Here is a 144,179-nt window from a genome sequence, read left to right as displayed (position 1 = left end):
GAATGACAAAATACAGTGAAAAAGCTGACTCTCGCCACTTTCAGAAACAGACTGGCCGTATCCAGCTTCGTTATGGGTTGTGTAGTCTTCTTGGCTCTCATTACGATGCAGGTACCAACACGCCTTCCCAAAACAGACGCAAATGGCTTAAGGATTATTCTCAGTTTGGAATTATCCACTCCGAGGCACACTTTTATTGCTTTGGGGAGTCACAGAGTCTGCCAAAGTCAAAAGCGTTTATGCAGAGGAGAAGAAGAAATATCTGACCAAAAGAGCAGCCCTAGATCCTGCAAATGGGGCCGTTCTCAGCACCGCCCGCAGACCTCAGCTCACGACAGCAGCAGCTGAGCATTCTGTAAACCTCTGCGAACAACTCAAGCCTCCCCAGAATAGATGGGCTGTGAACATAGTATCTCAGAGGAAAGGGAGAACACCCGGAAGTCCACGGGTACTAGCATCATTCATTAAAACAGGCGAGTCCAATGGACTTCAGCACTGCGCTCTGTCCACTCTTTCGAGGGTAAGAACCCGACTCTGATAGGCATCCACGAGCGTTTTCACATAGGTGCCAAGTCCCAACAGCTCACTGTGTGTGCACGGGGGCACAGAGTTGGGTTACTTTGCTTCCTTAAGCATAAAAGTGAATCCTAACATTTTATTTAAAAGAAAACAAACACCCACCATTTCTGTAGAAGGATTTTACCTCCATCTTGGTCATTAAAGGCCACATGAGTGGGGAGCTTGCAGAGGAAAAGGGGAAGAAGCAGATGCGTGCAGAGCTCCAAGCCAGGCGGTTTGGAAGATTCTGGACGTGGAGGAAGGGGCAGGCTGGGGAGTGCTGGGCTATCGCTGTGGGCTCCTTGAAGAACCTGGGACGAGGCCGTTCTCTCCGGGTCTGTGGACGGCCTGTGCTCAGCACCTTGACGGCATCTTCTGCCTGATGTGACCACATCCCTCCCCTTTCGACAGCAAAGGCAGGAAGACTGGAACCCGACACCCCGGCTCCCTCAGCCACCCGGTGGCTTGAATTCTCGGTCGCCTTGCCTTCGGATGAAAAGTGGATCTTCCTGTGCAGCCCGCGGATTTGATGAAGGTGCCTGGGTGCTGATGTAAAAGCGGAGGAGGACTTATTTCACACGTCAGTTAGGACTCCAGGTCGGAGCGACTCTCCAAAACTCTCCACGCTGTAGCACGGCTTGGCCGTGAACTTGCTCCCCATGGCAGAGAGGGCTACGTTCGGGTGAGCTTTGGAAAAGTGCATTTCTCGTTTTCAAGGGAATATGTGCTTGACTGATCCCTGACAGTTTTGGAAACAGATACAAATGCTTTTGCTTCAGCAGACAAAGCCGCACACCACACTTATCCATTACACTGATGGAGCACTTGGCCGGTGGGGCTCTCGGCCGTGTGCACTGAAGGAAGGCCCGTGTGCACAGACTTCGGTTTTCGACCAACACTTCGTCTCCTCTTCAAAATATTCCCATCAAAGACCAGGCCCCGAGTCCAAAGGGAAAATGGCCTGCACAAGAACCACCCTGCCACATAGACGCGTGTCAGGCCGATTTTTAAAATTAAGTGCAAATACACATTCTTTTCTCTACATGGTGACTGAGGCAAACACCCAGTGAAGGGCAGCCTCCCTCTGGGTTCACGTGTGCTCGGATGTTTGCTCGACTAGGGTAACCACAGCGACAACACACAATTACACTCTTCTACCCAAATACACCCTGTTCCTCCACGTTTATCTTCTTCCCCCTTCTCTAGAAAACACTCCTACCTGGCGAGAAAATCACCAAGGCACTGAAGTTCAAAATGATTATATAAAAAGAGTCTGTTCTCTGAATACTTTTCTGTCCCTCTTTCACGGGTCCTTTCACAGGTTGTCCTGGAGGGGCCAATGTCATCACAAGGGTCCTTATAAGGGAAAGAAGGAGGCGGGAGGGTCAGAGATGCGAAGTCGGAAGCAGCTGTGAAGAGCAGCTGGAAGGTGATAGGCCGCTGGCTTTGAGACGGAGGAAGGGGCCGCCATCCAAGGATGCAGGGGCCTCTGGGAGTTGGGAGGGCAAAGACACAGGTTCTTCCCCAGAACCTTTGGAAGGAGTACAGCTCTGCCAGCACCTTGACCATAGCCTGTGAGACCCATCTCAGATTCTGACCTCCAGGACTGTAAGATAAGATTTGTGTTGTTCTAAACCATCAACTTTGTGGTACTTCGTTCCAGCAGCAACAGGAAACTGGAATATATATACATACATACGGATTCCAATCATTTAAATATGTGTATACGTAGTTCCTCTTCCCCACCAACTTCATTTCTTCCTTTACATTTTCTTCCTTTATATGAGGTCGATCCAGTTTAACGAATCCTTTACCCAACTAAATCTTCAGTTGCAGGAACCATTGCTTTAACACCACAGAGAAGAGGCCTAAATAATATATTCTAAAATTGCACTTTATAGATTGTCTCAGTGAATAGGTTCCACTTTAAACTCCTCTCTGGGGCCAGACAGCCCTGGGGGGATTCCCGGCCACACCACTAACTCGAGACTCAGGCGATCAGCTCTGGCTCCAAAGGCGCGGTTTCTTCATCAATATGACGGGCATCATAGGATGTGCTTTATGAAATTGTTGTGAGGGTCAACGAGCTTATGCACAGGAAGGACTTCCCGTCACATGTCACCACTGTTTCCAACACGGTAGCTGAGTCATGGGATAAATTATAGAAACTGCTCTATACCTGAATCCCTAATACCTTGCCAGGGTCACCCCCTTCCCCGCCTCCCTCCTTCACAGTTTGGCAAACTCCCAGTGTCACCCCCCCACCCCGTGACGTCCTCAATTCTCCCATTTCCAAAGGAAAATTAACCCCTTCTGCAGCATTTTCTTTACAGACACAGAAAGTACTTGTATTATGTGAACGATGGTCGTGTCTCCATTTCTAACAACGTGGCACGTACCCAGCGCTCAGAAACCGTGTGAAACCTACTTGTGTCCCTTGGGGCTCATGGCTGGTAACCCTCTCCGGAAAGGCAGGCAAAGACTTTGTCTTGGCCGTGGTCGTTTACAGGAGTGTGACAACAGAGCTCCCTGGTAAATAGCATTATGTAGCCATATGCAACCGATTCTGAATTTGCTGTGATGCGATGAGGCTTCTCCTTGGCAACAGCAAAGATTCTTGGTAATAATGTAGGAGAACTCACAGGCCCTTCTCATAGCACGGTAGCCGGCGTCTCCACTTCTCGGCCATAAAAATTCTCAGAGACACACTTTAGGTGAAATGGATACACTCAAGATGTGTGCAGAGGAGAACATTCAACTTCAACGTGAAAATTACAGCACACAGGGAGTCCTCTTTTCGTTTGGAAAGCTCACGCTCCTTTTGCCAAGTGACTAATCGGGTCAAATGCTATTGCACCTACGGTAACGGAAGCACCTCTTTCCTGAGAGGTTAAATGTTGCTTGGAGCGCACAGCGCAGAGGCTGATCCCGCTGGGTTTACGACTTGGGTGGAAAAGTTTGACGAGATGACCTAGATGATGCTACGTAACTAATTACAAAGTGACTGATGCGTGTATGATGGCCAAGAGAAAGTCCGGCTAACTGTACATTTTTTAAAACGTAATTATCTAAAAGTCCTCAATTCAGAACCAATCTCAACAACTTTTAAAAGAGGTCCCCCTGTTTATTGGAAAAATTTTAAAAGGGAACTTTTTACAGCTCTGTTGTCTTAAGAAACGTAACGAGTGAGTACACTGGCACATTTTTAAACACTCAAGGGAAAATATTTTTGCCTTTTGAATGTTCCAGGGGAAGATACAGAGAGGCAGTCCTTTGTGTTAAGCTGTATTAACCTGCTTATTTAAAAAAGAACTCCATGTTTGTCAGGCTACTCAGTCTTTAAAGTAAAATATTCAGAGAGTTCATTAAAAAACAGAGAGAAAACTGAAACCTTCCAAGAGGAATATCTCAATTTCTTCCAAGCTACACAATTTAATTCAAGCCTTTCTCTAATGGCCTGGATTTATTCAGAAGTGGTCTAAGGCAACGACCCTGTAATTACGGTGCCCTCCACACTGATCCAGGGCTGATTCCCACTCAGGATCTTAAATCTCAGTAATCTCTTTGAAACATTATTAAATATTAGGGGTTCGTGTGATTTGCTTTGTCATCACTCTACTTGTAACTTCTCTGCCACTCACTGCCAAGAGATTATGAATAAGAGCTGCTAGTTTAATCTCAATTCGTTACACTAAAAATGCAAAATTAAAGAAAAATGGGGAAAGTGTAATATTACCAGGGAATGTGATTGATAACATTGTGTCACGTTACGAGCTTTAATATTATAAACTGAGTTTTATGTTACTCACTTGTAATCGTGACATATTTAACATTTTAAGACTGGATATAATAATTTTATGGGGTAAAATGGATATTATTAGATGATTATACTGTAGTACTTTGTCAAATTCTTGTATATTAAATACAAAAAAACTACAATAAAAATAAGAGGAAGTTCTGCCTTCAGCTGAGTGAAAAAAGACGATTCATCCCTGATTCTCTTCTTTGCTCAAGTGTTACCCTGGCCCACCTTAGGGATCTGAATCATGTCGTTTCCGTGGCATCGGATAAAGGCCACGAATGGTATTTTATCCCCGTAAATAATTTAAAATCATTTGTTGCTGGTATCGTGGCTGTGTCTTCAGTTTTATTCTCAGGCAGCAGTCCCCCACCCTGATCTCATTCCTATCTTGGAATGCATTCTCAAAAGTCACAAACAGCAGGGTGTATATGGCCAGTTTAAGAAAGGCTGCCAGATGACATTGCAGACCCTGGGATGCTGAACTTCTAGAAGAGTCTCTTCCAGCAATGCTGCTTAAACCTCTGAAATTACAGTGAAAGGCAGATCAAACTTCCGTAGAACACCTACCACAGAGGAGCAGTTTTCTCTGGGGGCAAAGGTTTCACATACTGCACACGGCAGGTATGTGTAAGACCTGCTCAGGTGAGAGCCACAGAGGTGAGATGAGAAAAGGGGAGGAATCAGGCTTTGCGCTCCCCACTGAGATTTCGGGAAATTCTAGTCCTTCCGACCAAACACGGAACACACAGCGGGGTCTGGCAGCGGGCACTGAGACCAGGAGCAGTGTTCTTTTTATGCCGTTTATATGCACTCTCTTAGCCTTTCCATGTGCTGGGTAGAGCCGACATTTCAAACATATTTGCACTCATCTCCACACCGTTTCAAGGGATGTGGCGCTACTACTCCTTTGTGGATTAAGGCACATCTCTCTCTTCCTCACCTCCCTTTCCCGATACACAGCCTCCTGACTCACCGCTCCCCTCGGGGCAGGAGCTCGCGGTCTCATCCCAAAGGCTTTCCTCTCCTCCCTGATCCTGGAATAGGCAAGTGGCAGTCGATCTTTTTGCTTCCTTTCTCTTTTTCAGAAAAAAGGGAGGAAGAGGAAATTAAGAAGGTGAGGATGCCGGGAGAAAAAGCAGAAAATAAAGCCAGGTCTTCCTACTCATCAGTTCTCACACGAGCTTAAGATTTGTCACAAGCCTGAGGGTGTGACGGGGCGTGATCTGAGAAGTGAACCCAGCCGTCTTCTCAGTGTGCTGCAGTTGGTTACCTGGAGAAAGGCACTGAGAAGTCCTGTTCGCCTTCACCTCAGGAGGGAGCAGGGCTGTGTTCAGGTGAGGACACAGAGAATCTCCAAGGCTTCTCCACACCAGCTCACCTGTCAGTGACGCTCCACAAATCCACTGTTGGTGCAGAGGCTTTGGGTCACCCCTGAATTCACATCCATCCTTTTCTGAAAACAAGAAAAGTGAAAAGCAAAACTTTACCTTCACTTTCCTTTTTTAAAAAATACATTTATTTATTTATTTTTTTCTGGCTGCAGTGGGTCTCTGTTGCTGTGCGCGGGCTTCCTCTAGTTGCGGCGAGCAGGGGCTACTCTTTGTTGTGGGGCACGGGCTTCTCATTGCGGTGGCTTCTCTTGTTTCACATCACGGGCTCTAGGTGCGCCGGCTTCAGTAGTTGTGGCACGTGGGCTCAGTAGTTGCCGCTCGCGGGCTCTAGAGCGCAGGCTCAGTAGTTGTGGCGCACGGGCTCAGCGGCTCCGCGGCATGTGGGATCTTCCTGGACCAGGGATCGAGTCCATGTCCCCTGCACTGGCAGGCGGATTCTTAACCACTGCGCCAGCAGGGAAGCTCAGACCTTCACTTTCAAATGCTAAAAACACAATTACATCCCAAACACCTTATGACTGTCTCCTCCAGGCTTTCTGTTACTCTCGAACACACATATTCTGAATATCAATACAGATCTAAATACAATATAGATTTGGATTTAGGTGCAAACCCCATACAGATAAAGGCATAGATACAGAGAGAGATTTAGATGTAAATTTTATCGATAGAGATCTATGCGGTTACCTTTCTGCTGGCTTCATAACTTAAATATCTGTGGTCATAGTAGCAAGCCTAGTAAAAAAAAAAAAAAGATCCAGTAGAGATATGTCAAAAAATAAGAATACCCACCATAGGTCTGCTTGGCGCACCTTACATCTTCCCAGCCCATTGGAGAGGAAAACAAGGCCCAGCAATGTCTCATCATTATCGTTCACTCAGAACACCTATGATAAAAGCAGGCCCTGCAATATCTAAAAAATTCCCTCTGTTCTGATAGCAAAGCACAACATAGGAGTGAATCCAAGGTCCAGTCTACGTGGAAAAATTCCTATCAGGAGATGCACACGTTAAACCTCATTTCCAGTCCAAGAGATAGATTTCTAGTATGATTTGTTACTTCAATAATTCAATTTCCCTGACTCCCCTGATTAGAACTTAAAAGAAATCCAAGCAGCCTCCAGGACCCCAGCCCAGGGCCTCACGAAGATCCGGCATCGGAATTAAAAGGTGGTGATGTCACCACCTGGTCTCTTCTTTTCCTGTCATATTTGGCTTTTATGCGGCACAATGTCGGTCAACGTTGTCCATACAACCTTTCAGGACCAGCGACTTTTTCCTTTTAGGCTGATGATAGGAAAGGGGGCTTGAGGATGGACATTCGTCACGATGGGAAGGAAGGGTATTCAACAGACTGTGGTCCAGGGATGGGAATTTGACCCAGGGCAGCAAAATGTTTACAGAGCAGTTTTTTTTGAAAATTATCTGGAAGGCTGTATGTATGTGTTTTTCCTTCTAAAATCTTGTTAGTATAGAACTTTTCCCTTTACCTATATGGGAAAAGACAGTCAACATGGGTCCAGCTCAAGGATCCTGGATTAACCCCAGAGTTTTGACCAAAGCATCAAGACATATTTGACTTTGAAGAAAAGTTTATTTACAGTGTTCTTTCTTAAAGAAACCCAATCAACCTACCACACAAAGAACAAAAGATTGAAGCCAGAACTTTGCCTGAAAACTTTTACCGATATTTTCTAAAGACTAAAACAGTTAGACTAGCTTCTTCGTTATACAGGTCTACTCAAAATTTAACTACTTAAAGCTTTAAAATGGATGAATTTAGTAATCATAAGAGTAAACAAATTTGCATTTGTGCACTGGCTTCATCAGGGGCTCAGACTCATCTCGCTGGAGTGTTTTACAAGGTGAGCCCTGTGGTCTCTTCAGGCTGTGGACCTGGGTGGGAAGAGCGGAAACCCCTGATTCAGTCCCTTTCCAGTCTCCCTCGCCTCTCAAGTCTCGGCCCGGGAACCAGGGATCCCTTCTTGGGAAGCCCTCCCAGAGAGCTCAGCCGACCCTCAGGACACCTGCCCTCTCGTCCACTCACGTATCACAACATGTGTGTCAGTGCAGCCCGCTTGTCCGTCTGGGTGCTGGGCTTCCGGAACCAGAAACCACATCTGTCCTGTCCAGGTGTGATCAGCCTCTTAATGAATGAACGGGGCCACCTTTCCATCACGTGCAGGCGACCAACACCCGTAACCGTGCAATGCTGGCTGTGTGGCCTGTGACACGAGCTCACAGAACATGCTGGCAAAGTGGACGGCAAAGTGGACAAGGCGTATGGCGGCTGCATTTATTAACAATGACTTTGAGCTCCAAGAAAGCCGCATGCACATTGTGCAAAATGTTCCCTGTGGCCCCCAGGGGCTCTGTGGCACTGGACAAGACCCCCGTTGTCTTTAAGTGGTTGAGTCCGAGGCCCCCAGAGCATTAAAGCAGCAAAGCTCCAGAGAGAAGAAAACAGTCAGTCTTTGGAGCTAGACGGATGCAAGTTCCAATCCTGGTTCTGCCACTTTACATGGGGCGACATTTGATAAGTTAATTAACCTCTCTGAGCCCCAGAGTGGTGATATTAATAGCTCTGACTCTCCAAAGTGCAAATAATAAAATCATCCTTAAGAGGTAGATATAAATAAGACGTATATGAAGACCACAACAAGATATTTTAGATGAAAATAACTCATTAAACTGCCATGAAAAGCCAGGGTGAGTGGGAAGAGGAGAGAATGAAAGGCTGGCTTTGAACTTGGCGAGAGAAAAAAAAAATTGAGAAGACATTTAGTGATTCAGCTGCGCTATTATTAATGTTATTACTTATAAAGCATGTTAAATGAGTAAGACATTTTACCAAACACAGACAATAACATGGTCTCTATTTTTACTTAACCATCACAAAGACATAAAACCAGCCTCCTAATTGTCTCAGTCAGATGTTTCGGTGGTGTTTTAAGTAAAGGTAGAGTTCACGGTGCTATTGTAATGCTGTGTGTGATTTATGTCTGCGAAGGACACCATCACACACACACCCCAGACCACCTGGAGAAACGTGGGAAAAAAGAGAAGGAGGCTTACTGTTGGCTGTATCTTTATCCCATAACTTTAAAGTTTTTTAATAAAAAAAAAAACAAACAGATTCCAACCAAAGCTAGAATGGCACCAGAAATGTCGAGAAATATGAAAAATAATGACTCTTCGGGAAGAAATTACTAGAAATACCAGTGAGTGAATATTTTAGATCTGATTCCAAGCCTGGGCCAAAAGATGGAGGACGTAGAGAGTCAAAGTCGTCTTCCATTGATGTTCCGTGTAGCAGAGTCCATCCTGACTCGTGCAGACAGATGATGGTGTCAGAGGCCCCGACGGGAGGGGCGCTTCCTTGTTCGACCCAACTGTTTCTGTGGACTTTTTTGCCTAAACTCTTCTGGGGGTTCTCTACCCACCACTGCTTGTGAGAGATGGAGACGGGGGCTTCTCTTGCCCTCCCCTGCATTGAAACCCAAGAAGCATTCGTCTCATAAACGAGGGTGTTTGTAGAGAGCGCTTTGGTTGAGTTTCAGATTGTCCAAAATTATGAAGCAGCCATTTTCTAAGTCTTAGCACCACCGAGCTAATTGCAGGGACCATTTTATATTATGACATGTTCATGGCACAGCACAAGGGTGGCACGTGGACTTGTCAAAACAAATAAACCTCTTGTTTTTTTAAATGAAATCTATTGCACAAAGAGCTAAACAAATTACAGGGTAGAGGCAAATGTCTACCTCCCCAACAGCATTTACTACCTGGAGAAAAACAGTGGAAACGTTCAGGAATTGACTCAAAAATTAACTGAGCACAGATGAAAGGTGAGCACGAGGGCAGTCAGGATAACATCCTCCTTTATCATTCAGGGACCCAGGGGCCCACCCCACAGGCCTAGACACAACTCACTGCTGAGACCGCAGGGGACTCTGTGCAGAGGCCCAGGAGAGGTGTCAAGGCCCTGGAGTGGCACAGAGAAGGGAAAGGAGATACTTCTCAGGTTACAGGACTGGGTCCATCCTTGGTCCCTGAAAGTCAGAGACTGGTTCAGCATCCGAATCTCTACCTTCTTGTTTTTAACCAGAGATGAGAGAATTGGCCCAAAACGAGAATGGCAAATAGACAAGAACCAGGGAGTCAATAAAAATAAAATTTAGAAGAAAGGGGCCTGCTTTAAAACGAAATGAATGAAATGTTTAGGTTGGAGGGCAAAGGAGCCACAGCGGAGGAGAACCGATAGAGCCTGTCTGGATGGTCCCTGACAAAATGTTTCAAGTGCTTTTTCAGATCAGCGTACAAGACTGGAAGAGTGCCCAGAGATGGGAGAGCCAAGGATGCTTCTCAGAGCTTTCCGTATATTAACTCTTTTCAAATATAGAAAATAATCTATAGGCCCTTCAAAACAAAACTGGTTAAGTAAATAATACATCCACAAAACAGCTGGCTTTGCAACCACTAAAAAGGATACGGTAGACAAAAATTTATTAGCATGGAAGATGTTCACATGATAGATTAAATAAACAGGTTATAGAACACATGTAAAATATAATCTCATTTTGGAGAACGTAGGATACTCTATCCTATCATATTAGCTATCGCATCATATATAAAAACTCTTTGGAGACATAGTGACCAAAATGCTAACAGCAGTGGTTATCTCTTCACTGTGGGATTTCAGATAGTTGCTTTTTCTTTTTGAGAACCAGTCTTTTCTAATTTTTTTAAAAAATTAACATGTTTAGTCTAATTTTTTTTAATAGATTTATTTTATTTATTTACTTTTTGGCTGCATTGGGTCTTCATTGCGGTGTGCAGGCTTTCTCTAGTTGTGGCGAGCAGGTGCTACTCTTTGTTGCAGTGTGTGGGCTTCTCATTGCGGTGGCTTCTCTTGTTGTGGAGCACGGGCTCTAGGCGCACGGGCTTCAGTAGTTGTGGCATGCGGGTTCAGTAATTGTGGCATGCGGGCTCAGTAGTTGTGGCATGTGGGCTCAGTACTTGTGGCTCGCAGACTCAGTAGTTGTGGTGCATAGGCTTAGTTGCTCCGTGGCACGTGGGATCTTCCCGGACCAGGGCTCGAACCCGTGTCCCCTGCATTGGCAGGCGGATTCTTAACCACTGTGCCACCAGGGAAGCCCTAGTCTAATAATAAAGGGGAACTATTTGGAATTTTTTTTAAAGTAAAGTGAAAAGGAAGAAATAGCCAGACGTCGTACATAGTAAAAAAAAATAAAGAGAGAAAATAAAAAGAAAAAACCCACAAGCACACAGCAGAGGAGGCAGGGTGATACAGAAATGCAGCTGCTGTTGCTACAGACAGACAGGCTTCCTTCCTTCTGTCTATGATCAGCCCCATCCACTTGTTTCCAAAGTGTGAGACCAAGTCATGGTCTCCTCTGTTTCTGAACGTAATAGAAACAAAGCCTGCAAAACCAGCCCCGGGTGACGGCAGAACATGCCTGGCTTTCTGAAGCACATTCCAAGTTTAATAGTCCATCATTAGCTAGAGACGCAGCACACAAAATACTCTACCCGTTGACTTTTTTTCCTCCTAATTCATTTAAAAGAATAGTGTCAGTAAATCCAAAATCAGGCAAGGCTGCCCGGACGATAGTCATTCATTAGACAGGTGACGTGTCTTTAAAATAAACATGGGTGTGTGATGCGGAAGCAGACACACACACAGATCTATAATAAGACCGTCGCTGGCAGGACGAGGGAGATGTTTGGATCAGTGGTACCAGCAGCGTTATCCACCGAGGGACAGCAAGGGACACACCGCACGCGGTGGTGGGCAGGTGCTTAGAGATGGTGGCCGCTTCGGATGGAAAAGATGCCCCTCTCCTGGGGAGCCTGGGGGCACAGGTGAGGGAGAGCCGAGGTAGCCCAGGACCACAGCCCCCCACAGAGAACACTGCAGCCTGGCAATCACTTCCACCCCTCGTCAATATCGAGGCCATTCCCATGGCATCTCCTGGGTGAAAAGCATTTCTTTCATCAACCTCATTTCTATGGGGAAGTCAAGCTCATTGCAAGCTGGCTGGACCTTGTATGGCTTTCTCCAGACCAGATTACTGGAAATGCCTACTTTTTTTTTTTTTTCAAATAATTTGCATGGTGTTGGTGTTGCTGCCAAGACAAACCTATAAAAGGGTCATTTTCCAAAAGAGACAGGATGTGAACGACTGTAACAATGACATAGATTTGCTTCCTGGGTCAACGCCCCTGAGAGCCAGCACCACCTCTTACAGATCAGCCAGAGGTGAGTTCTCCCCTTGAACCCCACGTGACGGGGCTTCGTCGTGCTGCTCTGTGCCATCTGAGCGCGTCCTCCTGGGCGTCAGCCAAGGACACACACCGCATCCCTGAAAGAATCAGCCCAGCTCCGCCCTAAGCCTACGGCTAGAGAGATTTCCTGCTGCAAACGTGGCAGGGCTAGAGAGATTTCCTGCGGCAAACGTGGCACAAAATCATTTGCACGTGGGGAAAAGGACCAAGCAACTTACAACGACACGTGAGGGGCATGCATCATTTTAATGCAAAGCACAGAAGGGCTAGAACTAGCTCTTCACCTCCACTCTTACTTTTTGGTTATTTGAGACTGCGATCAGGTGAGTGTCTCACGGGGACACACGCTCTCCGAAGAATCCCCAACATCATCTAAGCTTTTAGTCAACCTTGCTTTTTCCAGGCTGTGCTGTTTCCAGCTCTGTAGGTGAAAGAAGCCCCGGAAGAACATTTATACAAGGAGAGGGACACAGAGGTTACCCAATACAAGCGCGTAATGTGTCCGTTTCTGGGTGAGGTGGGCAGACAACGTGACACCCTCTTTACCCAGTCTTGTTTGCTTGTAAAACCCTAGGGAACCCAGCAGAGCCCACCAGTTCATCCTAGAACCCCAGGGAAAACGGCACACTTGAGGTTTAAAGCAGACGCGCGGTAAAGAAGAAAGAGCCGAGCCTGAAGGAGAGAACCTGGGGACCGGTCAGTTCCAGCTCCAGCTCATCACAAGGGGCGATACCACAGAGCACCCCCTTTTGTGCTCCAGGTTTCCAAACTATGAAACAGAGGCGAAAATATTGCACTGACATCCCTCCCAGAGGCCCCAACCCTCAGTGTGAGAGCACAGGACAGCACCATCGAGTGTCCGATGCTATTCACTCTGCGTCGGTGTGTCCACAGGAACGCACAAAGGCCATGACCTTAGAAGATGGAGAGTTCCAGAAGCTTTCTTATTGGAACGGTTGCCTTAATTAATTTGCGTCCTCTGCGAGCTCCGCCCCCCCTGCCCGCTTTAGGAAGGGGCACCGACAGGTGCCTGGATCATTTGGCCAGTGCAGTGGGTCCTCCTCCCCTGGGGGAGGAGCTTCGGTGTGATGAGTAAAAGAGATCAAAGCTCTTTGTCCTTCACGTGCTTTTCTTTCTTTCCTTCTCCACATTGTAAGGTGATGTTTATGGGACGCGGAGAGAAGCTTGCAGTCCGCGAAGATTCTGTTTGGGAGTCTCCCTTGGGATGAGTCAGCAAAGGGCCGGGAGCAAGGTGTTTTGTCCCCATACTGTGGGTCATGGGGGTCCTTTTTCACCGCCCTCAGCATGTGTCCTGCGTCTTCTCCGTCTTCGTGGGAGTTGTTCATATAAATACAGAAGAGCTCGGAGCCCGAGGCAGCCGCACACAAATGATGGCGTCCTCTCAGCTCCACTACGCGTGGCTCAAGCCTGACCCTCGCCCTCCCTCCAGGTACCTGCTCCTCCTTCGCTGACTCCCCCGCTCAGAAAAGGGCCCCATGGGCTTCTCCTCCAGGAAATCTGGGAGCAGTTTCACACTCCCTCATCCGGTCCCCTCCCGTCCAAAGCATCACGAGATGCTGCGACTTCTGCCCCCCGGTACACATTGGTGTTGGCCTTCCTCACCTCCACCCTGGATCACAACATACTCCTCTCCCCTCACCCAACAGCCATGACGAGCCTTCAGAAATACAGTTCAGATCACGTCATCATCTGCTTTGGAGAGCCATCCGTGTCTCACGTTTTCACTTAAAATCAGGACCGGAAGTCCTGGCCCTGGCACAGCAATAGGTCCCGCCTTTCTGGCCACTACACATCCTGACTCTTCCCACATCTGCACCCTTTCGTTTCCCTACTAAGCCACGCTTCTTCCTTTGCAAGCTCTTCCTCCACCTTTCCTGGCGCCTCCCTGCTCATCCTTCAGGATTCAGCCTCCACAGCCCTTCAGCTGAGAGTTCCCTGACCCCTCCTCCAAATCCGGATCAGGTCCCGCATTTTAAAAATATCAATTTGGGGGCTTCCCTGGTGGCACAGTGGTTAAGAAACCACCTGCCAACGCAGGGGACACGGGTTCGAGCCCTGGTCCGGGAAGATCCCACATGCCACGGAGCAACTAAGCCCGCACGCCACAACTGCCGAGCCCGCGCGCCACAACTACTGAAGCCCTCGCGCCTAGAGCCCATGCTTCACAACGAGAAGCCACCGCAATGAGAAACCTGCGCACCGCAATGAAGAGTAGCCCCCAGAGTGGCTGAAACTAGAGAAAGCCCGCACGCAGCAACAAAGACCCAATGCAGCCAAAAATAAATAAATAAAATAAATAAATTTTTAATATCAATTTGTCATTATAAATGTATTTGCATAGGGGTTCATTAAATACCTTTTGAGTGAACAAGTAAATAACTCATGAAGAGGCCTTTCCATTTGTACATATGTCCAGGTCATATTTTTCACTTTTCTGCAAGAAGAGCTGGTCACATCCCTTGCTGCAGTGCAGATACATGATTTCCCTCTTAATTTGTCCATTTACTAATGTTTTTAAAGCTTTCAAAGGAGGAAATGCGGTTAGACTCAGCATGATTGTTTCAATAATTTGTATTTATTCAATAGACATTTCCAGAATACAATGATATGTCAGCCCTGGGCCGGGAGGGGATGATGTGGAGGGACTAGTGACACAGTTCTCAGTGAACTGCTTCCTCTTCCAGGTGCTCTCAGACCATCTCCGTAATGCCATCTTCCAGAAGACTGCTCAAGCAAACCGCTATGGACTGTGCGAATCTACCATCTTATTATTTTAAAAAACTATAGCGACCTTTGTCTCTTTCTTGGAACTTCCTCAATTTCCACAGTCCCTCTAAGGTCGCCGACACCGCTCTCATCTGCAACTTATTTCCACGTCTTCAGATGGACTTGATCCAGTACAGGACATTTAAAGGAATTTCAAATATCTTGGAAACACTTCTTTTTAACCCCACAAATTCTTTTGACCCCCCCTCTCTTTTCCCTCCCATCTTTCATCAAAGTGACAGTCACAGTGTAAGGTATTAGACACATAAACATGTCCCTGCCCTTGAGAAACGTTTTACAATGTATCGGCCCACGGTTACATAATCTAGAATTTATCTGAAAATAATAAGCAGCTTTATTGATGCCAGACATTTTATATCATAGTCACTTATCTATTTGCCTTGCAAATTATTTTAATGAGAAAGTATTCCAGTGACATTGTAAGTTCATCACAGTAGTTCCTGCAGTAAGTTCACTCTTTTTCTCCCCTGAAGTCTTACATTATAACAGATGCTTCCTCGTGGCTTCCTGAAGTGATACTATGATACAAGAAATGGTCTGAGAATCTCCAATGACCACTTTCTTCCATTTAATTGTTATGTAACTGATTTACGTGGCTTCTAAATGTTTTCTATGAATAGTGCAAGTTTAAATTCTAGTTCTCCAAGCAAACATGTCAAAAGAGGCTCCTTAATTTGGTTCATTACAAACCCAGCAGGTGTCCAGCCAAGCGCCAGACTTGTACGTCTTCTGAGGAGCAAAGGCATTTGGGTGGCAGAAGTTCTGCCACGTCTGGCGCCGTGAAAGGTGCACCCTGCACTCTGAACTCTGTCTCCACACTCCCCAGAAAGCCCACCCTCCCCATTCACAAAGGCGGGCTTCTTCCAAAGCACGGCAGCCTCATCATGGTCCGTGTTTGCCTTGATCTCACTCAGGCATGGAATGCTCCCCGTCCCGGCAGCTCTATGTCTGACCCTTAACTGGCTACAGTTCCTCCACCTTCATTCCTCCAGGAGCATCATCACCTAGCAGTACTTTGATCTCTTTTTCATTTTTATTTTTTCTTTAAAGAGCACACATATTCTCCCAGTTTTTGCCAAGAGTGACTAATTGCATACAAATTTTTATTTTCAGTCTTACTCCCTAAATCTTAGGTCTATGTTTCCAGCTATTTTATTGTATTCCAGGACGCTGTCATTTACATATGAGGATAATGGTAATGGTGAGGACGGTGGTGATCAGGATGGTGATGGTGATGATGGTGATGGTGATGATGACATCATCAGAACCTCACTCTTGCCCTGGGCAGAATCCCTGCCTCTGGAAAACATGGTCATTCAGCAGATAATTTACAGGGAGAGAAAGAAGAACAACCTAGTCTAATGAATCTGCAGATCCCTGAGAGATCAAGACACTCCAGGGTGTGAGACAAATAAACAACAACAAACATATGTATATACACATATATGACACACAGTGACAAGTACCACGAAGAAAAACAGAGCAGAGAAGTGCATAGAGAATAAGGAGGATGGTTCCACTTAGATAAGACAGCGCGGGAGGGGGGGCTGCTCCGAGAAGGGGTGGAAGGAAGTGAGGCGACACGTCAGGCAAAGATCTAGGGAAAGGGCCTCCAAGAAGCACAAAGGTTTTGTCAAGGACAATAATACTTCTCCACCACGACGTGCAGCCCACTCGCTGGAATGCAGATAACGCTGTGTATCTGTTCACCAGAATGTGGAAATGCACAGTGTGTGTATTGGGCTGTAGCGATATTTCCAAATGCTGACCAAAAACATTAGATATGAGTCTTTCCCCAAAGCAGAAGTACTTCCAGCATTAGTGAAACGAACGGTATTTATAGGTGAGCTCACTGACAAGTTTGATCTAGAAAAATGCTTAAATCTGCAAATCTAGAAAGACCTTACAAGTCTACGCACCTACATTTCACTCGCCAAGCACTGTTTTCCAGAACCTTCCCAGTATTTTAGTAAAGTAGGAAACCCCAGGGTCGTTTGGAGTCATTCAGGGCAGGCGAATGGGCCAGTTCCAAGGAGGGGGCTGTGTCCTGCCTGGGCCCCCAGCTCGTGTCCTGGGATGTGGCCTTGGACCTGGAGCCATGCTTCTCGCTTCATCTTTGCCAAATTCCGGGATTTACGCTCCCCTCGCCAGGTCTGCACACCTGGATCCCGGGGGTCAGCAGGACCTGCGCGGATGGGGCCGGCAGGGGCGGGGAGGAGCTGCTCTGTGACCCATGCTGGGCCTGGCCTGGTGTGGCCTCAAAGACCCCCCCCCCCGCGGGTGCCCACGCTTCTTCCCCACCCACCTTCTCCACAGTCAGCACCGTCTTCCCACCTTTAAGACAATTCACTCACTCGCGAGCCCCTGGAGCCCTGAGACAAGTGCGCCACCGACCCACCAAGGCCACATCGGAGCTCCGCGCAGAGGGCCCAGTTGCCTAACCCCACCCCCAAGCCCCGCTGGGCCTTTATTATCGTCCCCGGGACCTGAAGGCCTGTGGGCAGAGCTCACCACCTAGACCCGCTCGGTCCAGCCTTTGGCAGAGCGCGTCCTCGGAGGGCTGACCCCAGGCATGATGGGGGTGACTTTCTCCGTCTCCCCTTGCCTTGTGCCCGGACGCTGTGTCCAAATGGCCATCCCCTTCTCCTCCTGCATCTCCCCCGCCCGCCCGCCCTCTCTCCCTGGGCTCCTTTCGGGGAGATGTTCACTGTTACGGACTGCATTGCATCCCCCATCCACTGGTGATGCCTAAACCCCAATGTGACTATGTCTGGAGATGGGGCTTTAGGGGCGTGACTGAGTGGGGTCCAACAGGACTTGTGCCCTTCTAAAAATTAAAGGAGACCCAAGACCTCTCTCTCCCTGCCATGCGGGACCCAGCAAGGAGACAGCCGTCCACAAGCCAAGGAGAGAGGCCTCCCGAGAAATCAGTCCTGCGGACGCCCTGCTGTTGGGCGTCCAGCCCCCAGACTGTGAGACAATGTATTTCTGTTGTCTAAGCTGCCCAGTCTGTGGTGCTCTGTGACGACAGCCTGAGCGGACAGATGTGTTCAGTATTCCATTTATATTACAAAAGATGGACAGTTTTATTCCCCGAATACAAGAGTCTGCGTCCTCAGCAGTCACACCTCCTGCACCCCTTGCCCCGAAAGAACGTGGCATTCCAAGCCCTCGCCATCCTCCCCGCCCCCACCAGCCTCGGCCCATCTCCTGTCTCCCCACCCCGGCTCCGTCCTGTCCTTCCTTCCGCTCACACAGCCACAGCGCCCGGCCCTTCTCCCTGCGGGGCTGGCGGCCTCTTTCCCCTCATGCCATGAGAATGTTTGAACCGTGGGCCCTTCCCAGTGTCCTCCAGGCAGAGCTGCCAGCCTGCTCCCCCTTCCCTCCTCAGCTCTCTCTCTGGGGCGTCCCCCGGACTCTGGACCAGAGATGTTGTGTAGACGCTGGCTGCCCCCGCCCTGCAGCCCAGCGCTCCTCTCTTGCGCCCCGCGCAGACCACGGGGCCGGTTGCCCTGCCCTGTTCCCGAACCTCTAAGGATGCGAGGTCCCGGCCCCGCCGTTTTGGTAAAGAGCGCCGTGCACATGCCCCGAGACCCAGGCCCCCGTGGAGGCCTCAGGCCCGGCACAGCCCTGGTCGGGGCCCGGGAAGCAGGACGCCCCGGGAGCCTGGGGATGTGTCCGCCCTACAGCCTGTCTGTCCTTCCTCCACGCTCGGGACTCGGGACCCCAGTCCAAGCCCGGTCTGCTCCGAGCCCGAGGGCAGGGTCCTTCATTTCCACGATCCAAACGCTTCCTGCAGACACGATAATCCACTCCGCCAACAGCAAAGCGAGTGGCCTTCGACAGACAGGAGGACGGTCACGTCTGCCCACAGCGACCCCCGCCCTCTAGGGCCCCGCGGCCCCGCCCCCGGCCGCTCCCCTGGCCCCGCCCCCGGCCGCTCCTCTGGCTCCGCCCCCGCCGGCCTGAGCTCCTGCAGCCCTGCCTCCCCTCGGCTGCGTCGGCCTCGCGGGCCTCCTTGGCTGCGCACACCACGTGGTTTCCCCTCCTGCCCTTTGTCCTTCTCGCCCTCGGCCTGGATGTGACATTTGTCCTTCTGGAGGAGGGTACACGTCCGCAGAGGCCCTGCCGGCCACCGGCAGCCCTCTTCACGACTCCCGGCCTTTCTCTGTTTACCGCACTCATCTCCTTCCGAAAGCTGTGCATTTGTCCTTTTGACCACTGAGTGTGTACCCCCAGGAGAAAGTAAACGCCCTTGAGAGACGAGCGCTCGGCGTCCAATGCACCCCCCGCATCCCAGGTGCCTGGATCCCAGCGGGAGTCCAGCAGGTGCTCACTTCGGGGACAGCGGAAGGAATGCCATCGCCGCAGACGGCCAAGGCCTGCGTGCCCCCAGCGCCTTCATAAGTCTTCATCTTGGCAGTGCCCTCACTAGGCAGTAAGCCCACTGTCTGGCATGCAGTAGGTGCTCAATACTTGTTTGCTGACAAAAGTGATGAATAAAATGAGTTTGAAATGGGGGTTCCTTGACATTCTAGTGTGACCGCCATCTGCCATCTAGTGGTGAGAGCGGGCAACTTCAGGACGACGAGCTTGGGAGAAGCAGTGAGGGAGCTGAACAGGGATGAAGGCCTATGGGTACCAGGGCGACGGCGGGGCTCCCCGCACTTCCATCCTCCCGTCTGTAGGAAGAGCCCTGAGCATTCCGCTGTGGAGCCAAATCTTGCCCGTTACTGCGGAGTAGGGTGGGTAACACGTTGAAACCCCAGCAAAGTAAATGATGCAAAAGAAAAGGAACCCCAGATAAATGCACATTAAGCTTCCAGTGGTCCCACAGGTAAGACTGTGCGAATATTCGTGGTTGTGTTTGATGCTCCAGTGGGACGATGTGCTTTTCTCCCGACTTTGGGGAGATCAGATCCGTACGGAGTTTTGACTGAAAAGTACAGCAACACTGCGTTCTGAGTTTCCTTGGGGAACCTACAGACAGTGGGGGAACATTCAAGTGAATTGAGAAGGAAGGAAGGATGAGAATGAGGGAAAGGTGAAGAAAGCACGGATTAGGGATCACAGAGATGCCCGAACGACACACACTCACTACAGAAGATTATAAAAATGCCGTAAGACTGCAAACTGCAGGTACCTGTGGGTGTGGGGGAGTCACGTGACCCCTCTGGACCCCAGCTTCCTTCGTATAAACAAGGATTTTGGAAGACGTGGTCTCTGGGGGTTTTACAAGCTTCAAGTTTCCTAGGCAGATCCCTAACTAAAACCTTAATGTACATTCATGACAGGTGTGAACTTTTCAAATATTTCCTTGAATAGTGGTTTGTTATGTTTCTGTAGGGTTCACCTCAAACTGAAGGGCGCTGATCCCAGATGAAATGTTACATGATTCATTAATACGTTAGCCTGCGCCTCGGTTATGTGGAACCCTAACAAGGCTTCGAGAAAGCTGAAAAGACACAGGATTGAGGAGACGGGAGTGGGCCTGCCACTCTGTGAGCCGTGGCCTACCCCGCACGGGGCGAGTCAGGCCACACAGGTGGCCAAGCACAGCATCATAAACAGACACCGAGAATCGCTGTCCGTGATGGTCCACCAGCAGGCGTTTTACTAAATCCCAGGCATTACTTGACCACAGGCTACACAGACAACCGTGGGATGGGCGCCCATCTTATTCTTGGGGTAGTTAGCCAAGAAGCCCTGGGGGTTCGGAAGTGGCAGCCCCTCCCCTCCCCATGCCCACACCCTCCCATACTCTCAGTGCACAGCCTAATCGCTCCCAGGTGTGGTGGTACCTGCGGGGCACCTCAGCCCACCTTCCACGCCGGACGGGCACTCAAACCATCCCAGGACGTGAGCCAAGGCCCCCCGCCCCCCCTGCCCCATATCCAGCCCCCCTCCACCACCCAGCCCCCAAGCAGAGTGCGCCCAGAGAACATCCACCACCTCACTCCTGAGAATGAGACTTGGGACCGAGACCCAGACACTGGGTGATGGAAAACCAAGCGAGGAGCGAGGTTTGAGAAGAAATTCCACGGAAGGCTCAAGGATTATGAGGAATGCAACATTCCTGTTATTGTGGTTTTTAAAAATACATCCCTCGGAGATGCACAGTGACATATTTACAGTTGAAATGCCATGACGTCTGGGAATTACTTAAATGATTCCAAGTCAAAACCACCACGACAAAAAGTAAAAGATACCAACAAATCTTGGCAAAATGTTGTCATTGTTGGAACCTGAATGATGAATATGAATGAGTGTGTGTAACTTTCCATTAAGAAAAAAGAATAAATGTAGAATAGAAGGAAAAACTAATCACAATACATGACTATAAGGGCCTTGATAACTTAGTTTTAGGAAAGCAGATGTCTGGAGCATGAAGGAAAGAATGGAGAGAGAAGGAAAGACTGAGTCTGGGCAAGATTGGCTAATGGTTCACTGTAGGACCCACCTGCAAGTCACACTCAGAAATCGCAGTCAGTGTTTTCATCTCTATGTATGTCAGTTCTTAACTTACAGAAGGTCAGCCAAGAGAAACTTTGATACTTCTGAAATATGAACGCAGAAATCCAAAATGTCTTGTTCTGATCCAGTGATGGCCCTCCACCCATCTCTTGACGGGCCGTGCTAGGTACACCCCTTACCTGGCGAAGGCTGCGGGGACCCACGGGATGATGGGTGTCAGTGCTTGGGAAAGCGGAAGCTGTGAAGTTCATCATCGTTGCTAGGCTGCATGCAGGGCATCACGGCAGAACAGAGCAGGGGGCTCGCAAGCCCAACACAACCGGGCTCTGATGGTGTGGCCGCAAGTTACTGGCTGTGTCACTTTGACTAGGCTGTATCTCCTCTGACCACCTATTTTTTTCGCTTATACAATGGAGCTAATAATGCCTGCTTTGAAGAGTGCTGTGAGGCTTAAATGAGTTAAAACAGATGAAAACTTTCTACCTCAGTCCCTAGCACACAGTCCTTTAAAACATTAGCCCGTTGTTGCTATTGTACCTCAAGCCTGAAAGGTGTGTCACCTAGACCTAGACTGAGACAATTCACTGTGCAACACGGTCTGACCCGTGTCCTTCCTGGCCTTTGTCCTTCTTACCTAAAGGGTCTCACCCTCTGTGTCTCATGTTCAAGCTTCCCCCTGAGCCCTGGACTTCCACCCCTGGCTTGTCTCTAGTCCTTGCACGACGGCAGACACACACAGGAACTCCGGACAGATGGCAGGCCATCGCGCTGATGCCGGCTTTTGTCACAGCAACTTCCCCACTGATACGTGTTGTGGATCTTTGCCTGAAGCCTCACTTTGAGTTAATGTCATCAAGGGATAATTGACAATGATCTCCACCCCTTGCCTCTTGTCAGATTTGACAATTCAAAATACGTTCTAAATGTCCCGAGGGGCATTTCGCAGAATACGCTTCCTTAGGCTCTTCCTCGCGGAAACTCACATGTCACTTTTCTCTCTCGTATCAAGATCTTCTTACAGATGATCCAAGTCAACTAAGGTCTGATGCCAGACGCAGATTCTAACTCCAAGTCATCACCCCGAGCATTTTATAAAATTGTTGCCAAAATTTCAGGCGGGTGCCACCCGGTCCTGGGGACACGTGGGCATCTGGTTGATTTTCCGAGCTCCTTGACCTCTCTCCCCAGGTGGACCCCATCCCTCTTCCATCTACACCCCCAGAGCTTGTAGCCCTCTGACTCAGAACTCATGTTGACGTCTGCCTCCCCCCCCTCCCCCGACTGGGAGAGCGCCGAGAGCATGTGCTATTTTGTTCCTCTCTCTATCCTGGTATCCAGGCCTGCCTGTACTTGGCCACAGCGGGCACCCAGAATTTGTTGAATGAACGTATAATGTCAAAGTTTCTGCACAATTTCAGAGAAGCCTGAAGTATTTTGATCAGATGAGACTTGCGTGTTCATCTGGTTCCAGCTGCCCTCTCCGTGCAGCAGCCCCGGTACTGATCCCCTCCCACGTGAACATGGAGCTTCTGTTTGACCTCTCCAGGGTCAGGGAGTCTGTTGTCCTACTGCTGAATGGCCTGACCCTCAGGTCATCCTGTCTGTTAAGTCAAAGTCAGCCTGTACCTTCCGCCCACTAGTCCCAGGTCTGCAATGCAAAACATCCCCAAGTTCTGACTTGAGCTATTTCTCAGGGCAGACCTCCGATCACCTCGGAACTGCTCACCTGTCTCGTGTGACACCTGTCTTCTCTGAAAGAAACCCCCTCTTCTGGTTTCTGTTACCCCGTCCTGGAGATGTTTCTAGTTTGTCTTAACCACTCTCTAGATGTCATGCCCAGCACTGAACAGAACATGACACAAGGAGACTCGTGGAGCACAGTCAAGTGGGAATGGCCCTTCTCGTGACCTGAATACTGCTCTTCTGTTGACAAATCCCAGGACGCTAAAAGGCCAGCTTCCTCTTGCCCTTACAAGACTGGAACTGTTGGCAGCAAAGCTAAGGGTTCACTCTGATGCCCTTCTCTTAGCAGATCTGACATCCCGTTAGGAGAGGGGGCTTGGAATGGGTCTCTCCATTATGTCTTCTTTAGTTGAAAAAAGAGAGAGAGAGGGAGAATGAAAGAAACAGGAAGGAAAAAAGGAAGGAAGGAAGGAAGGGAGGGAGGGAGGGAGGAGGGGCGGAAGGAAGGGAAAGAGAGGAAGGGGAGGGAGGGAAGAGGGGGGAAGGAAGGGAAAGAAAAAGAGGAAGGAAGGAAGGAAGGAAGGAAATAGTCTCAGTGTAATCTTCATTTCACTGCATCTTTCCTCTTCCCATAAAGGAAACTGACCGGAGAGGGGTGTGTGACCATCACAGGCTTCCAGATTCCTGCAGGACTTCCCCGACCTTGCAGCCTGCCAGGGCTGGTGCATCAGTTGGCAGAAAGGAAGTCAGACATTCCAAGAACTCGTCACAGAGGCAACGACCAGCGCATTTCACATTTTGTTTCAATAATCTTGCTGATCTCTCGCCTTTTAAAAAGGTAAGACTGAGAACATGAGCAGCACAGATCAGGAATGCACCGCTGTTGTTTTCAAACAGCAAGACAGCGAGGGGGAAAGAGAGGTGACACCACAAGTGGAGTGATTTGTTTTGTGTGCGCAGCTCGGCCAGATCGCCTCCAGCAGGGCAAGGGGTAGGTTACAGCCACGGCGAACGTTCAGGCGCCGTCTGCCACCCAAATCCCACCGCCAAGGATGACATCGCATGGGCATGTGGCAGGATATCTACACCGCTCTTTGGTGACCAGTGGACGGACAGAGAGAAAGGACAGCCGCTTTCCTGAAGGGGCACGGTCACGGTAGGACACCCCAGAAGCGGGGGAAGTGTCTATCTTGGCTTTGACTCCACGAACATCCCACGCCTGTGTTCCCTGGAGGGAATTCCCCACACCTGGTGACACACACAGAGATCTGGGCCTATTCTGGTTGTGTCGCACACCAAGAGTGCTACCAGGCTGGCGCTGCCCCTTCCTCATTTAGAATCAGCACCCTTCTGCTCAGAACCCGCCGCCCGGGAAGAGAGAGGTTCTAGATAAACTGAGTCATAAACCTCCCCCGTGCCGGGTTGGTTCTGCAGTTTACAAAACTCACAAGGCCCTCCACAAACTCCTCAAATCGGCGTTTTCATCCAAGAATGGAGGGGCATGAAGGGGCCACCAGTGACCCAGGCCTGGACGCTCTATTTTCTGCACCGACACAATGTGAAAGCCACATTCAGGTCCTCACCCCATCCCTTCCTTTTCCTGCCAATTGGGACGCAGATCTTTTAACTTCAAAACACGTGTTATCTTTTTACATTAAAATTCTGTTAGTGCATCTGAGGCCCCCAAGTCCTGTTTCTGCCATCTAAGCAGTAAATCTACTGCAAGTCTTAGAACAGTGTGTGTATTTGGCGTCAGGAAATGAGAGGTGCCCGGGGAAAATGAGAAATGCAGAGTCACCTTTAAAAAAGAAAAAAACTGTGCGTGTCCTGGAGTCCACAGAAGACTTGAAAAAAATACTGCGGCCATCTTGGCATCTTTTTAGATGAACCATCTTGTAAATCATCCCAAAACTCTTCTGCTTATATACATACAGCGCACTAACACTTGGGTTTGTGTTCAGACAACAGAAATTTTCAAACCACAGATCCGGACGGGCTGTCCAAGGATTTAAGCCACCTCCTGAAACAGGGGAAAAAGGTCTTACAGATCTCAAGAACTCCAAGATGTTTTTATTGATTTCAGTTTCCAATAGAATGAATATGTTTTCTCTAAATATTTTTTATCACACAACTGAAACATTGAATTATTTTTTCAGAAATAGAGTTAAATACAACAATCTAGTTACAAATTCTAATATAAAGAGTACAAAATATAATGTTATAACTTGTATTTTAAAAAAGAAATACAAACTCTATGGTCTTTTGCATTTTACTGCCTCAAAGCATAGTTAGCAAAGTTGAAGAATGAACATTTTCCCCTCAGTCACTCCACACAGACACACTACGGGGCACCTAAACCATCACTTGAAGTCCTGGCCTGTGATTTTTTTATTCTCTTTCTTTTTGCTCAGTGTATAAAATGTCCTGCGATGAGAACACACCCGAGTTAAAAGCAGTGAAACAGCATACGCTGCTTCAGACACGGAGACATTCTGAAAGTGGAAAAGTAAAGTTGTACAAACGCATTCGTTGTTTTGTGCGTCGATCACACCCCCCAGGGGGTGATTTGCCTGTTTTCAAGACGGCACGTCGGTAAAGAGAATCTGGCCGTGAACACCCAGGAGGTGCGTTGCGTTCCAGGCACAGACTGAGAACTGCCATTCACCTTCTGTGACCCTGTGGGCTACACTCTATCTCCCGCTGGAAAGAAGGTGCAGCTACCTGAGCCAGGTGCCTGGGAAACAGCAGGGAGGTGTCACCTGCGACCTGCTGGGCCCGAGGCCACATCCCAGAGGCCTGCCAAACGATGACCCTGCGTGTGCACGTGCCTCCGTGTACTGTCTGCCTGACGCTGTACACAACCTGTGACTCAGCGGCCAGATCTGAAGATGGTTCTCGACATCCTGGGCAAAACCAATGCTCCGTAAGCTTGCCAAAGTGGCATATGTCATCCCCGGGGCCATTTCCTGGAGCACCTTCGTTTCAAGGAACTAGTGTCTTTCTTGGTTTACAAAATAAATAAAAGTAAATATTGGGAAGCATCTCTTAAAGCACTGAATACTTTTCAAAACCAAAAAGGCAAAATCCACTTGGCCTGAAAATCTGTACTGTACCATAACCGAGGTGAAACGCCTCCATCTGAGATGGTCCCAGGGCCTTCCAGGAACCAGGGGAGAAAAGCGACAGAACGGCTGACCAACGCCCGGAGAAGATGCTTCAACAGCTGAGTTTTCAGAGAATTTAAATGTTCATTCTTCAAGTTAAGGAATATGAGTGAATAACCTGAAAGAGTCTCTAAGCTCATTATTTGTGTTACAACAACGAGGAACAGGGCGAGCAGGGGAGGGGGAGGAGTGAGACCAGCAGCAGGAGTGTGCAGGCGGGGGCGGGGAGACACACGGAGAAGCTGCAGTGTAGACAACCAAACCCTTTATTGTCTAAGTTACATTGACGCCAACACTGTCAAATCCTGTTAAGAAACAAGGAAACAGCAGATTGGTAGAGGTAGTAGAAAGTCTGTAACAGTCAGAGGGTGACTTACAAGAGAGACCATGCGGAAATTATCCATCGAAAAAAAGTGAATCAAAACACATTGGCTAAATAAATAAGAAAAACACATATCGTATTAAATACTATGGTCAAACTGACATAAACACATGGACAAACCAATACAATACTGATGCTCAGTGGAAGAAGGGAAGCACAGTCGGGCCCCCAGACGGCTTGTCTTGGAGGGTGGTGTTCTTGGACGCCGCCCCCCCACCCCGGACCCCCGTCTGCTGAATTCAGGGAAAACCTTATTTCTGTGCTCCAGGTGGAAACAAGTATTCCAACTGGCTCGGGCCGCGTGTACGGCCAACGGGACCCCGGGACGCGCCCCTCTCCACCATGCTCCCCGCAAAGGGGTCTCCCGGGATGACACCTGTGGCTCTGAAGGCCGCCTCTGAAACGGTAAGAACGTACATGATCGTGTCACTCTGGGTACAGAATTCCTCTGAATAACTAAAACACAGAGAAACAGACCGAATCACGAGCCCCTGTGCGTTCCTGAACTGTCACCCTTCGCTGTCAGCCAAGAAAATAAAAGCTAGAAAATGCAGAAACCATCACTGTGGGGAGACTACGGAAGTGATCAAACGTAAGTCAACAGAAAGGCATGTCGATTTCTAGGGTGAACAGAGGAATGTAGCTCTGAAACTTTGCTCAAAATAACTTTAGAGGACAGTCACTGAATCGTATCTGCAAGGACATTCCTAATGACACCAACACGACAGATCATTCTGGTACATATCCGGTGTAAGAATATCAGGAAAAAATAAGTAAAAAAGTTATACATATATACACACACATACATGCAGCTATATGCGTGTGTATATACACGTATATATATATTTATAGATATAAGCTAGCCAGTTACATTGCATTGTTTGCAGATGTTGCAAAGTAACCTGAACGGTCAAGTAATTTCAATTCAGTAACAAGGAGAATCCACACCCAAACATTAACTAAGAACAACAACAACAACAACAACAATAATAATAAAATTCAACGAATCATTAGAACAGGAAAACCACACTTTAGGGGGTGTGTGTGTGTGTGTGTGTGTGTGTGTGTGTGTGTGCGTGTGTGTTTCAACAAGTCTTTGTATCAGAAGCCCATTTTCTACAAAAACTGCACTAATCCATTACTGTATTAGGTAAACTGTCGCTCTCACCAGTATTAAAGATTAGGATAATTTCTGTACATGTAAAATTATTGCTTTTTTGAAAAATATATTTAGCATATGCTCGTTTTAATCCATTTCCTGCCTTTACAAAATTTCACAATTAAAAAAAACCTAGTAAAGCTTTTGCAAAAAATTTCACAGAACATTTTCATTCAAGGCAGCAGTAACTTTTGATAATGCATAAGATCATTATGTGCAAAAGTCTGACACTCTCAGAAACGTCACCATCACACACGGTGTCATGGTAATCGGAAAAGAAAATATCTATATCTGTGGAATACAATTTCAACTGCGTACACTGCAAGGTTTAAGACCCTTTGTTACGGCCCTTAACTCCCCACCGCTAAAACTGGCATCTGCGCGACTGAGGAAGAGGTATATAAGCTGCCCGACCCACGGGCCGGGGGGACCTCCACGCTCTGGGAATGAAGGGACTCGTCCCATGGAGGCCCCCCGGCCCAAGAAGAAAAGACGCCTACTTGCTGGGACAGATGGACAGGAAGGCAGGGAGGGAGGGGGGCGCAGGAGGCCCCAGAGCACCAGGACCCCGGCAACCTGGGCCCCCCCTGGGCTCAGGGGATCCTCCCGCTAGGACTAAAAGGGTCCAAATCGAGGGGGGTTCAGTGGCTAGATCATTTGTTAAGACAGGCAGTCTTCCGTTGTAAGCAGTTTGCAGAATGTAGCCCTGTTACCAAAAGGTCCTGAGAATAAACAAAGAAGCCTGCTTTGCTTAGTGCTCAACCAGCTCTCTTCTCCCAAGCACAGCAAAAGCCTTCCCACGGATGTGTTTCCTCTGCCGGATTCACTGAGCACAGATGGGAGAGAGGAACACACCTGGGAAACGCAGAGGGCCCCCAAGGGGATGCAATGGGACCACTGAGGAAGGAGGACCTTGTCACCCGCCCGCCCCCCATCGAGCCTGTTTCCACAGCACCTCAAGGCCCATCCTTCCTCTTTTATTCACTATTTTAAATACCCACTGAGACAAGGAGAGACCAGAGCGTCAAAACTCCGTCAACCTGGACCCCTCCGCCGTCTGTTCTGACGTCACCTCCAACAGGCCTCTGAGCAGCGGCAGCGGCTCCTGTTTCAGTGCTTGGCTGCTTCACTCTGTCCGACACACACGAGCATCTTTCTTCCAGTGTCTCAAACCTGTCTTGAACAATATCGATGCTTTGCGCTCCTACCGTGGCTCCCACCTCCACCGTTTATTATAAGAAAATACGGACTATGGTCGGTGAGCACATATATGCATATAGAATATCTACACGTAATTCTAAGTCGAGCATCTTTGTTGATGTTTAACGTGTAACAAGGAGAAGCCCTCCCTTCAGCTTCCGCTCCGCCCAGCGGCTGCAGGATCTGAGGTGTCCGGTTGGGAGTTCTTCCACGGGGCGGTCAGGGTCACGGTCGGGACATCCACAAGGGAACTGCGGACGCTGTCCCGGGGCACCGGGGATGGTGAAAGCGTGTCTCTAGGTTCCCTTTCTGAGAGGCACTGTTTGGACAGTATCTGCATTAGAATGGTCTCTCCCCTGGGGAAAAAAGAGACAAGAGAAAAGCTCATTTCTGCCTTTGGTTTCCAAGTGCATTTTTCCTATTAATTTTCTTAGCAACGCCCAAAGCACCAACAGCAACCTTCACAGAGCCACTGAGTCAGGTCGGCAGAGACCCCTGGCTTCAGCTTTAACTCACTGCACACGAGCAGGCTATGTTTGCACTGTGCCTTCCTGCCTTCCAAGGCAGCTTGAGAAAATCACCCCCAGTGATCTACAGAGGTTCATTAGCCGTCTCTGTTCCGCATGCAAGAACAGCAAATCATAGTGCCTGAACCAGCTCCGGAGGAAAGGTTACAAAGATGGCCAGATGGGGCCGGAGGACTCAAAACAGCAGTGCACCGTGAGTAATACAAAGCGGGGTTCACAGGTGAACGACGGCGCCAGAACAGGGTTGGATTTGGGGGCCATACGAACCAGAAGTACAGCACTCCCACAGGTCTGTCAGCACCCGAGGGAGCGTCCACCCATTTCCGTAAATAATTACCACGTTGGAAAAACAGAAAGGGTTATTCTACAGTCAAGGGAACTGCAAGATGAAAACGAGAATGAAGGAAAGCCGATGCTTTCAGAGGAGGCTCTCGCACGACACGTGCAGCATCGCTGTTTGAACAGTGGAGTTTACAATCTGAGGACACGACAGGGCAAGATGAATCTTACTTAACTGCATTAACCTTCAGCTAAAGTCCCGATGAAGTAAAACCGACAGCTTGAAATTAACATGCACACATAAAATGCAGCGCTCGTGTGAAATTCCAACTGGTTTCCAGCTATGCCTGCAGGAACCCTAGAAATAAGTGTGTGTTGGGGGGGGTCTGGTTGACATAATGAATTAAGTGCCTCTCTTTAGTTAATAGTTTCAGAAAACTCCTACGTAAAACTAGCTCTGCATTCACGACACCTACCAGTCGACATCTAGCGGAAGTCAGAAAGATACTCAACAAAATTTTATGGGGGGCTGGGGGGAGTGGGCACAGTGGTACGGACAGTAGTTTATTTGAAATGTAGGAAACAGTAACGGAATGAGAGAGGTGATAAAACTTCCTTAAGTAGATGGTGAATTTCCTGCAGTAAACTGAGAAGGATGTTTTGCATTTTTGCACAGCGACATCATGCCGTGGGGAGATCCATCATCGACAGGGCTCATTTGGAACTGGTTCCAGATACATTCGAGGACGGAAAATGGCCTTTGTGTTTACGGACAGAAAAACAGGAGTTATTGTTAGCTGTTAGGTGGCTGGCCTTGAACGTTTTGAGGAAGTATGTAGCAAACAGACTTGCTGGGGAGTCCATAAATGGGCAAGGAATGTGTATGAACACGTGTGTTGTGTGTGTCCAGATTCTGTATACATAATCCAGGCACCTCCTTGGATTTCCCTTCCTTTGGACCAGAATACACAGACTTGCATTGGAAGAAGGAAAAAGGATGGTTAGAGAAGAAGCATGAAGATGGCCCTCTGTCCGTAAAGGACTGAAGTTTTACACTGCAGGCTCAGAAAGTTTTAAAGCTTTGTATTTTAGAGGGACTGCAAAATCTGGCTAACCCGAATAACCAGGTTGTTTAATTCAGTCCACAGATCTAGAGGCACAGATGCCAAGTTTCTCTTTATAAGTGAGGGGATGTGTTCAAACAGCATCTCACTTTTAAGAGAGCTGTTTTCACTTTCGATTCGTTGGGACCAACACCTTATTCCTCAATACAGCAGTCCTATATAGGGTTTTTAAGAAATGACTGAAATTCATCTGAGAAATGAGGCCCAGGGGAAAATGCAGCCATGGAAGAAAGGAGTCACAGAAATACTTAAATTAAGTGGACACATGATATCTGAGCGCAAACAAGTTGCTTTTATTCTCCCACAAAGAAAGAGGCATCAGAAAATGAGAAGCACGCTTTCAGAAAACTTGGCTTTTCTTTATTGCAGCTGTGTGAATTGTGGACTCTTCAGTAAAACTGAACAATATTTATTCAGAAATAAATATTATCTTTCTTTAAGGCGTTTCAGCGTTCCAGGGATGAATAGTGACTTATGGAACTTGACGAGGCCTACTTTTTCTTCCCCTTTTGTCTTATAAGGTAAAGGAATGCATATGTGCTCATGCGTGGAAGTGACCCACACACACAAAAGCCTATATCCTCTGGGACACAGGTGAGCCTCTCGGCCTCCGTGGACCAAGGCCTGCATTAGACATGCGTGGTGGTGCTAAACGCTTAACAATGTACAGGGAACATCTTACTGGCAAGGACCTTTCCCAACAAGCCAACAGTTAGTTAGCTGGGACTCGCGTTATTACACGTCATTTTGGATAAATCACTAGTTATATTCACGACTTTTCACCTTATGTTACACTGAGTGGGAAAACGGATACTGTGTTTCAAGACATTTGGTTTACATGAGTAAGAAAATTACTGAGACAAACCAGCTGAATTTTGAAATGCGATCTGTGATACTGAGAATCTAAAAGTGACACTGAAAACAGATCATACATAGATTCAAATATACCAGCCTATGGGATTTCTCCATCGTTTGCATTCTAATCTCCGTAGCTAAAAATGAGACAAATTAGGTTGCCATTTTTCTCCTCAGTTCCCTTTATTTTGATTAATGGAATTATTTCTCCAGCTTAACTATTTTAAAATAGCATTTAGAATAATAAATAAACTATTAATCATAGTCTATAAATTTTGGCAAGGAATTCAAACAAGTCGTAACACCAGATTTCATATTTCAGCAAAAGACGGTCTGGTCTTTTAAGTCCCAAAACCAGGGGAATGGAGGGAGAGAGGGTTAATTTTTCTTGGTTTTAGAAAGACCATTATTTAATTTCTAACATTTAACGACCAATACAATTGGAAAATAAATTTCTCCACAACATTAAAGAAACCCCCCCTACTCTTTTCTCTAACATCCATAGCGCAGTGATACCAATATTTTAAAAAGCATATTATTTTCAAAAAATGTTCTTTCTAATGATGAATTTTGATGACTACTAGAAATTAAATGTTCAGTTGTGTTAAATCTATGGCAGAGCATCTTGAAAATGATGCTATACGTGAATTCCTCCTCTTACGTAGAGTTTTGCTTGGGACATAAGCTTCTCTTACAAAATACAACAGGCGCCAGTAGCGGGTGCCTTTATTCCCCAGGGCTGGAAGATTCATCCCCACAGCTAGGGAAGCTCCACTAATGAAGAGGGCTCCTGGCTGCCAGGGCTCAAACCCTTTACAACAAATGCAAAGGAACGGGATGCCCACAGAATAGATACTGTGCCCAGGAACAAACTATCCGATACCCTATTACCCAATCCAGACCTTTAACTTCCAAGGAGTCGGTAATCCTTTCCACCCCACCCAACAGAGGAATGTGCTGATAAAGAAACTGCTCTGGGATCTCCGAGTTCAAGTGCAAGCCTGTAACACAGAAGGGGCTTAGCCAGTGTGCGTGCAGAAAAGAGACCACGACCAAAAACACATCAAAAGGAAACTCTCTGGCGGAGGGGTGTGGGAGAGAGATGGGTTGGGAGGTTGGGATTAGCAGATGCAAACTAGTATATATAGGACGGATAAACAACAAGGTCCTAACGTACAGCACAGGGTACTATAGTCAATATCCTGTAATAAACCATAATAGAAAAGAAGAAAGAAATAAACTGCATGTATGACCTTGTAAACACAAAAACAAAAAAGGAAACTTTTATTCCTCCTCAAGTAACTAAATTAACTGAATTTAATCCACTCCAACGTATGTATATTATGACATTAGGATTACCCCACATAGGAAATTCAGATATTAATACAGCAAAGTAAGGGCAGCTGCTGTATGGCTGTGGGTACAGACATGGCGTCTGCCCGCCAGCGTGATGTTGTCTGAACACAAGGCAGCAAACCAGGGAATTACATTTATGTTGACAACACTTTTCTCAAGCTAAGAGCTCTCCCATCTTCCCTTTAAGGCACGACTAGCAGCTAGACTGTAAAACAAAACAAGACAAAACCAGGGTGTTTACAAGCACACGACCAGGTTCTGACAAAGCAGGGAGATGCTGAGAAGAGGGAGTGGCCGTGACGACTGAGCACAACGGTCCACGATGGGCACGTACACACAGGCATCAACACGTGCATCTGCATGTTTACACGCATGTGCACCGTACATATACACGGCGCCCGTGTCTCCCCAGCTGCTCAGGACAACTGCTCACTCTTGGAATAACTGACAACAGCTAACGTGCTGGACGTCTGGTCTCTGCCAGGCTCAGTCCACCGTCCTCGTTAATCTTCTCAGCAAGTACAGGAGTATGTGCTGCTGTGGTCATCATTTTACAAATGAGGAAACTCAGGTGAAGTTCACCTGCCTGAGCTGAGGTCTAGGTTAGAGTCTCCTACTCAATAACCCAACATCTTAACAATTCAGCCTATTGAGTCCCTCGGAGTAGAACTGGCTGATCTTCAACGTTGAGAGCTATTAAATATTTATATGTTCTCCACCAGGATCAAACCCACTTCAAACCCACATATTCGCCCGCCAAGAGGCATCACAAACTTGACTTGAAGGTCAGCTGGAACTGGTTTTGTCCGGCTCCTCCTGCCACGTTCCAGGCTCCAGGAATGGCTCCTCCAGAGAGCTGGAGCCTGAAGCCAGCACCCGGGTCCACTCCATCCCCTTCCCCTCCCTCCCATCCTGCATCCAACCCCCAAGTTCTTCCTGCCGCCAAACATCCCCACACCCATCTGCTCTCCGCAGTCCCACCCCAGCTCGGGCCGCCTCTGGGTCTCGCTGGGATGACCCCAAGCACCTCCAGAGCAGGGCTCAGCTCACCGTCCGGAACCTCCGCAATCCATCCCCGACCCAGACTAACCCGACTCTCCTACAGACACACTGGTGACGTCATCCCCGGCTCAGGGTTCCCACTGCCCTCGGGATGGAATTCCCACATCTCAGCGCTGGTACCCAACGGCGGTGTGTCTCCCCAGGCTCATGTCCTGAGCGCCTGGCCACCCGCCCAGCTCTCCCCCCATACGATTCCTCCAACGAGACATCTCTTCCACCTCTGGGGTTGGGGTCGGGGGGGTATTGGCGGGGGCATCTGCCGGCTACCCGCACCCTGGCACAGTCTTCTCGACGCCCCAAGCCTGGTTCCAGGGCCCTCACCCTACCACAGCGCTGCACCTCTCTGCCCTGTTTTCTTATCTAAACCACCCACTGGACCTCAGGAACCATGAAAGCAGGAAAAGTATTTACCTTGTCTCCCAACATCCTCGTTATCTCCACCAATATGACAGAGCCTGGCACACAGGAGGTGCGCAATAAATACTGTTAACGAGTGAATAAATGATTATTGTGAAACTGAATTCCCAAATACTGTTTCCGTTAGATAATTTAACATCTATTATGTGTATCTATAAAAGTCCATCAACCGTTAGTGTTACATCAAGTAATTTATGCGTGAATACAGTGTTGTGTGATTTTAAAAACTCCCCTGATCCACAGCTTCTAAAGCCCACAGGAAAAGAATGATTTAAATATTAATTAGTTGATGTTTGTAAAGCACACTAAACATGAAAAAGAACATGGCTGGTAAGTATAATGAGTCCCGTTCTAGACATAAATAACCACAGAATTGTCCTATGAATCTAGATCGTATTCTGAATCTAAGACAGCAGTTGTGATTTTTGTAAACAGTGAGAACTCCAGAATAAGAGAGAACAGTAAGATATAAGCCGACAGCTACTACTGCTATGTTGTGCACTTATCCTGGCAGACACATCTCTATGAGAATTCTTAAATTCCAAAATACGTTAAAGAAAACAGAATTTCCTTCAAGAACCAACATGTTCAGCGATTGATCAACAAAAGCTCCTTTTAATGCGACAGAGGACAAAAAGTACTTCCAGAGGCCGTCTCTCGAATATGCGAGCACGAGAGGTGTATACATCCAGCCCAGTTTTGGTGTCACGGGCCTGACGACCACGGTCAGGAGACTGAAGAGCAGGACAGCTGACCCACGGAGGCCTCGCCACAGGAGTAAATAGCTCCTAAGACCACAGTATTGAGTCACTGTACACGTGACACTAAGAGGTGGGCTGGTCATAAGTACAAAACTGCAGAACTTGGGTTTACAGAGACAAAGACGAAAATACAGATACATCTTTTCTCTTTCATCCCCAAGAATGGGTAACGACTGTGATGAATTCCCAGCATAACTATAAGTAACAAAGAACTAATTTAAAATAGAGTCTTAGTGACTTGCTTTGTTGATCTATTTCTCCCTGTACCAGGAGCCTTTTGAAGAGGCTTAGGTAGAGTCCCTGTGCACCAGGTAAACTGACGTGTGCTCCTGAGGAATCTCACTGTGTTATTCAGAGACCTGCCTGGTGCTTCCCGGCCCCGTCAAACGCTCCTCTGGAAAAGCCGAATCTTAGGCGGATTGAACGGGCCGCTATGTCTGCAGGAATGCTCTGGACTGACTTCACTTGTACCGTCAGTACGTAATTCTCCAATTACGGCACGACCTTGCCGCTGCTACAACCCACAGACACGTCACCGTGTGCGCCTTGTCGAAAGGGGGTTTTACTTCTGTTTAAAAGGAGAGTGTTGCCTAATTCGAGCTAAGGTCACATGCATCCAGAAATCTTTTAATTCTGCGTTCAGTGAGATGTTATTTTTTTCATCAATTGTCACAGCATCGTGAAATAACAGCTGTCGTTCTAAAACCATGGGTTTTATTAAGAGAGAAGTCACTTACTAAAAAACTATAACAAAGGGAAAGGCATTCTGTCCATGACATATGAAGAAAAGGCTTTTAACAAAAAAACAGGGATTCTGAAAATTCGATAAAAAACAAAACCAGAGCCTCTGATCAGGTACCGTCCATCCTAAGGGCAGCTCAACCGTGAATTAGCAGCAGGCTCTGGGCAGTGTTTTTATCGCTCACTATTGTCTTCTAGAGAAACGGACTGGAATTTCTGGAGGTTCTTCTGTCATCTATGTCACCGTCGTCACTGTCAACGACCGTGAATCCCACACGTGTCCAGGCAGGGTGTGCTACCTGGATCTGACCACCTGGACCGGATCCCGGACGTTTGTTCTGGCAGCAAGGAAACTTTCCCCTCTTCATTTACAAGGGGGAGAGGTTGCAGTTACAGAACATTCTACGGCAACCGATCAGAAAGCAAGAAGGTTATGGAGAAAATGCTTGTGGGAGAACGAGGACGGGTGTGACATCCTGTCAGGGGCAGAGAGGAAGAAAAGCTCTGCAACCACATGCTCTTAGCCCGGGATGACGGCACAGACCACTTAGGACGGCGTGTACCCCCTTACTTCAGAGCTACAGACCGCATCCCACAGTCACTCGTGCCCAGAAGCTGGCCACCTTTTGTAGATTGAATGCACTAAGGCCACACGTCTACGGTGACCCACGTTCTATGTACACGCATACGGGTATCTTACGCATTATGGCCGAGCCGGTGGCGTGCATTAGACAGAGAGTCAAATCAGGACAAAGATGAGGCCCTGAGACACCCAACTCAGCAGAACGCCTCTTATGGAGTGATTCAAAAATACGGTTCTGAAATAATGCCATGTGCAGCGACATGGATGGACCTAAAGACTGTCATACAGAGGGAAGTAAGTCAGACAGAGAAAGATAAATATTAATCGTATAATGTCGCTTAGATGTGGAATCTAGGAAAATGGTAGAGATGAACTTACTTGCAAAGTGGTAACAGAGTCACAGATGTAGAGAACCGACTTATGGACACCAAGGGGAGGCGGGGGGAGGGACAAACTGTGTGATTGGGACTGACATACGCACACTGCTAGATATAAAACAGACAACTAATAAGAACCTACTGCACAGCACAGGGAACTCCACTCAAATCTCTGTAATGGCCTATATGGGAAAAGAAGCTAAACAAAGAGTGGATATATGTATAACTGATACACTCTGCCGTACACGTGAAACCAACACAACATTGTAAATCAACTCTACTCCAATAAAATTTTTAAAAAATACGGTTCTGAAGGGCTTCCCTGGTGGCGCAGAGGTTGAGAGTCCGCCTGCCGATGCAGGGGACACGGGTTCGTGCCCCGGTCCGGGAGGATCCCACATGCCGCGGAGCGGCTGGGCCCGTGAGCCATGGCCGCTGAGCCTGCGCGTCCGGAGCCTGTGCTCCACAGTGGGAGAGGCCACAACAGTGAGAGGCCCACGTACCGCAAAAAAAAAAAAAAAAAAAAATACGGTTCTGAAGACAAGAGACAAAGCCTAACTTGTTCTCAAGCTAACCTCCAAGCAAAACATCTTGAGTGGAAAAGTATGACTTTCTGGTGTTTTCTGTCACCAGCGGTCTCTACCAATTCCATCACCCACAACAAGACCCAACGCGGCTGCATCGACCCCGACCGTGTCATTCACGGCCTGAGCCACCTTCAGTGATTATCAGGCACCCACAGTCTGTCCCGCAAGACTGGGCTCTCATTCACAGCAACAAAGCTACTTACACATCTGGTAAAACACCACGTGGTACCCTTGTGACGACCACCGTGACACCCCTTTTCCCAGCTACGCGACATGAAAACCCACACACCCGTGAGTCGGGAGACCTACTTGTTTGGGGGCATCTGCGGAGGTGGCGTGGGCTTCAGCACCTCGGAGGCCGTTAGACTCAAACAGCACTGTGAGAGCAAGTACGTGCGTTAGCAGGGGGACGCTAGCTTCCCGACGCCCCGCGACACGCATCCCTTACAGGTTAAGCACTTGCGCAAAAAAAAAAAAACAACGAAAAAAAGACCCAGCGCCCAGCCTGTGGCCGGAAAATACCAGTTTACCATAACACTTACTGTAAGAAACTGAAAACGCTGCCTGGGGCCGGTGCCCTTTTTAATTCAGGCTTCGTCGCCAAAGAGACCCATCAGTGACAACATTAATTAGCCGGGCGCGTGCAGAGGGCCCCTCCTTCTGCGCCACTTACCGTTTGGCCCCTGTCACTTTGCATCAGACCCGACCCGGGTACGGATGCGTCCTTCACGCTTGGGATAAAGCACCCCCGGCCCCGCCTCGCCCTGGCTGTGTGGTGCGCCCACCACACACACGTTGCTTCCCCCTGATTCCATCTCAGGCAAGCTCTTGACAAACAGGCCGAGGAAGTCTGCCACTCGGCACCCACCGGTCCACAGAGGCCAGCTGGTGCCGAGGAGGAAAGCAGGCAGCCGGGTGTCATGCCGATGGGGGACGTGGGTTTCAGTGCGTCCTGGTGGCAGCGTAACTCATTACCCCGTGCACTTCTGAGAAGTCCACTCTACTTAAAGTGGAGCATTTGCAAGACAGGCTTATCTCAGATGAAACCACACAGCACTTGGATGCAAAGGAAAAATCATTTCAGGTGCAGGTGCCGGATAGGACAGCCTAGAGTGTCATCCCAGGAGAGAAGGCCTGACCCCTCACCTCACCCGGGCGAAATCTAAACCTGTCACCAACTGTGGAAAACAGAGACTGCCTCCCCCCAGGGCCCCCCGGGCAGGTACCTGTGTGAGCCCGCGTGTGGGCCCGGAGATGGCTAGACTGGTGGAAGCACTTTCCACACTCCACGCAGACCAAGTCTCCCTGGTGGGCCGGCGTCCGGAGTGTCCCTGGGCAGCGGTGCAGGGGCGGGGGAGGGAGGAAGGGGGCGAGAGGAAAACATCGTCAGCCCCTCCGCTGTGTCCTGATGGCAGGCACCTCCAGGCCCCCGGACAGCCCGTACACGCAGGACCGCGAGGGAGCACAGATTAGAGAGGATTAAATTCCACTCTCATGACGCGCCCTCAGGTGTGTGGGACCCAGGCAGCTGGTGGCCCGCATCCGGCCGATGGAGTGATGCGGCCAGACCAAGTGAGGGACCAGGAAAGCAGGGCTGGGCCCCGCCCCCAAGGCGACGCTGGGCCACACGCCTGGGAGCTGCACCATCCCCACCTACCCCCCCGCCGGCCCCTTACCTGTGTGTCCTGCGCATCCCGGGCAGAGCACAGACGGGACACCTAGGAAGGAGGCCGGTCTTAGAGTGCCGACCTCCTGTTCCCTCCTGACCCTAAAAGATGTCCGGCTTTTGCTAGAAAAGGGACGCAGAAGACTCACACCTGTCTGTCTGCCTTTTCTGGATGAGGGCACCTCTCTGAAGAAAAGCCTCATTTTTCATGTAACAGTAGCTCTGAAATGACCTCCCTGAGCCTAACCTTCCCATCAGGCTCAACGGTAGCTCAACTCAACGGGAAAACAAAAATACTAACTAGAAAAAGGTATGCCTCTAACAACAAATGTTTTTAGATGACGCTCCCTGAGCTGAGTGTTTACACACCTGAAGTCTGACATTTGAATGTAAAAGTTGAGTGAAAGGACGACCAAGGGTCTTAGCCAAACAGCTGAGACCGTATCATTCTCTTGTCCTCATTCAGAAGCCACAACACATACAAATGATATAAAATTGTTTCTACATTACAGGTACTGTTTATGGAGATAACAGTCAAAGAAATGCACGAATTGTAGGGCAGATGGTGGATTTCTCGTTGGACAAGTCATGAATGTGAGTCTCCGAGAAAGAGAAGAATTTGCCCACAAAGTTCTCAGCTTCTTCACCACCTCCTTCAGGGATGCGAGGAGAATGACGACACATTTTAACCCACTCATGCCCTGTCATTAGTAAAAGATCAGGGTGTCAGCTTCCCAGTAAAACACGGAAAGTGTCACCTGGCCACGCGACCCCAGGAGCCGCGGGCTCATGTGCTGAGACCACCCGCCTCCTCTTTCCTGGAGTTCTGACCAGGCCAAGTCGGGGGGAGGAAAAGCTGAGGAGGGCGTCCCTGGATGCCTGACCGATGGGCCCAAGAGGGGGGGCCGGGACTCCTGAGTGCGCCGGACACCCCAGTTCTTCTGACCACAGGCAGCCAGCGTGAAGACGGCTTCTATCAACAGCTAACATACTCAGCCGTTCAGGGCGGTCCCTCCCTCCTCTGATTCTGGTCCAGGAAAATCTCAACTTTATCCTCGCTTTTGCTGCTCCCTCCTTTTCACTGTGAGCACCCTCCAGCTGGGCTCCTAAGAAGACCCTCTCTGACAGCCGCTGTGGTTGCCTGGATTTTCCCAAGAATAATGGGGCTGCATCTAAGTGCAGGTCCTAAGGATGCCCCCAGGACACCCACCGATGATGACGACTCCCCCATGTGGCCTCTGCATCTAATGGTCAAAACTAAGCCATTATCATACTTTTTTTTTCTAGGTAATTCCCACCCAAACTAGCAGCAGAGAAAGCACAGCCCTTGCACCCACTCCCCATTCATTAGGTATGCATCAGCACACATGCACACACACACACACGTGCACACACACACACACACACACACATCGTCTTCCCATGCATTCTATCATATCATTGTCTCCCTACTTTTTAAAGAAAAGACCCTTGCCCTTTACGGTCAATAATATTATGCCCAAGCTACTTCAAAATTCTGAGCTAGTGAGAAAGGTTACAAACTTCATTTGAATTGAAGGCTACCTGGTGAGCAAACAGCTCTGCCACTCTGACCTCAAAAGTAAAGTTGTGTATAGAAAGTGGGCTCAAAAAGGAAAGGAAGAGGCCTTGACGGGTCTTTGGGGGCACCTGCAGACTCTCCTCCAAAGCCCTGCCAACATGCACTCAACTTCGTTACGCTGCCCCCGCCAGGGGAGGGAGGAAACTGAAGGATCCCACAAAGATGCTTCCGAGATTCACACAAAGGAAGTACAAACCTTCTGTCATCATCCTATTAATATGTCTTGGGCATACAAGACTTTTTTAAAGTCTCAACAAGAAAAACCTTATATGTTATCCTATCCAGAATTATCCTGTTCTTTTATTTTCGATTTTTTAAATTCTAAAATCCAAATCATCCTCTACCACAGGCTGGACACAAATTCTGGAAACACAGATAATTTACTATTTTATGACTGTTCTATCAACAAACCACTCACGTTACACTCATACCTGTTTCCAGACTTGCGATCTACACAGCAGAATGATCACAGGAAACGTAGCTTTTTTTAATCCTTAAAGGATTAGGCTTCAAGCCCCTAAGGGAAGTGACGATGATCGTTTCCAGGTAATGTCTTTTCTCTTTTGGCAGAGTTTCCAGACTATTCATTTCTACACAAACATCATTTGGTCAAAACACAGGTGGGGAAAAGCTCTCTGAGGATTCCCTCTCTTAACCTCATAAAACCTTGATGTCTCAGAGGCATCGCCCGAGAGCACCGTTCTCTGTCTCAAGACAGGACCTCCCTCGAGACTCACAGGATCACACCTCCAGCACCACAAGGATGTCGTGTCCACAACAGGTGAGTGCCTCTTCCTTTACAAGATTCCCTTCTGCACGTTTCTGCCTTCCTACCGCGATACGTGTCACCCACGGCCCGCGTGGGGAGGCTGCGATCTTCACTCGCAGACGACACCTCTCGGGGAAACACAGCGAGACTGCATCAGAGGACAGCGTGAGTCCCCAAACTGCTGACAGACTCGTGGAGTGGAGATGAATTCGCTCAGATTCTAGACTCTCAATTCCTGATGCCAAAGTCAACCACATATGTACTCAAGAAAAAAATGGGTGCTCAGCGAGGAGTAGAAACCAAAACCTTGAGAGTTTAGTTACTGCAAATTCAGTAACGTGCCGGGAATGTAATTTTTGGGAGCGGCTGCACATAGTTTCTAGGCTGCAACAGTAGACATAGAGTCTCCGTAACAGGAAACATCACTTCTCTGTTCACCCCTCAAATAGACCTCGCCACACCTGCTGGGTTTCCCTGCAGCCAGGACACTTTCAAAGCATCATAAACAAACACTCAAGGGAGAAAGGAACCCGCGAAGGCCCCCCGTAGGCCAAGCAGGGACCGATACCCGTCCGCCGCTGGACCAGGAAAGGGATGCAGGAGAGGCAAAGGACAGGGTTTGAAGACGCAATGGTCCGGGGATGAGAAGAGCTCTGGGCTTGCTCTGAACTACCCCCAAGTCCAGACCAGGAGCCAAACCGAGTCCATGAGGGAGAGAAGGGGCCACCGGGGGAGAGCAAGTCCCTCCTGGCGGGGCATTCAAGGTAAACTGAGGCAGGCCAACCAGGATTTACACAGCTGACCTCAGTTCTTCCCTAAACCCAAGAGCTTCGGTTCTCAGAACACACCTATGAACTCACACACCAAGGCCAAAAAATTTTAAGCACTTCCCCTAAGAAACCCAAACCAAGGTGAGGGAAAACACCATAAATCTGCACACTTACACCTGACACGAGAAGAGTAAATCATCCAAGAACAGCACACACGCTTTGAGGACGATTTAGCATTTTTCACATTTAGAAGATAAATATCTAACCTCTGTTTGCGGGGAGGGGGAAGCCTTAGAACCATGTATTTAAAAAATCTTAAAGAAAAGGAAAACATTTCAGGTTACCTGTACTTCAAAGTCTGTCGTCTGAAATTCTCTAAACCTTAACTTAAAACTCACTTCTACTTTTTTGGGAAAAAAAGCAACAAGGCAGGTCTACACGCAGCACAAAGAGCCTTTAGGAAGTGGGCATGTGGGCCGCTTACTAGGTGGGAACTGGCATGTTTAGAGCTGTGATCGGGCAGGCTGTGGGTTGTAACAAAGGACGTTCAAGTCTGGTTTACTAAGTGGAAGTCATCCAAACACTGGTGCAGACTCCACTCACTCTGCAGCCGGGCAGAGACTCCAGGAAGCACTGGACGGAGGGGAGAAGGTGACCAGGAGCACGGCGCCCACGAAACTCACCATCATCTACATCTAAGTCCTCTCTGTTTTAGGGTCCACGAAAACCTGTATCTAGAGAACTGAGGTTGGCGTGAGATCCCGAAAGGCCAACCAATATATGTTTATTCCATCTCAGAGAAAATAATCTGCAAGACTGGGAAACACTGCTGAGAACATGGAAAGCTCACTAAACTCAATGACATCCAAAAAGGCGGAAACACTAAGCTACGTGGTAGCAGCCTTTCCCCACCTACCAAGGGCCGTGCGCCCAGAGCACCTGAAGCACAGGGGAGGGGATGAGAGCCTTAACCAGGACACGCCCTGTGCACCGCATCTTAATGAAAGCCTCCACCACCTCCAGGCAGCCAGGCCTCCGCTTCATTCTAGAAATTCTCAAGAAGCTCTGTCTCTGAGCCACAGCCCCAGAACCACCTGGGGTAAGGACCCCACTGGCAAAATCTCTAAGCCTGTGGAACGCCTGAGTTTTCTGCTAGTCGAAAAACACCTTCGTTTTTCTCTAAGGGTCAACATGGACCAAAGGCCTCCTCGCCACACCAGCGTGGCACCAGTGATGGAGCTGGGCAGGTTCCGAGTCATAGGAGGAAACCGGGAACTGAGAGACGCACATCCGTCTGCCGGGAAGCACGGCCACCAGGCATCCCACACAGCGGATCGGGTGCCTCTGTGCTCGTGACTCCCCCGATCTGAACTTTGCCCCCAAAGGTGCTTCTGAGCTCCTGGAATTTGAGGGACTGGATCTCACAATTCATCTGAAATGGTACCCTACTTTAATAAATTACAGATGCTTGACGTACGGCTGTATGCAAAAAAGGGTTAGGACCACCCAGGTAAGGTAACTGAGAGCCGGAGCCCCACAGGGGTTTTTGTCTATTTATTTTTTACTGGAAATACTGAGACTTCCCAGGGTTCTGGATGTTAACTGAGAGCTACCTTCAATTGATAATCAAGAACAAGGGCATCATATCCCATGCAGGGCATTCAACGGAGCCTGTGGAAATTCGCTGACAATTCCTAGTTATTATTCCTATTAGGTATTAATACCGAGGTGCTGGGAGGAAAGGAAGACAATGATCTGAGGTATAATTTTTTCCAGAATTTTAAACATGAGTCAATTCCCCAAAGCTGGTAAGGGACATTCACATTCCGCAAAGGCTCTGCTAACGAATGCTGGAGTACTGATGTGCGCTTTTAAAATTATATACGTGTAAAGATAAAACTTAAGTAACCACTTCAAATGCATTTGAAGTGGTTACTTTATAGAGGCATGAGACAATGAACATCTACAGATCCTTGTTTAAAATAACCAAATGGAGGGACTTCCCTGGCGGCCCAGTGGTTAGGACTCAGCGCTTTCACTGCAGAGGGCCTGGGTTTGACCCCTGGTCGGGGAACTAAGATCCCCCAAGCTGTGGGTGCGGCCACAAAAATACTAAGAACAAAAATAAGATAAAATGGCCAAGTGGGTAAGTGCCACGGAGGCCGCCTGCTAGGCGCGGAGGGGGCGTGGCTGGCTGTGCCGGGGACGCCAGCAGGAGGGCGGGCTCAGCAGCCAGGGCGCACTGCGCCGGGGCTCAGACACAGCCAGTGGGCAGCACTGCGCCCCTCTAAGGAGGGGCGCCCCCGTGAGGTCCCAGAGCCCCCAGGGCGGGCGGGGAGAGGGCCCGCAGCCCTTACCTCTGTGCTCGAGCGCAGGGCCGTTGCCGCCCCAGCTCTGGTAGAGAGAAGCAAAGTCCTTTGGAATGTGCGTCTTAAAGATACTGAGGATGTCCAGGCGCTTCTCGGGGCCCTCGGACGCAGGCTCCTGCTTGATGTTGTGTAAGACGGGCTGGGCCTGCGAGGCCGCAGTCCCTCTGGAGCCGACCTTGGCGGGGGGCTCTCGGGGAGGTAGAGGGGGGCCCCCGTCACCTTTCCCGTGTGCTTGACCCTGAGGCTGAGGGCTGAATTTGGCTTTGGGCGGGTCCAGGGCACTGTGCTTATTTGGGGGACCGAGGCCGGCGCCCGCCGGGGGGAGGCCATACTTGTCGCCCTGCCTGCTGCTGGCCGGGGGCTGGGGAGCCGCCCGGGCGATGACGGTGGGCGTCGGTGTGGCAGTTCTGCTGAAGCCCCCGCTGCCCGCCGCGGGCCCGGGTCTCGGGCCGGCCTCCTGCTTGGGCTTGGACGGGGGCGGCGGAGCCCCGGGCTGCTCGGGGCCGGGGCCGGGCTTGGTCTGCCGATGCCCGTCGGGGCCGGCCGCCCAGAGCGCGCAGGGCCCCCCGGGGTGGCTCTCCTTGCTCCTGGGCAAGCCGGCGGCTTTCGTGGGCACCCCCAGGGGCGAGGGGCTCCCTTTGGGGCCCGGCGCCCCGCCCGGCACCTGAGTGCGGGTGAACCGGGAGATGGGCAGAGGCTGGCACTCTTTGCCCCCGAGGGCAGGCGGGGGGCCCGTGCGTCCGCTCCGGGTGAGGAAAACCAAGTTGTTCCTGATGCTTTTGTAGCCGTTGGGCTGAATCCACTGGGGGGCCATGGAGTGGCAGCTGACCCTGTGCCAGATGCGCTTGTGCATCCACAGAACCTCGGGGTAGTAGGTCTTGTGGCTGCAGTAAGGACACGGGTGGACGGCCAGAGCTGCCTGCAGGGAGGAGGCCCCCTCCTTGCGGCTGGGGTCGTCCCGCGTCGACCGCTCGCTCAGGTCCAGCGGGACCAGGTCTGGGGCCGGCGCCCGTCTCCCTCCCCCGGAATGCTCTTTATTGTGCAAATCAGACAGCTTCTCTTTCGGGTGGGTGGCTTGGCTCTCAGAGGGGAGCTGCACGTCTGCAGTCTGAGTGGGATGCGAAGGGAAGTCCGCAGCATTCCCGGAGCCGGGGCCTTCTTGCTTGGGGTGAAATGCTGGCATCTTTAAGTCCACAGAAAACCTAGGCTGCTCTGCTCTCTTGGAAGTGTCTCTGCTACTGCTTTCAAGTACGGACACAGCAGCCGTGATCCGCGCGCTGGGCTCCCGGGCAGCTCTTCCCGATGGGTTATTTCCAAGTGTGTGACTTTGGTCTCCGTTGGAGAGCGCAGCGGAGGCTACTTCTTCAGGAAAGCAGCAGCGGTGTGGCTTTGTCCCTGGAGGATCGAAATGGAAAACGTGACGTTACCATTTCTCTTCAGAACAGAAGACAGAGAAGCACACCCAAACCGCCACGTGCACGTGTGGAGGGAAGCGTGTGGGTCTCAGGAACGGTGCGATCCAGGACCTGGATCAACAAGCCCTGTGAAGAGCGGATCAACCTTGAGGGCAAAATGGCGCTATTTGGGGTGGGGCTTCTTTTCCAATTAGACGACTCAGTAGCCTACAGGGGAAAATAACATAGCTGCCTATCTAGTGACATATAACTACACTGTTGCTAGTCAACAGAGGGGGACTAGTTCTATCAAAAACCAGAAAAAAAACTTAATTCTTTATAACAGCATAAGGCTTTCCATGGCTTTCAAAGAACCCCTCAGCCCATGGTCACAGAGAGGCAGGGCTGGAAAACAGTGTGCTCTCCCCGCAGGGATCCTGCAGCTGCCTCAGAAACTACGGGCCGATTCAGGATGGGCCCCCGTGACTGTCTAGTAAAGTCCAACATTCAGCTTCAAAACCTGGACACCAACAGTTTCCTCTGGAGGCATGAGAGGGAAGGGGGTGAGTCCCACTCCTCATGCCCACGCCTCCCAGGGGGTATGCCCGGGAGAAACGGTGCTCCCTGGGTGGGACGCCCACTGCCGCTCCTGTGGCGTCTGCCTGGAGCCTTCTACAGGGGAGCTGGCTGGGCACGGGTTCCCTGCCACGGGGTGGCCTCGTACCCTCCCGGGTGAGTGCCAGCGACATCACCCCAAGTGCAGCCAGGCTCCCTGAGCTTGGGCACCGAGGCTGCAAAGCTTCTCCCCGACCAGACTGCACTGCAAGTGGATTCGACACGATTTAACAAAAAACCCACTTGAAGTCTGCCCTGACGACCTTGGGTTTATTTCAATTAGAAGGTGCACAAACGTTTCTGGATGTCTTAAACCTTTCCGAACTACAGAGCGTGGATTCTTCCCATCAGTACGAGCTCAGAGGTGTTTTTTCTCATTACAGGTATCATAGCGGGGATGGACTAAAATCTTAGGTTTTCTTTTATGAGAAAGCCCAATACTGTTGGTTTTTAAATAAGAATTTTTTAGAGATTTTAACATTCTCATGGAATGTAGGGATCTGTTTACACAGAATGTTAAAATTTTTCTATACTCAACGTTTTACTGTATTTCTAAACTTAGTATTTTACTATACTCAATATTTTGTAATAACCTATAAGAGAAAAGAATCTGAAAATACACACACACACACACACACATAACTGAATCACTGTGCTGTATACCTGAAACTAACACGATATTGTAAATCAACTATACTTCAATCAAAAACAAAAAATAAAACAAAACAAAATTTTTCTAAGTATATTTTTGGAGTTAAGACAGTAATCACATCAAATTGGTTAAAAAAAAAAAAAAAAAAAAAAAAGGAAGAAAAAAAAGTGTATTCCAAAGGGATCTTCAGGAAAGCAGGAAAGTGTCCTTCACAGAAGGCATTTACCAGAGATCTGAAGGAACACAGTAACAAATATTCATTTTCAATTAGTAGGTAGACAGCCACTTATAAGCAACTTTAAAGGATTACGTCCACATAAGAAATGTTACCAGTATGTAGTGATCGGCAGAATTGCTCAGGAAACAAGACAAAAGAGGAATACATTTTCTGATCCTATAGGCTCTGAAAAGGTAACAGTTAAATAAAGTTAGATATACCTGCCTGTCACGTGGGTACCTAGCGTCACTCAGAAAGCAAACCAGGCGGCCCTGGAAAGCTCGAGGATAAAAAGGGCATTTGACCTGGAATTAAATGCAGGGGATTGTCCTGGCCTTTGTTTAATTCAGGCTGAGGCTCAGTCTATCAAAGTCACTTTTACATTTTCAAAGAGAGTCAGGACGGCGGCTTGGGGGACCTAGTTTTTCCTGCATTAAAGGCATATGGATTTATGAGAACACACACCAAAGCCTATTAGTTGAAACAACAGGGCCACTGTACCTGACACTACACATCTGCAGGTGTTCAGAGCACATCTGTCAGAGCCCCCAGAGGTTATGCTCCCACAAAGGATTTCAAACATCACGAGAACCTCCAGTACCTCTGACCAAGACACCAAGTGAAAAATTACGGCAGGCCCTCCGTCACAGTACCGGAACTGAGAGACACGGCTCTTAGGACCCCCGCACCGCACAGCGGGCCGGCACACCTGCGTGAGGGTTCTGAAACGCCTTCCCTAGCTCCTCACCTCTGTGCATGGGTCTTAAATTGCACCAAGTAGCAAAGGAAGCAGTTTGTAGCCATGTTAACGCAGATCAAAACACACTTTTCAACTGACCTGCTGAGAAAGCAGATTAGATCAATGCTGTGAGCTTCGGTATTCTGGTTTATAAAACAGGTACCGTTTCAAAATTTTATCTCTGGTTTAGGGGGTAAAAAGCAATAGCACCGTAAAAGCCCATGATTCCCTCTTTTGAGAGGCTCACCACACTGGTCATTTAGGGGACAGAAGGACACACGGGTCTGGTGTCTCCTGACGGTCTTGGGCACAAGATGAAATGTGGCTGGACAGGGCGCACTGGGAGCTGACCCGACACCCCTGCCCAGAATCCACAGGGAGGAAGGTCTCCTAAGGATGCTACAGCATCGGTCCTCCCACAGCCCCACCATCATTTATTGGCGGCCTAGATGAAGAAATGGGACTGGACAAAGGTATCAGACCCAGGACTGACACTCAGCCAGGAGGGAGAGCCAAAACCTTCACCAAAAAAAAAAAAAAAAGACAGATTCAAAAGTTTTCAACAGGATGGAACAAAGGCTCAAAACTAACAAGAAGAAACAAGGTGCAGGAAGTGAAAGGTCTGGCTTAGGGGCTGTGCTGTGAGAGTCCAGGCTCCTAGGGGACCACAAGCTCAGCGTGAGTCTCCACGGCCCAGGGTTTTATTGATATATCAAGGTAAAGCCACAGCCACAGCCAGGGAGGCAAGGGCACCAGCAGTGTGCACCTAGCTGGAGGAGCCCAGTCTCAGCTCTGAGCCCCATACTAAGAAGAGTCAAAAGCATGTCCAGGACAGGCTCATGGAGGGAGGTCTCTGGAAACCAAGTAATGTGGAGAAAGACTGCAGGAACTGGACTGTGCCACCTAAAACAGAGGGCTGCTGGCTGGACCACCACAAACGCTGACATTCAGTCCCTGTGTCCTGAAGGGAGGGAGGGAGGGCTAGTTCATCCAGCAGCATTCTAGCTGCCCCCGGAATCATCTGCAAAGGACGTGAACCGTCGCTGGAAGAAAGACCCAAGGCCAGTGCCTAGACCGAAAACCAGCCTTTTGGGAAGAAGGGTCTGCACGTTTTTTGAAAAAATCTTTGGGTGATTCTAACTGTGGCCACGATCAAGGCGCGCTGGGGTCGACAGAGGACAAATCACCGGGAGTCACGGAGAACCGGATTTCAGGAGAGGCAGAGACAGACGAGCTGCCGTGGGGCTGGAGGTCAGCCCCCAGCAGGCGGGGAGGGGCCGGCCTTCCGGGGTCCACAGGCTGCCTCTCTCTCCCTTCAACTCCCGGGTGGGGAGGATTATGCAGAAGGGACCAGCGACCACCAGAAATGAACCGTTGGCTTCACAGGCACCTCAGTGGCCTCACTGCTTTCCTTTCCATTCAGTGGACTCAGATGTGGTGGATTCTGCACAGGTATGTCTGAGTGATGTAAAGGGAAAACACGCTTCTTTTTTTAGAAAACGCTCTGTCGTGGCTTCACGTATAACTTTCAAAGTAGCAAGTTAGCACTTCACTCTGGGGAGCGCGTGTTCAGGCATCACACATGAACGTGGGCTGGGCCAGCAGGGAACGGCTTCAAGTTTGGGGACTGAAGGCGCTTTCACAAGAAGAGCCTCATTTCTAAATCCTCGGTGATCATATGTCACCTCATCAGCTCATCTTGGTTTAGTCTGTCCACTTACTGTATGACTGTGGCTCTTTGCCTCTCTTTTTATGTTTATTATAATTTCTTCACTTCCCACCCTTGGTTAAAACAAAACAAAAAACACAGACACTCTCAAAACAGAAACAAAAACAAAACAGAAACTAACGCAGCACAAAACCCTGCATGCCTTACGGTGGGCCTTCCCCTGGCACGCGTGTCCCGACGGACCCTTCAGTAAACCTACGGTCACGGCAGGCAGCTGCTTCCTGGGTATGGAGGGAGAAGCTTTACAGACTGACTTGTCCCCGCCGTCAACTGATTCCTGACCAGTCTCCCCAGTTTCTCACCCAGTTAGTTACGCTGTGAACACAGATGACTCGTTCTGACAGGAACCTAAGCAAATCTCAGAGGATGTTATCAGCTACTAACGTCTATAATGGGATCGAGAGGAAGCAGGAGGAATGTGGGTCACCAGTCCCGCCTGCGAGACGCGGCTCTACGTCACCAGGGAGGGTCCACCGCTGCTGGCCAGGCTTGGTCCCCGGCGCCCGCCAGCCTGGTTCCCGTAGGCGAGCGGGATGTGATGCCAGACACCGGCCGCGGTGCCCCAGTCATGGCTGACCTCACCATCTGGCCAGCATCGCCCGGCCTCGTCTAGGGGTGGCGTGGCCCTGATGGGGTCCCCAGGCAGCAAGGGCCTGGCTCGCAGCAGGAACCACACAGGTAAAAAGCAATAGCACCATAAAAGACCATGATTCCCTCTTTGGACAGGCTCACCACACTGGTCATTTAGGGGACAGAAGGACACATGGACCTGGTGTCTCCTGACGGTCTTGGGCACAAGATGAAAGGCTGTTGCCCTTAAGGGGAAGGAGGCGTCTTGGCTCCCGCCGGTGAGCTGCCGTCCAGCCGGGAACACCCAGCGCGGGGCTGGGATGAGGACTCCCCCTTCCCCAGGAGCCAGCAGCCCAGCGGAGCCAGCTACACCCGCCATCACCTCTCTCAACACACCCAGGAGGTGAGGCTGCTCTCCCCCGCGTTGCAGGTAAGGAAACTGGGGCAGAGAACAGCTTCCACAAGGCCTCGCTGTGGCTGGTGGAGCCCGAGCCCTACCTGGCCATCCAGCCGTCGCCCGCCTGCCGCGTCCACGGCTGGGGAGGGTCCGCAGGGATGGAGGTGACCCTGTCCAGTAACTGCTGGGGAAGAATCAGATGCTGTGGTGGAAACCTAACTTGACTTTTCCAAAAGCTTACCCATATTTGGGCTGGGTGCTCGTAAGGTGAAGTACTGAGCCTCACGTGTGCAGCAAGTTTCTAGAACTTTGCATATTGGACCCCAGATGCCTTCAGGTCCTGCAATTCTAGAAGACGAACCTTCTCTCCAAAGAGGATGCACAAGAACTCGGTAATGCAGGAAAACTCAAAACGACGGCCAGGTAAGGCAGTTCGCGAAGTACTGACGGACCCTGGTCCCGCTGGAGAGGCCGCCTGGCTGCCTCGCAGGGCCTCCCCGCCCCCAGCGCCTCATGCCCCACGGCCACAGGACCAGCGCGTGGCCCCAGGAAGTGTGCGAGCTGCAGAGGAAACAGGAAGAGATGCTCTCCCCTACGGCCCCTCCTCCTGCCCTAGGAAGGGATCCGGGAATGACCTGAGTATGAGACTCCATCAGCAGCCCCGTCCCTGAATTAAAACCCGGATGTAATAACATCTGTAGTGATGACCGCAAACGGCAGCTGGCGCTCAAGGCTGAGAGCAATCTGCGTGTTCAGGTCATTGGTTCTCCCAACCCCAGCGGCTGTGACCATGAGATCGTCTCTTCCTGCCCCTTCCTAGCTGTTCCTCTTCGTTGAAAAGACCCACCAAACTAATTCCACACACGAGTGTATGAACGGGGAGTGGGGTTAAGGAGGTTCTCGAGACAGAAAATAGCCTGAACCCAAATTATTCTCGTGATTTGAGCCTTATATGGGACAAACAGTAACTCTCTCCCCAAAGATACAATATCCCAAGTACTGTAAGCCTGAAGAATTCTCACCATTAAGAACTCCCAGATTAAAAGTAATTTTGAGACTTCAGCGGTTATTTTTAATATTTGTGAGTTCCTAGTAACTTTTATAACAAATATTATCAGTTACCGAAAACTTGTGTGACAGCAAGAACATCCGTTTTTAAATAATGTTTCTCACAAGACCCTTCTTTTCTGATTTTTATTTTACCCTGTCTTAAAAAGGGACAGCTGGGGCACTTCCCTAGTGGCGCAGTGGTTAAGAATCCACCTGCCATTGCAGGGGACACGGGTTCGAGCCCTGGTCCGGGAAGATCGCACATGTCACGGAGCAACTAAGCCCATGCGCCACAACTACTGAGCCTGCGCTCTAGAGCCCGCGAGCCACAACTACTGAGCCCATGAGCCACACTACTGAATCCCGCGCGCCTAGAGCCTGTGCTCTGCAACAAGAGAAGCCACCGCAATGAGAAGCCCGTGTACCGCAACAAAGAGTAGCCCCCGCTCGCCGCAACCAGAGAAAGCCCGCGCACAGCAACGAAGACCCAACGCAGCCAAACTTAAAAATTTTAAAAATAAAAGAATTAAAGAAAAGGGAAAACTGGTAACAAAAAAAGATACAGGGCAGAATAAAAGGTATGATGTTTTAACAGAAATGAGAGCCATTATGCATCGAGATTTAGCTGAAACTTGAGAGTTAACTGAGACAATTAAAACACAAGAAATTAACAAAGAGAAAACTGCATAGGTGTCTGGGGGTGGAAAGAGTCCCTGGAAAGATATTTCAGCTAAAAGAATCTCAGAAACACTGAACCTCAATGAAATGTGATGAAGAGGATTATTATTATCATAGGATGTCTTGGATACAACGTAGAAATGACTTAAGAAAACGTTTTAGCTGCAATATCCATGGGGCTTTTCAATTAGCAAACACGGTTTAATAAGCTTTCTGTGCAAGTGAAGCAAAGGAAACGCTGAAAAGCACTGCCCCGGGCTGGTTCAATGTGGAAGTTCTCCTTCTGGGAGAATAAAGGAAAATAACCAAGGGGCAAAAGACGCTCTTATTATTGGTCCTATACAGAGGGACACCCAGAAAAGCACGTGACCAAGTGACCTACTTGCGAGGATGCTTTAGGAGGGGTTACAGCAAACAAGGAAATCACCAGGGCTTCCAGGCCCAGGAACAACACCAGTACCAAAGTGAAAGTCCCAGCTCTGCCCCACTTCACCCTTTGTAAAAGGACAGGCTTTGTTTCCATAGAGAATAATACAGAAACTGCTTCTAATGGCCCAGTATCTATCAAGGACTATTCAGCTCTATGGTCAGAAAAATCTCTTTAAAAGAAGTGTTTCAAAGCTCTCTCACTCATTACACATATAATATGAACTATAATAATTAATAATAATAACAAAGTTTCAGTAAGGAAACCAGACAGAACTAGAACAATGAGTGACAACTGAATAATCATGTTTTAAAATTTGTATAAATGAACCAATATTTTATTCCCTAAATCGTTCCTGCTTGTTTTTCTGTCTGTCTGAATACAGTATAGGAGTTTTCATTTTAAGTAATTAATCTGTTCACATAAATAACTCACAAAACTGTAATTTATTTGCGTTAATAGAAAAATATGTAAATATCTTAGCACTCTGGAAGCCGGATTTTGATTTCTGAAGAAAAACACTTACAGATTAAATACAGGACTTCTGACTAAACAGTGTAACCACCGTTCCACAAGGACACTTAAAGCTTGAAATCTGGGGAATAATGTTTTCAAGAACATTCCTATTCAGAGAGTACAAAACCAACATTTTAAAGGTTAATCAAATACCTCGCGTTTCCACTCAAGCTTCCAGTAACTAGAGGGTAGTCCGTCCTGCCATAAAACATAATCACATTCTAGAAATCTAGAACTTACTGCTTCCTCACTGATACAACCATAAAAATGTGTCACTCGGGTCATTTGTGTGTGTTTTTTAAAATCGAATCCATGCTGAAGTGAACAGAATTCAGGTCTATTTTCACAGCTACTGTCCACTTTATACACCCTCCTTCACTCCCCAAATCCTAACAGAAAGTATAAACTTGTCCACGTGACAAAATTCAAACAAATGTAAAAATGAAAAGGAACCATTAAACAAAACTTTACAAACCACGCTCTGAAGAGTAATGAACATTTCCACTTTACTAAGGCAAAGAGAAAGTAAATAGAAGTATGTTGAAGCCGAATTAATTGTTGAAAGAAGGCATTTATATAGCTTTTAGATTTTAAAATGTCATTAAAAAGGTGCAGCAAGGAACAGCCCAGGGAAGCTTAGCACACGATGCTTCTTTTGCGTCACCCTCCAGCCCTGTTGCTTCCTAACGGGCAGGACGGGTACACCAGCTCCTCAACCGCTACAAAAAACGCACGTCCCTTAAACCGTCTTCGTTTTTTCTTCCACAAGCTGCCTTTTAAGAGACCAAGCTCGGAGCAAGACTTCGGCAGAGAAGTCACCCTGTAAATCTCCAACGTAAAAACAATTACAACAGACACAAACTAGCTTTCACGTGGTTGGAAAGTTTGCTGCTTAATTATCCCGAGATACAAAACCCGAGTTCTGTGTATTTACAAACAAATTATAATGACCCTTTTTAAAGAAACTGGGACTCTTTATCAGGACAATCTTTCACATGTAAAACCAAGCACGTGCTGACCTGCAGAACAAAGGCCACTCTGGGGCACAGTGCTGGCCGGGCTGTCCCTGGAACCGCGGCTTCCGGCGCCGTGTGCGGACATCACCACTAGATGGCGCCCGCTCCCAACGCGAGACCCCGCTGCCGGCGCCTGCGCTCCGCGTGGCGTCCCGGGTTTCAGAAACGGACCGAGGAGGCATGACTTTTGAACAACAGGTACGTGTCAGCCAAAGAGGTACACCGACAACTTGCTTTAGGTGTGCATCAGTACAGTTGTGCATATTTCCGTTGAAAGGGCTTCGCAAGTACCGAATGTATCTGAAATGGGTAAGAGTCGTTCATCAAAAGCTCTTGATGTGTCTGTTCATGAGCATTTTCAGAGGTTAACATGTGGAGAGCTGTAAGCTAGTGATATACTTGGATGATCTGGCTAACTCAGGTGAAATGATCTGTCTATGCCATCAGACCGCGAGGGTTCGATTACAGGCAGCACCTACAAAGGTCCAATTTTGGGACAGAAAACCGGGGTGCTTCAAAGGGGAACCGGCCCAAGACAGGCACGACATGGCCTGATGTCCTTCCACACAGAACTCTGTCTACATGAAAACCAAAATTCTTTTCATTCGTGGGGCACTGTCGTATGTGCCTTCAGACTGAGGGTGGGCAACATGTTCTGGGGACACGATTTCTGAGCACTTGGCATCTACACGCCCGCAAAGTTAACCCTTTATTATTTCACGAAGCTGACCGTATACAGTAAGCGTCCCATCTTGCCTGGTCCAGCATCCCTCCTCCTACGGCGCCAGCTGATGTGCAACAAGGATGGTCCTGACCTCACACGGAGTTAACTGTGAACTAGGAAGCCGTGAGCCTGGGCAGGAACCACGGAGAATGTTAACTAAGCAGCACCAGCTTGTTGCCTAGTCATCTCATCCCCACCAGAAGCTGCTTCTCTAGCCTTTTATGGTTATAAATGTATAAGTGAGTATAAAATACAGAGATTTTCTGTATCGCTCACATAAAGAGTTCAAACTATTTTATAAATATCAAATCTCAGATGTTTCACTCCCCCAGAGACATTTAGTGGCAAGAATTATTTTATATTTTACTTAATAATTTAAGCAAATAGTCCCAAATCACGTCACTAAACTGTTTGACTCTTCGGCAGGCTGCCCAGGCCTGCTGCTGAACAAGGGGTTGTAGTTATACTGTTTTCCATTAAAATGCAAAAACAAAGCATACATACATTTCTTCTTCACGCACTTCTTCACTCTCTGGTTTTCACTTTCTCCCCCCCCCCTTTTTTTTAATAAAGAGGAAATACCTGTATTCCTCTTTCTTGCATATCTTTGGTTTTTCTCCTGACTGATAGCTCACCTTCAATTTATCCAGCTTTTTAAAAGTCTAGACAAAGAATTACAACCCCGATGGAGCAATGCCGCACAGAAAAATCGCAGGAAAGCCCCAATTACGAACGTTTATTTTCTCAGTCCTTTAGTCATATTTCTATTTTGAGAAGCAGTTGCAATATCGTATTTCTGTGACTGTTTTCCAGGAGCTCGTTGGCTAAGTGGGAGCTGTGAATCTATGAATTAAAAATGTTTAAAGCTAAGTAGAGGGTTTTCCGTCAAATTCTATCAGCTGAACTCAAAAGGGAAGGCCCTCGACCCGGCCCCTCTGCTTCCACGGGCTTGGCATCCCATCCGAGGCCGTCTAAGGGGAACTGCAGCTGTGGGATCCCTCCCGCCCACCCGCCTGGAGAGATATCTGGGGGGGTGGGGTGGGGGGAATCAGCAAACACACTGGTCACCACTGTCACTCAGCCCACGACAGGCCCTGCTGAACTCAGGCGTGCTCAGCATTCTCTGGGCACCGGCTGAGTGTGGGCAGCTCCTTGACAGTGAGGTGTGCACTTGCGTGTGTGCACATGTGCCTGTGCATGTGTGCACGCGTGGGAGGGGGCGATGGCCACTCCAGGGGTGGGGGATGGCTCTCGGAGGACATACTCTGAGGACACAAGTCACGTCTCAGCCCCATGTCTTCCACTCGCTAAAGGTGCCGTCTCGGTCAATACTAATTAACTTGTTCGCTCTTTGTATAAAACCCAGGCGTGACTGCGATGCTTCTCGCTGGACTCAGTAGTGAGCTGAGCACACACGTGGCCCTCACGAGAGCCTCCCCCGGCGACAGGCTGCTGCTCATCAAACCGCCAGTGAACAAGCGGACTCGCGGTGATGAACGCAGCGGCCCGGCCACGCGCCAGGGTCCGGAAGGCTCCCCCACGTCCTCTGCTCTGCCCGCCCTACCGTGCCTGTGACCTGCGTTCTCCCTCTGCACCCACCTCCCGAGGCCCCTTGGGGACAGGGACCCGGATCCTCCCCAGAACACTGAGTTTGGACTGGACAACAGCAAGACGTAAGATGGGAAGTGATCTGCAAAGTCACCACTGGTCTGAACGTCTAGATTCTGTGACCTAAACCCACTTTTTAAGAACGGCAGCCACTGACGCTCTCTCTTCTCTCTGACCTAAAAAACACTCTCAACAGGCTGCTGGGGTTCTAGCCCCCTTCATCTATAACCTCCACGTCTCTCCAGATGCCGGCAGCTTACAGTTTTATACGGGACTGAAAAGATGTACTGATCCTGGCGGCAGAGCTGAAGCCATAATAAAGCACATTCAAAGATGCAGCGTGCGGCTTCCCTGGTGGCGCAGTGGTTGAGAGTCCGCCTGCCGATGCACGGGACACGGGTTCATGCCCCGGTCCGGGAGGATCCCACATGCCGCGGAGCGGCCGGGCCCGTGAGCCATGGCGGCTGAGCCTGCGCGTCCGGAGCCTGTGCTCCGCAACGCGAGAGGCCACGACAGTGAGAGGCCCGCGTACCAAAAAAAAAAAAAAAAGATGTAGCGTGTTCATGAATGTGATGTATCTGCAGAGCTGCCAAGTCATCCCGGGGCTGCACTGGGAATCACCAGGCCCAGCCGGCACCCTCTCCTGTCTGTGTCCGTCGGTCCTGAGCCTTCGCTTCTTACAGGCACAAAGGGGACGCACGTGCAGACAGTCACGTGGCCACACACAGTCACGTGTGCGCAGAGGCACGCCCAGCCACAGGCATGTACGCAGGCTCACGCACACACACGGTTTCCCACAAGAGAACGGCAGTGTATCTGGGCTGGAGGGCCGCCGGGGGCAGCTACTGTCCAACCAGATAATTGCCCACGTGACCCCGAGTCCTGAGAACTCGCTCCCTTTCCCACAGCCAGACAATTACAAAGTCCAGAATTCAAAACCCAATGCATACACCATTCTTTAAAAGGAGAAAACGTGTGTGTGCGTTGGGGCTAAGTTTAAAAGCTGAGCGCATCAATCCACACCCTGAAAACCTTCAAGTGGCCAAGCTCAGCACCACCACGAGCCGCACAAGCAGGAACCCAGGGTCCCCGCTTCTTTCCTCCACTCAGACTTCGATCGACGTCTCGATTTCTAGAAAACACATTCACCAAACCTAAGACACGTAACTGCAAAACACGAAATGGCTATTATCTTTAGAATCTGGGAAACAATTACACAGCCACTCGTCCTGGTCGCTGTGTCTTCGGAACCACAGCTCCATGGCGACACATCCACACGGGTCACCTCGGGTCTCTGGGCACCAGTCAAGGCTACCGCTCGGCCTGTGTGCCACGAGTCCCCTGGACGCAGCCGGGGCACCAGCCCTGGGGCCGAAATCGCCCCATTTCCGCTCTGCGCAGGGGCAGGTGGCCAGGCGAGGACCTCGGCCTTCCTCTCCCGCCCAGCAGCTTCTGCAAAGCACCCAGCAGGCACGGACCGACTTCTGGGCCTGAGCTGGATGGCAACACAGCTCAGCAAATGCCGTGAGCGAAGCAGGGACCTCGGAGGCCAACCACTTCTACCTGACTGCCCGCTGGGCACGGGGGATGCTCCGTGTACGGCCTCACCGCCGCTCCAGGGGACCCTCGGTCACCGTCCCTACTACCCCCTCAAACCCCAGTGACCCCGTGATCACCCCCATGTGCATGTGCTCGTGCATGTGTGTGCCCCTGGGTACATGCGTGTGCACCATGGTCCCAAGGAGACCGTAGAATCCGTTAAGCCATAGGAGACGGTGCAGCCACCCTCACAGCCCCCGGCAGCAAACTCTGCGATACACACCTGCCCCCTGCTCCTTGCGAATCTTCCGAAGCCACAGCTCAGGCGGGAACAGGGTCAGCGGATACGAACTTTCCTTGGAAGCGCCTGGTGAAATGGCTTCCCAGCGCCACAGCAACGGCGCAATCCATTAGGCAACAGGGGACGCAGTCGCCCCCAGGAGCAGGGTCTGCACAGGCACCACAATCAAAGGCAGCCCCCCGCGGTCCCTCATGCTGGACCCCCCTCGGACGCTCACGCTACGTCCCACGGATCAGCAGCCCAGAGGCTGCAACGCACCCCCAGCGCCCAGGACAGCCTGGCCACGAAGCGATGCGGCCAGCGTCACACACAGAGGCTGAGGGGCCCCGGCCCCAGCTCAGACTTGACCCCGGCCGCATGTGGAGCCGCTGCAGCCCTGTGTGCAGGGCAGGAAACCCAGGAAAGACTCAGAGGTACGACACGGATGGGTCTGGAGATAAGGAGGGGTGGGACGCCGCCGGAGGGGTGGGAGATGTCGTGGGGGGGTGACGAGGACAGCCTCTCGTCCCCTTTACCTTCCGGACACTCGAGGCTGTTGTGTCCTCACGGTTCATTTAAAAACCACAATGAAGCGTCCACCCACTACGGACAACCCCAGTCATAAATCCTTCCGTATTTTTACATATCTGTCTGTTAGTCTGTGACTCACCCACACGGCACATGAGGAACACGTGTCACTTTAACTGCAGAGACTCATTACTGGGTTCACAGAGGAAAAGGCCTGTCACGTCCCTGGGGTCGAAAGACCGTTCCCCGTGGCTTGGAATCCCACCTGCAGTCCCCTGGGGCGGTGGGCACACATCGAGCCTAGTACTGCACCAGGCCAGGGGTCTGCTGACCGCCAGGGCTCCATCAGGATGACCGGCTTCCACACCGGCCAGCAGGCACAGCGCCACGCTCTGACATGTCATCCCAGTGCCACGCCACGCCCTGCCACGGAACGTCCACAGAGGAGGCGCGCTGACATCTGACATCGGCGGAGCAGGCCACGGGACAGCAGCGTCCTCGGCGGCAGCACGGCCTCTGGGACCTCTAAGCCAGCTTCTCCTTCAGGGCCCACATTCGCGGCCGCTACGTCCCGATCTCGGTCATCGTGAGCAAGCATCCCTGCCCGTGGACACCGGACTCCTTCACCACTGGGTACCTCCTGCCTGCTTCTGCACCTGAGGCCTTTCTGTTAATCGAATTCTTCTTCTTAAAACAAACAGCAGAGCCTGTGAAAGCAGCTTTCACGTCTCACCAAGGCCTTCCCTTTCCAGGCTAACCCTTCACGGTTTTGCTAACCTGTCGAAATGGGTGAGGATTTCTGGGCTTCTGCTGAAACTTTTTTGTCAACCCAAGAGACGTACAAATGCCCAGGTGTCAGGAACACCCTGTTTTTCACCATCAGCGGCGGGTCCCACCCGAACCCACGGACGATCCTGAAACAGACAGGGTGTCTCTTTCTCAGAGTCAGACGTGGAGCTCTAAGTGTGCAGGTGAGACTGCAGCCCGGCCGCCTCCCTGCCCCGACCTGGGCAGCCTCTGACACCCAAACCTGGGAGGGCCCCCCCGGCAGTGAGACCCACCTGTTGGAACCCAGGCTCTCTTGGTTCCGAGCAAGGGCGCTCAGGTGCGAACTCAGAGTTGCGCTGCCCCCCTATCAAATGCGCTGACGCCTCCGTTGTGAGGGGCTGAGCCCCAAATCAGCAGGACACGAGCCCCTGACGGCCGTCCCCTCACAGGGCAGCGGACACCAGCCGAGCCCCCTGTCTACCGTGCCGTCCCAGGCAACACCGCCATGCCCCCCGAACTCTTTGAGCCTTTTTATGGTAAAATAAATCAGAGATTCCGAAAATACACAAAACCAGTTCACGGTTCAATAAGTTACTCTAAGGCGATCGCTCTCGTAACCGCACCCAGGTCAAGAAGCAGGCGCTGCCACCCCCCAAAGCCCCGACCGTGCCCCCTGCACACACGCACGGAGCCTCCGCCCCGGGCTCTGCGGCGCTCGCTCCCGCGCCACCACGTGCCTCTGCAGGTCGGGCCCTCTGGCCCCCAGCTGTCCCCACCCCGCCCTCCTCCTACCCCCGTTTCTACCGGGACACCCCTGCCCTGCGGGCGGCTCTCCCGTCCTCGGCGTGGGTGCCAAGTTGGCCTGGCCGCCTCTCCCACGAATTCACGGGGTGACGAGGACGGAGGCGTGTCACCAGAACTGAGACGAGGCCTCGTGTTCCGGGGGGTGAGGAGTCGTCTGGGTCCTGGGGGACAAAACTGGTAGGAGGGGAAAACGCGTTCCGTTTCGCATCACACGTCAAGATGACCTTGCTGTCATCGTCAGGATGTGCGTCCCTAACCACACGCTGCTGTCCGAAGCGGATGGCGGATCCTGGCAAGGCTGTGAGCCGGTGACCGGGACCCTCAGCCCTGTGCGACCCGCCCCCAGGGAACTGGGTGGACCCAGGACCGAGGGTGACTCAGCTCACCCTGAGATTTAAGGGGTGGCGTCAAAGAACCCGTGAAGTGGAAAACGCCTCACGATGGGAGGTGCGGACGGCTGCCGTCACCACGAGGAAGCCCACAGGGCACTGGTCACAAGGCTGCATCAACGTCATCCCCCAAAACCCAGAGGGACCAGGGCAGCCGGGCAGGGCACAAGAGAAGTCCGAGAAGAGGCTTCAAAGCTGACAGCTGTGCGTGCTTCCAGGCTGACCGTCTCTGTTCGCTCATCGCTATAAAACAATCTCTAAAGAGCTGTCCTGGGTAGCCCTGTAAGGGGCCACCTCGGCAGACAGGTTTTCCTATGAAAGATTAGCAACAGCGTTTGATAATCTATCTCCTTAACACCTGGAAATAAGGTCACCATGAACACTGGTTCCCAATGCACTGAGAGAAGCTCCGCTAAACAAGGCCCGGCCCCCCATTCGCAAGCCAAGGTAAAATGCATGAGCAGGGACAGAGGCCCTCGTCTGCGTAACCTTCAGACACGAGAGCGCTGCGGATACTACAACTCAACTCGAACCCCAATGTGGAGCCTGAGAGCAACAGACACACACTACTATACATAAAACAGATGGACAACAAGGTCCTACCGCACGGCACAGGGAACGCTATGCAGTATCTTGTAATAACCTCTAATGGAAAAGAATCTGAAGAAGAAGATGTACATAGATACCTCTATCTATATATACACAAACACACACACGACAATCAATTTGCTGTACGCCTGAAACACTGTAAATCAACTATACTTCACTAAAAAAATTAAAATTACAAAAAATCATGACACATTAAGTGAGAATTTTTTTGGCCACAGACCCTGTGTCTTACAATTTCCCATATTCTGTAGTTATATCTTTTCACAATCAGTTGGCAAACATTACTGTGACCATTAAAAAAAAATTTTTTTAATTCATAAAAGTTGTGATTTCAGAGGAATAGACAGCAAATGAGTAGAGATATATATACCTATGTCTACTTCCAATTTAAGCAAATAAAAACAAATACACAGCCTGAAGAGGAGAGTACCGAGAGAAAAGATTTCAGGACAATTAGGCTGAAGCTCTCCTTAATGGGGCAGTTCACCCGTTTCCTCTGCATGGGTGTGCACTGTGTAAAAATTCTATGCTTTGTAGATCAAGGATACTAGAGGAGAGCTCCGATGACCAAATTTTCATGACCGAATTTAATGACAAAAATTTCATTATCAAAATTAATTAAAATGTATAATCAAAATGAATAAAATTCTCTCTCCTCAGAAGACTATAGTAAATGCCACCACTGGCACAACTCGTTCGCCAACGGAAATGAAAAAGGAAAAAACTCTAAGAAGATAATTTTGAAGTTAACAGTATTTTGAGGGGGAAAAAAAAGGCAGGCACTTGAATACCACCTGAGGAGAAATTATTTTTCCGGTAGCAACAGTACATTCACACCAGAGTGAATCACACCCAACAGGACACCAAAAACACCCCCAAGGGCCAGTCTCCAAGAGCCACACGGCCCTGCAGCCGCGTTTGATGCTCCAGGTCCCCAAATGAGAGGCCCCGGCGATCTGGAGCCAGTCTCGGGCCCCCGGGGCAGGGGGCATCTTTCTTCCAGCAGAGACAATCCTGGAATGTCTGGGTGCCATTGCAGGAGGCCTAGACCAGCCCCTCAGCCCACCCAAGGATCCTGGGACTCCCTGTACTGGATGCCTTCCTGCTTGAAATATCTGGTGCCGTTTCTATGTCCTGCACTGAGCCCTAACAGGTAAGACTGCCTTGCTTTGTTGGGGGAGGGAGGAACCTGTGACTCTGAAGACTTCAAGTCATTTTGACACAAGGGAAACTTTTCTCGTGCAGATGAATTTCTGCAGTCAAAGATACCATCAACCACCTGTAGGCAGCCGTCTGTGAGTCAGGACAGAGGAGGAGAAGAAATCCTCAACTCAGATTCTCACACAGGCTTCCTCTCCCCCAGTTCACCATGTCTCAGGGCATGCAGCTCACACCCCATCAGCAAACACCCCCCGGAGGAGCGGATCACAAGTTCAGCTTGTATCCATTTAAATACATCACAGAGCAAACATCCATCCACCCGACCCTCTAGCGACTACACGGCTGCAGCGTGCTCATCTTACCTCCAGTGACGCAAACTTGGGATCCTAAAAGGAGAGAAAACTTTCAGGGGTCAAACGAGAGATAATAGCAGCTGGAATTCCAAGACAGTTTCTGGATTTTAGAGGCCGTGTCCCCGGGACAATTGAGAAGCACGTGGAATCCCTCAGGCCAGCACCATCCAACAGAACTTCTCCAATGATGCAAAGGCCCGACCCGTCTTCCCGTCCCGCACGGCAGCCTCACGTGGCTGGGGGATCAGCGTAGGGGACCAAGCAGCCTTAGGGGTCACGCGCCCTAAGGAGAAAACCTCAAGCTCAGCCACCTTCCTAATACGCCCAAGGCAGACACCCCCCAGCACACTGGTCGCGGCCTGGGCCTCTTTGCTGCCTTATTCTAGACAAATCCCCCCCCAAATCCGAATTCAACAGACTTGCATCAAACACCTCTTATTTCAGGCAAGAAAACTTCCAAAGAGTTAAGCAAGTGGGACGCAGCTTAAACTAAATATTCCTTAATCGAAAGACTCATTCTAAATTCATCTCTTCATTTAGGATCGTGATATCAGAGTTTAGAAACAAGACCGTGCTCCCCGACATTAGGAGACCGGCAGCAAAAGTAAGGAGGTAAGGCAGAATCATCACTGTTGAACACGTGTCATGCACCGTTAACCCCTGGACACGATGGAAATCAGAAGTGTTAGGAACTCCAAAAGTAATGACAAAATACAAAAGCCAAAAGCACCAAACTCAGCAAGTTCTAAAATTGTACCTTAGTCACAAAGAAAGGGCCGCTCTGGACTCGGGAGGCCTGAAACCCAGTGTTAACCTTCCGTCCATAAAAGGAGAAGACAGCTCCAGAGCTCTGAATCTCCTGTCTGCTCTGAGGATGCGAGGCGGTGGCCCTCCTGTAATATCCAGGCATCTTCTGCACTCAGGCAAAGTGGAAACCCATCTGCACACCTGTGCCACCTCCAGCATAAAATGTTTTTAAAAATATGTTACGTATCACTTTGTATTATCAGGTACTTAGATAACGAAGCTAGCAAAGCAGGTAGGTCATCTTAACCTTAAAAGAACCTGAAAAATCCCTTAAGATGAAAGTGTCTGAGACCCAAGGAAGTCAAACCCAAGCGGGTTGGAGACAACAAAACACACTGTAGCCCAGAGGTGCCAGGCGGAGTGGCGGATGGGCACCGTTGCAGTGGTGTCCTCAATCGTTTTCAGAGTGAGTGACACCGAGGTTCACTGTCCCCTGATGGGGCCCCATTCCTGAGAGCAGGAAAAGGGAGCCAGGGTCCTCACACTTATTGCTCTCAGTGCCTGCAGGGCAGGGAACTCTAGCTCCACGTGGTGGGTGGAAGACATGGGGGGAGGGTGAGGGGCAGGGGGCCTTGAGGGACACCCCAACAGGACAGGAGGAGGGCCACTGTGCCCAGCCACTGCCTGCACTCCTGGACTGTCACCCCACCGTCCACGGCACGTGTGTGGCCTGGTAACCCTGCCTCAATCTTCAGGAGAACTGGACTCTGCAATCTGACCTGGTGACCCATAGGGTCAGCCCGGGCTGTTGCCGGAGCTGCTGTATGCGGGATTAGTAAGGGGATGAAAGAGGGGGACCAGCCGAGAACAGGGAGGGCGTGGCCCCTGAGGAGAAGGCGAGAGGCCAGCCCACTGCCAAGATGCGGCCGCAATGACAGAGGTGACCCGTGGCACCTTGGTCGCTCTAGACCCAAAGTCTTCTGAACATAGTTGCAGGCAAGTTGGAGGCCTAAAGCACACTCAGTTCACTCGTATTCCAAGAACCTGGGTTTCTTTCTCAGTCTTCTTTCTCATGGTGTCTTAAAAACCCCGAGTCCACCCTTCCTTATCCCCACGCGCCCCCAGCCCGGAGCGCCATCCCACCAATGACACCAGCGGTCAAGCCCGGTGGCCCCCGCCGTGTACCCCTCCTTGCAGAGTCCCTCCTCTGACACCAGATTCCACATCTGGGAAGAAAGAACCTGGAAACCCAGTCTTCGTCCGTGAAGAACTGAAGGCAGAAGCCAAGTGCTGTGGTTTGGAAACATGACGTGCTGTGTAAATGACCACGAACAAGGCAGGTTCAGACTCAGAAGGAAAGCTTTTCTGTCTCTGAAGTTGGCTCCGTTCTCCGCCCTCCCCCAACCCCAAGCACCCAAACCTGGCCGAAAAAATGTAAAGTTGTTTCTGGAGCACCTGAAGTGGAATTTAGTACCTAAATCTTACTAGTCCAGGACTTCAAAATTATATATACACATACACATACCAGATGTACGTAACATACGTTGCGTATTTATGTCTGGATGCACACGCATGTTTGTGTCTGTGTGTAAAATTTGCGGATAAGTACTGACATATCCCTAAATTCTGAACATGCTGAATAGAAATATACTACATATCCTTCTCTGCAAGACCATTAAACTCCTTAACAATAAGCATCCCATGTTATTGGTCTTTAATTCCTTGCAGCCCCACAGCCAATAAACGTTTGTTGAATGAATACATCAATCGAAAGACAGATAGCAGGACTACAGAAATAAAAGGACCCATGTTTTCTATGCAACCACATAGGAATCAACCAACTAAGCCCATTTTTTAGAATTGTATGAATAAAGGGGGAGGGGGAAGCTGGGACAAAGCGAGAGAGTGGCATGGACGTATATACACTACCGAACGTAAGGTAGATAGCTAGTGGGAAGCAGCCGCATGGCACAGGGAGATCAGCTCGGTGCTCTGTGACCATCTAGAGGGGTGGGATAGGGAGGGTGGGAGGGAGGGAGATGCAAGAGGGAAGAGATATGGGAACATATGTATATGTATAACTGATTCACTTTGTTATACGGCAGAAAGTAAAACACCATTGTAAAGCAATTATACTCCAATAAAGATGTTAGAAAAAAAAGAAAGAAAAAATGCTACATGCTTGGTATGGATTATAGCATGATTTTGATATTCTAAATAAAATATTCTCTAGCCAAATTTTGAAAAAAAAAAGAATTGTATGAATAAGATAAACTGCAAATTTCTAAAAAAAATTAAATGGTACAATACTGGAATTTCTAATTGCTTAGCTTTTTCCTCTTATTTTCTACTATTTTTGAGGCGTTCCTACGTTGTTTATTCTATCATACGACCACGATCTGATTTTACTCTCTCAAATAATCAGGCCCCCAAACGCCCCCCCTTTGGCCCCCCCCATGGTTCCACCCCACAGAAACTGATTTTATGCTAAGATATAAAATGTTTTCTCAATCTAACCCACTTCTGGCATGGGTTAAGTGTGACTGGATCAAACTAAAACTGAAACGGGTATTTAAAGAATGATGTAATATTAGTGAACGAGTTAAAAATCTTCATGAAATCCCATGGACAAAAATGTTCCAACACAACATTTATGTATGCGAAATTAGTGAACATCTGTTCCCTTAAAAGGTTTTGTCAAATGTTTTCTCAAATTGATACACTATTTAAACAGCTTATATAACTACCAAGTAGCTTAAGGAATTTTATTTAACTTTTATATTTAAAAAAATTAAATATTTGAACAAAAAGGTTTTCTGAAGAAACTGATATCACCAAAACCACATTATCCTCTGCCCTTACTCTGAACCAATTCACTTTAAAACTGTACTTCTAATAGAATCTGAAAGACTTCCACGTACATGTACACACATACATTCCTAAGTACTTAAATAAACTATATCATTTATGGCTGCTTGGCTTCTGGCACTACTCATTGCTCACAATCCCGCTGTGGGATAAAAACCCTGTTTCTTCTGAAACGAGGCATTTCCCTTTTTATTCATGAATAGCACGCTAGCATGTACTTAAGTAAGATTTCATTGAAAAAAATAATCTTAGGTAAAGTTGGCATACCAGCTTTGATTTTCTTCATTCAGGGAGTTTTTTAAAAGTCTGCACCCCTCAAGTTTAATGTGAGGTTTTAAGAGTCAGCTGAGAAAACCAAAATTCAAAAAGAGTCATGTACCAAAATGTTAATTGCAGCTCTATTTACAATAGCCCAGAGATGGAAACAACCTAAGTGTCCATCATTGGATGAATGGATAAAGAAGATGTGGCACGTATATACAATGGAATATTACTCAGCCATAAAGAGAGATGAAATTGAGCTATTTGTAATGAGGTGGATAGACCTAGAGTCCGTCATACAGAGTGAAGTAAGTCAGAAAGAGAGAGACAAATACCGTATGCTAACACATATATATGGAATTTAAGAAAAAAAAAATGTCATGAAAAACCTAGGGGTGAAACAGGAATAAAGACACAGACTTACTAGAGAATGGACTTGAGGCTATGGGGAGGGGGAAGGGTAAGCTGTGACAAAGCAAGAGAGAGGCATGGACATATATACACTACCAAACGTAAGGTAGATAGCTAGTGGGAAGCAGCCGCATAGCACAGGGAGATCAGCTCGGTGCTTTGTGACCGCCTGGAGGGGTGGGATAGGGAGGGTGGGAGGGAGGGAGACGCAAGAGGGAAGAGATATGGGAATATATGTATATATATAACTGATTCATTTTGTTGTGAAGCTGAAACTAACATACCATTGTAAAGCAATTATACTCCAATAAAGATGTTAAAAAAATAAAAAATAAAAAAGTCAGCTGATCAGCGGCAGGTACCCTGGCAGGGGATGGCACAAGGTGGGCACCCAACAGCCTTCCTGGGTCTGGTGACTTTTTTAAAGCTCAGTGTTTGAGCCCCAACCTATATTCCGACCTACTGAGAACTGTTAGTCAAAGTTACCTTTTCTTAGGTTTTCTTAGATTGTCTTCACCAAAAATAAGGTTTACCTACTACATGAGCTCCGAAGCTTGTTAAAGTGCTCTTCGTCTTGCCAAACTGCCTTAGAATCATTTAATTATGTGAAAGGTAAAATAAGTCAGTAAATTCTAGTTTTGTTCCTAAGTAACGGTCTTAATTTTTTTAATGGCGGGTCATGAGAAGGATGATATAAACGTGCGTGTCCGTTCCTGTTCCCACTAAACATTTGACACTAAACACACAGAGAGTCCGGCCTTGAATCCTTTTCTCAAAAGAAGCGATACACATACACACACACAGATGTACACGCACACAAACACTCACACACAGACACACACCAGTCACGCTCACAAATGCACACATCACACACCCCACACACGCACCGCGTGAGCGCATCCTGAAGACACGGCTTGTTTCGGAGCTTCTCGCTCCGGTCCCTCAACAAAGCATGCTGGGAGAGTCAGCGTCAGCCCGACTGTAAAAGGTAAGATCTTCGCAGCCGTTTCAGTTCCAACCAGCAAGGAGCTCGGTTTGCAAAGGAGTAAATGCGCCGTTAGCAACCTTCTCCAACACCTGGAAATTCCTTGCTAACTTCCACGAACAGCGCGAGCTGTGCCAGCAATAATCCCTCCATACCAGACACACGGACACTGTGAAGGAAAGACTGACTTCCCACACCTTGTGCTGAATCACTGCATCTCACGGAGAGGGAAGGCCAGGCCCACAGGAAAGACAGACAAAGCTTGAAGGATGGAAACCACAGGGCACTAAGACATTTTATGAAAGGTGTGAAAGCTTCATAGTTGGAACACACTTCAGTCCGTCCGGAGGAGGCCAGCTCCACAGCGAGAGAGGTCCCCTGTGTGTCCCACACAGCGCAGGAGACGCACGGCCTTCTCTCTTTCAGGCGGAGCTGGGAAGCCCCCCGGGCCCAGCTCCGTGGGCACCTGGACAGTCGGTCTGGGAAGGCGGCACATGCTTCAGACCACGTCAACGGCCCTGAATTTGCCCATGAGTGACCAAAGCCAAGATCTGCAAGTTTTCCAAACTTACTGTTTGGGGCTTTTTGGTCTTTAGTCAAATATATAACCCTGTTTCAAATCATAAGATGTAACCCAAGCCCAAGTATCAGATTAGGAAATTGCGATTCATATTCTCTATAGCCCTTAAGAAACAGAAGGCAACGGTTCCTAGACGACTTACCCCGAGATTTCATCTGAAACATCTCTGAACAGTCAATGTAGAGCCATCTTTGATGGGAAGTAACTACACACGGAACCTCCACAGTAGTGGAGACCAAAGCTTACAGAGCCATAGGAAGGAAAACTTGGGGAAAGTCTTCGTCTTTGGCAAAAAGTATTTCTGAAGATACATGTTTCCCTCCGTCTTACATACTGCCTCCTTCCCAAGTTGAGTCTAGATAAAAAAACATGTACTCCATTTCTCCACTCTCCTTCCTCCAAATTTATCTCCAGTTTCCCATCAGCAAGCAAAGAGGGAAGAAGTATGCAGGCAGGGATGTCCACCCAGCCATCCCCACGCTTGGCCAACACAGCCCCAGAGACCTCCATAAAGAACCTGGAGAGCACAGGGTCAGGACGGCCTGGGATACTGAGAAATGAACAGATTTCCACAATGCTTCGCAGCTTGCCACCATCCGATGGTTGCTGTAAAGTTCTGAAATGAAACTTGGCACAGGGTCTCCGCGAGATGCCTTTGAACTCTGAATGCTTCCACTCTGTAACAACTTACCCAGTGGTTCATCTGGTCCCTGATTCCTGACTTCAAAGAACAGGCTCGCGCTGTCCCCGGCAAGGGCAGAGATCTGGGAGCACAGTTTCAATGTTTCACTTCACGACGCTCCCAGCTCTTTCAGCATTTTATTAACCCATGAACACGTGGAAACCAAAGCCGTCAGGACGACTCCAGGAATCCGGAACGTTCAAGACCTGAAAACTTTTCTGCCTTCACCCAATTTGAAAACATTCATGACTTTTTGTCTTTACCGAGATATCTGCAAGCGGTGTCTCCATTTCTCTAACTCACGCTCTGTTAAATATTTAAATAAGTGCATACTCCAAGGACAATTTTTTATGACTTTAACCTATCCCAGTAAGTAATCCTCAGTGAAAACCTGTTATCTCAGAATTCACATCTGACACTTTTCTGCTATTTAAAGCCAAGAAGTAATAAAACTTGAAGGAATTTTTTAATCCCTTTTTTGGATGTAATTAATTATATTAACTTGGTAGCTTTCAATGAGAGAAAATACTGCATAGGAGATTTTATGATTCCTAAAAAGGAAAGAAATGCATAGTTCCTTTTATGGAATTACTGCTGTCACTGAGTTTCTGCATACGCTTCAGAAGCTCCTAGGTCAATATTTACATCTCTAAAGAGAAATGCTATTTAAACACTCAAAGGACAAAACGGTGCTCACCTATTAAATGTGAAATCCTACAATTTTGCTAGTTTTCAAGTTGTAAGTTTCTCCACTTAGGGGTCAAATACAACTGTGAATTTTTTAAAGTAAATTATAAGCAGTCTGTTGGTATCAATAAAATAAGTATGTCAGTAAAATACAGTCTTTTAGAATTTCTCTTTCCCAATGCTTTTGGGGTCCCCAATGCATGGTTTCACCGCTGAGAAGGACATCCTCCATCAACAGTAACTCACTCAGATCCCCGCCTGAAATAAACTGGCCTCATATGTGGGAAAAAAAAAAAGGAAAAAGAAGATTGTGTTTCTTGGACTAGCCTTACATGTGAGAGTTAAGGTGAAAACAACAACGCTTTAGCAAAAATTTCATTCAAAATGTAATTAGGGCTTCCCTGGTGGCACAGTGGTTTAAAGTCCGCCTGCCGATGCAGGGGACACGGGTTCGTGCCCCGGTCCGGGAAGATCCCACATGCCGCGGAGCGGCTGGGCCCGTGAGCCATGGCCGCTGAGCCTGCGCGTCCGGAGCCTGTGCTCCACAACGGTAGAGGCCACAACAGTGAGACGCCCGCGTACCGCAAAAAAAAAAAAAAAAAAAAAAGTAAGTAATCTCTATTTTCTCTTGAAAACCTGTAATATAGTGCTAAGCAAGAGAAAAAGGAACAATCGCTTTAAAAATATAAAGAATTTAGTTGTGTGTCAAAAACTGAACAAAGGATGACAGACCCAGTTTGCTACTAAGTGAAGATACAAATGTCTTTCTGCTTGAGGCAACTACAGAAATGTCACACAGAAGAAGCAGGGGCTGCGGAGAGGGGGTCTGGATGGGACCCGAGGCCTCGTTTCCCAGGTAAGAAAAGAGACACAAAAAGTCTGTGGAGAGCCGGTGTCCAGGAGGGGCTGGAACCCCGTTTCAACAGAGCTCCTGGGTATCTCACGCAGTCTCACAAACAGAGCCCGTCAGCTGGGAGAAGACCCGTTAAGTCACAGGCTGTCCCCTCTGTCTCTGAATGCCACGAATGAGTTACATCTCCAGCTTCCAAGACCCCGCGGGCACCAACTGTCCAGAATTGTACATCAAACTGTAAACAAAAGCTAATAATAGATCAAGTTTTTAAAAACGGGTAACAGAACTATTATTTGTCAGATGCGTGCAAGTGTATGCGTATACGCACTCCTGTAAGATATAAACGTGTTCGTGTATAAAGAGTGTAGCCAAAGGAGATGCACAGGAAGGCACAGCTGGACCAAAAACTCAACCATAGTTGCCTCTGAGTAAGGATGGCACTGTTTTTTCCTTTTTCCTTATCTGCATTTTCTACAATGATTACACTGTGCGTAACGTAACAATCCAGGAATGTTCATCAGAATATACGTACTAAAAATACAAATCATCTCGTAACCATAGTCTTTTTACATTCGTTTGTGCCCAAATGCCAAGGAATCGGGGCTGTGCGAGGCCCCGTGGACCAACAGCCCGGTAACCTGGTGCCCAAGCCTGGCAGAGACAACAACAACCCCGGCCAGGTCAGCACGATGGCAGCCAGGTACCGCAGTGGCTCTGACACCGCCAACAGCTCCAGGGGCGAGGATGCTTTTTGTTTAATATTTGTCTAATACCTGCGTTTCTGTAGTTTTTCATTCTTAGGAGTCACTTACTGCTGCTCTCATTTCCTGAAGATCTCTGCTGGGCTTGAGATTTAAGGAAGCTGCGCATCCCATCTCCAACCACAACTGCTCAACTGTCTGACGCTGTGAAGCCCTTCAAAGCACCTCTCACCTACGGCCCCCCTCCTATCACCATTCCACCCCCTCATCTAGGTACAGGGCACCTTACCACATACCCGAGTCCCAGAAAAGTAACCTGTCAAACTGCTAGAATCGGTAAAATACTAGACGTGGGAGAAACCCAACCAGCTGAAGCTATGGTCATGTAGATTTCTCATTTTAAGGGCATACACACTGTTTGGGGAACTATTTACATGTGGGGAAGGTGGAGGCAGGGGCAAGGGTTACACTATTTTATGGAAAACAGCAGATACCTAAAGAAAGTAATTTCTAAATCTGAGAGATGATCAAAAGAGCCTGGACACAAAAGCAATTCCTGTAGCTATAAAAGTTTACGCTTCACATGCCTTTATGCGTCTTAAAATGCTGGGGGGTACACCCCCTGAAAGTGTTACATTCTAAAAAACAAAGTACATATAAACCGGTTGTTCAAAAATAAAATTGCATTTTTTCTCAAAAAGTTTTATGTGGGGCAGTTAATTCCCAGAGTCTCCCCCAAACGGGTACTTGACCTGACAATCGCTGAAGGTTACTAAACTTCCACAGATTACGGCGATCTTTTGAAGACGCTAATAACAGACCCCAAAAATTTTGGTGATTCCCTGCCCCCCACAAGAAAAAGGATAAATAGAAGAGAACAACGAGGCAGGAGACCTCCGAATTCTGAAGGTCAAGTGAAACACTACCAAGGTCAGTGAAACACTATTCTCACGGATATTTCCCACCGTCAAGGGAGACCACGGACTCAGAAATGTTCAAAAGTGGTGACAGCTTAGGAGTCACCCTGAGTTTAGGCTGGGGCATGTCGGAAAGGGGGACGGAGACGTAGCCTGAGGTGACGTTCAGGCTGCCATAAGCCCTGAGACAAAGGAAGGGCCAAACCCCCGAAGAGCACAGCTCTGGCCCGGCTGCCACTGCTTTCCTGGCCGCCCGGTCAGAGGGCCTGGCCCACGTGCCGGCTGCATAGGAGCAGAAAGTGGAGGGATGGACACAACCCTGGCAGGTCCCAGGTCAAGGCTTCCTGATTTAAGGGACAGGTCACACGTCCGGGGCGGGGCACGCCCTGAGCCCTCGGGCTCCACCCCGTCTCAGAGCAGAACAGAATCCAGCCCGAGCCCCTGGTGAGGTCTGTGCTGGCGAAGCTGCCACCTCGTCCCTCCCTCTGCCCTCACGGAAACCTGCCGGATAGCTCAAGGCAAGGGCTGGCTTGAAGGACACACGGGGCACTGGAGTTCCCTACTCTCCAAACAGCCAGTGTCTTTTCAAAACACCCGAGCAGGACCGATGGGTGACATCATCCTAAAATAAATCCGATGAAACTTTCCCAAGCCCCCGATGGAGTTACTATATAAGAACTACTCTAAACTACAGAGGGATGCCTATATTTTGGCAACACTTCACCTTTCTTTGTCTTACTTACAGTAAAAAAGTATATACAATGTGCCACAGAACATGTATTTTCAAGAGAAAAAGAAGTTTTTGAAGACATTTCCATAGGTCTTAGTCACCAGGCAGGTCTGGCACCCAAGCCATCATGGGTCTTTCTGTCTCATGCATGGATCAATCTGGATCACTTTGGCCTTTTGAAGGCAGGGTTGTTTTTTTTTTTTCCTCTTAACTGATTAATGCACCAGAAAATCAATGATTATCATTGCTTACTGCTATTTTAAGTAAAAGTACGGCTACTTGAGCAATTTAAAGTAAATCCCAACCAGACTGACATATACACACTGCTATGTATAAAATAGATAACTCATGAGAACGTGCTGTACAGCACAGGGAACTCCACTCAGTGCCCTGTGGTGACCTACATGGGAAGGAAATCCAAAAAAGAGGGCATATATGTGTACACAGAGCTGATTCACTTTGCTGCACAGCAGAAACTAACACAACATTGTAAAGCAACTATACTCCAATAAAAATTAATTAAAAAAAACAGAAATGCATGAAGAACATGCTCTTTCAAGAGAAAGAAAAAGCCATCGGCCATAGGGAAGCAAGGACATGCATTTCTTTGGGCATCTGTGACAAGACTGCCAGTGTCCTGACCTCCTATGGAATAACCCTGTCAAATTGATCATTGAATGAATACCTTTCTTTCTTCGTAAGAGAAAAACTCATAAACCACAGAATTTTAAAATTAAAAAAAATAAGATAAAGTAAATCCCAGCCAACTTCAGCCGAGCTGTTATACATGCTAATCATGCCAACCTGGTCTTTGGTGGCGTTGATCGCCGTCACTGCTGTCAGCTGCGGGTGTGGGGGATACGGCCCAAGTGAGGCCGAGGCAGACACTTCGTGGACAGAAGCCAGGGGATGATGCCATCCCGACCCCCTAGGTGGTGTCTGTCCACCCAAAGGGCTGCGGCTCCAGGTGGCAGGTCTCAGCATCCGCCCCTTCAGGAGTCAAGGGTGAAGCACGCGCGCGCCTCCCCCCGCCACCGCCGCTCAGCCCTCAGGGCCCGGCTGTGGACCCAGGCAGACACTGGGGATCAGACACAAGCAGGGCTGTCCCTGAGACCGTGAGACTGGGGACCAACTTTCTGGAAACCGAGGAATCAGAAGTGGAGGTCAATGCAACAGTGGAAACAAGTATGGTCTCGAATTGAAAGGACTAAGTACGAGGCAGTTCTAAGACTACAGGAGAAGTGTCTCCATGTTTATGGCGAGGTGAGGACAGGAGACACCCAGACAGCGACTAAACGGAAAGGAGTCGTGGACCAGACACACCTGCGCAAACAGACCACAGTGAGGAGGGTGACCTTAGGAAGAGAAGGTGTGTTTCCAATTCTGCCAAGAAAAGGACAAGCCAAAGAGTTTAAATTGCAGGCAGTAAAGGCGAGAAGGAAATCTCAGATTATAAAATACATCAAACCGGAAAAATAAAACCATCTAACGTAATTCTCCTCTGCACAAATCTTGAAGATTCGCAGAGATAATTCACGTTTGTAATTGGTTGGTGGAGTTTTACCTAATGAAAGAACACAAGCGGTCCTCTCAAACCCGTACGCAGTCCTGCAACCAAATGTTGCATCATCTTGCAGACTGGTGTCGGCATGGAAACCCTGCGCTGAGCGCATCTCAAGGCTTAGACTGGGATACACTCAGAGATGCCAGGAGTCCCCTTCCGAAAAGGTCAGCGAAAACACGTTTCCACACCAGGGCTCACGTGCGCTCTTTCCGAGGGAAGAATCCCCAGGAGGAAAACACCCACAAGCCCTTTTACGGGCTGGAAAAGGAGAGGTTACAGGGATCAAACTCTGCAGTTCTCAAGTCCCTCCGGGAGAGAGATGCAGCCCCGTCCTTCCTGCACGTTCCCACAAATGCTCCCCTGATGTGACCTGGAAGGACCTCGCCTCAAACACCAGGTAAGCGACACGACAGGACGAGACATCTGTTGGCAGATGTCTGGATGCTCACCTCTGAACCGCATTCAGGTGAGTCAGGACCTTCCGCTGACTCAGGAAGGCCTCATCTCAAGGTGACATCAGACTCCAGAACCTTCCATTTCAATTACAGACCAATCTTTTAAAATGAACTCCAGAGCTCTCTGTATACTCTGTGACGTCAGAGGGATGGGAGGAACCCACTGCTTTGGGGACATTTCCATGTGCATCGTGGAATCTACAACTGATAAGTCAGTAATTCTTCAACAGTTCAAACCCGGGACAAAGGACTCTCAAGGCAGTGGTGATCTGCCAGATTTTGCTTCACATATTTACGGAATATTCTCTTAACCAAAACTAAATAAGGGTAGATCACACACAGGCAAAATCAATTCAGAATCAGAAGAAATACATCCAGTAAATAAACCACTTCAGGACTAGAACCGAATTCCTTATGCTGCTCTGGGGGAGGGGTAGTCAGTCATCGGTCATTATTGACTATTATTTGTGAAAATCACAGGCTACAGATCACAGACCACTGAGATTACAAGACACATCTCTACATCTGGAGAGCCCAGGTCTAGAGCAGGATCTAAAGGAGTCTTGGGTCTCTTTTTATTTTGAATTAAGGAGATAGGCCCGTGTGTGTGAGCTAAGTTTCAGCGGTTAAGGTTGGAGTCTTCTATTTTTACACCTTGACTCTTAGCAGATTCTTTGGGGCATCTGCAAGGGTCCCACAAAGTCAGGGCAAAGCTGTGACCCCAATACCACACCCAACACGGAACAGTGACACCCCACCACGGAACAGAACTGACCCAAGAGACAACAGCCAGCTTCAGCCCAGAAGCTACCAAATTCCAAACAGAACGGAACTTCCCGTCCTGATGACTGACGTCTGTGCCAGAGAAGCAACCCCTGCAGTATTCTTCTTCTCTAGGACGCGTTTCAGTAGCTTTCAGCATCACGGTTCCCCGTGCTGTGTGGTGCACTCCAATGTGTCACGTCATTCTGGCTCCAGGTGCTTTGTTGAACATTTTGTGTTAGAAAATGCTAAGATTTTTTTCATCACACAAAGAGACTAAAGGCAATTGTTGTTTTCTCTTGAATCTCTTTTTCCACCAGCATTGTTTTGACCCTCAACATGGCTAATGCACGTGTTTAAAGTATTAACGCGCGTAAACAATAGAAAGAGAGGTATCTCTACCAGAAGGCCCTCCCCTTTTCTCCCTCAGCTAATTATCCTTCGAACATTCACAGCCTGAGGTCCCAGCATCTCCATCTAGTAGTAAACAGAGCTGCTAAACAGGCCTTGGTCGGCCAACGAGCAGGCCAGGAAACAAGACCAGATGTTTCCCGGGTGCCCTGAAATAACCACCTGCCGGAAGATTCACCCAGAGACGGGCACCAGGTGACACACAGGCTAGCCAGGTAGTCTGAATTTCACACCGAGGACAAGTAGCTTTTAGCATATGTCTCAAACATTACGTGGGACGTGCCTATACTAAAAAAAAAAAAAAAAAAAAAAGTATTCGATGTTTATCTGAAATTTTTTAAATTTTTTATTTACTAAACCTCTAACGTGTTCTCAACTAAACAAATACTTTACTTACATGAATGACTTCAAAGGAAACACTTGTGTGAATTAGACGCACGGTCCAAAAACAACGTGTGAACGCTGATGGAGACACCAACGTTATGTATCACGAAGAAAATTACTTCTCATCTAGATGCAGTATCGCTCATTTACTGAGAAGAGCTGAATGTATGCATGGAACACAGAGGAGAAGCCAGTACTACCTTCAAAGGACCCAAACCACAGGGCAGGCACTTAACTAATGACTGTGATGGGGCCTCTCGGAGCCTCAGTGACTCCAAAGGTCCCTCCCGTGCAAGCGAGGGCCTACCTGCAGCCCCTCATTCCTGCACCTTCTCTGGGCAGGTTGCCAAGACATCCCACCCCCAGTCCCCGGCCCGAGGCCCTGCTGCTGGGCTGGGCTTCGGGGCAGAGCATGGCTGGGAAGGGGAGGTTCAGGACTGTCCAAGAGCGAAAGAGAGAACAGGCACGGCTCTAGCAGGTGCAAGGTAGCCTCCCACCGGCTCCTCCTTGGTCCCTCCTACCTGCCTCTGCCCAGCCAGTGCAAGCAGCGTAACAGAACAAGCTCCTGACGTCTGGAGTCACTTGGCTTCAACGCTTATAACTGTCACGATCCGGAGAAAGCGTCCTTGAACCTCCACCTCAGATTCCCCGCTAACACCCACACCCCACTGGGTTAGGATGGTTTACCAAGCCTCCAGATGCTGGGTGAAGAAGCTAGCACGTGGACATTCGTGTGTAATAGGATATTTCAAGCCAGTGGAGGAAAGACTGATGACAGAATAAATTATGTTGGAAAAACTGGAGAGCAATATGGAAAAAATGTGCAAACGTCTCACAGAATACGTCACAAGTCCCACGTGATGAGCGCAATGTGTAATAAGGTAAATGTCATAAGGCAAACTAGCTTTATTCAATGAAAATATTTTAACAGTAGGGTAGGGGGTGCCTTTCTAAGTGGTGTGTAAAACTGAAGAACCGTAAAGGAAAAAACTGCCAATCCTGGCAGCTGTAGAACTTCTGCAGTAAAAGACTTCATAAAAAAGTCTTTTATTAAACTAGGAGACAGTATTTAAAGCAAACAAAGGTTCATATCCACAATATATGAAGCGCTCCCATAACATAATAAGAAAAGGACAAACAACACATTATAAAAATGGGCAAAGTGCGTGAACAGGTATATCACACAAGAAATACAAATGACCAACAAACATGAAAACATGCTTATTCTCACAGAAACTATGAAAACAGAGATCAAAGCAATAAATGTATAACATTTTTCCTTTGGGGCAGCAACTGTAGTACCTTTATAACACCCAGAATTGTTGAAGGTCTGGGACAATGGGCCCAACTCATAAACTGCTGGTGGATGTGAGGATGTTACAACCTATCTGGCAAAATCTTCTGAAATATGAAATGTGCAAACCCCTCAAACCAGCAATTTCATTAAAGAAACCGATCATGAAATTCTCCTAAGTGTTATCAGCACATTTACTGCAGGCTCTACTTGTAATGAAAACTGGGAAAAAACTTCCATGTCCATCCACAGGCAAATAAATTACGATCACGTTCTGTCTGACGCAGGTCAGGAGACACTCCATGGATGTGGCCGACTCCCAAGACATGCTGTTGGCTAGAAAAGCAAATCACGCAACAAGTAAAACGATCTTATTAAGTATCAAAACGAGAAAAACAATGGCGCACGTGTATACACTGTGTACGTAAATATTCTTTAAAGACCTGAGGGTACAAAATAAACATCTCCTGAGTGGCTGAGGTGGGGAAGCACGGCTGCAGAATGTGGACTGTTCGCCACGTGTTCACCAAAGACTTGTCCGTTTTGCAAAGAATGAACAGAATTCTAACATCAGTTGCACGTGCCAGCCGGGATCCGGCCCGTGAAATGTTAGCCCTTGCTTGTCCACCTCCATCACTGCCCCCGTGACCCATGGGGCCCGGGGACACAGGCTCTGGAGGAAAGAAGCAGAGAAGAGTCAGTCGTCAGCCTGGGCACGGGGCTGGACAAAGGTAGCCTTGGCCTCTCCCCTCCTCACTGGGGGGCAGGAGAGCTGGGGTAGCGGTAGGATCAGTCCTCAGGCAAGAAGACCAGGTCTGGGGGACCCTAACCTTGCCCTGGAAGGCCTCCCCCCACCAAGGGCATCCGAGGGAGCTGAGAAGTGACACGCCCCCTGCAGCCAGGACAGAGGGACAGAGTTGGGGGTGGGGATGGCAGCAGTGGAGGTTCCCAGGAGGAGGCCTGTGGGAATGACAAGGGCAGGGTCACGGCGATCTGTTCCGGGCGCACTGGTCACAGTCTGGGATTCTGTCTCTGGCCTTGGGACACAGCCAAGACAACAAGCACAGGATCCTGGGAGACTGGACAGACTGCCACGTGTGCCCACTGCTGCCCTACATCAAGTCTGGTCGTGCATGCTGAGCACTGGGTGCGAGCGGATGTCCTGTTTCCTCCCACTTCCTTACTCCCCTTTGCCCATCTGATAGGAAGAGGAGCGAGGGGGAGGAGCCTGAACAGGATGAAGCTGACCAGTGGCCAGCTGGGTGGGTGCGGCTGACGCTGGACCAACAGATGGCGGGAAGGAAAGAAGGCCCCTCACCTGCCCTGTGCACCTGCTCTGGGAGGCTCCCAGATGCGGCACTGCTCCAAAAACTTCTACGAACTTGTACTACACCCCCCATACACCAGACCTTTAAACTCAGAGGAAAAGATCTTCAACACAAGAAGGAAAACCCAAGAAATTCGGACCCAGAACAGAAAAGAAATGTGGACATTTAAAAGGGATCCAAGAATCACGTCTGCCCAGTGCTGTCCAGCTCACCGGGCAGCTCCGTGTAAGCGATTTCATCTCTTCCCAGCTAACTTTCAAGCACGATGCCCTTTTGTAACCGGGGTTTCAAAACATATCAAGAATTGGTTTCTGACTTGTGAGCAGGCTGTCACCATGGAAACTGCAGAGACTCTTTTCTCTCGTTGGTGTTGACACACAACCTGTCCAGAACCTCGTGTTCAGAGTTTCCAAAATTTCCCAAGTCAGGACTTTGCAATCCCTTTCTTCACACCTGGAATTCAGGAACTCTGTAAGTCACCTCCCCAGTGCCACATTTTAACTGCACTGTAAGGCTAGTAATGACACTCCTCTGTCAGCCAAGGAGCTTTACAAGAAAAACAGCTTTTAAGGGTTTAATGCCTGTTTTCAACCTCATGGCCATGCCCTACCAAATTTCATCATTTCTGAGAAAACAGCCCCAAATCATATTTCTTAAAGATGAAAATGTTCACTCCACCCCATTACTATGCATTTCAAGTCCAATACTGGATTAATCTGTATCAATCATATCTCATGAATTCTACAGAAATCAATTTTAAAAAGCCAAGAACATCATAGACAAGTTTTCAATCAAAGCAATTACGGTACCTAGGAGTCAGACTGGGAAACTGACCATCATTCCAACGTCAAAAATGGTGTTCTCCAACGGGCCAGTCCACTGACAGACTCTTCAATCACTGGATTACTGTCTGCAGGAACAACACGACTTCGTGATTTTGGAGGAAGCTGCCATTCCCCAGCAGGTTTCAGAGATCAGGTTTAGGCACACGCGGCATTTTCTACAGGATGACGAACCGGGCATCAGAGGGTACCGCTGGTTATCATTTTAAATGATATACTTCAGTAACCAATCAGGTTATTACGTGAACAGAGTAGTCATAGTAAAACCGGAATACAGTTTAGTCACAGTGCTGAAAGTAATTATTCTGGAGTTCTCAAAAAGAACATGAGTAATACTCAGATCTCACACATTGTTAGGGGAACATATTTGGCAGCCAGAGTCAGCCCAAATGTCTTACTAATCTGTGAAAAAACTTCTCTCAAATCAGTGGCTGCCTTTGTAAATAAAACAGAAGACAAGGCATCCTTTAAGCGGATGCGACTACACTGACCGCACACACAGACCGGTAAAATTCCAGTAATGAAGGTGGGACCTTCTAATCTTTAATCCAGAGAAGACTATCCCCAGCTTTTTCAATTCTAGTAAAATATAGATCTGAAACCACAATCTGTTTTCATACGCAAAGGCTTAGACAAACCGTGTAGGCGAACACTGGATCCGATCAGTAGCCTACGAAGGTTTCATGAAAAACCAGCCTCCGAACAGGCCAGGCACACAGGAAATTAAGAACTTAAAAAAAACAAATGTACAAACGAAAAAATTAAGAACGTGTGCCAGAGACACGTACACAACAAAAACACTTACCGAATAAAACCTAAATGCTTGAGAAAAGAGAATCTCAGCTAACTAAATGATTCACTGTACCCACAATGAACACGCAGACCACGGATGATACAAATGGATAGCGCCCACGGTACAGAGCTGGCTGAGCCAGAATGTGCCACGGGAAGGACGGTACATCCTGAAAGAAGAGGCCGCCTGAGCTCTGGGCGGGGCTGCTTCCGAGGTCACGGGCACTGACTGTGAACTTCAGACTCCCCGTGGGCTGGGCCAAGGCAGGAGCAGGAAAGGGATGCTTGTCTCAGCAGGAAAGACCCCAGGGCTGGGGGCGAGGGCACAGGGCCTCTGCAGCTTCTCAGCATCTGCACACCGAGGACTCCCCTGGAAAGACACCAAGGACTCGCCCAAGGGCTCCAAGTCCCAGCGCCCCACACCATCCCTAGACAGTCCGCAGGTCCCCGCTCTGCCTCGGTCTTGGGCCCTCAAGCGCCAAAGCTGTGTCCGCCACCGACTGCGCACCAGGCCCACCCTCCAGTCACAGCCCCAGCCCGGGTCAGGGATCAGCCCAAGCGCACGTGTGGCACGCGGACCCTGAGCCCCAGGGCGGTCGGGTGGGCGAGGCGTCCAGCTCCCGATCCTTATACGGCCACCAGGCACGGGGACCCTGGCAGTGAGGTGGGAAACCCTCGGGGACCTGAGTCACCACATCCTGGGAAGCCAGCCATGACCGCGAGCGGGGTCAGAGCTGACCGCACGCACACCAGCTGCCGCGCACTCGGCCGTCCAGCATTGCAAACGCTGAGCCCGCTTCTGCTCCTCCGGTGATAAAGGTTCACAAAGAGCCCGGGACGCAGACCCCAATCACGGCGCCCACAGGAAACACGCAGGATCAGAAGTCGTGAGAAAGGCTCCTTGCAGAATACCAAACTCGCCAAAAATCACCCCAAACATAACTAGCTCCAGCCCATCCAAAAAGGCCACGATATTATTTCATGTTGAAGCGGCTCTTTCAACTTAAAAACTTTGCAGGATCACAAGAAGTTCATGTTAAATACTGTTGGTTAATCCATGGCTACTATTACTAGTCGTTGCCACTGTTCCGGACACGTGGCGACTAGACAACTTGGTGAGCATCCCCGCTGCCCCAGGGCTCAGCCCCTCCCCGGAACACACCATACCTCTCCTGGGAGTTCACCGCGGACGGAGGATGGACCTAACCGACCCCTCCCGGTGGGGCTGCGGGCCACTGCGCAGTCAAGATCACTGCGGGGCGCCAGGACGAACACCTGGGCCCTGCCCACCGAGAGCACAGTTCCAGGAGAGGGACGTGCCCACCGTGTGAGGCACGAGGCCGACGCCACGAGACTGCAGAGACGCAGCAATTCCAGGAACACAGTGGCTCAGGGTTGGAAGTGAGAGTCCGGGCGGGAGGGACTTCCAGCCTCCAATGTGCTCGCCGGGGAAACGGGCTGCTCGGGCCCCCAGAGGGTGAGTGGGGAGCTCTGGGCAGGGCATTCGGGGTGCAGAGAAGGTGCAGCGGGGGAGACAGGGAGGAAGGTCAGGGCCACGGCTGTGGTCCCAGGAAGCCAGTGTCACGAGCGGGAACTCCTCTGCTTGCAATGACAGCATCAAAGGGCTGAGCAGATCAGCCACCTGTGCACTTTCAACCAACGGCAGGAAGCAGGGGTGCCGTCAGGTGTGCCCCACCACAGGTCCAGACAAACATTATGATCACGCTTCTGATCACAAACACGGGCAGGGGCGTCAGTGCTGGCTGGAATGACGTGTCTACAACAGCAGGGACAAGGCACCGTCTCGGGGGTGACACCCCGGCTCAGCAGGTGTGAACCTCACTTCCAAAGCCCAGGTCATCCCCCTGCAGAGCTGCCCGGGACACACCCCCACTGATCAGCACCTGATGGTTCAGAAGCAAAATCAGTTCAACCCACCTCTCCACATGGAAGGCCACACCTCAGGGGACTGGGGTGAGAGACCCAAATTCCGTTGTTTCTACTCACCACTGATGGGTCACATCTACCAAGAGGGCTCTCATGCTTCACACGAGAGGTCACAAGCGCCTGTCTGAACTAGAGGAGACCAAGCTCCTCTTCCTGACATGTGAACCACAGGGAAAGAGCGGAAAATCGTAGCCAGCATCACCCATACCGCAGACTGGGGAAAACTAAGTCCAGCGGGGCAACAGGACAGAAATAACAGAATTTAGGATGTGAAACAGAGATGGAAAAGACTGAAAAGCAGGCACATCAAATAAGACTCTGTAAACACAGTGCAGGCATTTTTCCTGGACTCCAGGAACATCGTGAATTTTGCCTTCAGACAGCACCCACTCGATATTTACCGCAGGCAGGCAGCCTCCTGGTGACAGGGTGAAGCCGGCACCCCACACCGCCAAGCACGGGCTTCCACAGAGCTCGGCAGGGCTACCTCCATCTCCGTCGCCTCCAGGGTGGGTGGGAGTGGAGACTGGGGATCTGGAGCCCTGGACGGGGCCTGAGCCATCCTGGGACCACACGCTTCTGCCCCTCAAGTGACCAGCCAGGACACACACCCTCTCCTAGGCTGGGAGACGGACCCTGTGGACCCTGATTCTGGTTCTAACTCTTGTACCAACAAGAGCCGCGTGGACAGGATGTCCAGGCCATGCCGGGCACCTAACAGGGACACGGTGGCAACAGCCCTGCTGGTGGCGATCCCAGCCCCCATAGTGCCACCCAGGAAGCCAGACACCCAGGGGTTGAGGACTGAAGACACACAGCTACTTCGTGCGAAAGGAGAACCGTAACCTAGGCGACCCCGCTCACGTGCCTCCCACCACCATGCTGTCCTCGGGCAACAGACACACCTGGAGGCTCTGGGCAAATTACAGTGACTCCCCCTATGCCTTGGTTTCCTCTCTGTTAAAATGGGGGGGCAGACCGTTCCCGGCTCTAAAATTCTACGATTCTACCTTGTGTGAAAGAGAGAGATGGAGACAGAGAGACAACGAATCAAGCGTTGGAACTTTGCTAACAAACAAAAGGGTCTGCGTGGTGTCTGCTTAACGACGCTGAGGACCGTGCATCCCACGTGTCTGTCTCAGCGTCAGGAAGAAAATCCGGAATATAATCTCCAGAGTCTCACGCGTTTCACAGCATAATAAGTTCCTTCTGGAAGGTCGGGGATGCAGCGCTGTGTTCCAGCAAATTTGAACGTGCACGCCAGGCACAGACGACCAACGTCTGAAGAACCAGAATGTAGTAAGCACACCTCTAAGGCACTATTCTCATCATAACGCAATCTCCCTGGATAATTCGGAGGCATATCAGGGGACCACGGGGCCAGTGAATAATTACCGTCGTCTCCGTGCGCCTGCTGACGGAGACGCTTCCGGTTACTAAGATGCTGACTAAACCACAGGGCGCTCTGCCGTCGGCTGTCAAGTGCACCTGGATACTTTTCGTAAAGAATCCACTGCACTTTCCTACTGAATAAGAATTTAATAGGAGGGTTTTCAAGTCTCACTTTATTCCCAACTAAGTCAACTCCTCGATGTTCAGGACAGTAGAAAACACTAAGGGTGGTGTCACCCTCACATCTGGCTGAAAGGCATCCGTCTGCCGTTTACGGTCCCTCTTCTGTAATCTGGAATCAACCAGCTCTTCCTTGATCTCCACCTCTGCTGTCCGGATTCTCCTTGTCACCGGTCCCCACCCTGGTGCTGTGCTCCAGCCACTGGCTGGCACATGGCAGAGAGCATCCCAAGCTCTGTGGCCTGGCACCTGCGCCAGCATCACCACGGCCGGGGCACTTCCAGAGTGGCCGACCAGCCTGCGTACGGACATTTATTAGGTATCGCTCAAGATGCCTGTGTGATTAGGAAACTGGGCCCGGCGAGCTGGACTGAACGGTGTCCGAGGAGAGCTGACCGCCTGATTTCACCTGTACCAATTCCGAAGGCTCCTGTTCAGTGGGGGGCCCCGGTACCACGTAGGACTGACACTGCTCAGGATCACAGGGTTTGTAATTGTACAGGGTTGTTCCCAGATGTGCCTGCTGCTTTCCCCCAGTTACACGGATTCTATTTCCCATCCTCTCACTTTATTCATGTTCTCTCCTCCTTGGTCTCCTACCCCTCGTTCTTTGTGGTGTCATTTTTAGCCTCTTGGGCGGTGGTGGGGGGGGGGGAGGCATGGATGAAGCCCTGTGTTAAGATAAAAGTCCTTCCCCATCACTGAGCATCGGAGATGGGAACCAGGCGGGGCTGCAAACAGGTCCCAGCTTCCCTGCTCAGAACATGCTCGCCCTGCACCAGAAGGACGGTGGGGAGAATCCATCCCCTTGGAGCTCCTGCTCGATCGCAAAGTAAACGCTAAGAATAAGCAACAATAAAAGCCTCCCGTCCCAGCAGGCCCAGCAGCCACTGCGAACACCCCTCCCAGGCCCATCTCACACTCCACACTCTGACCTTTGTCCCTGATTCCCCCTAAATCCTGCTTCAATGGGAGGACGTGTAACATTTCCTCCCTAAGCTGTTCTGATGACCGTCCACGGCCTATCAAAAAAAAAAATAATAAGATTGGCCGGTTAACCTTTTGGAGAGCTGCATGACCACAGCCTGACCCGCCGCACACAAACGTGGACTGTCGGTCAGTCTCAAAGCACGTGCTCAACTAACATTTTATATAATCAAAACACTGTGGCTCTTCTTGCAATGACGACAGAAAGAAGATGAGCTCTAACGTCCGAGACTGTGGCCTGGTGGCAGCAAGTGGAGAGATATGAGAAAGTGGAGGCTTTCTGAAATAAATCCATGTCTTCCTTCTAACTGTCTTTTCTTCCCTTGACTATATTTTTAAATTACGAAAACTCTCTCCTTACTTCTTCCAACTACACGCAACACTACGGCGCTTGCTCTAAGAACGTTTTATTCTATTAGGTTGAGCCATAGGGTTTGTCAGTCAAAAACAATAAAACAGGGCTTCCCTGGTGGCGCAGTGGTTGAGAGTCCGCCTGCCGATGCAGGGGACACGGGTTCGTGCCCTGGTCCGGGAAGATCCCACATGCCGCGGAGCGGCTGGGCCCATGAGCCATGGCCGCTGAGCCTGCGCGTCCGGAGCCTGTGCTCCGCAACGGGAGAGGCCACAGCGGTGAGAGGCCCGCGTACCGCCAAAAAAAAAAAAAAGTCAAATATTGCAATTTCAAAACTTGGGGTTTTACTATCAATTAAGTTACAATCAGTATCCAAAGATATAGAGAGAGGGTGGGCTCAACAGACAATACGCTTGATGCGATAGAAATCAGAATAACAAAAAATAGTCAAAACCAAGGATATACTATACAACACAGGGAAACAGCCATTATTCTGTAACAACTTTAAATGAAGTATAATCTATAAAAACACTGAATCACTGTGTCGTACACCTAAAACTAATATAACATTGTAAAACAATTATACTTCAATTAAAAAAATACCCGGGGTAGTCACCTAACTTTTAGCCGAAACAGCATATATGCAGATAAACAGTAGGAATGGGTTCTGCGTCAAGGCAAGGCCCCCAGCACCAGGCAGGGCTTCTCCCAAGGGCACCACGTCTTAGAGTACAGGGACTTGATGCAGAGAGTCCTCTGAGACACAGTCAGCCGGCTTCTACCACTCCTAAGTCATCCTAACGCTTTATAAGCAGAATTGCGCTTTGGCCCGTTGACCCGTCTTCAGTAATAAATTCTGAGCACCATGACCCTGCTTTGTTTGAAAATGTTAATTTTTCTAAATTTCAACTAAATGCCCTTTCAGTGCTCCTCTTAATTAAAAGGATTAATTTTTGTGAACTCCAAAAGGGTCCTTTCTATCAGTGCCACGTCACTTTCTCAATAAAGATTGAAATCTAGCTCCGTAACACATTGTAAATTATTGGATTTTATTCACAACTTTGCTCTTAGACTATTTTAAGTCTGTAATGAGGGCTGCTGGGAGCCGGTCTTACGTGGAAATAAAGGTAATGGGACGATCAGAGCTTTCGAAAGGAGTAGACGCAACACTCGACAAAGACTATTTCATGAAAAAGCAAGTTTCTTTCAATTAACCTGATAATGCAAATGGTCTCTAGATCCAGGAGCGGCATTCAAACCCACGCCTGGACGTCAAAAATCTGTGGGGAAACTATGGCACAATGGGGGATTTACTGGAAGGGGCACAACGATCTGAACTCTAATGTCAACTTTGCTACTAGAAGTAGCGGGATTCATTCCTCTGAGAATGAGTATGCTCTTCCGTCCCTCAATTTCTACATGTTTCCTCTCGTCATTTTAACCGGTCATCCCACCAAGGTTCTGAGAATTTATTAGAGTCACGTCACTGTTTAAAGATCTAAATCATCTTTTAGTGACAAGAAAGGCAAGTATTTTCCAAAGCTGAATGCATTTTTTAACGAGAGCAAGGCTCACTGCAGATCAAAATAGAGGATTCAACGTACCCATTTGCTCTTGCAAAGTAACTGCTTCCAAGGCCTCGCCCATCCCTGCTAACGAGACTGCTCTGTGAGTATTAAATCCATATAACACATCTCTCACCTTACGGGGCATCCATGAAGCAGCGATTTAATGCCAGCTAGAGCACTACAGGCCTGCCACGATATAACGTTTGTGTTTTTAGGAGGAAAGCTACTGTCCTTTGGGGCTACAAAAAGTGACCCGTGCAGACCTACAATGTTCTTCAACATTTTATGCCACTGTCATGCCATAAATTTCTTTTTCTAGTCTCTCAATAAGCTACGATATTCTGTTGTCAACTCGTTACATCCACACCATATATAATCTTGTTATGGAATCACCTGAGATCTCACATTTCTCAAAAAGTTGATTAATACAGAGAAAAGAGATACAATCTCATTAAAAAGTAAATGATAATCTCTAAAATTTAATGAACCTGAGAAGGAACAGAAAGAGTAAATGCCAACTTACAGTGAACGTAATTTGATCTTTCCCACACAGTGACATTAGAAGCACTACTGAATTAGCTTATTACTAACCATTTACCTGCCATCATGATAGATGCGGGCAAGGACAGCTTTTCCAAATATTAAAAATATTTGTCCTCAAAGTAGGAAAACAATCATTGGCAGCTTTAATATTTCCAATGTCCTCCAAAAAGTAGCCATAGTACAACTGGAATGTGACCAGTAAAATCCATAGTTGTCAACATTTTTTAAAAGGAAAAACAAAAATTAATCTTCCAAAATGCCAGCCGGGGGTCACAATTGGGTTCCCCACATCTTACGTGACAAGCTGCTAGAAGAACCCAAAAAAGCTCACAGAACTAGCACCGCATTTGCAGAGAACGGTATATTGCACTGCTCCTTTCCCACAGGTAAACGACTAAGAAACGAAATGCAAGATACGAGCCCCCGCTCGCCGCAACTAGAGAAAGCCCGTGAGCAGCAACGAAGACCCAACGCACCCAAAAATAAATAAATTAATAAAAAAAGGGTGGTGCAGTGGTTAAGAATCCACCTGCCAATGCAGGGGACAGAGATTCAAGCCCTGATCCAGGAAGATCCACATGCCGCGGAGCAACTAAGCCCGTGCGCCACAGCTACTGAGCCTGCGCGCTAGAGCCCGCGAGCCACAACTAGAGAAAGCCCGTGAGCAGCAGCGAAGACCCAACGTAGCCAAAAATAAATTAAAATTATTTTTAAAAACGTGTTATTTTCATTTGCCTACATACACACATGTGCAGATTCAGCATAGACTGATTGCCCTTATAGGAGCAAAGAAACAACTTTTTTCTACACTTTTACTGACTCCACATATACTTAAGTGTATCAGATGCTCACACAAAACGTTGTATAGACCTGGAATAATTAAACTCTGTTCAGGACAACTGGCTAAATCTTTAATAAGGGAAAGATGACATATGTTTGTGGAGTTTTTTAAGACATGCACAGGGGCAGTCTTCCTCACTACAGAATATAAAAAGCCCAGCTGAAGCACTTGCATCGCTATCGCCTCTGACCTGTTTCAGTAAAAGCAACATCCATTAACCAATTTTCAGGGAGAAGAGAAAACCATTCCTGGCTAGACAGAGAAAGTTACAAGTCTGTAACTGAAACATCACCTTACACTTAAAAGAATTACCCAAAACAAAAAAATTATGAAGAAAATATCAAAATGTTTAAAATTTTCTTTTAAAAAATAGGAAAATGATGAAAATAAAGTTGGCCAAGCATCTTTAAATATTTACATAGCTGCAGTTTGGAACGTAATCTGGTTCCAATTAGCCATCTCTAAACCCATAGGGTTACTTGAATCTGAGAAGATTAATTATGACTGCACACAATCCGAAGTTCCTCTTTCACTTGGCTGTCTGGTGCAAGGAGAGGGGCAAGGAAAGCACGTGTGCCCAGCTGACGGCGAGGAAAGAAGGGCACATCTTGGAGGGGGTCCATCACCTGTTCTTTGTTCAGAAATGTCTGATGCCCCAGAGAGACCATCACCTACATAGCCAAAGGTGTGAATTTATGCAAACACTATGGGCAGTCATCAAACGGGAGCCTCAAGTGGAACTGACACTGGGCGCAGACTTCCTGAGTACAAGTCTACCAGAGCCTGGGACGCCTGGGAAAAGGCACCAAGCACAGGGTTACCTGGCTGTAGGGCCACCTACGTAGGAGGCTACCTGAGCACCAAGACTATGTGGGCCTGGGAAACCAGGGAGCCGGGTCACCTGGCGGCAGGGCTAATTGAGCCCAGATTCCCTGACCATGAGATCCTGAGCAAGGGTTAGCTGGACCTGGGTCACCCGGGGACAGGGCTACCTGAGCCTCAACTACCTGGGCATGGCTGATGGGCGAACCAGGACCACCTGGCCTGGGCCACCCGGCAGCGGTCTACTGGGCCTGGACTTCCCCGGCTCAGAGCCATCGGGCACAGAGCTCCCTGAGCCTGGACCACCTGAGCGTGAGCTACCCGGGCAAGGGCTTCCTGGACCTGGGCCACGCAGCTACGGGGCGACCCAAACACAGGGCTACCTGAGCCCAAGCCAGCTCGACGTGGGATACCTGGGCAAAGGCGACCCAGGCACAGGGCTACCGGGACCGGGACCACCCGAGCCCACCTTACCCGCGCCTGGACCACCCAGGCGCACGCGCTCACCTGGTGCAGGGTGGGCCGCCCCCTCCTCTCCGCTCTCGTAGGCGGCCTCGTCGGCCAGGCCGGAGCCCGGGGAGTCGGCGGCGGCGCAGGCCGAGCCGGGGCTGCTGGGCTGCGAGGCCGAGTCGCCCTCGCTGAGCGAGCCGCAGCGGGCGCGGGGCGCGCGGTCCCCGGGGCCGTCGCGGTCACGGTCGCGGCGCGCGCGGCGGTGCACCCGCGAGTGCAACACCATCTGGTGGTACGTGCGGAAGATCTTGCCGCACTCGAAGCACTCCGACGACTTGCCGTGGCCGGCGGGGGCGGCGGCGCGGCGGCTGGGGCGCGCGGCCGGCCGGGGGTCCGGGGGCCCGGGCGCGGGGTCCCCGGGCGCTCCCGCCTTCTTGCGCGGGGGCCCCTGCGCGCCGGGCTCGGGCTCGCGCTTGCGCTTCTCCTGGCTCACCAGGATGAACTCGCGCCGCTCCTTGTCGAAGGCCACGTCCCCAGCCAGCGCCTCGTCCCACGCCGCGTACTTGAGGTACTCGGCCGGCTCGGCCACCCTGCCCCGCGTGGCCAGCTGCCAGGCCTGGTAGCTGTTGACCGGGTCCAGCTCGGCCACGCGCCGCCCGGCCTGCCCGCGGGCGGGCGCGCCGGCCGCCGGACGCAGGTTCAGGCACTGAAGGAAGAGCTGCTGGGAGTCGGCGGGGCCGGGCGCCGGGCCCTCCCCGACCGGGGCCCGCGGCCGGCCGGCCTCCACCCGGCGGTGGATGGCGTTGTGCGCGTTCAAGCTGTCCAGGTTCGTAAACAGGTTCCCGCACTTGGTGCAGACTTCGTAGAGGCTCAGGCCGGCCACAATCCCCTCCTCCTGCACCACGTTGTTGATGGTGGCGATGGGGTCCAGCTCGCCGCGGGGCCTGTTCTTGCTTCCCGCCTTCGGGCCGTGCGCCTTCATGTGGTTTTTCAGGAACCACGGCTCCTTGAATCTCCGGCCGCAGATGTGGCAGCCATGGTCGAAGGAGCCCCTGTGCTTCTTCATGTGTGCCTTCAGGAACCAGGTCTGGCTGAAGGCCTGGCCGCACACCTCGCAGGGGAACTCGCCGGGGGGCAGCTCAGGCTTGCAGTTCTCTGCGAAGGCGTCGCCGCGGGGCCCCTGGGCCGTGATGTGGTCCTTCTCAATGTGGCTGAGCAGGGACTCCTCCCGCAGGGTCACGTAGCTGCACAGCCGGCACTTGAAGGGCTTGTGCGCCTGGTGCACGTGCTGCTCCAGGTCCTTCCTGCGCTCGAACTTGCTCTTGCAGAAGGAGCACTGCCCCGCCCCCGCCGCCTTGGCCTCCTCCGCCGCGCACGCCGCCCCCTCCGCCTCCTTCTTGCTGCTCCTCAGCAGGATCTTGCCGCTGTCCATCTGGGTGGCGCCGTTCAGGATCCTGTTGCAGGCCGAGGTGCTCTTCGTGGGGCTGGCGCAGCCGTCCAGGCCCTCGGACACGCGCGTCTCGCCCGCCTCGGGCTCGTGGCCCTGGATCAGAGTCCCCGTGCGGTGGCCGCGGATGTGGATCTTCAGGTTGCCCTTCTGGGAAGCCCGGTGGTCGCAGTAGGGACACTTGTAGGGCTTCTCGCCTGTATGCTTGCGCATGTGCTGGGACAAGGAGCTCTGGAAGGGGAAGCTCTTGCCGCAGATGCAGCAGCTGTGGCTCAGCGCCTTGTCGCCGTCCGCCTCGGGGCTCCTGCTGGCCCTGGGTGGGCTGGGGCCCCTTCTCAGCTCCGTCTCGGCCTCTCGGGGGCGGTCCATCTCGACGACGAGGGCTCGCCCGGCCGGGGGGGCGGGGCACGGCGCTCGGTCACGTGGGCCTGCGTCTTATCTCTCCATGTTCAGGCGAGCCTCCCGCTTGCCGGCTGCAGAAGTCCGCCTGCCCCGCGGAGGGGCATGTCTTACCTGGAGAGCATGGCAGAGGGCAGCAAGCACCTGGAACAGAAAAGACACGGAGATCTTAGGAACCAGGTTTCCCCGCATAAATAGGGGCCCGGTAACATCCTCGGACCGCGATCTGCACGCTCCTCCTTCAGAAAACCAATCCCGTCCAAATTAAAGGAAGGAAGCACCCACGAAAGTTTAAACAGACGTACGAGCAGCTGCTTCCCTTTAAAAAATCAGTAATTAAACAATGACTGATAATAATTGTGTGCTAAATCATTAAAATAAATCATTGTAAATGACTGCACACTACAATAATTTTTTATCAAAGATATCCAGTGTTTAAGGAAAGACTATGGTGAGGGACTTCGTGGGAGTGTGCGGAACATGGGCGACGGGACAGGAGCGCGTCCGAGAATGAAGGACAGAGACCCAGGCCAGGCGGAGGATGGCAAAACGCGGGGGCACGTGCAGGACACGTGAGCTGCGAGGAGGGCGTTCACAGCCGGAAAAGGCGCTTTACAAATGCATCTTTGTATCTTGGTGAAGCACAGATGATTTAGTGAAAGAGAGGCAACGAAGGACAGGAGCAGAACCCTGCGGTCCTTCCAGAGCTGGGCCTGAGCTGCTGCTCCAGCACCTGGCGGCCCACGGTGGCCGCCCCGACGGACACCACTCCCAGGGGTGTGTGACCACCGGGCCGTTGCCACCACAACATAAAGCCCAAACCCCTCGGCTGGCCTCACTGTGCCCTTCCCGACCTGGTCCTGTCCCTTCTCTCCTGCACTGGCCGCAGGGCCGAGTCCCACCCCAGTGCAGACACCCTCCCGACCCCGGCAGGTCCTCACATGGGAGGCGGGGTCTGAGCCCAGCAGGAGCAGGGGTCACACTGTGGGGTCACTGTCGCTCTTATGCTTATCCACCCTCTGGAGAATGAGGGGCCGGGGCTGCTCCTCCAGACACCTGGGCGCCTCCCTCACCTGTGCACAGGCGAAGGGGAAGTGGACGGGTTTGCCCAGCGCTGTGCCGGGCACGGGTAGGGCCACGATCTGGGCTGCAGGGAAGCCAGCCCAGATGCCTGTAAACGCCAAACAGGCCCAAGACAGTACACACTGACAAGCAGCTATCTCAGGACTTTCCATCTGACTCAGCGATACGGAGAATAAAGCAAACAGTCCAGAAGGGATGTGAGAGGTAGAGTGTCTTTCTGAACTGTATTTTGATGGGTATATTTATGTATAACTGAGTCACTTTGCTGTACAGCAGTGATTAACACAACACTGTAATTCAACTATACTTCAGTGAAAAAATTTTTTTAAAAACAAGCGGGGGTGGGGCATTGGGGAGAACAGCCGCGCACACAGGCCCCTGGGGCCCAGTCTGTTTATCCTTCTTATCTCTAAACAGAAGTAACTGAGTTAATGATTCTGAGGGTCTCCCTCCTGGGGGCTCCAGACTTGCACAGAGAGGCACCCAGATGGACAGATGTTCTTTTTTAAAAAAGCTATAACATGTAGAAAGGAAGCCACATTTTTTACAAAGTTTCAACCTCATGCACACTAAGAACTCATGTTTGAAAAGCAACAAAATGTGAAGAAGCTATGTGTTTCTGGTTGTCAAGCAGACAGTGTACAATGCACATCGTTTATTCAGAGAGGAGGCCAGGCAGCAACGCGTTGTTTGCTCTGGGTGGTCCGACCTGCCGTGTTTTCCCCGGAGCAGACTCAGAGAAGAATGCTGACGGTGGAAGGCAGGGGGCGGGAGGGTGTCACCCAAACATCCCCAGGGGTTCCAATAGATGACACTCTATTCCTCCACTCACCACGAGGGACAGATGCCTTCTGAAAAAACAACACAACTCCTGTTCTCCAAATGCCTCCTCCCAGAGACCCACGCCAGAGGCAGAAATCTCATTTAGATGATGTATTCTCAAACTTCTTTCGAGAAAGCCTCATGCTAGCAAGTTTCCCAGGCACCTAAAGAAACCAACTCAGTCTGAGCAACAAACTCTGGAAAGCAGCAGGAAGCACAGCTGCTCAGATATTCCTTACTCTTTACACCTACGGGTACAGAGCCACTCCCACACCCCAGGAGAGAGAGAGAGAGAAGTGAGACCGGAAACTCCCAGTAAAATAAATAAACAAAATCTCCCCTAAACTTGGATAAACAAATGAGGTGAACAAGAAGGCTTCTTCATGACAATTTAAGCTAATTTGTTTTTTCAAGCTGTTTTGGTCTTAGACGGCCTGCATATTATTCATGATGATTTTATAAGACAAATGATTTGCATGCATCCCGGGCCATCCCAGGGCTTATTTCAGTCCCCCAAATGTTGAAGTTGATATATAAAAATATAAATGAAACATACTATTTACATTTAACGTAGTGACCTCATCTGGGTACAAAAATCTGCCGAGTTTAAAGAACCGTCTAGAATACATTTACAGAGGAAAAAACAACTACAACACCAGAAATTGGTGTCTCTTAAGTAATGTGACAGACTTCACTGGACCACTAACTTGGTTCATAAAGGATGTTAAATGTCAGAACTTCTCCAGTTCACGGGAATTAAACATCCGAAACCCCGCCAGGAAGACAAGATTCCGGGAGCATGAATGCTCAGCTAGCTAAGGTTCATAAAAGGCAACCTACAAATTGCTCCTGGAAATAAAATGAAATTGTCAAGAGAGAAGAGTTGTTCAAATCACAAAACCGCAGGCACTCTGTGTGGGTTTCCCTTCCTTCTCTGCTACTCTCCCTGCCATGTGGTGTGCTGCTGGGAGCCGTAGAAAGTTAAGGGCTCTGGAAGCCAAGAAGCTGCGCTGGGGATCCGCACAGAGACCCCACCTGCGTGCCGTCCAGGTGTGGCGCAGAGCCCAGCCCGGGAGTCCCGTCCCCCTTTTGCCAGCGTGTGAATTTCAGAAGGTGTCCTTCACACCCAGGCGTGCCCTCACCTGTCAGGTGCCGAGAGTCAGGAAAGGACATGAGGGAGCCGTGTGACACCAAAACCCCTTGCAAGGCACCTCCTCCGAGTGCCACTCAGACCCCAGTCACAGTGCAGAGCGAACAGTCCACGGACAATAAAACACCTGCCCAACGGGGCCTCGCTTCTACTACCAGGTAGCAGCCCGGCTGAACGAGGCCAGAGCAAAGTGCAAAGAGGATCAGATGTGAGCACAGCCCCCCTTCTTCCCGTGGGGGACCTCAGTCTCTTCTGCACATTTAAAAAGGCTTAGCGCTGCCATCTTTGCTACCAGAGAAATCCACATCCCATATCCTCATGACAGCCTTGATGTGTAAAATTTCTGATTCCCCAACACCCCCAAACCCCCAGCCAAAGCCTAGACACTTCCCCTCAAGAAACCCAAACACTAGAGAATATACTTTTCATTTCTTATTCGGGCTTCCTGCAAAACTTGCTTAAAAGTTCACAAAGGCAGCAGAGCCCTGCAATTTACAGGAAAATTCTCAAGCAACGGCCTTCAGGGTGCCCACGAATCAGCACAACCAGCTCTTCTTTCTCTTTTTTTCTCCGCTTCTCTGCCCACCCCCATCTTTCAACACTGAGCTCTGCTGTCAATCTCTGTGAGGATGACAGGAGATGTCTTTTTAAAGAACTTAAAAATATTTGGAGGGGGAAAATGGAACAATACCATAAGGGTAATGACCACTTAAACTCAAAACACCATTATCTTAAGGAAATCATAACATCAACACAACCGGCTCCACTTGAAAGAGGCCACTAAGTGGCCCCCTTCCTGAAGCCCACAGTCGACTGGCAAAGTTTCTTGCAAACCTTTAGAGAAACAGTCAAAAAGGAATTCCCCACAACTGGCTTTCCTTAGTCAGTGGCCAAATCAACAGATCTTCGTGATCATTCTTTTCAGCTGCAGACAAAAATTCTTTTCCCCAAAAGAACAAGGATGGTGTCCTCAGAACTTCCAATGTGAAAATGCAGCAGGGCAGCCGCCCCAGTTAGAAGACTTAGGGGAACCTTATTAGCCCCATAACCCACAGCACTGACTCTGCTATCCTTCAAAAAAAAAAAAAAAGCCCACCAGCCTCTGTGAGCCAGGGGGATCTCAGACGGTTTGTCAACATCGATTGGGGTCTCTGGTGGCGAGAGGTGGTCATCCAAACACTGCCCCGCGATAAAGTGTCACACTACCTGGTTTGAGCCAAATACATTCCGGTACCGAGCTGTCCCCATTTTATTCTCACAGGCAGACGCACGTCGAGTGAGACTTGGTGTTCCAACTTCTCCTGAAACACGTTAACCTAAAGATAACTAGCCTTACAAAACGTGTAAGTAAATGCTAGCGTTTTACTTAGACCAGAGCGACTAAGGAAAGTCTTCTGGCAACACAAATATTAGGAAGTAGAGGGGAGAGAAAATCCACACGTGTGTTTCAGCTGGCATACGACCCATGTGTATACACACATAGAGCACAGCCCCATTTGAATCATATCTTGCCCATAATGAACCACAGTTTTGTTGTTATTATATTACAAACTTTTTCCAAGGCTGTAATTGGGAACTTGCCAGACAAGCCTGTAATTTAATTGTTTAGGCATAAAAATGGCTTGCGGATTAGGGTTTTAAAATAGATTTCCAATGCATCTCTCCCTGTGTGTGTGTGTGTGTGTGTGTGTGTGTGTCTCACAGGGACGTGACAAACAGTTTGAAGCTACTTTTGTAAAATGCCTTCCATAATTTTGGAAATAAGTTTCTTTTTGAAAAATTTAGGTAATTTCATATTACATAAATATTTATATATATTGCCTATATCATTTTACGATAACAATTATAACAACAGGAAGAAGTAAAATGTTTATTACAGAAAATATAAATCCGCATTCATAACATAAAATGCATTATCATGGAGATGGGGGAGGGGTTTAAGAGGGCAAAATATAAACTTTTTGAAAATAAAATATGCAGCTAAACTTTAAGACATCAACACGTGAGGGCATAAATAAATAAAGCACCAGGTCTAAATGCATATATGGAAGGGCACTGCCATACCTAGAGAGATGCTTCCTTTTTGATTCTTTGTTTTCATGCCTGCACAGCACAAATGAAAAAAGTTGACTTTCTCAAGACTGCTGACACTCACTGGATTTGGGATACATTTAATCTGTGGGTAAAGGTTTCAACAAATAAATCACTTCTGTAAGTGAGGACCTGGGAACTGAGTCTTGGACCTAACAGAAGGCAGAAAAGTCACTTCCTGCAGCATCCCTGGTGACCTTGTGAAACAGCTCCAAGGACCCGGTTAACTCCACCTGCCGACAGTAACTCCTTTCAGAACAAGCCCTGCAGGGCTGGGATCCAGGACACACACCAGAAGGAAAAGCCCTGTGACGAAGCTGTCAGATCTGTAAGAACCCACGTGGGACCACAGTCCATCATTGTCCCGCATGCCCTCCCGTGACGGCTCCCACGGTGGAAGCCCCAGGGCACGGTCGTGGGGCGAGTTAACGAGGGTTTCATCACAATCTCTGAGAGCTACTGGACGCCAGGCCACTCATGAGGCCTAAGGGCTCGGATAACTAAGCAACAGTCTTGGCTTCGAGGGACCCAGGCGTCAGAAAGAAACACGTAACCACGCAGAGGACAGCAGCAGAGCACGGAGGGAAGCGATGACCTGCCCTGGCCAAGGGTGGCCGGGTCTCCCCAGGGAAACCCAGGTGGGTGTGGGCCCAACTAGCCTTTAGAGCAACCCCCAGCCCTTTCACCCACACCCAGGGGTAACCCCATCATCCTGTGGGCTGGACCTCCAATTCACACTTGAATCCACACGCTCCCCTTCATCTCAAACCAAGATCATCTTCCCAAATGCAGAGCTGGGCGACCTCTTTGAGGCTTCAACCTTTCAGAGGCTTTGCACACCCTGAAGATGAGGCCCGAACTCCTCCGAGGGGGCTTCTAAGGCCCTGAACCCCTGTACTGCTGGGGTCCCTGGGCCCCCAGCCAATGGCTGTGCACCTGCCCCGCACCCCAGCTGGATGTGCGTTCACTCCCACCTTGGAACCCTCAGGTATGCGGGTCCCACCCGCCGTCCACCTTCTCAGGTGTGGCCTTTCTAAGAGACCCTTCCTGACCCCCTTCGCCCTGTGACCGGGTCAGGCACGGTCCCCATGCCCCAGCCTTGGCCCTATCCCAGCTCATGCCTGGACATGCTTCTATTACCGCTTCTTTAACTGGTCACTCGTGTGTGAGGCATCCTACTCTGTGAAGGCAGACCCACCAAGTACCACTGAGTCCTGACACCAGCGCAGGGCCAAGCAGGGAGCGGCACCATGAGAGGTGGTCCAGACCGTGAGCTCCGAGGTCAGGCTACCCGAGATCCAAACTCGGTTCTGCCACTCCCTAGGATCAGCTGTGTGACTGGGAGCAAGTGTCTCAACCTCTCAGTTTCCCAGTCCATTTCTTCATTTTAAAAATGTAAATGATGGGACCTCCCTGGTGGCGCAGTGTTTGAGAGTCCGCCTGCCGATGCAGGGGTCGTGGGTCCGTGCCCCGGTCCGGGAGGATCCCACGTGCCGCGGAGCGGCTGGGCCCGTGAGCCATGGCCGCTGAGCCTGCGCGTCCGGAGCCTGTGCTCCACAACGGGAGAGGCCACAGCAGTGAGAAGGCCGCGTACCACAAAAAATAATATTAAATTAAAAAAAATAAAATGTAAATGATGGTAATGAGAACTATATTACAGTATTTTTGTGAGATTTAAAGTAATGCATGCAAGGTGCAATGTTGAGCACACAGCAAATGGCCAATATATGGTAGGTATTTTTATAAATTAATAATTGCTAAATAAATGAATGAGATGTCAGTGCAGTACCCAAAGATACCTAGTCACTCGCAGTGACACTGTTTGGTTTAATAAACTCAAAAGGAGGAAATAAGAGTTTAGGAAGCTATGTTAGAAATGGCTAAATAGTAACCCGTATGTATTCACTGGGCCCTAAAGGTTCACCACAGAAGTTGTCTAATACAATGACAAAGTATTCCACGAACAGCACACAAGTTCAAACCTGTCCCAGCTCAAGACTCCATACAAAGTCAGCTTTAATATAGACTGGGTATTAGACCATATTTGAGAATTACTATTACTTTCGTTAGGTCTGTAACACAGGAGACTTTCTTAGTTTTTGGAGATGTGTAATGAAATATTTTAGAGGTGGTTTACAAAAGAGAGAAGAAGGCAGATATATCATAATGCTAACAACTGCTAGGGCTAGATGGTGGGTGTATAGACGTTCATTAGTTACTCTTTCCATTTTTATGGGTTTGGAATGTTTTTCACAGAAGTTAAAAAATAACTCCCACTTGCAATTCCAGTAAGTAGCACGATGGGAAGCAGAGCTGCTCTGGGGCAGCCCGGTTGGCCCTCCCCCATCCCCATCCCTCCCCTCCCCTCCCCCTCTCCAGGCCCCCAGGAAGCTCAAAAGTCTCTAAGGAATGCACTTTGGGAAAATTACCTTTTGTTAAATTCTAGTATTTGAAAGTCAAAGAAAGAAAAATCATCTGAATAATATGAAAAGGTCCACATGAAAGCAGTATTTTAAGAGGTTGCTTGCTGGTGTTTCAGAGGCTTGCCCCGGGGACATTCAAGGGATCTCCCCAGAGCTCCATGGGGCCCAGCCTTGGTGCAGACAGTGCAAAGTCAGCCATCACAGCCAAAATGAAGCAGCCATGAAGACGTGGGTGCTCGGGGAGATCCCCCCATCGCGTCCCAGGGCAAAACTCCAGTAAGGCTGCCGGCGGCGTTTATCTTCCCCAGTTTAAACGATCATTTTCTGACCAACTAAATGTGGCGTTGTCAGGGGGAAAAGGTAGCATCCTGTATTTTTACACAGTAAGCATCGCTCTGACTGTACAGGAAATCTTGGCATTTTCTGCTCTGTAGAGTAAACCAACACAAAGCAAAAGCCAAACGGTTTTGTACTGATTCCCTCAAAACCATCGAATTCAGTTCTGTCGAAGTCATATCCTGGAAAGGGAATCAGAAGGCTGATTTTTTTTGAAATAACCTCTAATATTTAGAGTAATCTGCATAACAAAACAACTGTGCAAGTTTCTTTAAAGGCACCCAGATGAGACTGCAGACCTCAGCGGGGCACGAGGGGCTGCAGGAAAGCTGGAAGGGGCGTTTCCCACACTGGGTCTGCTGCCCTTCTGTCGACAGAAGCAAAGCCTGATGCGCGTGCTGTTTGTCAAATATGTCTCTTCAATTCTAGCTCATTAATTAACCACGTCACGATACTAAGAGATAGTTCGGCTTCCCTGACGCCCTGTGGTCTCTCTCCTTCTCTCTCCCTTGGTCACCGGGGGAGAGGGGGGCTTCCGGGAGTCAGAGGGATGGGAGCTGAGCTGAGCCCACAGGGGGGCCACTGTCCCGGGTGGGGGGGAAACAGGAGAATTCGGGAAATGTGGGGAATCGGTGCTGTGGGGAAGACGCCCTTACAAAGAAAACAGCTCAGGGCAGGCGGAAGGCGCAAGATATTTACAGGATATTCTGGCCCCAGAAGGCAGGTCATAAAATTTAAGAAGTGACCTCCTGAGGGCGGCCGTGAGGCAGTGAGGCTGCAGGGCCCGTGGGTGCTGCCGTCAGTTTCACATACTGCCCTGTCTGTCCTCCAGCAGACAATGCAACGGGCCTTCCCAGTGACACTGTGGTCTTATGAGCCATGAATTAAAATGCACCATTAACATCCTGCACAAGCTTATCTACTGCGGAGACAAAAAGCCCATTCTGTGAACAAATGGGGAGAAATTCCACAACAATGAGGAGTTCCTCTCCCCACTCGCCAATCTGCCCCAGATTAACAGTCCCAGGCTTATAGTCCCCAGACGGGGTCCGAGCCGCCCCATGAAGTGGTGCATTCACTGCCTGGAGAGCCAGGGCGCTGATGGCAGCGCCAATCAATAATCCATTATCGCGCAGACCCCGTTTCCATCTCATAAGGAGAAACGAACGCGAGCGACCAGAATCGCAACGTTCACGGGGGAGTCCGCCCCGCCTCCCTCGCTTGGGCAGAAGGACACAAACCCGCTGTCCCAGAGTATGGGGGAAGCTCAAGTGGACCCGGCAGACCTGTTTCCCAGCAGCCGGAGAACAGTGTGCTTGGACTTTTCTGCCAGAAGCACTCATTTTAAAGGTAAGCCTCAAAAAGGCTTCGTTCAGGACACAAGGTGATGTGAACAAAGCACGGACACAGTGGTGACAAACGTCCATCTTCCGAAACAAAGGTTTCCTTTCAATCATTTAGCCCCCCAGATAAATCAATGCGAGTGCCAACATGAGTCCCCAAATGTAACTAGCCGTCCATGATAAGGGTTTATTGCGCAAACTCCGCGATCATTTAAAAGCAAGACTCGCTTCCATTCTGTGCCTCAGACCACAGCTTTGGAATCATTGCTCCGTACATAGCAGACATGCAGAGAGGACCTAACCGTTATTCCACAAGTTGGTTATCTTTGATGAAGTTGTTTACCACAATGTGTCAAAAACCCAGTAAATTCCTGGTTGAGCAGAGAGAGAGGCCATCTTCAGCTCCAGAGAGAAGAACGTTTCCTCACGGTATAAATAGTAACCCGTATGTATTCACTGGGCAGTATACCGAGATACTTGCTCAAGAAAATATAAATTAACGTTAATATATAAGCTGCCCACACGTCCTTACTAAAATACAAAAACTCGTAGTCAAATCCGACCTTACAGGGGAACAAGGAAAGCAGATGCATACACAACTAGAATTCCTGATCACATTCAGAAAAGGCCAAGAATAAACGGGGGGGGGCGTGCGATTCCATATCCTGGAAAACCCAAAAGGGTATGGAGACTTAATGAAGAGGCATCCACGTGAAAATAAAGGCAATGGATTTTGTTTAATCTCAAAAGAAGATTTTTTTTTACTTGCGTTTACTTGCGTTTTCTCCTGCTCTCCAAAATGAATACATTACTGACACTTGTTATTTACTAGTTCCTAAGTCTCATATTAAGTAGTGGCCTTATCAATCTATTTGTCCTTACAAAAGGAAACTTCACAAAGCCGGGAAAAAGAGTCACAGGAGCAGGGGCTTGCTCTGAAAAAAAGAAAAATCACAGGAACAGGGGCTTGCTCTGTAATTTTCTGCAGATAGGTGTCCTGCTGGAGCCCTGGGTCCACCACAAAGAGCTGAGATCTGGCAGTAAATCCAGCTTCCTGGAGGGGCCAGCACTGCCGGCGTAGTTAATGATCTTGTCAACATTTCCATTAAGAGCCGCATTTCCAGAAGCTCAGAACTGCATCTCCCCCAAACTGGGCGGCTCCATGAAATCTGTCGTCACCAAGGGGCTTTACAAAACTAGAAGAAAATCACTTGCTATTCAGTACGGGAACCACAAAAGCACAAGTTTTTACTTTCACTCTTTTTCCATCCTGCACGAAGATGATGAAAGCCAACGTTTCCACTCATTCAGAAACACTGAAAACTCGGGAACGCCAGAGAAAATGAAGACTCATCAATTTCTTTTTTAAAACAAACATGGAGCACCAGAAGGCCTTAGATAAACGGCAGGGAGCAATCCCGTTTGAAAGTGGCTTATAGGTTTTTACTCAGCCTAACCTCAAACGTGTAGAAACTGCCACCAATTCGGGGTCCAATTTAAATTGTTTTTAATTTTTTTGGTTGTTTAGAAATTACCAGCAGTGAAAACAAAAGAGTCACGGGCAGAAACATTGCATTGCATTTCCTATGGAACACCTCCTTGAAATGTGTATTAGCTGATGGTAAATATATTTTAACTGAAATCTGTTTCTAGAAATAAGCTGTATTTTATTTCACGTAAATCTACAGCAAAGGGCAATATTCACCTCCCACATGCATCACCGACCTGTTCTTCCAGCCTCTTACCTAAAACCAACATTTCTCTCCCAGTATAAGAAAACAGATCGCAATTAACACCTATTCAATAGTATCTCTTTCTTCTGTGCTTTTTGTGAAAGCACCTAGAAGTCCCCACCACCAAGTGAAAGAAAGAATTGTGTCCAGGAATACAGAAGGAGGTAATTATGTGCAGTAAACCATAAACCGTTCTGTTAAACATTACCCTCCAAGGTACTTCTGTTTAGCAGAGAACTCAGGCCCCAGAAATCCCTTCATGAAGAGGAAACAGCAGATAAATACTTCAAGAATCAATTTTAATAAATGCTAAGCAGCAGCTTCCCAAACATTTCCTGTAAGAATACAGGGATTGACTGAATTGAATCCATTCTGGTAGGACAGCAGAAAGGTATATCATGCAAGAAGTTATTTAAGACTTTGTTTGCCATTGTACCAACACCAATCAATACTGTAAGAGGATCAAAATTATAAAAGGACAAATTCTTCCCCAAATGCTTTACTAGATAAAGCGCACACACCATAATCAGTTTAAATTTCCCAGATCCCTGACTAGCAATAACTACTGTAACATGACCTGGTTTATCACTAACCCAAGCAGCGCCTTTGAAAGCAGCTGGGTAGTTCAGCCTCTTAAGGAGAGTGATCTATCAGAGAATGTTTACCAAGAGCAATTCTTGACAAGAACGTGATAGCACATGGCTGTAGGATTTATTCTGCCTTGCTTGTCTAAAAATATATTTTCAAGCACAGTTAATGACACATCACTGCAAGTTCTAATTTCTGAAGATAAAAGACTATCTATACTTTCCTTGCAAAGATAAGAGAATAAACAAGCAAAATTCCACTTTCATTCCCCATAATAACATTATTGTGTGATTCAGCTACTAAAGCTAAGAAAATTCTGCACCTGAAGTGATCCTAAATGATCTTGCAAGAAAAGAGGACGGGCTCTTTCTAAGCCACAGCATCTTACCCAGAAACAGCTTTTGGAAACAGTAAATATAAAATAAAACCAGGCACATTTCTGAATTCCAAAGCTCCTAGCTCCTGGCCCCTCCGTCCCTGGAGAGAAAAGATATCGAACTTGAAATCGAATTTCTCCACCGGCAGCCCAGCCTGGATTATTTGGGAAGTGTCGCGCTTTATGAGCCCAGGGCGGGCCTGCGGTGAATGGAGAGGGAACAGTGGGCACATTTTCCAGGAACCCAGAGACCAGGACCCCGCTTCGGCGACCACAGCTGGATCATGTGTCTGGTTACGGCCCGGAACCAGGGCCGTACTAGAGGGTGCTGGGGACGCCCTCTCCGTCACACCGGTGCCCCCTCCCTCCCTTCACTCCCCCACCTCCACGGGCTGCTACACATCCAACCCCAGAAGCCCTTCTTGCCCCGTTCCACCAGGTGCTGTGAGCAGCCCTGCAGGCATCGCGGCAACAGACAAGGTGAGGGGCCGCGTGGGCACAGGTGGCGGGGTGAAGGCAGGTGACCCAAAAGCCAGGGCGGCGGCTCTCGTGTTCTCAGGGGCTGTGACATCCAGGTTAGGGACAAACCCTGCCAACACCTGTTTGGTGAAAGAGACAGTTACCCATAAACTTCGTGTCGTTTACCCAGGACACAGGTCAACACAAGTCTGTCGCACAACAGGGCCACGTGACTACACACAGGTGTCCCGTGAGCACAGACCTGGGGGAGAAAACGACGGGACATGCATGGCCTGCCCACAGAATTCACATGAAACGAAACAAAATGCAATTGCTCTGAAGTACGCGTTTCCAGCTCAGTCGTCTGAAGGAGCTTCTGTTATGTCACCAGACAAATACGGCTGATGATCAGAGGCCGCCCTGACCTCCCGTCTCCCGACCAGAGACCGGGCACGCGGGTCACTGAAGTCCGCTCCTGCCTCACTCGAGGAGGACGCAGGTCCCAGTGACCTGAGATGCCAGTCACAGGCCCTCGTTCCTGGAGGAAGATGCTCTGGCTCCCCTCCCCTCCGGAGCGGGCTCACAGCCAACAGCACGACTCCCTTAACTCCCGCTCTGAGCCAGCCTCGCCAGCCTCCATCTAGCAAAACCCTTCCGCCAGGGGCTTCCCTGGTGGCGCAGTGGTCGAGAGTCCGCCTGCCAATGCAGGGGACGCGGGTTCGTGCCCCGGTCCAGGAAGATCCCACATGCCGCAGAGCAGATGGGCCCGTGAGCCATGGCCGCTGAGCCTGTGCGTCCGGAGCCTGTGCTCCGCCACGGGAGAGGCCACAACGGTGAGAGGCTCACGTACCGCAAAAAAAACAAAAAAACAAACAAACAAAAAAAAACACCCTTCCACCCTTCTGGACCCGCGACGAGCAGCTGTACCATTTCAGGGACCGCGCTCCAAAGCCAGGTCTGGACCATCGCATGGGACTCATAGGCAAGAGGAACAAAACACATTTGGGGTCTCGTTCAACTACAGGCCCAAAGCTCGAGCCTCTTTCTATCCATAAATAGCCGAGTGCAAGCTGGTCAGCTGCAAAATCGAAGGACGATTAGATGTCTGGTGGCGAGTCACGTAAACTGCCAGGTTCCTCAGCTGCCGCCCCAGGCACCACCGCTCCCCTGAACGAGGGACCAGCCCGGGGCCTCGAGGCCCTCAGACACACAGAGGCATATCGTGACGTCAGCCAGGGGTGCCCCGGGATGTGCAAGCATCTTCACTGGGACCCTCAGAACCATGGACCAGTTATACCCTAGTTACACACCCCCACGCGGTCACCACTCACTGACTCACTGCGGGGTGGATACGGGCTGTGACTTCTTTTCTGTTTGTTTAATTTTTATTTATTTGGCCGTGTTGGGTCTTCGTTGCCTCTGCGCGGGCTTTTCTCTAGTTGCAGTGAGCGTGGACTACTCTTCGTTGCGGTGTGTCGGCTTCTCAGTGCGGTGGCTTCTCTTGTTGCAGAGCATGGGCTCTAGGCGCGAGGGCTCAGTAGTTGTGGCGCACGGGCTTAGCTGTTCCGTGGCATGTGGGGTCTTCCCGGACCAGGGCTCAAACCCGTGTCCCCTGCATTGGCAGGCGGATTCTTAACCACTGCGCCACCAGGGAAGTCGTGGGCTGTGACTTCTGAGTCTACAGTACTGCTGGCTTCTCAGCTCTACACTTAAAATCATATGAGCAAGTGATTCGTACAGATGTACACCATAAAACTGCTTTCGGTTTGCTTTACATTTACTCTGAGTTTTGTCTTTTATTTTTTTGCAAAGCGGCTTTGCCGCTCTAAGGGTGCCCAGTTACAGGGGCTGCAAAGGCCACGGGGAGGTAAAGCCACCACACTCGGGCCTTAGACTTGTCCTTCCGCTGAATTAAGCCGGCAGGGCTCACGGGAAGGTTACGGAGACCTGCCGGCAAGGTGCCACACACGCAACAAAAAGATGCTTATATTTGAGAATTCATAGGTAAGTGCATATTACACCATGGGAGGGGCGGGGCCAAGAAAAATCTGCATAAGTTCCTTGTACTTTAGAACTTTCTCCTTGGGAAGGTCTCAGTAAGGAGCTGCAGGATTTGTAAACACTTAAGCTTTTTCTCCTTAAACTGAACCTGCCCGCATTTTAGAGAAGCAAACCCTAACTGCTTTCTCAGTTAATGGGCGTTTTCTCAAACTAGTTCTTCAGTCTCTCAAGGGAAACTATACTAAAAAAGCTAAGTAAGTGACAGGAGACCCTTCAAAATTAGAACCGAGAATAAGACCATGATGCTCGCTTTAAGGAGTGATGTGCAGAAGAATAATCAACATGTTTTTTGTTTTAGCACAAGGAGGCTCCTTTCCTAAGAACAGCTCATCCTGTCCTGCAATCAATCCGGATAATTCCTCCCCACGTCACGCTCTGAAAACACGGCTCCGCTAGGAAACAAACAGGAAATCTCACTTTTCTTCTGAGGAGGTACACCTCTCACTCACCTTCAAGTCCCGACGTTCAGCACAGCTATTTGTTTGAAAGGATACCCACTGATGTTGGGTCAGTTTCACCCAGCACGTGTGCACCCTGCACTTCTCCACGTGTGCAGGACCGCATTCTCCAGATGCTTCAATCATAGATCATTTAGCGAATTATCCCTTGTAGCTCTGATTCCTGATGTCACAAGCACTTACGGAAAAGCCACGCCGAAAGAAACTTTCAAAAAGAGAATCTGCGTCGTGTTGAGTTACAAGGGTCCACAGTTTTCTCAGGGGCTCAGGTGCTTTCACCGGCTCCCCGCTGCGGGCCCACACCCTCACCCCAGGCACGCAGACGCCAGAAGGAACCTCCTCCCGCCCCGCCCCCAAGGGCTCCACGTGCAAATCCCACGTCTGCTCCCTCCTTCTCTGACACCGAAAATGCAGTGATTTCCCCCAAATCCAGAAAGAAACCGTATGAGCTCTCCCTTTCCTATTTTGCATCGTAGTATCTTTCATATTAAAATCACATTTAGTATTTTCCTTCGGGCTTCTAAACTTATAGCAGCGCCATCCAAGCTTCCCCGGTGAGCCTGCCGTGGCCACACGGAGTCACGTGCCCATCGCCACGCCAGGCACCGCGTGGGATCCTCCTGGGGGAGGAACGTCACCTGAGGTTTCCGTTCTTCAAACCCAGAGACTCCTTCGTACAAATTCAAATCAAACCATTTCATGACTTTCATCAAAGGACAATCCACACGATTACTGGAGAAAGAGGAAAAAGAGTGTCACCACCGCACATCTCCTTATCAGGAACCGCAGGCTCAACACACTTAAGTGTCTAGAATGTCTGTTTAGGTGGAAACACCGAAGCCACAAAGGCACGAGTCCACGCATGTCGGGGCACACAGGGTGCAGAGAAAGACCTACAGCTCCTCTCGTTAAAGACCACCCGAAAAACCAAAGATGGAAACAGGAACACCCCAAAGTCTACAAATGATCGCATTCTTGCTTTCCGCACTGAGATGGCTCCTCCCAGCAGGGAAAGGTCAGCTCTCTGCATCTCGGAAGCGCTCTGCCCAAAAATACCGTCCCAGGAGCAGCAAGCTGTGGAAATGTGGGCAAAAAAAAAATCTTACTCATATGCAAACTAACGTCCTTCAGCAACGCCTTCCCAGATAATAAAAGTGAAAGTCCTCATACGCTCTGCAGATCTGCTTACACAGCTGCCTCTCAGGGAAAACGTCTTGAAGAGTTTTGCTCTTGAATTGGTCCTAATAAAAAGGAGGTGATAAAAGGGCTTCGCAATCAGGTGTTCATGCTCAGTTACTTTTCTATTTACCATCAAACTCCTTTTAACACGTTTCCAGCTAAGCCGGGAAAAGCGGTCCCACACCAAGGTCAAAGTAACAACTCGGTGCTTAGCCTGCCCTCAATCCCAGGTCTGCGAAACGGAAGTCCGACGGATTAAATAGGAAGGAATTCTAATTGAACCAAATTTGACTTGCCCTGAACGTGTTAAATGAAGTAATAAGCCCCCTCATCTAACGCTGGTGCTCTGGGGAAGAGACAGGACTCTCCCGGCCTCTCAGAGTCTGAAATGATCAACGGTTGGTATTACAGTATCAATAATTTACCTTTTTAAGAAAAGTTTGCTATTGGTTTTCTTTAAGAAAGAAATAAACTGCTGCAAATGCACAGGGCCTTTCATTTCCTAACCTTGACTGTCCGCCGATGCAGGCTGTCACACATCACCAACAAAGACCCGAGGACGTGCTTTCCTGGGCGACACTGTGCTTCCCTGCAGGTCGAGCCCCACCAGAAACACCGCACCCGGGGGGCTGCCTGTCCTGGACCTCGGGTCTCAGGGCATCTCCATACCTCATCCTGCTTGTCTGTGCTGATGAGGCAGAGCATCGGATCGGGAGTCTGACTGGGGTGTGCTACTGTCCTCACTGCATTCAAAAGACCTCTGCAGTAGGTGGCTGACAGCGAGCTTTAAAAACAGCACTCGCAGACACCTTTTAACGTCTAAAATGAGGTATTTCTGCTGCATGAGCTACAAGCAGTGCATGCAAGTCGATCTTCTTAACCATAAATTAAACGTACTATTTTATCAATGAAAAAAGGCAGGCGAGGATCCCTGGAAATAAGAGCTCCTGGTAATTTCCCTTTCTTTACATGATCACGTAACATGTTGGCATCTCCGGGCTCAGGGGAGCTAGCGGCTCCCTGAGCTAGCGGCTGGCGTCCAGGAAGGGCTGCTGGGAGGCACCAGGGTCCCGGGGGTCCAGGAGTGCAGAGCCCTGCAGCAGGGTAGGTGATGGGGGGCCTGCAAGGCCGCTCCTGCACCCCAGACCTGGTCATTTCACTCATGAAGAGGTTGAGACGTTTCCCTTCCTTTCTCCCCTTTTAAAGAAATTACTTAGTGGACGTATCTTTTAAGACCTGAGATGTATCTTGGGCCCCTCAGGACGATGCAGCAGGGCCAGTGAGAAAGGATGATATCATCTAAGCAGCATCAGCAATGCAGAGAAGCAGCACGGGGTGTACGAACGACATCCGGTGGTGAATTCACTGCTGCCTCACCATCAGGGGATCTCCCAGAGGCCCCGGCCAGGACCAGGCTCTCTAGGTGCCCAGAGGCTCTTCATTATCTCACACCAGCTGGATGACTTGTCTTCAACGTTTGAGTTTTTAAAACTAAGCATGAACTTTTTTCTGACAGTTTTTCCTTGACTGAATATCTCAAAGTCACATGTGTTCAGAGACAACTCCCTGTTCCTGGACACAGCAGGTGAACAGGGAGAGGAAACAGAAAAGATTTTACTCTTTGGCTGTAATTCATTAGTCAAGGAAACTCAAAGAAGAAAGAGGCCGTTTAAAAACTCTATTTACCGTCTCCCTTGGGCCAAGGGAGCCAGTCCACATCGAGGACGGCTCTGAGACTGTGATGCCCCGTGGCACCTGGGAGGAAAGTTCCAGATTCGGCTGAACACACGGTCAGAGGGGAGAATCTCAGGGCCGGCGCCCTGACGGCAGGCGCTTTGCACCCTCAGCTGTAGATCCATTAAGCAATAAAAGACAAAGGAAGCAGAGCCGGAAAGACCGTGAAGCATGAGTCGATTTTTGAAAGACTGACCCCTGACGTGCTGTGATGTTAACGCCTCCCCGGCTCTAACGGGGAGGAGGAGATCAGAGAAACCCAATCAGAGGCACAAACGACGAGACAGCGGACGGGTCCTCCTGGAAACTGCCAACGCCAGGAGAAACGGAGGAGGACCAAGGAACCGTCACAACCGGAGAAAAGTGACCACCAGATGCGGTAGGGAACCCGGCTGGGGCAGAAGGCGGACACTCACGGAACTGTGAATCCCAACAGGGCCCGGAAGTCAGCCCCTAGTGACACACCACCGCAGGTCCTGCCCTCCTGACAAAAGCACTGATGTTGTCTAAGGTGTTGCGTCAGGGGAAGCTGGCTGAAGGGGAGATGGGACGCTCTGAACTATTGTCGCAACCTTCTGCAAATCTAGAATTAGTCCAAAATTTAAAATAAAATTACACTGTCTTGCATGCTGTGCAGAAAACCATTTAATCACCCATGAAAATCAAAATAAAACATTTTAGTAGAGAGCATATGCTTTTACAAAGGCTGTCTCATTTAAATGAAATGTTGTCTATCTGCAAAAAAAATAAATAACTGAAACAAATTAGAGAGAGAGTAAAGAGAAGGCCAGCATGTGAGAGGCGGAAGACACAGGTCCCTCCAAACAAAGGAAGATGCGAGCACCCCTGGTGTGGTCCAGCCAACCACACGATGGACCCGCCTCCACGGAGCAACATGAGGGCCCCTGTGGCTTCTTTCCGAGATCTCCCTGCAGGCACCTGAACACCACCCCACGGAGGCTGCCACTCAGTGGACAGACAACAACAGCTAACATGTTTTGAGGGCTTGCCAGGTACCAGGCATGAGCTCAGCACATATTCCATCTCCCCTGTAATTATGGTCATTCTCCCCACTTTACAAATAAGGCAAGTAGGGCACAGAGAAGGCAAGCACATTGCTAACGTCACACAGCACGGAGGTGGCCAGGCAAGGGCTGGGCGGGCAGGGAAGCTGGGGGTCTCGCTCTCACTGGGGAGAGGCAGAGGGTGGAGCTCCACACTGGGATATTGAAGAGGACACCTTGGAAATAAAGACGGCAGAACAGAGAAGATGAAACGGAGAAGACAGGTGTGGGTGGGAGGGCGAAGGCCCACGGAAGACCAGGCGGGGAGAGGCTTCCACAGCTGGAGGCACATGACAAGCTTGAGCAGCGGGGAGGGCTGCAGAGACCCGGTTCTGCCTATACTTTCCTGTGCTCACTGCACCCTGGATTCAAGCTTTAGAAGCGCAGAGGCTTTTTGGATTCAAAACAGACCCGGGCTTCCAACCGCTGCTTCTCGGACTTTCCCTGTCCCCTGTGACTCGTCTAAGCCTTGCTGAAAATTGCCGAGGTCCCTTGGGAGCGAATATTAATTCAAGCTCCTTCCATATCCTTTTTGTTTGTTTGTTTGTTTGCTGTTTTTTGCAGTACGCGGGCCTCTCACTGTTGTGGCCTCTCCTGTTGCAGAGCACAGGCTCCGGACGCGCAGGCTCAGCAGCCATGGCTCACGGGCCCAGCCGCTCCGCGGCACGTGGGATCCTCCCGGACCGGGGCACGAACCCGTGTCCCCTTCATCGGCAGGCGGACTCCCAACCACTGCGCCATCAGGGGAGCCCTCCTTCCATATCCTTGATGTGTGACACTGATTACATTAATTGCTATTAGGGTCCTGCTGAAAGACAGGCACAGTGCACGTTTGTGTGGCTGCCCCCCCCCCCCGCCCCCGCCGGGGCCCTGCTGCCTCTCAGCTGACTCAGGGACGGTGACATCACCCGGGGGACACTCCTGCCCTGCGGCTCCAGGGCGCAGCTGGCCCCCGCCCAGCCCAGACCACCCAGTCTCCTGCACGACGGCCACCGTCCACAAGTGGACCCTCCCCCTCACACGGGCTTCACCCTAAGAGCCCCGGGCAGCGTGAGGAGGACCCGAAAGAGAACCCCGCCCGGTGACCTGCATGCTCAGGTGCTCAGCGCACGGGAGGGCGGAGGCGGGGCCGTGCATGCGGTCGGTTCCAGGGAAATCAAGACCATGGCGGCAGGGATGGAGGAGGGGCTCCCGCAGACGCCCAGAAGGAGATGCTGCGGCAGAGCCAGAGGCCGCGGGAGACATTCGGGGTGAGCACCCCGAATCTGGGGAACGGAGTTGGCAAGGCGGCCCTGGCAGGGAAGCGGCCCCCGGGGGAGGGGACCATGATGGGGAACAGGGGGCAAGTGGGCAAACAAGGCAAAGGTGATGAAGGCCCTCACTGCCGGCAGGACCTGAGGTCAGACTCTCGGGGACACAGGAGGCTACCATGTGCTGCGGCCATGGGAGGAGGACCAGGGAACCTGCAGAGCCCGGCCCGTGGACCCTGCAGCGACACGCCAATTGGGCAGACGGGGCAGGGCCCGAGGACTGGATTTCCAAGGAGAAACTAAAACAGAGGCCAGTTCAGGGCCTGCCGGAGGCTCAGACGTGAGGCCTTGGGGTCCGGGATGTAGAGTCCATGAGAAGCAACCTTGGGTCTCGGGGAGCGTCACCTGGAACCTGGGGCCGGGAGGAATGGAAGGACCGCTGCTCCCGCTTCTCTCGCCTCAGAGAACAAACAACTTCGGTGAAAGCAAACATCTCCCACCAGTCTCTCTGCCCAGGCCCACCCCTCTGAGCACCGGGGGCAGAAGTGACCCCTCTCCGCCAGGGACTGCAAGCTACAACTGGCTCAGAGAGGGTGCTGGCCAGGGGACGTGAAGCCAGGTCCTGGCCCCGGGGCTGGCTGTGATCTTCAGAAAGACACGACACGTCAAATCAATTTGGAGTCTGAGCCTCAAAAGTCTTTTGCAATCTGATGGGCAGCCTCGTTTTCAAAGCAGAAGTTTAGTAACTTCCTGCATCTGCAGACATGTTCAAACTGTAAGTACCTTCAATTCCTGATTTTTCTGTTACCAGAGAAATGCATTTCCCTGGATAAGGTAACCACATGCATCACAGACCCTCAGGGCAACGACAGAAAAGTAAGAACAGATGCAGGGCGGTCTGAGTGCTTCTGGCCACTGCCAGGTCATCTCTAGCTCCCTCTGTCCTGCCGGATAGCCTCTCCCCAAGAGGCACCATAGCCTCTTCCAGACCTGAGCTTGAGAACAAGGGGACACCTTGAGTAACCCTGGACGGCCGTACGCGCAGCCCAGCCCGTGCCCATCTGCACATAGAGGCCTCAGCGCCACTTCCAGACATGCTGACAGGCAGCTGGAGGAGGTCTCCTGGTGCATATGTGACGACACTGAGACTTGCTCTTGTGGACCAGAAAGGTCGAGAAACGGGCCATCGATCTCCGCTTCCCACTTTCGCAGAAATGTGTTCATTTATCTGAAATTAGAGACGGCAGAATTAAGACTGGCGGCGTCCTTCAGCGTCTGGGACTGGGGACAGGCCCACGTCCACTTAGTAAGAAAACCCACCACACTAGGTATTTGTGAGACAGAAACTCTCACTCGGGGGAATAAATGGAAACTTCGATCCACACTCCCCTGTTACCTACCCTGTTTAGACCTCAGCAAAGGGCCTGGGGTGTACAGATTGCATTCAGCAGTGCTTCACATTTTCTATGCTTCCCCAACCATGAAAGATCCTTTACCATCAGAGTATAGCACTGCCAAGGAGGAATACAGCGCTGAAAGAAAACGTCCAGGTCTCACGCCTCCAACCTCCCATATCGATTTTAGAGGCATTTAAAGTTCATTCCTGAATAGTTTTTCTTAAATGAAGTTATAGTCTTTCCACAGGTTTAGCTCCGTCTGCCTGAATAAATAGCTGATGGAGTCAAGTCAGGCTGTGCTGAGGTTCCCTTGCCCTGGAGAAAGCCTTTACCTTCTCCCTGCAGAATGTAAAATTAGTAAACTGTGCAGCACAGTGAGGCCACCGGCCCAAAACGACACCCAAACTTATTATTATTAGGGATTTGCTGTCCTGTTTTTATGTTACTAAGAAAGCTACACTCATTACCTCCTTCTAGTTGGAGGGCTCTTTAAAAATAAGTTTTAGTACAGGTCTATGAATGTGTGTATTGTACAGAGCGGACAGTTAAAAGAAAGTACTCACGATTTCAGGTTACATATTTTCCCGTCCACACTGAAATAACCAAAAACCTAGTAATGGTTTCCACGACTGCATTCAGGGTCAAAGTGCTTTCTTTCAATGTGAAAAGAAATTAAATAAAATTACTGAGTTGGGCCAAGGGAGGAGATTCGCTTTTCAGATAAAAGGGATTTTGGTAACTTTAGTCTCCTGGCCAGAAACTTTAATATTTAAAGAAATATAATTTTAATGTTGGGACTAAACAGAGACTTCACTGTCTATTTTTATCTTCTTTTATTCTCAAGCCCTGGAATCTGAAAGGTTAAGTCACACTGTACCTAGAAACATCACGGTGTTGTCTTATGTTCCTTTCAACTAATATTCACTAATTTAAAAAACCAACGTAGGCACTAACTGTACATCTAAAAATCGTTACAATGGCAAATGTTACCTTATATATATTTTACCACAGTAAAAAGCCAAAACAATGTGGATTTTAAATGCTTAAAATCACTTAAAATGCTTGACTATTGTACTCCCTTAAAGATCGTAAGACAAGACATAAGTGAATAATATTTACAGGCCTTATGAGGTCAATAATCCATTGTTAAAATTACTTAAAATACGTTGCTCCGGAAACAGTATTATCTCAAATGAGGATTAGACCTCTAGATGTCTGAGGTCATCACTAGAATCCACCAACTGCTTACAAATTTTTTTTCTAGACGAGGCAGCCAGTTTTCATGGGCTGAATCTGGGACAGCCTTAAACTCCCTGTTACACTTCATGCTCTCTGCTGAGTTGTCTGGGCCAAAAACTTACAGAAAAGAGTCCCTTTCTTCCCCCCCCCCCAATTTTAACTTAGCTCTGGAGCAAATGAGAAGTTTTCAGAATACAATTCTAATTCGAATATGGAAAGAAGGGCCCCATAAAGGGTATATTTCTATCCAGCACAATATGCTTCCCACAGTGACTCTTTTTTGCACTAATGGCTTGAGAAATTCCAAGTTCAGGTTATTTTAGATGCGGCATTTAACTGACACTGTGCAGTGTTCTGATCCAAGGGGCCCTTTTATAAGTCAGCTTTGGAATGTCCCACTTCTTCCTGGGCTGGAAATTCCATACGAATCCTCTTCTGTGCTCTCTGGTTTATTCTGAGAATTTTAATCCACTTCATTTTTTGGTAACAAATATTTTACAACCATCCTCGGCCGAAAGCACTGAAGCTCTGACCTAATTCACATTAAGAACTTCTTCTCTGCGATTTTATGTAAATCCTACACACTGCAACGGCTTACCCTTCCCTTGACAGTGTTTCCATAAAGTTCAATAAACCTGATTTTTAAAATTCCTTCTATATTCCTTTCTCCTTCCCAAGTAATTTTCTTAAAAGTATTCTTGCAAGCTGATTAATTAAAAGACAACTTTCAGATGCTTTATTCTACCCACATCAAAGACATGACCTACAGTCTCCCTCACCAACCTGCTGGCCAGAAGAAATTAGAATCAGATAAAAACACTATTGCTATTAAGAACTTTTAAAGAATAATTCTACAAGCATGCGCAATGTATCATCAGTTCAGAGGTTATGACAGCCGTCAAACCCTCAACCTCCTGAACTCAGAAGGCAGGCGTGCTCTGCCACCAGCATCCTGGTGGGACAGGGGAGAAGGCTGGTCTGCATCCCCTCCGCCACCTGGCATGAGACAGAAGCAACCCCTCGCAGGGAGCTTTCCTGGGCCTCAGCCCCCTTCTCTGTACCGGGATGTGTGGCCTCTGCATTATTTCTCTGGCCCTTACTGTGCCCGTGTGTGGACTGAGTGCTTTGTCACCTGCCCACTTCTGTCGGGGCAGCAGGGAACACAAGTATCTCTGGGATCCGGGAGGCCCAGGCCACTGCTGTCGAAACATTCCCGCAGGAGCAGTCAGGCCTCTTCCCGAACATTTGATGCCCTCACAGATTGTATGATGTAACTGGACAGAGATCCTGGCCCAGCGCAGGAGACACTGCCAGTCTTAGGAAGCTGGACCACACTGTCTGGGTGCAGCCTCTACCAGGGCCAGACCTGGAAGCCCGGGTCCCGCACTCACCACATCTACACTGGGCCTCCTTCCATCTCCCACTGGCCCAATCCGTCACCACGTCTCCAGGACCACACCCTCCAATGCCCCTCTCGGGTCCCCCTTCTCCAGTCTCACAGCCACGGGTCTGGCCCCAAGCACCACCCTCCCTCTGCACTGCCCTGCACCGTCTTCCCTAAACAGCCCCCTCTTCAGTCCCCCCGCCGGCGAGCCCCCTGCTGAAGACCACTGAGGGGTCACCCAGAACCCATCACCTCACCGCTGGTGAGAGCCCTCAGGACGCCCACTACCCTGTGGACAGAGCCTAGCACCCTCAAGGTCACCCACAGCCCCTAACAACCTCTCAGACGTCACCTGCCGTGCTCACACACGTGCGCACGCGCGCGCACACACACACGAGCACCTCGAGGCTCCCTCCTTCCCCAGCACCCTCTCCTGCTCAGGAAGCTAACTCCAGCAAGGACGCCTGTCCTCCCCAGAACCATCCTTTCCCATCTACTTGGAAAGGGAATCCGGCCAAACAAAAGAACATTCAAAGAACTCACAGGCGAAAAAATAAAAACGAAAAATATCTGGTAATGATCACTAAACCCAATAAGCAAAGAAATAAGTGTAAATAAAATCAAGTCTAAGTAACTGTGACACACATATAAACGTGTCATTATTACATTGCTTGCAAGACAGCATATACAATGTAAAATAATAAATTAACAATAGACTAAAACAACATCCAAAAAAGGAATTACAATACCGTGTGGGGAGAGGGGAAGAGATAAAGAAAGGGAGGAAGGTAACAGAAGTACTCATTTCTTCACCCTTCCCAAAGAGGAAGTCGAATTACATTGTTACTGAAGTGGATAATTGAGAAACAGGGGTTTAGGCAAAAGTTATAAATATAACCACTAGTAAAACTGAAAACATTGGACTTTCTATCTACCTTCTGATTTCAAGGATTAAAGGAGAGGAAGCATAATTCATACACCTAGAAACAGAAAACAAAGAAAGAAAGCGTAAAACAAGGTAAAAGTTTTTTTAAAAAATTAGGAAAGAACACCTAAGAAATCTGTTTCAGCAAAAAATATAAATGAATCTACTTATTTAAAAGACTCAATGAAAGGGTTAAAAACTAAATCCAACTATATGCCCTGTGCAGAAGACACCCAAAATGAAGGAACTCAGAAAATCTGGACACACAGACAAAATATACCAGAAAAATGCAAACAAAAACAACAGTGAAGACAGAAATATCACGAAAAGTTTAATTCATGGTTCAAAAGGCATTCACTTGCACAAAAGGCATTCAATTGCACAAAAGTCATACTATAATGATTAAGGGTAAAAAAAAAAAAAAAGAAATCACAAAGAATAAAATTGTCCTACACCTTTAAAGTCAAATAACAGAGAACAAAATACACAAAGCAAACACCCCAGTGAATACATGGAAAGATCAAAAGAGAGAAAATGGATCTGGGAGAATTAACAAATCTCTCTTAAACCTGGCAGATTAAAGAGGTAAAAACAATAGAAGACTTGAATTAAAAAGTAGAGTTCAATCTAGTATGTAAGTATCAAACCCCACACCAGCCACTTTGCTAAAGTGACAATAGGAGGTAAGGTGGCTGCATGCTTACCACAAAGATGGGCTCTAACAGTTCCTTAAATCAGAAGCAGCACAGCTCTCCCAGGCTCCATACATAGTACTGTGATACCAAAAACTAACAAGCGAAAGCAAAAACAACGCTAACGAAAGTCCACCCATTTGGAAAATTTTAAACTCTCTGTAACAACTCCTGGGGCAGGACGAGATCACGGGGCAATTGCAAAATGCTCCTGAAACTCCTCTGTGTCAAAATTTATGGGACACACAGAAAGCTGAAAGTATAACCAGCTGCAGGATTTAAAAATAAAGAAAATACGTCAGTGAAATATTCAAATCAAAAAGTAACAAAGAAAAATTAAAATCCTTAAATTTGAATTTTAAAAGGTAACCACAAATCAGAAAAAAACAGCAAAACTGATAAATGAAGTCCATAACTGGCTCTTTGATAAGCCCAATGAAGGAGAAAAATGACAAGCTGGCCTAGTCAAAAGAAAGAAAGGCAGGGGCTGGGGAAAATTAGGTCTACTGACCACCAAAGGAAGGAAAATTAAAAGAATACAATGTTCTTCAAAACATTAACAAGTGTGATAATATTGAAAGAAATTACTAATTTTTTAATAAAATATAAATGCCCAAAATCTATCCAGGAATCAAGAGAAAAAGTAACCATTACAATAATCAGGTAAGAAATCAAAACAATTGTTACACACTCCTTCACCCACTCAAATGCAAAAAAAAAAAATCAGTTTCAGTCACACACCTTTTGCGAAACAACTCAGATGTAGGCCATTTGAATGTTTGGGGAGCAACAACAAAGCACAAAGCTACTGTCCTAATAAACAAAACGTTCCTACAAAGCAGCAAATCATGAATAACTCAGTGGAAAAACCGACCGAGTAAGTGAACAGGTGGTTCACAAGAGAAATAATAGTCAACAAACGTTAAGAAACGCTAAATGTGGCTTTAAATTTTTAAAACACAATGCGGTGTTTTCCCTATCAAGTTGCCCAAGACTTAGACTGATAACACCAAGTGCTGACAAAGAGAAAGCCACAGGTCCCTGACTGCTGCCGGGGCTGTGAAATGGCATTTTGATATCCTGTTGGGAAATGCGTCCACATCCATCCATGAAAATGCCCCTTCCTGCCAAAAATTCCGTTTCAGGGAACTAAGCCCAAAGAAACATTCTCACACGCGCACAAAACTGTGTATCACAGAGGTATACTGCACACTAGGAAATGGGTAGCAACACAAAGTCCCCCACGGGGACAAACACAGCTCAGCTTCCCCGGGGCGACATCCACCTGGCGGGAGCTGGCCCGCTCCCACTGGCCGATGCTCACCCCAAACTCCCTTCTGATGGGTCAGACTGGACCACACTGGGTACTGGGCATTTGGAAACCACAGACGGGGTGTGCAAACATCTGTACTCCACCCATCCCTTAAAGAGTAAGTTGTGAGGTTATGTTAAAAAAAAATAAGTTGCAGGGACTTCCCTGGCGGTCCAGTGGTTAGGACGCTGTGCTTCCACTGCAGGGGGCACACGTTCAATCCCTAGTCGGGGCACTAAGATCCCGCATGCCGTGCAGCGTGGGCAAAAATAATAAATAAAGATTACAAAATAAAACACTTTTTAAAAAAGGACTAATTTGGGAAAATGATTTTTTTTTAAGTTGCAGGAAAACTCACATAACATGGTCAGATTTTAATTTTTAAGTTAAAGTTTATATATGTATATTAAAAATCTACATATATTGATTAAGCTATTATTGGATTTAAACGCCTAATACAGCAACTGGCATCTAGAAGGCATTCAACAAATCGTAGCCTGCATAAAATAAAATTACATTCATGTTGTGAAACCTCTCACACGTTCTTTTTTCTCAAAATGCAGTTTCCTCTTTGGATGGTAAATATCTTGCCGGCAAAGATGATGGAGTCTTTGCAGTCTACGAACTTTGCATTTTGTATACGTATCTGAAAAGGAATAGTTTAACTTAGGCAAGTGGAACGCTACCCTAAGTATTTGGCTATAACTCAATTACTCAACTATGTGGTTGAAAATCAATTAACGTGTTATCTGCCGTGAATTCCACACCACCCACCCCTAACGGAAAAGTGCTGTGTCTTCGTAGCATTTTGTGAACTTCTACATAATTTATTTCTGAAAATCTCTATGTCTTCAAAGTGAAGTACTGTGTGTCTTTACCCCCTTATGCAAGAGAAATACAGTATAGGACCTCGGGTCCCAGCTGTCCACATTTAATTCTGGTTCAATAATTTAAATGTATAGCTTCATATTAATTCCCTGGAATAATGACATTCAGATCAACTCCCTTCCAGCAAATGGGATGGTACACAAGAAACAAAGTTAAGGGGTAACGGGAAAGGAACCCCACTTGTGCTCAGCTGCTACAATTCCTCTCAGTTAAAAATAGGACAGGGCTTCCCTGGTGGCGCAGTGGTGAAGAATCCTCCTGCCAATGCAGGGGACACGGGTTTGAGCCCTGGTCCGGGAAGATCCCACATGCCACGGAGCAACTAAGCCTGTGCACCACACCTACTAAACCCGCGAGCCACAGCTACTGAGCCCGAGAACCACAACTACTGAAGCCCGTGTGCCTAGAGCCTGTGCTCCGCAACAAGAGAAACCACCTCAATGAGAAGCCCACGCACCTCAACGAAGAGTAGCCCCCGCTCGCCGCAGGTAGAGAAAGCCCTCACGCAGCAACCAAGACCCAACACAGCCAAAAATAAATAAATAAATTTATTAAAAAAAAATAAGACAGAGCTCATATTCGTAGTTCCAACTTCAGACATCTTAAAGTGAATTAAACAAAGTGACTTGCAAGTGAACAGGAAAGAAATTCTGCCCTGAGTGATTCAATGTAAGCCTGCAGTCCTGTGTCTGTTTTCCACTAACCTCCAAACCCAGCCATGGTTTGTCTAAGAAAGGGATGCTTTAATCAGAACACTTGCATTTATTGTCATACTGAAGTCCATCTGACTAGCAGATCCCCAGGCAGATGAATACCCATAAATGTCACGTGCCTGGGTAGAAACTGCCTAAGCTCTTGAGTGCCCCAGCTGTACGGCCAACTTGGGGTGACTGGCTCTGGGGCCTTCAATCATTCCCTAGATAAGAGCCAACTTATGAAATCCAACTCGAGATGCATGTGAATTTAGAAAACTCTGCGAAGAATGTCAGGCCCACACACTAAAGAACGGTGACCCTAAGAAGTTCTCACTTCTCCTTGGAGTGGAAGCATCCCTTTGCCTAAACGTGCACACATCTCCAAAGCACTGTTCTGTTGGGCCAGTGAAACAGAAAAAGAGAAACAGTGCTTTTTATCAGAGCTGAACAATGTCGATCTGGACTTTGTTATCCTACCTGAACGCTAGTCGATCTTCTTTTTTTTTTTAAAGTCCGGTAAGTTTCCTGAACACTGATACTACGAGTCCACAAGCAAGAGAGTAAACAGAATTCTAGCCTGTCTCAACACCATTTAACTATCCAAAGAAGCATTTCAGTGATGGATAGGGCAAGATATGGAACGTGACCTTCACTCTAAATAAAAAACTTGCTGACCTGAACCTGGATTTACAGGCAGGAATAGCAGGTAAACCGCAGCACCATGGCAAAGAACAGGGCCAGCCCCAGGATGAGGAAGCAATTCCACCAGGTCTCACCCTCAAAACGTGACAAAACTTAATAACCACACGGAACAGCAGTCTTGAGACACATGGGGATACAGACTAGCTTTGCGCCGTCTTCTAAAACGGCAGGGTTTTGTGCCTACCTGTGGCAGGTAATAAATATCCCAACACAATGGGACTCCCTTGCAATTTTATACCTAGAAATCCCCTTCCAGCTGGCTGGCAAACCATCCCCAAGCGTACTCTGCAACACTCACAAAATGGCCCACTGTAAAGTCCTCCAGGGCAGGACCTAACAGCACATGAATAATATACAAATCATAGTCAAAAATACTGCTGACATGAAGGAACACAAATTCATGACACTGTATTTAACCCTCAGCTCCTTGAAAGAAGCATCTTTTTTTTTTTTTTTTTTTTTTTTTTGCGGTACGCGGGCCTCTCACTGCTGTGGCCTCTCCCGTTGCGGAGCACAGGCTCCGGGCGCGCAGGCTCAGCGGCCATGGCTCACGGGCCCAGCCGCTCCGCGGCATGTGGGATCTTTCCAGACCGGGGCACGAACCCGTGTCCCCTGCATTGGCAGGTGGACTCTCAACCACTGCGCCACCAGGGAAGCCCAGAAGCATCTTTTAAAGGAGATCATTTGCTTTGAGTTACTTACTTTATTCTTCCCTCTGAGAAACACCTTTTCTGAACATTATTGTTACCCATTTGGGGGGAAAGAATCTTCATTTTTCTTATTATTAATAGTATTACATGGAAATGACCTACTTTAAAAAGACTGATGAAACACGCTGGTTCCAGATCCATTTTGAGGAAAAGAAGTTTGGCCTTTCCATCCACACGGCCCTCCTAGGTGAAAACCCCCTACGTCAGCACTTTCACGAGCTTTGATACAGAGCTCAAAGTGTACTGAGCTCTCATCCAACAACCGTATTTCACATCCCCAGGACCTGGGAGCAGAAATGAGATCGGCACGAGTTCATCCATGAAGAATGCAGGGAGAGGCCCTGCAAAAGCATAATCTCAGGAAAATATTCTGTTCCTCCAACAAAGAGCATTTTGTTGGTGTCCTACCGTCATTGCAACAACGATGTACAAAATAATCAATGAACTCTGCCCAGGGTTTTCACTCCAGATACACTTTAAGCCCCCAAGCGAAGTTAACAGTTTCTATATTTTATAAAGTTGCTTTTTATATTGTGAGGCTAACAAAGCAAAAAGGTGGCAAATGAGGATAAAACAGGTTTAAGGTTTAATATGCTCCATATAAGGTACATCGATCTAATTGAATGAGACCACAATTCTCACCTCCTTTGTAACATAAACAGGTGATTTTTTTTTTAATGTGCAAAAAGTAGGAAGAACCAAATGCTTTTTTATGCTGGATGTAAAGTTTATACGTTTACATATTACCACTAGATGTGACAGAGAATAAACTGGAACCATCCTTCCGTGCTCTGAAATTCTCGGGTAAGTGACCTTCATCTGTAATTTAGTCTGCTTTCCGCTCCCTTTCTTTCGGGTACAAGGCACATCGTCCTTTAACTGGCCCTCGGAGGAGGCCAGCATCTCACCCCATTTCACAGATGAACAAGTAAAGGCATACCGGCTCCAGAACTGGCCAAAAGGCACCACGACTGGATGTTGGATTGGAAGCCAGAGGCTGCCTCTTACTACAATTCCTTCCCACACACCTGCAAGCCGGGATTAACACTTCTGAGTTTCTGGATGCTACAGCAGAGGCGGGGCTCGGCAGCAGGGAACAGGGAGACAGGAAGGCTCCTGATTCCCAGCGTGCTGGGCCAAGTTACCAGGGACTCGCCAAGGGACGGACACAATGCGGCGTCAGGCCCCAGCCTCCCTTCAGCGCCCAGCGCCCCCCGACCCCGGCTCCTGGCTTGAGAGTGGTAAAAAAGAACTTTTCTCCCTTAATTAAGCTGCTCGGATTCGACTGAGATATTTCCAAAGTATCGTATCTCCCCTTAGAGTCCTTGTCTACAAACAGCTGAACTGGAGGAGTGGAGGTTCCTCGTGGACCTCAGCAGCAGGCCCTGGCTGACGGCAGGGGCGCCTGCACAGGCAGCACCTCCAGCCCCGCAGCCGCGCATCTCCACGGGGGCTGAAGGGGCGAGTCCACGTCGGGCTGAGCCCTAGTGTAAGATCCGCGCCAGATGTCCGAAGCTTAGTGGGAAATAAAGAGCGAAGACTAACTCAGCAGTAACTTTATGTCATCTACGTGTTCAAGGAACATCTTGGACCTACTGGGTTAAATAAACACATTACTCATTTTACCCACTTCTTTAACCATTTTCCCTGGGGTAACTGGAAAATTGCAAACGACAGCAGCATTCCATCTACCAGGCAGCACCATCTTCACGTGCTGGTCAGCCTACGGTGGCCCCAAGGCCAAAGCCAGCCTGCCCGCCACCTGTTTTGTGTGGCTGGTGAGCTGAGGATGGTTTTTACTTTCTTAAGTAGCTGGAAAAGAATCAAAGGGAGAACAGTATTTTGCGACACATGAAATGACATGAAATTCAAGTTTCGGTGTCCACAAAGGAAGCTTGTTTCCTCACTGACGTGCTGTCTGTGGCTGCTTCTATAACTGCTACAAGGCAGAGTGAATTAGCGCTAACAAGAAGTTCTGGCCCACAGAGCCCAAAATATTTATTATCTGGCCCTTTACAAAAAAAGGCTGCCAGTGGGGAGGGATAAATTGGGAGATTGGGACTGACATATACACACTACCATGTAGAAAATAGATAACTAATAAGAACCTGCTGTACAGCACAGGGAACTCTGCTCAATACTCTGTAATGGTCTATACGGGAAAAGAAGCTAAAAAAAGAAAAAAGAGTGGATACATATATATACGTATAACTGATTCACTCTGCTATACACCTGAAACGAACACAACATTGTACATCAACTAGACTCTAATAAAAATTTTAAAAAAGAAAGAAAGGAAGGAAGGGAGGGAGGGAGGAAAGGAGGGAGGAAGAAAAAGGCTGCCGACGCCTGCCCTAGAGATTTGCAAATACAGACCCCTGTTTCCCAAGCTCAGGCCCCTCTGGGCTCTGGTGCAGGCTCCCTAAGCCGACCAGGAGAGAAGGCAGCTGAGGTGGGCCAAGCCCCGCTAGCTGGCTGGACGGCTGGATGCTGATGCAGGAGTTTCCCTGCTTCAAATCCCCAGACCACCCTCTTCCTTTTTTTTTTATTTTTTATTTTTGCGGTACGCGGGCCTCTCACTGCTGCGGCCTCTCCTGTTGCGGAGCACAGGCTCCGGACGCGCAGACTCAGCGGCCATGGCTCACGGGCCCAGCCGCTCCGCGGCATGTGGGATCTTCCCAGACCGGGGCACGAACCCGTGTCCCCTGCATTGGCAGGCGGACTCTCAACCACTGCGCCACCAGGGAAGCCCCACTCTCTTTCTTGATGGATTGATTACTCGAAGCCTCCGCTCGCCTTCACAGCAGACATGGCCATGTGCTGAGCGGGGGCCCACACGCTCAGGTGGCCGGCCCCAGCTCAGGGCACCCTTGACACTGGCTCCCAGCTCCTCCTGGGGATCCATCAGTAACCCCGGCCGCCTAGAAAGGGGGAGGGGCCGGGAAGAGGAACACTGGCCTTCCATGACATGATCTCCACAGTGACACAACTCCGGAGGGCGCAGACCAAGACTCAAAGTCTCTAGGCTTCAAGGAGCATGAGGAAGGTCAAACTCAAGGTGACTGCCCAGAAGATGCTCTGCTCAGATAACCCCAGTTCCTTACCCGCGAGAGTCTCAGTGGTTAAGGAAGTGGGGGGAAGGGGACCAGAATGACTTCCTAACTGTTATGAATACTAAACAAAATATACACAGAATGTGCGAGCCTTGCTCACAGCGGGTGTGAGATGGATGTTTGTGGAAAGGAAATGAGCCTTGGTAGAGCATTTATGAGCTATTTATTTGGGGGGGCTGGTTTTTCAGGCATTCGCCCAATTTGATTCACGTCTATAAGTCCTTGGTAGTAAAACTTCAATTTCTAATACAGCGAGAACCTGTTAATGCTCAATACCTGGGATCATATTGTCATGGTGATTCAAAAAATAGCTCTCAGTGCAGGGTACTGCGTTCTGATGCCCTCGGCTCCTTGTACCAGGGCAGCTCCAAGGAACCACCTTTGGAAAGCCACCGCAAACCCACCCTAAGAGCATCACTGAAGACCGTCTACATGAAAACACGTGGCCTGTGAACGAGGTCAACACACAAATCAACGTGAGCAGTCTCCTTTAGGGTTCCAGGCTAGAAAAGGCTTCTTTTTCACAGAACCGGTGAGTTTTGCCTGTATTGTCAATTCGACATGTAAATGGCCCTGTTTCACTCTTGTTTTAGTGACCAGGAAGCTCAGATTATAAATTTTGGTCCAAGTATACCCACCGGAGGGAACACAACGATCTGGATATGGAATCCTATTTTCCCCTTGTCAGGACCTATGATCCCATTTCCTTGTTCTTGACTTTTATTTAAGTTTTACTCTATATTTAATGTAGACCTCAAGTGTGTACCTCACACCCTTTATGGAATGGGGATAAACAAGCAAACTCTTCCTACCAACAGACGAATAACAGGATTTCAATCACCAGATTCTCCACGTGCCTCTGCCAATATCCTCACAGAAGGAGGGTGATGTCCATACACCGATTAAATAAACCTCTACAATCCAAGTTTACATGGGCCGTTACGTATTTTGAGAAATGTCTAGAAAGGTAGCAAACTACCTAGGGCATAGTGTCAGGAAGATAATGAAGAAGTACTCAGCACTAACTTCTTCAGAGAATGGAAAACAGAATGCAAAATCTGGGTCTCAGTTTACTGATTTTTCCCCTTAAGAGAAAACCTAGAATGTTGGCTATGTTTGCCCACGTGGAGAACGCAAAGGAGACAGGTTTTCTAAGCGGCTCTTGCATGATGAAGACAAATTCACTGCACCCTGGCCCAGCTCCCAAATTTGCCGGAGCAGGCAGAGGGAACGGATCCCCTATACAGCATCCAGGAGCAGAGCAAGACCCCGCCAGCCCGTCCCATGGGTGCCGTGGCCACCTGTCTGAGCTGCCATCGCCAACAGGGAAAAGGGAAGTGTGGTCTCACCGAGGTCGGCTTGCCCCTCTCCCCCACCTGTCTTCCTCTTCCTTGCCATCTTGTCCACCTGCACCAAAGATGTGCACAAGGGAAGGTGCCCACCTGCTCTGGTCTCCCCTGTGGCTCTCCCCAGCCCACCTGGCAGTCACCCACTCCATCGCGATGAGAGCCTGGCCCTGCACGTGCCCTGCTCTGCACCAGCGTGCGCTTCACCTCTGCCGCGGCCTCAGACAGGAGGCCCACCAGAGACTGCGGGTCTATCTCAGCCACCGCTGGTCCTCGAGGACCCCTTTCCCTGCATGCTTTGCTGGCTCTTTTCTTCTAGGACTTTCTATCCCCTGCTGGTGATTTGCTTTCTATATTTACTCTCTTATAAAAAGTGATGAGAGTAGGGTGTTACCATTGGGTTTCCCAAGAAAATCTGTACCTGGGCCCCGTGCTGAGCTGGGAACGGGTGCCCACAGCTGCCAGGTCTTGGGTGACGATGGGGCTTCCCCGTTTCCTCCCAGTCTGAGTTCGGTGATGCTGGGTGGCCTTGAAGTAGGATGGTTTATCCAGTTCTCCCACTAACACGATATCCCCATGGAGAGCTGCAAAAATTTAGTCAACATTTTTTCTTCTCTCTGGAGACAGATTTAAGCATCAGAAAGTGAAACTGAAGTGGAGCCCTCTCCCTCCTGTCCTAAATAACCCACCACTTTGCTGGGTCTACATTCGCAGAGCTCGATCAGCCCTGCACCTTCTCAACAAGCTCCTCTTGACCTCAGACTGCGACCGCACTTTCTTCTGTGCGCTCAGCACGGGGTACCAGGAAGAGACCAGACTGTGACTCAGGAAACCTGGGTTTGAGCTCAGCTCCATCACTGTGGCCTCAGCGAATCACTAAGTCCTTCTGCCGTTCAGTAGCTGTAAAACGCCCAGATTCACCCCCAAATCATCTCTAAGTCAGCTGCAAATAACACACATATAACTCTCAGTATGAGCCTTTTTAAACAAGTCCAAATGGAAATAACATAAACGTACAAAGAAAGGTAAATAACCAGCAAAGTGAATTTTTCCCTTCATGGTCATCCTGTAGTATCGATTGAAAACTCCCGACAGACATGAAAACCCTACCCTGGAGCGATGCACCCCCGTAACCTGCTCGGGCCACGAAGGTACAGCTCAGTAAGCGTCTAAATGGTGCCTTTGTGGTCCCGAAGATCTAATGCACTTTCCAGAATAGTCTACTATTTCCATGGACACTGGAAAGACCTAATTTAACTGCTGGCTGAAACGCACACTCTCAACTGCCCTCTAAACGTCTGTAGCTAACTGAACACGGATGGTCAATGGACGCCCACACGCACAAAAAGTCCCAAATTCGAACTGCTGTAACCTCCTTTCTTAACCAATCCCTACAGATACTTGAAAATTAACCTTCCTTTGTAAAGTTCAAATTTTAAGCAGCCCATAATCTTTCATCAACCTAGAAAATAACTGATAAGCCAGTCTTCCTGTAAAACCCTGAACAGATTCTGCTTTTCTGTCACCAGGGTAATTTACTGAGGCCAATTTTAATCCTACCACTAAACCACTAATCCCATGACTCTGCAGAACTGTCCCAAGTTTACGTTGCTATGGCAAGCATTCTTACATCAGGAATTCAGTTATTTACTCATAGTTGTGTTTTTCAAGTTGGTTTTAGAAATGAGATCATCGTCCTTGCCTCTTGTTTTAAAACATAAAAAGCCACGTCTGAACTAAGGAAGCCATCTGAGCACGTGGCTGGGTCATCACAGTAACACTAATTTAAATTACGCGTGGTGTTACTCAAAGGAACAAATTATCACCGTTTTGCTAACGGTCATGCTAAAGACACAAAAAGCTCCGGTATGATGAATCTCCATCTGGTGGGGCTATGGTTATCAATATGAATGATTTTCTCCAACTGGCACAAAAATCGCCCCGGGTCACTGACGGTGTCAATATACATGATGTCACCCAAAGCAGCCTTCATTCACACCACTCAGATTCTCTGAGAGGTACCTTCCCATCCACATATGCCCACATACGCTTTACAGGCAACACACATGCATGAGTATGAATGTGTTTACTCCTCTCCTTAAAACAGGAAACACTGTATGGTTAAAACGAATGAGACAGATTCAGCAGGAGACTGTCTGGACACACGTGAGCTTTGGTGGGCAACAGCCATACGGGACCTTAAAAATGGAGGCAGAAATCGTGATTCTCCACGTCCACAGCTTCCTGAGACGTGGCATCTAGCAGAGGAGCTACCCTTGTGATTAAATCCACATCTATCTGAAAATTCAAAATAACACATGTAAACTAAACAAGGTGAAAACATCTAGATAATCCCAAACAGCACCACAAAAGTTTAAATTATACAACAGGATCACCCATCTGTCCATTGGTTCATCCATCCATTTAAAAAAGAATAGCTAATTCTTTAAGGGGGGGAAAAAAAAAAACACATTTTTTTTTAGCTCTAGGTTAAAGTCACCAGAATAATCAGGAACGAAACAGTGAAAGTCCTGTCTCACTAGCCCAACTTTCTGCCTATTTACAACCAGCAGAAGTTTTAACTGCTCACTTTGGGCTGTGTGTCTTCCTGAACCAACACAGTCAGCCAACATTTAATGTCAAACTCTTTTCCACAAAAATTATTTCAGGAAAAAAAAGTGACACTTGCTCACAGCCCTCAAATATCAACAGAATGAGAAGCTGCTAGAGACAGGAACAGCCTCTCGGCACATCTCTGGTTGCATCCTTCACTGCCCTCACTTTCGAAGAACATTCTGGAATGCTGAAATGAATCAGTACCTCATGCAGCCCAAGTCAGCCCGAGCAACATAGGTTAAACAGTGCCATATGGCAAACACGGGCGCATGCTGCCCTTTTCTGAGACAAAGGACAAAAATTCCTAAACAAATATCCTTTCTTTTCACATGGGAGGAGGTGACGAGGGGAGGGTTTTTCAAGTGAGACCAAATAATGCCGAAAAAAGCTTTTTCTTTAATTCTTAGAGCCTAAGAAAAAAACTAGAGTTTTACCAGAGAACCTCAGTTTTTCAGAGTCTCCCTTCAACTACATCCTGAAAGCTAACACCACAAGTTAGCCTAGCTCCCCATACCCTAAATGAGCAAGAAGTAACAAGACAGCTGCACCCGAGGGCTGAGCGGACAACAGCGATCCTCCGGGTGCCAGAAACGGTGAGAGAGAAGCCTACCTGCTTTTGAAGGAATAAAACACCAGCTTACTTTAGTCTTGAAAATAAAGTACATTAATATCTCAACCGACTTTCAACACTCCATTGAGGAGGTGTCTGAACCTCACGATCACATAAAATACATGTCTCTTAAAGTCAGTTTTTGGAATGCGATGACTTGATTACATTCCTGACAGCAAAGCATCATCAACAACAACAAAAGAACAGAGAGAAAAAGAAAGAAAATCTACCGAATGAACACACAGTTGAAATACACTTGTAAAATATGTTTGTAAAACGTATATTTGAAATATATTTGCAAAACGTATCTAAACCCAAGGGAGCTGCTTTTTAAGTTTATCTTTTCGACTCACCGGTGTGGTGTTTTACTCATCATTTTACACATATTTACATGTTTGGGTTCTAAAAATAGTTGCGTTTCTAATGATTTCCGCTTTGTAACTTTCAGTGCCATTGGCACTGAAGACTACATGCCAACTCTTTTTCGGGAAACTACTTTTAAGGGATATTGAAAGCCACAGAATTATACTTCGTTACGATTCCGATGTATGCTACTGGAAAACATTTCATTCCGGACATAAATATTCCAACCAGCACTAGCTTTGGAAAGAAAAGCTTCAGCTGTTCAAATCACGTGTAGCCAGACGCAAGGGATAAAGAATACACAAAACAGACAGTTGCAACTGCTAATTGTTACCAGTCCGTCTGAAATATACTTGATATACCTTAGCAGATAGTGTAAGTTTCAAATACAAGCAATGCGTTTACAGTGCCTATATATGTATCCTCCCTACGACTATTTAAGTCATAACCCTCACAGTCCTCTCTTGAAGAAAATTAATTTTAAAATAAAGATGCTTTTAAAAGAACTGGATGAGACATTTTAAACTTATAGTGAAAGTTTTTCTTTATTTTTCCCATAAGGTTTGTTGTATTAAGAAATTCTTCTTAAATAAACATTTGATGTGACCCCTTTCTTAAAATGGGCTCGTGACAATTTGTCGACATTTCTGAAAACTGTAAGGTATTCATAGCTAGAGTCAGAGGATGAAGAGGATATGCCCTCCCATAAGTCACTCCCCCCTCTGGTGAGAGAGGTAGGGCGGGATCTCAGCTCCCTCAGGGCAGAGGTCACCCCCCCATCAAAGAGAAATGTCCCACCTCCCCACCGCCCCCCCCCACACACAATTCACTTGTTCCTGGGTCCAGAGAGGATGGCAGCGAAGGCATGAATCTAAAAAATGCTGTCACTCTTGTGGTCCCAAGGCACATTCAAACCCTAACAGGCTGCTGCCAACATACTGCTGGTCATCAGACAGAAAAGGTTGGGGGTGACATCCCCAAGGAGAAGACAGGAAGGAGAAGAGAGCCACCGTCACCTGTGTGACTCATGCCGCCAGTTAGCACCAAGCCCAGTGCAGAACAAGAGTCGAAAAATTGCTGGTACCCAAACTCCAGAGCAGACAGAATGGCAGCCCAGGGATGCACACCCACACTCCACATTCACATCTGCCTTCTCAGAGCTCCATCCTGCTAGCCTGCCTCTACACCACCACACATGGAGATGTATTCCAAACACCACCTGATCAGACTTCAGAACAAATCCACCTCCTGACACGGCGCTATTCATTGAAAAAAGCAAATCCAAATGAGATGAGGCTTCCTACCAAGAGCATAAGGGTCTGGGAGCTAAAGACAGTGATGCAATGAATTCTTCCTGTTTAGACATTAATAATTCCGGAAGAAAAGATCAAAGGTGCCCAGCGCTAAGCAAGCCAAGGCAGGTCCACGTGCTGGGTGCCAGTTCTGCCGGTGTAAGTACGGCGAGGGGGACACAGGCAGCGGGGCCAGGGCAATGCAGCACACAGGCCCACTAGTATCCTCTGGACGGCGTTCAGTAAGAAGAGAGTTAATGGAACTTTCCCCACAGCCTCTAGAGCTTTTGAGGGGGAGGGGTTAGGGCAGCAAAGAGATGCATTTTTTGAAAGAATTGACTGTGTCAGAATAAGTCCATCCAAGTGCTAAAAGGTATAAACATTTACAGCATGTAAGATGTCTGCTTTTGAAGAAGGAATGTTACGTTCAAATATTTATAACTGCAGATATCTGATCAAATACATTTCACTTTCTTCTGCTTTCTACCATTAGCTCTATGCCTTCAGCTGAAATCTATGCCTTATCACCGAGAAAGGTTAGCTGTCTCCAGCTAAATTTGGCCATCAAACGCCAATGAAAAAGTTATTTGTTTCCTGCACAACAGAGTTGCTTTATTCAGCTATATTATAAGCAAAATACCACTTTTAATGATATAACTGAAAGCAATGTCGAACATGGAATAAAAACCAAAAGAGTGCAGTCTCTTGCACACTGCAAACAAATATATTATGAAAGGAAAGTACACACGTCTGGACAAGCTCCTTCCCGCTGAAGAGAGTCAGCTTCTATTTCAGTTTCCTATTTCTATGCCATTAAGGTATAATGCAGCTGAAACTCTAAACACAATCTCCAGCCAGACTTAGAGCCACTCCCACAAAATTCTTTATAAGAGTCCTTCTGGTAAATTATGAATAAGACCAATACGTATCCTGGAAAAGGAATAAATAAAACTCCACAGCAACCCAATAAACTGAGCACTGGTTTTTCAAGAACCATCCATGACTAAACTCTACTTAAATTCCTAGGTCACATTATCATTTTTCCCTGTTTAGTAACGCTGAAAACCATCTGTTCGAGTTGACCCCACTTTGAGTTCTTCTTTAAAGAAGTCTCCTTTTCTTTTTCACATAATTGTTGCTAAACTTAATCTCCCCATTGAATGCTCCACCTGTAAGACTCAAATATCTCCACGTAGGAGCAAGTAAGGTAAATGAAGTTAAAGTTTAATTCACGGAAGTGGAGACAAGGTGATTTCAGCATCGACCTGTTTTCACAGACATCTCCCATTCTATTCACTCTGCGTTGGTCTCTGAGATGTCTCATCAAGTTAGAAATGTGGGGACTTCGGAGCCCCAAGGAAACTTTAGTCTCTAAATGAGTCAGTCAACTTTCAAGGTCCTCTACAAATAACAATGGGATTAAGACCAGTGATGAAAACTATTCTCAAATCATCACTGACTAGTATCAGTTACACGTCCAAAAGTTAAAAGTCCTTGATGGAGCAAGTTTCAGTATACTAAGCCATTTGGAAAGATTACGCTGACAACAAAAGCTTTCGGAAATGAAACGAAGCAAAACTCCTCTCTCTTTTTCCACTGCTGAATCCTGCGCCTACCAACTATGCTCCTTGGCTGTTCTGTTTCATTTTACAGACGTTCGCATTCTTCTCAGTGAGCTTTCTGGCGCATCCCTGGGGCTTGTTATTTTTTTAGAATGTTAATGTGCTCTAAACGTTTCATTTTATTCAAATTAGCAAATTTAACAAAATAAAGCCTTACTAATGAACTAAGAAAAAGACCAGACATAATATACTTGTATCTTAACACATCAAAATTCTAATTCCATTACCAAAATACTGGAGTCTCGCTCAGAGCTCAGGGTCTCCCAGGGTCCATTCAAGACAGCATGGGAATTGCTCTCGTGAAACTGTCTGTCCTTCTCCAAGACCCGAACTCCCAGACCCAGGCACGGCCGGCCAGCTCCGCACCCTCCAATTTCGCACACAGGCGGGGAAACTGCGCGGCAGTGGTATGTGGGATAGTTAATTCCGGCCAGTCTGTGTCAATATAAATAACACAGCTATTTTGACGCCACAATCAAAGAATGCAAGAGAAAATGAAGGAGGAACAAACAAATGATAAAACGAGCTCTTTTTTTTTGCGCGGCAGAAGAAAGATCCTACCGAATAGCATGCATGCCTAGTTCCTTAAAGTAGCACTTACATTCCTAAACCAAAATACTCCGATCATACTAACAGGAAGGCACGAAAGATAATCTGGCGAAGATCCTGTTGGGAGAATAACCACCCTTGCTTCTCCTCCGGTCAGACCTTTAATGGTATTTATCACACCGCCACGGGGTGGGAGCACCTCAATGTTTAAGTCATCTTTAATCAAGGCTGGAGACCTACGGGCAGGTTCATGGGGGAAATGCAGGTCTGTTGCACGTTTAATGAAGACTTTTGCGACCTGCCGTTAGGTCGGCGCGGTGCGCGGCCCAGGGTCCCGCAGCCCTGCCCTTTGTTACGCGGTGGACCCCGCCGGCAGGCCTGGCCCCCAACCACGGACACCCCGGGCTTCCAGCCGCAGCCCAGAGGGCACGCGGGGTCCCCACGGCCGACACGCACCAGGTCCCACGAGCAGGACGCAGCAACTCCACGCGCGGACGCCCCACACGGGGACGCCCGGGCCCGGTGCCCACCAGCCCCTCGCGCACAAATCCGCGCGCTGCCCGCGGCCCGGCACCAGGTCAGGTATGAACACTTATGTAATCGCCCGGGGGCCACGCCTCTCCCACCGCCCCACCTCCGCCAGGACAAAGTGAAGTTTAAAATAGAAACCAATTACCTGGCCTCCGCCGCGCCTCGGCCCCCGGAGCGCGGTCCGCGCCGCCGCGCACACCCCCGCCCCAGCCGGGGCCCAGCGCAGCCCGCCCCCCGCCCCGGCCCGGCCCGAACTCCCCCGCCCCGCGCCGACCCCGCCCCAGACCAGGCCCTCACCCCCCGGCCGGGCCCCCCCCCAGTCTCCCGCCCCAAGGCAGCCCCGGGCCCTGCACTCCCCACCCCCAACCTCATCCCCGCCCCCTCCCGCCGGCCCGATCCCTCCCCAGTTAGACCCTCTCCGGCCCGCACGGACCCCCGCCTTTGTTACGGTGCGAAGTTGGGCCGTGGGTCCCCGTCTCTTTCACTTCTTGGGTTACAGTGCAGGCGTGTGACGTCCGCTCCACATGACGGGGGCGGGGGGCGGGCGCCGGGGGGAGGGGGCGGGCCGGGCCCTCCCCCACCTCCCCGCCCCGCCCGCCCCGCCCACGGCCCTCCCCCAGTTAGCCGGGCCGCGAGAGGCCGCCGCCCCCGGGGCGGGCAGGTAAATGCCCCCGCCCCCGCCGGCCCCCCGCCTCCCCAGGCGCCCCAGGCCCAGCGCCGCACCAGCGGGAGAAACAGAAATAGGAATGATTTAATCTAGCGACGCCTCCCCCTTCTGCCCATTCCTCAATCCGCGAGCTCACAGAGATTGGGGGGCGGGGGGAAGAGAATCGAGTCGTACTCGGATTTAGGGGGCGGAAATGGCCCGGGCGGGAGGCGCGGGGCTCTGGACACCACCTTGTAACCGAGTTAGGATCTTGATGGAGAGGACGAAGGTCGCCCGGGGTCGCCCGTGGACCCTCCGGCAGACCTCCGCGCGGCTCTGCAGCCGGACACACCGTGCGTGGACCAGGTCGGGTAGGAGGGTGCCTCCCAGGGGTCTCGGGGAAGCAGGGGACACATGTGGGTCCTTAACCCGTTCCCTACAGCATTACCATCCATCCCAGAGCGAAGCAGCACAGCCACTCCAATACGGAACAGAGATGCTACATGGCTAGTAGCATGTGTCCACACACAACACTACCAGTATTCCTAGGGAAGTTGGTGCCGGGTTAAACCCGTAGGAAACGTGTGGCGGCCCGTGACGCGCTCCGCCCGTGAATGTGCCCATTGTGCGCGGGAGCCACGGCCAGCCCTTCGCATTCATAAGTCGGGTGGGCAGCAGAACTCTGACCATAAGCAGGTCACATTCTAGCCTTTGCCATGGACTAAGGATCAACTGCCAGTGAGAAAATAAAATGTGAAGTTGGAAGGTCCACGCTGCCCTTCACTTTTACAGTTAACACCAGTTTCAACAATCCTCGACCTGGCTACGCTTAGCGCCCGGCGAGTGGGCTCCCTCCCTCCGACCCCAAGAGCGCAGGGCGCGCCTGCCGCGTGGGAACGTGACGGAAGGAACCACACATTTCGATTCCCCAGTCTCTGAGAAGCACAATCGCATCACTCCTTTTCTTCCCCGTCTGCAGGTTTCGACTGGAATCCGAAAGCACTTCTTACGCCCATTCTTTACGGGGGGACACTCGGAGGATGGAGGGTCTCCATTTGGACTGCCGCGTGCCCACCTAGCTTCAAAGACTCAGAAAAAAGCGTGTCCACGTCTACAGCTCTCAACTGTGCAAATCAGGAGCCTGAGGACGCGTGGGGCTGGTCGGATTTAACAGTGTGCAGACACATGGGCGCATGCACGCGCGCGCGCGTACACACTCACACCCCAAATTACCTCCGGGATGGAGAAAGCCGCTGCGGATTGGCCGGGAGAGCCGTCACTCACACCCAGGGGGCAGGGAGACTTCGCAAGGCTGTTTCCTTTTTTTCCCCTTCCCTACCGTTTCATTTATTGGTAAAACAACAGCAGAGGTCTGAAAGTTAGCCATCTGCACCGAGAGAGAGTTTGCCTTCGTTAACGAGGGGGGGCGTCAGACAATATCCGTTTAAATATATTTTGTACTTCCTCAATGGATGAAAGGGGAAATTAGCAATCGGGGTGGGGGAGGACAGGGAGAGCGCGGTGAAAAGGAGGGGGTCATCCGGGAGGGGATGGACGCAGGGTGAAGCTGTTCTCAACACCCAAAAGGGACTCTGACCTTTCATTGATCTCGAAATTAAAAAATGTTCTTCACAGGTCAGATTAGAACAAACGCTGGTCCTAATTTATGAACTCATTATTTTAATTTTATTATTTAAGCATGCGCCAGCAATCGTGTTTCCTTAAGAAAGAACTGACCTATTTTTGGCTGGAGATAAACGATCATGTTAACAGATGTTAATCTTGTAATCTGTTTTTCCTGTAAGCACTTTACATACCCGGGTTTCAGACCTTAAAAATAACATCTTTTCCAAAAAGACCTGACGTCACAATTCACTCCCTGAAAAATCACTCCCCCTCTCCAGTTTTTTTCCTCCGCAATGATCTCAAAGACATTAAATCTTTTTCCACTTTATAAACGCTGATTTGTTCTGCCTCGACTCCCACAGGCTTTTATTTGCATTTCAAATTCCACAGGTTACACCAGTCGCCTTTTCAAAAAATGTAAACCAACAATGAAGCAGCAAATGGCTTTCTGTGCATCTGGATTAAACAAGGCACAGAATGAATATATTTTAAAAGAGGGCTGAGCAAGTTGATCTTTGCACACCCGGAGACCAAGTAATTCTTTATCAGTAAGCCCAGCGGAATGAGTAAAACACAGACACACAACCCCAGAAGCCCCTGGTCACATCCCGGTCTGCTGCGGGGAGCTTATTAACGCTGATAATAAGCGAGGCTGACTTACAGACCCACATTTTTCGGATCCAAGGCTCGGTCTCTCGGGTCCCTAATAGCAAAGCTCCACCGGCTCCCCAGCCCACCACGGCTGATTGTCACCGCACACCAACCTTCCTTCATGAACCACTGTTTTAAATGCCCAACTCGGCTGTCTTTTAACAAACTTATTCATACAAAGTTTCTTTAAAACTCGACGAGGCGGTTCGATCTAAATACTGATCTTAACACTCCAGTAGGTTAGCTCCCCCTGGAAATGGCAGACGAGGCGCTTCTCCACCACCACCACCACCCCCAAACACACACCCCAAGTATTCTTTTCTAGTATATACGCGGGTATACAGCGCGATCAATACCTCCTCCGCCCCCAGCCACGCCAGGCTGGGTGCATCTCCGAGGAGCCCCTGCCACGCAGACCCCGTCTCCCCACCCCGCCTCAGTCACTGCGAGAACCCTCGTCCCCAACCCCACTCCGGCCCTAACTTCCCTTCCGGGCTCTCACTCCTTTAATGTTAGGGTCACTTATGCGCTCCCAGCTGATGGGCACGCAGCCAGGGGAGGGGGGAAACAACGCCCCTCCCCGCAAGCACGTCCCCGAGGCAGCAGCGCTCGGTGCCCACTGGCATCGACCCCATCCACCAAACCCTTAATAACTGAAGCGGCTCCTCGGGCCCCGAGGCCCCAGCACCCACCTTCATTAGCCGGAGCGTTTTACTTTAAAGTAAGGCAATTTGCTCTTTGTCTCCTAATGGATGGAGAGCGCATCCGAGCTCCCCTCCTCCCGCGTCGCCTTTGACGAAGTGTACAAAGCCGGAGCCTCCTCCGCGCTCCCACCCCGCCCCTCCACTGCGGTAAAAGCCACCTCCCGGGCGCTCGCTGGGCCGCCCGAAGTTGCATCTTCCCTCTCCCGGAATTGCGGAGCGGAGCAACTAGCCACCGGGAAAGCGAACCGCCCTCCCCGCGCCCCGGAGTCCTTTCTCGGAGCCCCGACCCCCGCGGCGCATGCCGGGTCCCCCACACGTCGAGGCCTGGTCCCAGCGACCCCCGCCCTCCCGCGGGCCCCGCCGCGCCTACACCCCGGCCCCTACCTTGGCGGGGAGGCGGGCGGCCCGGGGAGGAGGACGCGCACGCCCCGCGCCTCTGAAGGTGAAGCCGAGCGCCCGAGGCGCGGAGCCGAGCGCTGCACTAGACCGACCGCGCCAGCTGCGCCCGGGCGCGGGGGACGCGCGAGGGCGCGCGGGGCCCACCACGCGCCCGGCCCCCTCCCCGCGCCGCCCGCGCGCGCCCCGGACGCGCCCGCCCCGCGGGGACCCCGGCGCCGGCCGGGCTCCGGGGGTTGCGCGGCGCGGGGAGGGGACCGGGCCCCAGCGGCCCGGCGCAGGCCCGAGGCTTCCCCCAGCCCCGGAATGGTCTGCCCTGTAGGAAACGCACACGCTCCACTATTGTCTCATCAGCACAAAGTTCTGCCACACTGCGGGGAAAGTCTGGAGGCTCGCGATGACTCAGACACTGATAATTCTTCCCCTAATAGCACTGAATCCCGATCCCAGCGGCTAGTTGTCGCCCCTTATTCCCAAGGACTAGCGCTGCCGCAGATCCAGTTACGGGAAGCTGTTTACGCGCACACACGGATACACACACAGGCACGCATCCATACGTGCAAGCGTGCCGGGAATGCATGTTCAGCCGGCTCGGGCACCTGAGCCCTAAGCCTGGAATCCAGATTCACAGGCGGGTATCCTTCCGGTGGTCCCAGCCGCGCGTGGTTTACAAGCCGCTTAGGGTGTGCGTTTCACCTAACTTCCTGATAAAGGTGCGGGGGTATTCGGACACAGGGTATCTGCAGATGAAGTCCGGAATCAAGATGGGGTCCCACTGGAAAGACTTCAGAACAAGATTCTGCTGTCTGGCAATTTAAAAATCCCTGTTGTTTTTTATTTTTATCCTTGAAAAGTTCCACTTTAATTTTTGTTTTTCAAACTCCACTTTCTCACCCCAATTACTACTCTCCGTGGGCCGTAGTTAGTTGCACTAAGTCGAGTCTGAGAATGGAAATCCCAATTTGACTCCAGAAATCTTTCACGGGGAGTGGGTGACTGCAGAGGAGAAGGGGCGGGAGGGGGCAGATGGAGGGGAAGGAGGAGAGGTGAAGGGGGGAGGCTGTGGGAGCGGGAGCCCCCCCCCCCCGCACGCTCGAGCCGGGGCTGACGTAGACCCAGGGAGCGGTGGCCTGCGCGGAGTAATGCTGCCCTCTCCCACCAGGCTCCTGGCCGTGTTCTGCTCACCTCGTGACGATCTGCAGTGGAGATGGATTCCATCCAAGACACGGCCGTGGCTCTGCTGTGGAGGCCGCGCTACGATCCAGGCCTTACCTTCCGCGGTGGCATTTCTCTCGGAGCCTAACGTTCGCTAATATTCACGGCTGCTGCAGCAGCTCGGGGGCCCGCTCCAGCTCAGGGCATTTACAACAGAAACCACTACGGACCAGCACCCAGGAAGGGAGTTGTGCCTGCAAAGCTGGACTCTCAGCCAGTGGGCCATTCTGCATGTGTGCAACGTGAGTGCAGGGTGTGTGATGTGTGTGCGTGTGTGTGCATGTGCGTGCGTTTCCACGAAGCAAGGGAGTGGGGGGTAGAGAGACAGGGAGGGAGCAAGACGGCCGAGAACCTCTGCGAGAAGGATTCCTGGTCATAAAATATGATTAATGATCTGCACTAACTCGGAGAGCAGGCATGGTAAAGGTCGTTGACGATTGTTGCTGGTTTCAGCCTGAATGCCTGAGTGCGATGTATTCTTGAACAATCAAATTTAAGCCCGATTCACAGAAAAGTATTGAAGTGCCCACAATTCTTTACAATGCAGAGTAAAAATGCACAAATAAAAGTACGCCCCTGTTGCAACTGATTACATGGATATAAATGTCATATAGAGACGCACTATCACATATATAGGTATGCGCCCCCAAAGAGATTAAAATTTGCCTACTGAAACTTTAATACTTTTTGTAGTATTTTGGAATGGATTTGAGTCCATGGTAAAAGTTCTTAGGTCTATTTAAGACTACAGGATTGCACTAATAACTTCCATGTGTGGAAAATTGACAAGTTAGACCAACAATCGGTGAGCAAAGCTTCCACGCTCCTCCACATAAAACTGTGAGCTTCATGACTTGCCTTCTTTCTCCAGCCTGCTTATCACCCACATGTGATTTCACTCAGGGCCACGCGGGTTCTACAATAATAGTGTGCTTTTCTTCCCTGTTTCTCTACAATGCATGCAGAATCTGAGAATGTAACTTGAGAGGCCGTAAGAGTTACATCCTGGGGAATGGCAGCTTGAGGACCAGCTCGGTTTTGTTACTGGTGAGAGCACCCTTCGTGAGCCGGATGTGTTTACATTACTGTTCGTTTGTCAACACACTATTTTAAAAATGGTATCAAAACAAAATATATGAGTTCTCGCACTACTCCTACAATATATTCAGCATGGTCAAAATTTCAACTGTTTAATATCTTCAGACATTTAAAGTCCCCATTAGAGTTTAAGGACACTGCTTCTGCACAAAATATACATCCCTGAAATCCCCCAAAAGAAGTCCTCCTATTTTGAAATGTTTAGGTAAATTACAATATTTGGGTGGAGAGAAATCAGCAAGACTGATGGATTAATGGTTGGATATACATTGGGTATTTATAATTTTATAACAGAAAAGAATTCTGGTTAATGAAATAGTTGGAGAAAAAAATACTTATTTTCCCCTGTTATGGTCTAATGAATTATCTGTTCAGGATTTGGGACTCTGTCCCTTCAAGCTAAGGAAAATGGCATTTTAATGAAACAGTGTTGAATGGCTTGTCTGCATAAGTCAGGCAATGGTGTGTGATTATTGGGCATTTAGATCAGAAAGGTTCCTAAGAGATTCCATTAAAGAATAGTTAGAAGTGAAAAGCAGATACCAAAAACAACAAGAACCTCCTAAAAGGCCTTGTCCGTCTGAAAGCTGGAAGTGAAACTCTCTAAACTATAGTGTGAAATCTGAGACAAACTAAAAATATTTATTACATATGCGCGCTCAAAATTTTAAGTGCACTACGTATCAGCAAATATGTAATGTTAAGTCTTTGTGTGAATTTCTTAGGATTTTCTAAATTATATCTGAGAAAGGAGAATGACATCATATACCTAAGTCCAGGTATAAAATATTTAGCCCTCTGAACTAACTTAAATTTAGAGATTTCAGAGTGGATTGGGGATACATTTGATTTAAATTGTCAACCAGTATCCCTAGGTAAAGGCTGTTTTAAGAGCAGCACAGCTGCTGCTGCATTTATACTGTCTGGAGTAGGTGGCAATCTCACGTATAAATGGAAATTGGCTATTTATTTAGTCACTGATGGTTTCAAAAACGTTACCGCAGTCCTAACTTGCCGTTCTTTCCTGAACTCTTTCCCTTCCTTAGAGCCTGGAGACTCAGAGAATCCGCTGTATTTAGATTACGGAGGAAGGGAAAACAGCCCATCAGCGTGAGCGATTCAGTATGGAATTTAACATATGGTGACCCCCTGCCCTGATGAGAGGCAAAGTTGTGATTATATTTTAAATAGTCTTTACAAAATGGTTTCAGGCTGCTTGAATCTGAAGTTAACCAACAGAATATTTTTAATCGTGGTGTAGGAAACTATCTCAGTTGTTTCTTAAATTTTAATTCTTATGGAAGGTGATGAATACTGTAGTAGTGAAATAGACACTATACGTTTCTTCTAAACACACACACACACACACACACACACACACACCCCATTACCTCTAATGTGATCCATGTCCAGATTCTCCTAGCTTCTCACCGAGCAGCTTTCTCTGGTGCCGTCTTTTGTGTAAATTTGACAATTTGGGTCAATCTGTCTGGGCTTTAGGCTTAGTCAGTCATGGTGGAAACCTGCGTGTTGTTTGAAAGACTTCCGTGACGATTTCTTCACCTCTCCGTGGCGTCCGAGTCTGAATACACCTTAAAAGCCATACCTGAATTTTTCAATAGTTTAATAATCAGCAAAGCGTCTCTTCCAGACCTGTGCAAAATGGACCCATATGCGCGACACAGAGAATGGTTTCCTCATTTTTCCCCACGGCAGAAACCCTAACCTTCCCAGGGAATCAGCCGTTTTAACAATCTGTCCTGGTTTTCTGCTCAGAGGAAAATTCCATGATGACCCCTACTCCTGTTCTCAACGCAGCACGGCTTCTCTTTTACTCTTGTGCACCGATTTTGGTTAATGACAAAGATATCTTTAATAACTTTCGGTCAGAGCGTTCGTGCCGATTCAGAATTGAGGCAAAAGCATCATGGGACTAACAGTCCCAGGGATTTGCAGGCACGTTTTCTCACCATTTGCAGTTTGGGGTAACTACGTCAGAACCTCACAGCAGGTAGAGGGCCCTCAAATCTGTTCTTAATATCAACTTAAGTGAAAGAGTCTCTGCAGCAGCTGGCTGCGGGACAGCTGATACGGAATTCCACAGATGCGGTTCCTAATGGCTGGAAGAATAAAAGGAAGTAGGCCGCAGAGCAGAATTCATTTAAGGAAAGACAAATTCAGGAAGGATTCTTCTTTGGAAAGATTTCCCATGTTCGGGAAGGGAGGGAGTGTTTTTCTTATCACAGGATCCCACAGTATGTTAATTACTTAACAGATAGGTTGTTACTAACACCATACTTCTTACAACAGCAAAACCAATGACTTTTTCTGCCCCCAAATCTCATTATGTTTCCCCATGCATAACTGATTACATGTGCGTGTTGATGCAAACTTTTCTAAGAGAACTGAAAATAAAATAAGGGAACCGGCAACATCTCTTTCACTGTGGGTAGGCAGATATACTTGTAATGAAACCGAGGAGGGAATAAATGCTCAGAAACCTTCGCGTGAGATCTCATTTGACACATCACAGAAGACAGTTTGAAGGAAAGCAGAATTTGGCATTTAGGTGGTTTGATGATATTAGAATCAGAACAATAAGAAAAGAAGTGGTCAGGATACGGGTGAGTCGTTGTCATAATTATGGAGTCAAGACATTTCGTTGATGAGGAAGGCTGGGTACAATTTTTTTTATTAATTTTTATCGCAGTATAGTTGCTTTACAATGTTGTGTTAGTTTCTACTGTACGGTAAAGTGAATCAGCTCTACGTACACATATATCCCCTCTTTTGGGGATTTCCTTCCCATTTAGATGACCACAGAGCACTGAGTGGAGTTCCCTGTGCTATACACAGGGAACTGTGTAGGTTCTCATTAGTTATCTATTTTATACATAGTAGTGTATATATGTCAGTCCCAGTCTCCCAGTTCATCCCTCTCCCCCCATCCTCCTGGTATCCATATGTCCGTTCTCTACATCTGTGTCTC

General features: G+C 49.1%; 1 protein-coding gene across 7 annotated transcripts; it reads right to left on the bottom strand.

The window, feature by feature from the left end:
• Positions 1 to 25,075: 25,075 nt before the first annotated feature.
• ZNF516 (zinc finger protein 516) lies at positions 25,076 to 139,382 on the bottom strand. Of its 7 annotated transcripts, XM_067698817.1 has the most exons (7): positions 135,288 to 135,368; positions 134,002 to 134,209; positions 90,930 to 92,862; positions 44,762 to 46,168; positions 38,826 to 38,930; positions 37,909 to 37,976; positions 25,076 to 29,286 (listed from the first exon to the last, which is right to left on the bottom strand). In XM_067698817.1, the coding sequence occupies exons 3-7, from the start codon at positions 92,686 to 92,688 to the stop codon at positions 29,227 to 29,229; spliced, it is 3,399 nt and encodes a 1,132-aa protein (XP_067554918.1). In that variant the 5' UTR covers positions 92,689 to 92,862; positions 134,002 to 134,209; positions 135,288 to 135,368; the 3' UTR covers positions 25,076 to 29,226. The 7 variants fall into 7 exon arrangements, with proteins under 7 accessions (XP_067554918.1, XP_067554920.1, XP_067554919.1 ...); XM_067698819.1 differs by lacking the exons at positions 134,002 to 134,209; positions 135,288 to 135,368 and adding an exon at positions 139,209 to 139,382; XM_067698818.1 differs by lacking the exons at positions 134,002 to 134,209; positions 135,288 to 135,368 and adding an exon at positions 138,866 to 138,971.
• Positions 139,383 to 144,179: the final 4,797 nt, after the last annotated feature.

This window comes from Pseudorca crassidens, chromosome 12 (genome assembly GCF_039906515.1).
Source record: "Pseudorca crassidens isolate mPseCra1 chromosome 12, mPseCra1.hap1, whole genome shotgun sequence".
Lineage (NCBI taxonomy): Eukaryota > Metazoa > Chordata > Mammalia > Artiodactyla > Delphinidae > Pseudorca > Pseudorca crassidens.
This window is presented reverse-complemented; position numbering and strand designations above follow the sequence as displayed.

Bases quoted from the DNA above. Each gene is read 5' to 3' on its own strand.
- ZNF516 (XM_067698819.1), bottom strand. From the start codon at position 92,688: ATGGACCGCCCCCGAGAGGCCGAGACGGAGCTGAGAAGGGGCCCCAGC. The intron at 38,931-44,761 runs GTAAGGGCTGCG...ACCGCTGCCCAG, and splicing joins CCCTGCGCTCGAGCACAGAG to GGACACTCCGGACGCCGGCC. The intron at 29,287-37,908 runs GTAGGTCTCCCG...TTTTTTCCCCAG, and splicing joins CCGCAGATGCCCCCAAACAA to GGGAGAGACCATTCTAATGC.